General features: G+C 36.3%; 9 protein-coding genes across 13 annotated transcripts; 5 read left to right on the forward strand and 4 right to left on the reverse strand.

The window, feature by feature from the left end:
* Positions 1–5,515: 5,515 nt before the first annotated feature.
* Positions 5,516–23,849, reverse strand: LOC105329934 (ELKS/Rab6-interacting/CAST family member 1). The gene is made up of 15 exons (XM_034449017.2): positions 22,568–23,849; positions 21,761–22,147; positions 21,260–21,358; positions 15,683–15,832; positions 14,903–15,070; positions 13,762–13,929; positions 13,160–13,302; positions 12,529–12,652; positions 11,997–12,137; positions 10,947–11,140; positions 10,581–10,716; positions 10,166–10,297; positions 9,756–9,910; positions 8,896–9,043; positions 5,516–8,085 (listed from the first exon to the last, which is right to left on the reverse strand). Exons 1-15 carry the CDS (start codon positions 23,522–23,524, stop codon positions 7,933–7,935), a joined length of 3,255 nt encoding a protein of 1,084 aa, XP_034304908.2. The 5' UTR covers positions 23,525–23,849; the 3' UTR covers positions 5,516–7,932.
* Positions 23,850–26,052: 2,203 nt separating this feature from the next.
* On the forward strand, positions 26,053–37,461 carry LOC105329935 (uncharacterized). 2 transcript variants are annotated; one of them, XM_011431436.4, is made up of 11 exons: positions 26,053–26,128; positions 27,879–27,980; positions 28,959–29,052; positions 29,386–29,453; positions 30,015–30,133; positions 30,333–30,408; positions 32,406–32,977; positions 33,075–33,202; positions 35,012–35,161; positions 35,389–35,622; positions 36,414–37,461. In XM_011431436.4, the coding sequence occupies exons 1-11, from the start codon at positions 26,111–26,113 to the stop codon at positions 36,455–36,457; spliced, it is 1,605 nt and encodes a 534-aa protein (XP_011429738.4). In that variant the 5' UTR covers positions 26,053–26,110; the 3' UTR covers positions 36,458–37,461. The 2 variants fall into 2 exon arrangements, with proteins under 2 accessions (XP_011429738.4, XP_065937011.1); XM_066080939.1 differs by lacking the exon at positions 35,012–35,161.
* An 833-nt stretch (positions 37,462–38,294) lies between these two features.
* On the forward strand, positions 38,295–53,484 carry LOC105329941 (fibulin-2). The gene is made up of 15 exons (XM_034449010.2): positions 38,295–38,577; positions 41,131–41,387; positions 41,755–41,893; positions 42,558–42,710; positions 43,010–43,126; positions 43,809–43,997; positions 45,479–45,619; positions 45,991–46,179; positions 46,565–46,702; positions 46,912–47,037; positions 49,627–49,746; positions 50,417–50,536; positions 51,941–52,072; positions 52,355–52,496; positions 52,722–53,484. The coding sequence occupies exons 1-15, from the start codon at positions 38,505–38,507 to the stop codon at positions 53,128–53,130; spliced, it is 2,445 nt and encodes an 814-aa protein (XP_034304901.2). The 5' UTR covers positions 38,295–38,504; the 3' UTR covers positions 53,131–53,484.
* Positions 53,485–55,598: 2,114 nt separating this feature from the next.
* Positions 55,599–59,104, reverse strand: LOC105329936 (LHFPL tetraspan subfamily member 3 protein). 2 transcript variants are annotated; one of them, XM_066080941.1, is made up of 4 exons: positions 58,586–59,103; positions 58,128–58,364; positions 57,488–57,516; positions 55,599–56,444 (listed from the first exon to the last, which is right to left on the reverse strand). In XM_066080941.1, exons 1-3 carry the CDS (start codon positions 58,998–59,000, stop codon positions 57,506–57,508), a joined length of 663 nt encoding a protein of 220 aa, XP_065937013.1. In that variant the 5' UTR covers positions 59,001–59,103; the 3' UTR covers positions 55,599–56,444; positions 57,488–57,505. The 2 variants fall into 2 exon arrangements, with proteins under 2 accessions (XP_065937013.1, XP_011429739.3); XM_011431437.3 differs by lacking the exon at positions 57,488–57,516 and having other exon boundaries at positions 58,586–59,104.
* Positions 59,105–62,444: 3,340 nt separating this feature from the next.
* Positions 62,445–65,152, forward strand: LOC105329937 (hypothetical protein). Its single transcript, XM_011431440.4, has 3 exons — positions 62,445–62,805; positions 63,684–64,040; positions 64,695–65,152. Exons 1-3 carry the CDS (start codon positions 62,598–62,600, stop codon positions 64,925–64,927), a joined length of 798 nt encoding a protein of 265 aa, XP_011429742.2. The 5' UTR covers positions 62,445–62,597; the 3' UTR covers positions 64,928–65,152.
* Positions 65,153–66,525: 1,373 nt separating this feature from the next.
* LOC105329938 (phosphoserine phosphatase) lies at positions 66,526–71,176 on the reverse strand. 2 transcript variants are annotated; one of them, XM_011431441.4, is made up of 7 exons: positions 71,032–71,169; positions 70,561–70,640; positions 70,110–70,274; positions 69,823–69,957; positions 69,408–69,553; positions 69,015–69,163; positions 66,526–67,220 (listed from the first exon to the last, which is right to left on the reverse strand). In XM_011431441.4, the coding sequence occupies exons 2-7, from the start codon at positions 70,623–70,625 to the stop codon at positions 67,113–67,115; spliced, it is 768 nt and encodes a 255-aa protein (XP_011429743.1). In that variant the 5' UTR covers positions 70,626–70,640; positions 71,032–71,169; the 3' UTR covers positions 66,526–67,112. The 2 variants fall into 2 exon arrangements, with proteins under 2 accessions (XP_011429743.1, XP_011429744.1); XM_011431442.4 differs by lacking the exon at positions 70,561–70,640 and having other exon boundaries at positions 71,032–71,176.
* Positions 71,158–74,801, forward strand: LOC105329939 (peptidyl-prolyl cis-trans isomerase-like 1). The gene is made up of 4 exons (XM_011431443.4): positions 71,158–71,321; positions 73,362–73,516; positions 73,749–73,817; positions 74,205–74,801. The coding sequence occupies exons 1-4, from the start codon at positions 71,260–71,262 to the stop codon at positions 74,426–74,428; spliced, it is 510 nt and encodes a 169-aa protein (XP_011429745.2). The 5' UTR covers positions 71,158–71,259; the 3' UTR covers positions 74,429–74,801.
* Positions 74,802–78,614: 3,813 nt separating this feature from the next.
* Positions 78,615–86,051, forward strand: LOC105342193 (kelch-like protein 12). Of its 2 annotated transcripts, none has more exons than XM_034449008.2 (7): positions 78,615–80,276; positions 82,021–82,756; positions 83,015–83,288; positions 83,845–84,031; positions 84,278–84,472; positions 84,679–84,896; positions 85,686–86,051. In XM_034449008.2, the coding sequence occupies exons 1-7, from the start codon at positions 78,715–78,717 to the stop codon at positions 85,844–85,846; spliced, it is 3,333 nt and encodes a 1,110-aa protein (XP_034304899.2). In that variant the 5' UTR covers positions 78,615–78,714; the 3' UTR covers positions 85,847–86,051. The 2 variants fall into 2 exon arrangements, with proteins under 2 accessions (XP_034304899.2, XP_034304900.2); XM_034449009.2 differs by having other exon boundaries at positions 85,503–85,762.
* Positions 86,052–92,318: 6,267 nt separating this feature from the next.
* On the reverse strand, positions 92,319–99,691 carry LOC105342194 (uncharacterized). Its single transcript, XM_034449007.2, has 2 exons — positions 99,558–99,691; positions 92,319–94,177 (listed from the first exon to the last, which is right to left on the reverse strand). The coding sequence occupies exon 2, from the start codon at positions 94,163–94,165 to the stop codon at positions 92,621–92,623; it is 1,545 nt and encodes a 514-aa protein (XP_034304898.2). The 5' UTR covers positions 94,166–94,177; positions 99,558–99,691; the 3' UTR covers positions 92,319–92,620.
* Between the last annotated feature and the right edge of the window lie 4,649 nt (positions 99,692–104,340).

A 104,340-nucleotide genomic window follows, 5' to 3' on the forward strand; every position in this document is an offset into this window, starting at 1 on the left:
CATCGAAAATAACGTTGAAATATTTTATTTCCTATCGCAATTGTCCACGCGTAAATGTTTTATATAGGATCTGCTTAAAAATTAAAAAAGTTGAAGTTTTGTTCGTTGAGAAAATGTGTTCACATATAACATCGGAAGCACATGATTTTAAAAACAAATGACCATTTACAGTATTTTTAACAGGATTACCTGATGTTGCTAATTCTTTAAAAAAAAAATAAGATGGAACAAGACCACACAATGTAACCATGTACCACGGGCAGTGTACTAATTATCAGTCAGATATATGCTTCAACCGTCCACTGTGTGACAGAAAGATCTCATCTTCGCCCTATTGGCCTCCGTCAGTTCTTTTCCTCACAGAATCGATAATTTTCGGAATATATCTTTTACTTTAAAAAAGGGACCCCTATTTTCATACCTTATCCATCATGAAGGCCAAGATTTCAAACAAGACAGGTCAAGATTGAATTCAAATAAATACTGTATACAGGGAAATATTCGCCCCCGTTTTATTTTCGCCCCTATCCCCCTCGTCGTCAGCGGGCGAATTTAAGACTGGGCAAATTCCAATTTTCCAAGTTATTTCTTTAGTAAACAAGCGAGTCTGGGCGAATTTTAGACTGGATGAATCATTTTGCAAGTGAAGAAGTGCGAAAATAACGCGGGCGAAAATAACCCTGTATACAGTATTCAGAAGACGGGGTGGGTGTTCCCTGTAACTTTCCATTTGGTTTGGTTATATAACAAGGGGCTTAATATGGCTTAATATGGACCACATTTTGAGTCCGTAAATGATTCGTGTATTCCCTTTTGTTTATTTTTCATATAAAACTCAACCCAACATTTAAGGCCACGTCCTCCCCCTTAAAACTTGGAGTCATCGCCTTTGCGTTTACTATTTCTGTAAGAAACATCTCAATATCTTTGTCATTTTTTGGCAATCCTTCTTGAAGCCACACTGTTTTTTGCATATATAAATCTCTACTTGGTTATGATTAAACAAAGTTTCTACCTACACAATATCTTAGAATGCTTGCTAAGTATTCATAAATTGTAGCATTAGATTTTTTCCCGAGATTAAAGTTATAAAGATGTTTCTCTATAATATACGGGGCATTCTAATAATATATCTAACCTCCTTCCGAAGATGATTTGTGAAAAGTTCAACTGGATGATACGTGCAAAGTTCAACTGGATGATACGTGCAACGTTCAGCTGAATGATACGTGCAAACTTCAACTGGATGATACGTGCAAAGTTCAACTGGATGATACGTGCAACGTTCAGCTGAATTTGACACGGCGGTTATTTGGAAAAAGTCGAGATACTGTAAAAGTTGAGACAAAATGGCATGTCAGTTGTCAGGTGATAAAAAAACGCTCGATAAAGGGCGTTGTGATAAAATTAATTTTGTTACAGGTTTGGTGGTTAGCAAGTGAGCAAGACTTTTGCCCTGTAAATTATTCATTACTGAATATATTTACATCTACCGAGTATAACTCCCTCTATTTCTTACGGAAACTTATTGATAATTCATACCTCTATAGAAAATATTCGTCGAAACCTACAGCGACTGAAACTGACAGGAAACTGACATGACTGAAATCTACAGGTCACGTTTATCGATTAGTCGAAACCTTCAGTGACTTCAGAAAAATCACGGACTGCACGAAATACATGATGAGTTCAGACTCAAATTCCCATAGGAGACTATTTGGCTTTTTTTCGCTAACGTACTGATTTACATTAACAGTAAAATTAATTTTATTTAATTCAACATACTTTTTAGAACCAATTCATTAATTCGTTAAAAGAAAGATGTAAATGTTAACAATAAAATGCTTTCTTTGACGTTAATATAAACAATAAAATGCTTTCTTTAGTGATTCATGCGGGTTATGAAGGTAGCGATCATAGCAGAAAAAAACTTTACATAACCCGATATTAAAACATAAATCCACATAAAAGAAACAAACTATATTTCACTTTTGATTTAAGGAATGAATTGATCAAATACGGTCGGAGGGATCAAATAGTTCATAAAGCCCTATGAAAATCAAAGTACTGAAGAACTGACGGGAGTTGATTTTGTATGACAAGTAAATGTAGTTTCTAATCTGAATTACGCCCATTTTTATAATATGAATTTTTTGGACTTTTTCGACAAGAATGTCGAGAAACCCCAATATGAATCATGTTAAATAATATAAAAAGATAAAATTAATTCACTCAAACTATGTATCAGTGATAGAAATATTTCTCGAAAATTGTACTGGCACTGTACCAGTTATCGGCTAAAATTCAACGTTTTCTTTTCGTAATTCCTTATTTTTTGATATTTTTGGATAAAACTTGACATACCTTAAATAGTGAACTCCTTATTTATCAATCTGTTAGTTTATATCATTATTAAGAACCCAAAACATCTTGTTTTGTGCTTTTTAGCACGGCCCGAATTTGCCGAGTTTTTACGATTTACTGTACCAGTTATCGGCTTCGTGATAATAACGTGGTAAAATCCCTGTACATGTTGATTTTATACTCTGCTAAATGTAAATTGAATTATGCCCATTGTAGGGTCAGACTAAAGTAGTCGGGGTTATGATGCATTATAAACAAAAATCATAAAATTGTTTGTTTATTATCATACAGTAATACACCAAATCGTATACTATTCAATACATAATTGTGCAATCAGGCGTTCAACTGCGCCACGAATCTCTCGGAAATTAGTGAATTCCTTTTGTTTATACATGTTATATGTATTTATATTATATGTCAAATCAAAGAAGGGATATAATAACGTATCACAGAGAGGTAGTATTCTATTTTTAACTTATTACGTCACTTCCCCTTGCTGAAAGTGCAAAGATGTAAAATCAGCGGTAAACAATGATCGTTTAAGCTCATGTTTAAATCATATTCAAGAAAATTTTCAAGCAAACTTACTTTTCTTTATTCGAAAAAGACGTCTGAATTAAAAAATCTTGGATTGTCGCGTGCTTTTAACCCGAACTCTCAGTTTAGCCGATAACTGGTCTTAGCCGATAACTGGTACAGTACCAGTATGGATCCAAGCAATATTAAACTCTAGTCTCGTTCAACCAAACGCTCGGCTAACACCGTAAATCTCCGACAAGGATTTACGGAGACAGCCGAGCGTCAAGTTGGACGAGACTATATGGGCGCGCTTGATTAAGCTTAACTTGGTGTACACCGGTATACACCGGCGTAAAAATTTTGTATTGTATATTAAGTCCACTTCAATGGTGTAGTGTACATGGTGTAGGAAAGTTAAGGATGGATATGACGGAAAAGGGTGCAGTTAAAATTTTAACAAAGAATCTGCTGTTCTGCGACAATTAATAGGTTTTTTGTAATATAAATGCAATAAAATAAACACACATTTCAAATTTAATGGCTTTCATACAAACGACAACTTTTATGCGACTTCTAATCCGTTACATTACTTAAAATCATTTTCCAAGTTTCCATCATAACATTCGTCCGCCATATTGGTTTCAATGCTACATCTAACCACACATGCCCCTGACTCGGTGTAAAAAAGTGTACACCCGGTGTACACCTAAACGCTACACCTTTGCACTTGATTTACAAAAGTGTACACGGTGTACACCTTTTGGTAAAATCAAGCGCGCCCTATATTGAACTCTGGCGTAGGAATACATACGACAACAAAAATATTTAAATTGTTCGTACCATTTAAAATCTGACTACTTTAAAGGTATTTATAAGAAAGTTTCCTTGAAAAACAATACTTTAGCATACATTACTTCGAATTTATCAATTATTTTCAAGAACTAAGTCTTGTCAGCAGCAATGATTTGCGCTGAGGTCAAAACACTGTTTCACTTTCGGTTTGTGTGAGTGACTGCATAGGAGAGTTGATTAAAATCAACTCCCAAAAATGACTCCTTATTATTTGTATTTATATAATTTTTAAGCAATTCGAGAATGTAAATATTTGATTTTCAATGCAAAAGATTGTATAGAACTAAACAAACACTATTATACATGGTGTATCCCTTTTTGGGAGTTGATTTTAATCAACTCTCCTATGCAGTTACTCAGACAAACCGAAAGTGAAACAGTGATTGGTCAGCACAAATCATTGCTGCTGACAAGACTTAGTTCTTGAAAATAATTGATAAATTCGATGTAATGTATGGTCAAGCATTGTTTTTCAAGGAAACTTATTTATAAATACCTTGAAAAAGTCAGATTTTAAATGGTACGCACAATTTAAATATTTTTTGTAGTCGTATTTATTCCTACGCCGGAGTTCAATATAGTCTCGTCCAACTCGACGCTGGGCTGTCTCCGTAAATCCTTGTCGGAGATTTACGGTGTCAGCCGAGCGTTTGCTGACCAATCACTGTTTCACTTTCGGTTTGTCTGGGTAACTTCATAGGAGAGTTGCTTAAAAATCAACTCCCAAAAACCATAGCAGTTCGCTAATCAGGAAATATAATTCATCTGAATTAAGACATAATTTGCTTTCCAGATGCCATCATCTTTGTTAGTTACTGGAACTTACTTCAGACAGGACGTGCATAGATGCTTAATCGATATAACCGCTTTAAAATTAATTTAAAATGTATACTCAGTCTGGTAGTTCACATCAAGGAAGCCTGGTTCTAATTATATCAATTACTCAATCCATACATCAACGTTTAGTTTATTTACACGTTTCCCATATTGCAATACGTTTCTTTATTCATAAAATGAGGACATAAATAATATTTGAATAAGCTAAATACATTCAATAGCATTTCAACCCTTCTGTTAATTTTTTTGTTCAATCCAAACGATTAGGAAATAAATATTTTCCATTGTTTTAAATATAAAGAGATTAAATTTTGCTCTCTATAACTTTTTTGTCAATTGAAAACCTAGAATTTTTAACGCTTACATGTATTTCACATTGACTCTCGCTTTTGTACTCAAAACATTGGTTTGTAACGATGGGAATCTAATTAATATTTGAATATGTTTTGAATATATTCAAAGACATACCAATCCTTCTGTTAAAGATATTTTTTTTTAATTCAAAGGATAAGGTAATAAACATTTTGGACTTTTTCAGATAAAAAGAGATTCAATATTGCTATCTATATTTTCCTTTTGTCAATTGAAAATTAAGAATTAAAAATTGAAGAGTGTATACACAAATGACTTTTGGACTATAAATGTATTCATCTGCTAACAAAATACACAACCTTTTTCTACAGGATAATTTGTTCATTGCATTAACATAATGAAAACAACAATTTTCAGCCGATTTACATTTCACAATCCACTATCAAGACATGGTCAGCGAGACTGGTTCGTGTGTCCCCATTTTACATATATCATGTACCATTAGCACTGGGTACAAAAGCTATCAGACATCTTTCTGATTTGAACATATTAAATATCATGGGGTAAGAAAAGCCAGTTTCTTCTCTTAATAATACTGACATTTATAGGACAAAGCATCAGAAGAGAAAAATTACATTTGAACTGGTGCTTTAATGACAATAACATATCAGTAGGAGAGTTACTCCCCTTTACCTAAAATGTGGCATGCTTAAATTATGGCTTGTAGGTTTAGAATATAGATTCACAGCTGCATGAAAAACACACACCGTATCAGAACAAGGCTGCTGCACAGTGATACTGAACACATAAGTATAACATTTTAAGTTATAAAACATAAATAGTACAAAACTTTACAATGCTGAAATGAATACAAAACTATACCCAACAAACGAAAAAAGATTTTAAAAAATTGTAAAATATCAACAGTGCCATGTTCTGTAAAGTAATCAATAACAATTAAAGTTTTTTATTCATTTTTAGACATGGCCTTTGTAGAAACCAATGCATAAAAAAATTAAATGTTTATCAAAGTAAAAAAAATGTCAACTTTTTTGTGAATAATGCCATCATCCAAGAATGTATGCATCCTCAAAACTCATTTTTTCCTTTAAATCTACAAAATTGATGCATTTTAATATTTATGAAATGGTTACCACAGTATGTCTAGTTACATATCAAATAAGATTTTTGCAAGTAAGCAAGCTACATGCACACATACAGTATGTAGATATATATAACTCTATTGTTGTTATAGTGGAGAATGCTTTGCCTAGTTTTAACATTGTGTGGAAAATAGCATGTTATATGGTTTAATTAGCTGTGCAACTCTGCTAAAGCCAATATGTGAAGTATAATGATGATAAATTAACAGGTAAATATCAATATCTCTGTAGATTGTCCAGATGAAGAGAGACTGGTGGAATAAAACTGTTTATAGTCAGATATAGGATCGATAATCTATCTTCCAGTTTGAGTTTATGATTGTTCTTCAAGTGAAATGAAAGGGGGAGGATTTTGTTACCCGAAGATAACTCCTTTAGAAAGGGAGGGACTATGGCTTTATTAAATATTATGGAATATTTAATGATTTTACTGAATGGTTTACACAATTACAGGTAACCAAAAATACTGAATATTAAAATTAATGGGATAAAGATAATGAGAGAAAAGGTGTAAATAAATTCCTTTAATTTCGTAAGAAGTACATGTTATCAACCATTTGCAGCACTGACATCAACAACCAACAGCTGTACAATGTACATCAAATAGCGACACTGTTGCAACCTCAGAATATAAAACTATGACACAAAATCACAACACACAGTATTAAGCATTGTACAAAGCTTGGTCACACAGAGACCAACATTGGCAAAGCTTGGCAGAGAGGTCACCTAATAGATATAAACACACAAGCAGGCAAAAAATCTCATGGAATTCGTAGCTATACACTAAAGTCTAAAGCTTGCTTATTTGGATTTAAATTATGTATACAGTCACTCAAATATACATGCACTATCACATTTACAAAGATCCACTTTACAGTTTTTGTAGAGCATTCATTTGAACCCCTAACATCGGATTGCAGGGTATTGCCACTGGCCCAGTACAATTAAAATTTGTTCAATTCTTGAGGTAACATTTTGTCATGTTTATAAACTAAAAGTGCTTTTTTTCTACACACTACATGTGTACAAAGGGTAAAAATAGGGACTGGGTAGATAGATATTTTTTTTAAAGATAATATCCATCTTTCACTGATTTTTTTTCTCATACAATTTTCAATACCTTGCTTCAGACAAAAAATACTCTTAGGTTCCTCTCAGCAACCAACATCTTATCAAAAACCTAATTTTGTAGATTGTTGAGTTGGGTAAAAATATGTGGGCAATCAAATAAATGAAACAAATAAACTATAAGCTAGCCGTAGGAGCCATCTCACAGTGTACACAAATAAAATACATGTACTGGCCTAATTAATTTCTCTCATGATTATATTATCATTCATATTCAGTCTGTGATCAAAAACATTTTCTTTTCAACCAAATATGTATGAAGAATTTCATATAAGAACTCATTTTGAGATTCTTATGAAAACTGAACATTTTTATTTTGCTCCTATAGGCAAAAAAATAACTTTTTCATATATATTTTTTACAAACTAACATAAAAAAACCCACAAATTGTTGCTGACGATCACAGCCTGTGAGCTTCACAAAGACAACAAGCTACAAGGATTGGTCTAAGGTTTGGTCTACAGCACAGGGATTCAGTAATGGCCCGCGTAATAAAAGGCTGTGACAAGATGCCAAATAGAAATGACATCTCCAAAGCTACGACCCTAGGGGGTCAGAACTCTGACTCTTCAAGAGATACACATAGCGACAGGTGGCCCTACAGAAGGATGGTAGTATGACCCTGCCAAAGACAACTGCATTGGTTCCATGTCAAATTTTTCAAAGGATCTTGTATTGCATGTAATACAGTTATAATACTGTGAGTACTGTCCCGTTAGTCTGTAGTGGTCAGTTCTTTATTCCGAGTCCAGTGTCAGGAGTCCAGAGAGGCGGGGGCGGTCAGGACGTACGGGTTCACACGGTCGGGCGACATCCCCTTGGCTCGGTGACTCGGAGATTTTTTGGAGCGCCCCAGAGACTCGCTCCGTCTCTCCTGTTTCTGGATCAGCTTCATCCGATTTTGTGTCTAATGAAGAACAGAAATTCAGAAAACATAAAATAATGTTAATTGAAATCAAATTTTGATATCATTCATTCTAAATTAAACATTTTCAAATATATATAGAGTATTCTAGCTGGCATCCCTTCTTAATACAAGTCTTACTACTTGATAACTCTTCTTCCTAATTCTAGTAATTAGGTCTTTCCACCTTTCAGGTGAAAGACCTTTTGATTTCGTTCTGTTTTTTATTATCATTGTTATTTTTTTTTTTATTTGGATTTATTCTTTGCTTTAGTGTGACTTAAAGCTGAACACCATTTGTAAATAGGCACTGTCCACCATATTTCTATTTTATCACCGTTTTCCCTACAACCCCTATATAAGCTGCAGACCTCGGTCGCAATGAAATTATCAAGTTTTACGCTTTGACACTTTTACTTACAATTAACCTAATTCTGACTTGTTTAGACTCTCCATCATTTCACCCGAATTTTACTTCAGCTTGACATTAGCCTCTGACTTGTTTGGACTTTTTCTCCTTCAGCCTGGCATAATCCTTATGTCTATCTTTCCTTCAGCCTAACTTAACCCTCTGATTTAATATGACTCTCTCTTTTTCAGCCTGACTTAAGTCTCTGACTTATTCTGACTCTTTTTTTCATTCTTACATAAGTATGACTTGCTTTGACTCTCTTTCCTTTTTCCCCAATTACATGTAAGTATCTAAGTTGTTTTGTTTCTCTTTCGCATTCATTCCGACTTAAGTCTGACATGTTTTGACCCTTTCAGCCTGTCTTAAGTCTGACTTGTTTTGACTCCTTCAGCCTGACTTACCACTTCCTTGAGTTGTTGCTGTAACTTTTCTTTCTCTCGGTTCAGCTTATCGATTTCCTCGGTGTTCCTCCGCTGTTTGGTGCTGGTCATCTCCAGCAGAGCGATGTTAGCATCCTTCTCACTCATTGCCGCCTGAATGGCCTCCTGCCTACAAACAACATCTCTTGTCAGTAACAGTCCAATATATGTCCCACACCAAGATCAATATCAGTTCATGCCTTTTAAGTTTTTTTTTAAATCAAAGAAATTTAAATGGATTTAAAAATAATTATGGCCAGTATCATCTCTGAAAATAATTTGAAATAATCAACAAAAATATTTCTACAATACTTCTAATAATTAAAGATCATTTCCTGTACAAGCTTTTAGCTTGTATTTTAAGTTAAAAATCCACTAATTTAAAATTAGAGTGAGAATAAGTGTTGGGGTTTGGCTCCTGGGGTTTGGATGTGTTCTTACAATGTACCTCATTTCATATACTCTCTCCAGATGGTTGTGCCTTTCTGACTGTAACTGGGGGGATGGGGGTGAGTATACTTACCTCATTTCATATACCTCCTCTAGGTGCTTGTGTCTCTCTGACTGTAACAGGGTGGGGTGTGTATACTTACTTCATTTCATACACCTCCTGTAGGTGCTTGTGTCGCTCTGACTGTAACTGGAGGGGGTGGGAGGGTGGGGTGTGTATACTTACTTCATTTCATACACCTCCTCTAGGTGCTTGTGTCGCTCTGACTGTAACTGGAGGGGGTGGGAGGGTGGGGTGTGTATACTTACTTCATTTCATACACCTCCTCTAGGTGCTTGTGTCGCTCTGACTGTAACTGGAGGGGGTGGGAGGGTGGGGTGTGTATACTTACTTCATTTCATACACCTCCTCTAGGTGCTTGTGTCGCTCGGATTGTAACTTCTTCAGTTTCATCTCCTTGTCCTCCAGCTGCTTCGTCAGGAAGTTGACCCGGGCGCTGTTCTCAGAAGACTTGTTCCGAGCCAGCTCCATGGTCAGTTCTGCCACCTTGTAAAACACAGTACTCATCATTATTACTCTGTGTGTTACTTATTACTGTATTTGCTATGATAGAATTTAGTTAAACAAACCTTTAAAGAGAAACGTAGTGTGCATATGGAATTTCTTTACCTTACAAAAATGACAGAATATTGACCATCTTTTTTAATGAAAATACTTACTACAATCTCTTGAATTGATTATTCTTTTTGTTTCAAAATTTTAACACTGGACTGATCTAACCTTGACCTTTGCCCTACTAACCTTTTGTTCCGCCTCCTCCAGCTGTTGTTGCTGTTCTACCATTACCATTTCCCGCTCGGCCGTGATGCGGACGCTCTCCTTCAGGGCCTCCTCAAGTTCCTCGATTCTGTCCCCTTTAGCAATCACAGCATCCTGAGGATAAATATTGGAATAAAGTAAGCAACAGATAAAAAAAAAATCTGCAATTTAACAATTTTCCAGATCTTTAAAATATTCTCATTGAGGACAACAGTTTGTAATTGGGGAACCTAGCTTGAGCTGTGTGGCATCCTTGTTCTAAAATATTCCTGATTAAGGGTAACAAAGTATTTGAGGATCCTACCATTAGCTGTGTAGAATTCTTACGCTTACTAATATATTCATCTCTAAAAATGCCTCTCGTAAGGATAATTATAGTTTGTATTTAAGGACCCACCTTGAGCTGCGATGCATCGTCGCTGAGGTCACCCTCTCTCCTCCGGGCCTCCTCCAGTAAGTGGGCGTTCTTCTTTTTCTCTATCTGTTGTGTTCGCTTCAACGTTCCCATTTTCTGCTTGTACTCTTTTATCACTCTGAATGAAGAGATCAAACAGGTTCATACAAATTGCTTACACCCTTATTATATTCAAACTAATTGAAAAGATAGCAATATGTAGATACTGCACAACTGGTAATTTAAATGCTTTTCACATCCAGCAAATTCTCTACATGAATTTCAGCTGAGAAAATCTGGCAGCTCTCAAAAACTCAATTATTTTTCCACATGCAGGTAACATATATTAATTAAACATAGCTAACTTACTCTTGCATTTCTTCAATGTCTTTTTCCTTCTTGGCCTTGTCTTCCTCCATCTCTTTAACAATAGTCTGTAACCTTTCAACCTCTGCTTTGGTTGACCTTGCCTCCTCCTCCTGAACTTTGACCTCTGCTGTTAGGTCAGCTATTTTCTTCTTGCTCTCTTCATCCATAGTCTTCCCTTCTGTAGCTTTTGTTTTCTGAATGAAAATATAAGTATTGTACAGTACATTTATCTCAAGAAAATATTCAAAAGTCATCAAAAATTGGAATTAATCTAGCATGTGCATTTTTATTGGCTTTTGAAAATTGAATGTATTTTATATCTTTAACTAAAGCTTGGAACTTGTACCACTGCTAGCTTAGGAGAATGTGCATAGGTGTTAAAAACACTGAATGCTGTAAATTCCTTATTTTATGTGAGTGCTTAATTCCGCTGTTTTTGTATCAAATTGCGAGAATACAAAATCACGATCCCCAATTTTTTTTATAATTTCCTATAGCTCTAAACTGTCGGAAAAATAAAAGCGAGACTTTAAATTTCGCAAGGGTTGCTTCTCGTGATTTTGCGCGGATATTTATTCCTCACGTTTATTCAAAATCTACAGTATCATTGACTAAACAATTTTTATTTTTGAAAAGGAATAATTTTTGCTTAGCAGAACCTGTAATAGCCTTCCTTCCTTGACTTTTGAATAAAACATGTAACTGATATGAATGCAGGCTTATAATGTAATTACAACTTATGGGGCTTTTCTTTGATTTCATTACTTTCAATTTAGAAACAACACAGTACGGTATGTATTTCAATTTTGTACAGTAAAACCAAGTTATAGTGAAGCCCTTGAAACCAATGTAGTTACTTCATCATAAGTATCTGTAAATCAGTTTTACCAAAGTTCATTACAGATGTAAAGTCTTAAAAGGATATGTTAAGAATTTTGCTGGGGATTTCGATTCCACAAAACTGTACTACATCTGTGATTTTGCTACATCCATGTTGATACTAAAAATGATTTAGTATATCATAAATCAGACACTGGTTTAACAAAATACCTCTTCCACTTCAGCCTTCAGGTTCTGAATTTCCCCCGTCTTATCCTGCACTTCCTGTTCTAGAAGTTTGATTCGACTCTCTAGTTTGAATTTTTCAGACCCTGCTTCTGTTACTTCCTCTCTCAATTCACATAGCTCAGTCTGTTGTAAAAAGAGTAGAAATATACCAAAAACATTATAACAAAATAAACTTGTAGTGATAAATCCTTCACACGGGCATTGGGACATTTCAAGGAACTTGGTACATTATGAATTAGAAGGAAGTCCCCAATATTGTTTTAACTTTTATAAAGAAGGATCAAAAAGTTTTAGCATTCATATAATATAACATCTGGAAAAAGAAACTTCATAAAATCTTTTTGTTTGCTCACATAAAACATATCTTGAGACCTTATAATTTCTACATGACCATTTTCCCAAACACAATCAACAGTACTGTAGAAGACGTCCTGATGTTGGAATTTGATCTGCCTTTTACCTGCCGGTAAGTTACATCTGGATGATGTCTATCCACCTGTCTATATTGACTTACCTGTCGGTCAGTAACGTCTAGATGAAGCCTATCCACCTCAGCCTTCAGGTCGTGGTTCCTCTTCATGTACAGGTCACACTCCTCCTGATGCTCTGACTCTGCCCGGTCTCTCTGCTCCTTCAGTCTGTCACACACAACCAAAGTAAGATTAATACTCAGTATTGTAAACTACTTTTATTAGCAACATCTTTACTTCAGATTATCAAGTGATAAAATGATTCCAGAAACTCCAGAAACAGAGACAGTTCAAATTTAATATACAAGTATAAGACATTGAAGAATATCCACAGGAAAAATAATCTTAAAGAAGCAGCTCTTGCAAACGTAACAAAATTGTGTCATGTATGAATTACTGTAGAGTCATTAGAATTTGTGGTGGCTCAATTTTCGTGGTTTTCATGGGTAGCCCTCCACCACGAATTTACATCCTCAATGAAAACAAATTTAGAAAGAGTTATCTTTATTACTGAAAATGAAACCTGATGCATCCACGACAATACATCCCTACAAATAAGCAAAAAAAACTTCATCCACAAAAATTGGCCCCTACGAAATTAAATGATTCCACAGAATTGTAACTGTGTACTACTGTATTTACAGTGTACAACTGTCACAGTTATAAGTCACCGACCTTTCTATCTGTTTCTCTTTCTCTGTGATGGTCTCCTCCAGTGTTGCTATGGCCGATGTTGTATCCTCCATGTGTGTCTGTGAGGCCTTCAGCTGGGCTATCGTGGCATCCTTCTCCTTAAGGTCTTCCTCCAGGGCCTCAATCTATAAATAGTTTTGTAACGTATCAAACTCTTCTCTGACCTGTGCCTAGTTGGCTGTGGTCCAAAAAGTTAGCAGCATCTGCAGTTGTGACCCAGATGAGGGTTATAAGATCATGATAGAATGTTAAATATGTGTTAAACTGGCAATGATTGTTGTTTTTACAAGGATATTTGAACAAGATGTATACTGTATACAGGGTAATTTTCACCCCATGTTATTTTTGCCCTTCTCAGGGTTGTCTCTAAAAATTGAAGTAGAAGGAGGAAATGAAAAAGGAAATGAAAAAGTAGAAGGAGGGTCTGGGGGTCTTGCTTATAGCTACATTGTGTTTGCAATGTAAGATTAGCCGGGTAATTAAGGCATTATAGGTGGGGGAATTCCCCGCCTCCCGGGTCTTAGAGACAACCCTGCCTTCTTCACAATTATCTAGCTGAATGAAATATATGATACTATTCTTACCTTCCTCTGCAGAAGAGTGAGTTTGCGGTCCTTGGTCTCTATCTGTTCACGGAGCTCCGAGATCTCACTTTCGATCCGTCTTTTCTCGGACTGCAGACTCAGGGACTTCTGGTCGTTCTTGTCGATGGTGGAATTCTTCTCCTTCAGCTTCTCACGGAACTCATCAAGCTGGCGAAATGACACAAATACAATATGTTAAACCTTAAAAAGATCAGGGAAACAAGAGATAAATACAAAACACCTGGCCATAAAAAACATTCAGTGTTATGAATAAATATCTTATAATTCATATTAAAATAAAAAAGTATCGTAGAAATCACAGCATTATTTTGCTACCATAATAATTGTGTTTTCAGAGAAATATTTCATTGATACTACAAATATGATTCTTTGTTCGCCACAACTTGGGTCTTGCTGTTTAATTTAACAGAATATGTCTGGCTGAATCATCCTGCTGTCTGTAGCATGGCTAGCTGTCTGTAGCATAAATATATTTGTTAGTAGCATGGCTAGCTGTCTGTAGCATACAAACCTCTGTTTGTAGCATGGCTAGCTGTCTGTAGCATGGGTAGCTGTCCGTAGCATACATACCTCTGTCTGTAGCATGGCTAGCTTTCTGTAGCATACATACTTCTGTCTGTAGCATGGCTAGCTGTCTGTAGCATACATACCTCTGTCTGTAGCATGGCTAGCTGCCTGTAGCATGGGTAGCTGTCCGTAGCATACATACCTCTGTTTGTAGCATGGCTAGCTTTCTGTAGCATGGGTAGCTGTCCGTAGCATACATACCTCTGTTTGTAGCATGGCTAGCTGTATGTAGCATACATACCTCTGTTTGTAGCATGGCTAGCTGCCTGTAGCATGGCTAGCTGTCTGTAGCATACATACCTCTGTTTGTAGCATGGCTAGCTGTCTGTAGCATGGCTAGCTGTCCGTAGCATACATACCTGTCTGTAGCATGGCTAGCTGTCTGTAGCATACATACCTGTTTGTAGCTTGGCTAGCTGTCTGTAGCATGGCTAGCTGTCCTTAGCATACATACCTCTGTCTGTAGCATGGCTAGCTGTCTGTAGCATGGATAGCTGTCCTTAGCATACATACCTCTGTCTGTAGCATAACTAGCTGTCTGTAGCATACATACCTCTGTCTGTAGCATGGCTAGCTGTCGGTCTTTGGCTGACACCTGGTCCTTTAGTACAGTGATGTGTTGCTGATTCTCAGACTGTTGACTGGTCAAGGTGTCCACTTTCAGTTTCAGGCCTTCTAGTTCTGTCTCTTTCCTTGACAGATCTGTCTTTAATCTCTCAATCTATAAACACATTGACAATAACCAGTGAAAAATTCACACTTCACCTGAAATAATGTGTTGTTTTAAGTCCATTAGAGATTATTCTGGGCTGCAGAGACACTTTCACACTTTTGCTATAAAGAGGTTTTAGATCAAGACCTTTAATCACACACCACTGGTCTCTACAGCTCTGTGTACTTGAATTAATGCCCAGCAAGAAATCACCTGTCAATTCTCAAGGTCTGATTCAGCTTTATAAGATGAAGACTTAATCATATCACAAACATAACCTTTCTTTCTATAGTATTTCCATTCCCACTAAAAGAGGAAAGAAAATAAATGTTTCATAAATGCGTAGTCTATATAATCATGGTCATATTTGAACAGCAATCAATCGCAATGACCTTCAAAACAAAGACTGGCCTTGACTTTGATTGCAAGTTCTTGACCTTTGACTTTCAAGGCTACCAAGTATCCCATATTGTAAGGCTGTAGATATATACCCCCTCCTTCTCCTTCACTTATGCCTAGTTCTATATCTTCGACAATCAACATACCCAAGAATCATATATTTAAGGATATAAACTTATTTCCTCCCCCCTCTATCTGTGTATTTTGACCCTTGCCACTGACCTCTGATCGAAGCTGCTTCTCTTTCCCGGTCAGGCTGTCCTTGTGTCCGGAATCCTTCTTCATGCTCCCCTCCGACCCACTCTCCTGGTTCTTCATCATACGATCCTCCAGGGCCTGCACATCCTTCTCCAAGGCTGCGATCCTTGAGTCCTACAAAACAAGAAGTCCTCTAGGATCATATAATAAAGATGTACACCTACAGGCCTGCAATTTTATTCACTGATCAATACATAATGGAAACTAATATCTCTTATTTTTTTAGAGCTAAACAATAACAACAAAGTTAACAGAGAGACACTGTCACAGAATGTTATTCCTGTACCATTTGAATTCGGTCCTAAAGGTATAATACAACACCAACCTTGTAAGATTTGTTTGGACTGTCATAGGAAGGCTATTACAGAATGTCATTCGATTGAGAAATATACTATCATAAGTTGAAATATGTCAAATACTCCTACAAACTTAGAGAAATGATCCTTAAACCCAATAGTGACCATAGAATATTCCTGAGAACTGCACACAAGATACTATATATCTAACTACTTTCGAAACCCAACAATAGACACAACAGACAGCAAAAGCCTATAATTAAAGTGTAGTTTTACTAAAAAATGAAATTATTCTATATACACCAATAGAGATTCATTGTTTACATTATTTTTGTAATTAAGAGGAGCAGACCAATTGTCTGAATCTGACTGTGGCGACTTACATAGAAATAAACTGTACACATGTGTGGTGACTTACACAGAAATAAACTGTACACATGTGTGGCGACTTACACAGAAATAAACTGTACACATGTGTGGTGACTTACACAGAAATAAACTGTACACATGTGTGGTGACTTACACAGAAATAAACTGTACACATGTGGCGACTTACACAGAAATAAACTGTACACGTGTGGCGACTTACACAGAAATAAACTGTACACATGTGTGGCGACTTACACAGATATAAACTGTACACATGTGTGGCGACTTACACAGAAATAAACTGTACACATGTGTGGCAAATTACACAGAAATAAACTGTACACATGTGTGGCGACTTACACAGAAAAAAAACTGTACACATGTGGGGCAACTTACACAGAAAAAACTGTACACTTGTGGCGAATTAAACAGAAATAGTACACGTGTGTGGCAACTTACACAGAAATAAACTGTACACATGTGTGGCGACTTACACAGAAATAAACTGTACACATGTGTGGCAAATTACATCGAAATAAACTGTACACATGTGTGGCGACTTACATAGAAATAAACTGTACACATGTGTGGCGACTTACACAGAAATAAACTGTACGCGTGTGGGGACTTACACAGAAATAAACTGTACACATGTGTGACGACTTACACAGAAATAAACTGTACATGTGTGTGGCAACTTACACAGAAATAAATTGTACACATGTGCATTGTGTAATCCTTTGTGCTGTCTAAATTACTGTGTTCAGCAAATGCTTCCTGGCTTGACTTTTAGACTGATTCAGTCACACACCACTATTTCATGGCAATATTTTCTTGTAATAAATGTTCTGTGTTCAATCCATAATATATAGGGGGCCTATAATAAAACTGTGGATTTCTGCGGTGAATCATGAACACATGGTTTTTACTTTCACTATGACTGATACTTATTAAATCATCAATATTTACATATACAGCCTACATTATTTGTACATATAAACAATACTTCCAATAATACATCAATTTCTTCCCATTTTAAGCCAATACCTGAATGTTAAAGAGTGAAAACCTCCGTCTAGTACAGTTTACAACAGATGGTGTAGATCCTGTGACTTTTTGTTGTACCCTGTGTCACGGGATCCCCAGATCTCGCTACATTATCATCATCCCGTCACTAACCTCACAGTCAAGTAAAACTTAAACTCAGATAACAAGAAAACACCAATAACTATGCTTTCCAATATATCCTATCTAATCAGCCATTGAAAAAAGATACCATTTTATCAGTTCATCTATGAATGTTATATTAAGATACATGTAACTATTTTGTTTAATATGTAAGTCTTGTTAAATGATCGTCAACATATTATTGTATCGTACTCACCCTTATTAAAGTAACAGCAGTTTATCCAAAGTATCTCTAAAGTATCTCAATAATTATACTTTGATAAAGACTTCCACTAAAGTATCACTGCGTAATGACCAAGTACTCCTTCAATCTACTGGCTTTGTTCTGAGTCTATAGAAGGACCTGGTTCACGCATCAGCTGACAGTATGTCAGTACAATATAATGAGTGTTAATTTATCAGATATAATTGCTGATTTAGAATAAAGTCTTATTTCTTCCTGGATCTTGTGTCATCTTCCTGAAGTCATTGTACCATGCCCGGCCTCAACACAATCATTCATTTTTTCATTTTAATTATTAGCTATGCATGTATTTGTGATACTTAAAGTAGTTATTAAAGTATGAGGGAAATGCCTGATAAAGTAATCTATTACATTTGATTACAGGACAAAAAATTAATGGAATTGATTACACAAAATTCCCCTATATAATTGATTATTAATCAATTACATCTTATGTGCCCATGCCTAATAAAAGTGAGATTTTAAAATCAGCAAGATGTTCTTATCATGACTTAATGCGAATATTAATTCCTAACATTTAATTTGGAATTTAGAGTAGTTGTTTTCTCATTTATAAACCCTTCAGAAAAATTATTTCCCCATGGTAAAATTAATTGCTATCCATCATCATATTATACTGTAAGATAGGATAATCAGGAAATTTTCAATTTACTTGGTATTTCATACTGATTTTTTTTTTTTGAATCAAACAAAACTCTTAGACATATTGTTGAGTATTTCTAACTTACGAGTCATCCAAGATATAACTTTATATCAGGAGCTTATTTTCAAGAGAATTTTTTTAAGATTTTCGATTTCACAGTGCTCCAGTTTTGTTTCACTAATACAAAGTTAATTTCTATGTGATTTTACTCCAGTTTTGTTTCAGTAATACAGAAAATGGATGCTACAAGGCTGTGTAAAAGGAATTTTAACACATCTGATGAAAGGATGTCAATTCAATTTTTTTTATCATAAAATTGGAACAAAAAAATCCTCAAAAATGTGAGTATAGTCAGAGGACATCAGGGAACACCCAGTATGTTTGTCGACAGAGGAAATCCTCCTACCGCATTTTTCACTGCCTGGTCACACAGAATGCAGTCATTGAACAAACACATACTGTTCATTAAACAAATATAAACCAAATAGCCCATTGTTAAAGGTGAGTTTTTGACGGAAATCTTAAGTTAGGCTGTAAATCAAGTAAAATTGCTGTTATAATACGTTGATGCGACAAAGACGTAAACAAACAAGAAATGGAGGGGTGAATGTTATGACAGTGTGGGGGGACTGTCTGTCCTTCCCAGGCTCTTTATATACACCCTCACAGAGGAAGCTGTTGTTACAGTGTCGTATTGATTTCATACATCTTCATATAGCTATCACTACCTTTACTGATTGTTGACTTCCTGTTTCCAACGACCTACTTAACAGGTTAATTGGGTCATAATAGGATTCATAATCAGCCTGACAGAAATATAGGTTAGTGACCCAGAAGCCTCTCCCCCTTAAACCGGTCACATGACTCAAACATAGACCTTCACCAGAAGCTGATCATGCAATGCTACCCCCACCCACCCCTCCCCCCAAAAACCCCTGGTGATTACATGATACTCAAGCATGTTACAGGGAACAGAATGCCCTTAAAGCAGCAGAGTTTTGAGGGTGTTACCCTGATTAAGTCCAGGTCATGACACCTTAAAGCATTAGAGATGATGTTGTGACACCTTGACCCAGAACAGACAATGCTGTGACACCTTAACCTAGAACAGACAATGCCATGATGCTTTCCCCAGAACACGATACACAGGTAACACTGTCCATGCTTACCCACACCTGACTAATCTGCCATTGATTCGGGAAAGATATAAGTCAGGTCATATAGCAAGAGACCATCTACAAAGGTACAAAATACTGATCATCAATCATTCAGAGTACAGATCTAATAGGAGTACAAAATACATGTACTGATCATCAATCATTCAGAGTACAGATCTAATAGGAGTACAAAATACATGTACTGATCATCAATCATTCAGAGTACAGATCTAATAGGAGTACAAAATACAAACACAACAACAGTCATGTGTTACATTAAACAACAGTTTATACATTAGCCATTGTATTTATAACAAATATATGTAGAATGTAGATGATGCATTTTAAGTAGAAATTGGCAGTACATCTCTTAATGACATTCTAATTTGAGTTAAAGAGAAAATATTATCTAGATCCAACTATATTGGATGAAATCTGGATTTATTTTTTACTCTGGATTGATCGAGTCCGTTATTAGAGGAGAAGGAATGGAGAAAGTTTCAGGAAGGGTTGATTGAGTGCTCAGTCATACTCAGATTAAAAATCCATAAAATATAATGAAACCGTCATAAATCTGAGGTCTGGAGGGACGCAGCGTTACCTGTATGCATCACCTGTATTACCTGTATGTGATCGTTCTCCTATTACAGAGCTAGCCAATTTCTCGGTGTAGATTTACGGGATTTAACAGTCCTTACAATCATTTCTATTTTAACTGTTCTGCTCAAACATTCTGGCAGTTAAATTGTGTTCTCTTTCTTAAACTGAAGGTCTAAGTACCAGTAATAGCTACTGGTGACATTATGGAATATCATTCCAGATTTCCTATATATTTTAATGATTGCATTAATTACTAAATATTGTTCCTATTTAACTGGGAATACTGTTCTTGCACTACATGTATTTTTCAAAATTTATTGTATTATGGAATATTGTTTAAATTAGCAAAACAGAAGATCAATATAGTAGGAGTTACTAAATACACAACAGAATGTTATTCAATAAATTAAATTATTCACATACAGGAATATCTGGCACATAATACATTACTGGTATTTATCTACATGCTTCAATTGGTATGTATTTGTAATACATTCGAATATTAAGAACAGAGCAGAAATGAGAACAATGAAGAAAAATGTGAAATATGTTGTAACAACCAGTAACAAACACTTGACAGGTCTACAGAACCACTTCAAGCGCTACTTCCTTCACCAGCCACATTTGTTTTTATCACAGGATGCGAATCCAAACAGAGCAACCAAAAACTGTTGAACATCAATGTAAACACATAAAACCACAGACTGGCTTCATCGGTCCAATCAATAGCGGACTAATTAGGTCTCCGATTACAGAGTCGTGCACTATTAAAATAATCTCCTTGTAAATGAGCATTTCCTGCAAACAGTCTTTACTGCTTGCATTTTTATTACAATTGTTTATGTCAAAATGTTACTTTTCTTTTAAATTGATAAAACTATGGTCCTATGGCTGGCAGCTTGATATGCATGTACCGGTGTATCTATCTCTGTTTACAAAGCTAGCGAGTCGGACAGAATGCTTTCACAATGACATGACATCACAGATGATCTATAACCTACAAACAGCCGACTGAGTGACCTTGACCTGAGGATCATGGCTTACCTTGGCCTCTAGCATGGCCTTCATGGTGTGTGTACTGGCCGGCATCTGCTTCAGCTGTAGGTCCAGTTCCTTCAGCTCATCAGACAAACGCGTCTTCTCCTGCAAGACATGACAAGAGCCTCTAACTAATTCCATCTAATACACATGTCAAATCAACTACATCAACCTGAAAGTTTATAACTTGTTTAATAATTTAGGGGGGGTGAAAACAATTTATAAGATCCATCTAACTATACTATATATACTAAATTAAAAACATAGTTTCTTATCGAAGCAGTGTCAAAATCTTTTATTCAAAAAGATAGGGCCTTTTTATTCTGCTTTTCTGAGATAAACTCATTTCCAGTCAATACTATCAGTAAGTGTTGTATGTATACTGCATATCCATTGCAGCATGTAAATAATTGATCAAGTAAACTTCTATACCTAACAATGAGCACAAAAACACAATGTTAAGTATTGAGTCTGTCATAAGACACTAAGTTTTGAGTATATTCTGACCTCTCTGAGCGCTGTGGACTCATCCTGCTGCTGGCTGAGCTCGTTCTGGAGTTGTTTGATCTTTCGCTCATCCTCGAGTCTCTGAGCCTGCAGACTCTCAATCTCGAGCTGGTTCTCCTGAATGTTGCCCACTGAGTGGCCCTTACTTTGTAACATCTCGAGCAGCTTCTTCATGCTCTCATCTCGAGCAGCCAGCGTCTGTTTCTGAATCTCAATTCGTAGCTCCATCTCATCAACTGTCTTTCGTAAAATGAGTATTTCTTTTGATTGCTTGTCCTTCTCTCGCTGAAGAATCTCAATTTCTTGTTGAGATATTCGGGAACTTGCCTGAACATCTTCCCCAAGACTGACTTGGTTTTCCAGACTTTGTATCACAGAGGACTGTTTCTGAGTTTGTTTGGGAAAAAAACACCCAAAATTCAACATGGTGAAACATGGTTAAAAAACTTTAAAAGGCTATAATTTATCTCTTATTGATTTAAAATGAAGAGCCTCTCTACTAAGAAGAAAATGTTCACATTATGAGACAACCAATCACAACTTTTCTTTATCAAGAATAAGTCTTTGCAAATCAAATTTGAAAAAGGCTTTCTATTTAAAAACTTGCATTACTGTTGTTATCAGCTTAATTGTTGAAGATTAAATCTTAATAGATCTAGTGATTTTTAAGGGGGCACTAGCCGATCATTGAGGCTACTGATTTTTTTTTACTTATCAAACACAGTTTTATGATAAGATGTATCATCCTGACATTGAACTTTTAAACTCCAATTTCAACTCATTTCAATATTACAATACTTATCTTACCTTAAGCTCAGCTTGGGCCACCTTCAGTTGTTCATTCATCAAACAATACTTTGCACTCTCTTCCTTTCTCAGGGCTCGCTCTTTTTTCAGCTCTGGACTCCAGAAAGTTTTAATACTGTTCATACTAGAACTCAGCTTTTCTTTGGTTGAGTCTAGTTCCTGTTGAAGCTTGGCACAGTCCTTGCTTAACTCAGCGATCTGTCCTTCCAAATCCAGGACAAAAGTGTCACGGAAATTCCTCATCTCTTGATTGTACAGCTGTGTAGTGTAATCTGGACGTTCCATTGAGCGGGACCGCCCGGGGTAGTGGTGGTCACGCTCCAACGACCTTGCTCCCATATGAGGGTATTCCCTGTCTGTCACCCTCTCCCTGCTAAAACTTGATGACATAGTATAACTGTGTAGGTCTCTGGGACTAATGTTTGAATTGGATTCACTCTGTGCCAACATCTGAAGTCTGTCAATCTGTCTCTCTAGTGACCGCTCACTGAGCTGTGGGCTTCCATCTTGCTCATATCTCTCCCGAAGTGAACGAACACTGTGAAGAGTATTGGATTTCATGCCAGAATTTGTTGGGCTGCTATAGGGACTACTGTGGGCATTAGAGAGAACAGGATTAGAAGATAATGCTGGATTAGAGGGACTATGATAGGGACTTCCTCCTCCATGACTGTTTACTCCTCCCTCGAAATAATATGCATGTCCTGGGGAATGACTTAATGTCTGGGACCGAGTCAACATTTCTGAGGACCCCATTGGCATGGACTGACCATTCTTAGCTGGAGATGTGTGTGTACTTCCATCAGCGATTACATATCCTCCCGAATTTTTTCGAGATTTTCCAGAGAAGATATTTTTTGGAAGAGATGCAGTCATGCTGCTGAATGGACCATAGCTGGGGCTCTCCTTACCATTCCGCGCCTTACCTTCTTTCGACTTCTTGCTTTTACTAAACATTTTGATTTATGACGTCTAGTCATCAGCGAATAATGCGCGAACTCATTATCCTCTTGAGTATACCGATTACCGTCTCCGCGGGGGCTTGGGCGAAAGAAGATCTCAATCAGCGAAAAGGTCCATCACAGAGAAAGAGAAAAACGTTTTATGACTAGCTCTGTCAAACATGACACCTGCTAAACAAATTTAGCTCGGGTAGGACAACATCTTCGACGGAGTCTGCCTTCACCTGGGCTTTTCTAAAGGCAGACACAACTTCAACATTTGCAGACAACTTTTTTTCAGCAGCCAGTCTTAATTAATATTTATCTCTCTACTTCCGGTGTTTAAATATTTAAGAATGGATTTAAGGAAACGAATTAGTAAAAAGATCTTTCCGATCCAATATTCTTGTTTTACAAGAACATGTACAAATCATCATTTTTGAAAGTAGGGTGGGGCCAAACTTTACCGAAATCGTGGTATGCGCTAATAAATAGATAAATAAATAATCCGCCAATTTTCAATCCGTAATTTGGGGGGGGGGGGGGGGGGGGGTAATGTAGACCGTAACAAACCTATCGAACTTCTACTTAAACGTTAATTTTGAATCATTTCACTACAGTTTTGTATACCCCACAAAAATATGGAAGGAGGGCAACTCTTTTAAAATTATATTTCCTATATGTAAATTTAAGAAAAATGTTTGCTGCGAGAAACATATTGGGGAGGGGAAGTTTAAACAAAATCATCAGGTTTTAAAAACGATTATAAATTTAAAGTTAAATTATTTTTTTCATCTTATCATGGAATTCCTGTACGTACACAGGGTTTGGATTTGAATCATCTGGTTAATTTGGAATAATTTTGTTATCTCAGTACAGTGATTTTTGCGGTGGTTGTTGGCAGAGACATAAACGTAGACATAGACGTTATTTATGTCTCTGTTGTTGGTAATAGTTTGGAGATTCATCTTTATGGTGACCAGACCACAGACATAAATAACATGTCTCTGATAATGACATTTAATTTAAACACTTGAATTCCGAGACATGGTCATAAAAAATCATATAAACGATTTTTTACAATCATTCCTTAAATCGATATTTTACAGTATACCGTCAACGCGGATCCCGCACTTTGAAACTTTTCGATTTTAAATCTACGTAAATTGCATATCATCCTGAGAGGATACACTGAAATGAAAAAACAAAACCTGACTGATCCTCTTGTATGCATGCAGCTCATGATCTATTATCATTATCATTTAATTTTCATATGATGTACCTTGAAGTTGATGCTTTGTCTATAAATATATAGAACATTTTTTTTTCTCGATTTTTTTTTTGGCGCTTAATAATATGCAAAGTTTTGAGATGCGAAATTATTAGTCTCTACATGAATATCAATTCAAAATAATCAATTTTCAATTAAATTAATTATTATTATATAACATGAAGCTTTATATTATTCAAGTATAGTTTCATATGATTGACTTTTATGAATACTTCGATAACTGCATGCATGGGGGGGGGGATAGCCCCCCCCCCCGCCCCCATCCCCCATCCCACAAACACACTTTCAATTTGTTTCCGACGCCACTGGCATGGGTGTTTCAATTGGTAATCTATACAGGTATAGAGTGAAGTGTCATGACTGGCATTAGCTGTGACAATAATTCAACGTTCGTTTTAAAAGTAGAGATGTGGACCATTTTAGATGGCCAGGATCCACTTTGATATGAAGTACATTAAGATGAGTGTGATTAGACCTACATGTACATGTAGCTTGACCTCTAAACCTCTGACCTCTGAATTAGACATTTAGTTCAAGGTAATTGCACATCATTTATCAGACAATCGCTCGGTCTATGGGTGAAGAATTAGGAGGAATGGGCCAAGAGGAAGGATGGTATCTTATTGACAAAGCATGACAAAGATATGCTGTGACCTTGAACATTTATAAGTGGTGAGGAATAGTTTTTTTATAGGTCTGCGCACGCCGTTTTTCTCAATGACATTCTATGGGTAAAGTATGGGCCAAATTGGACAGAGGGAAGTTAAAATATGACCCGGACAAGAATAAGTCACAAATATCCACCTCTACATGCATATAACCAGGGACGTATATACTATAGTATATACGTCCCTGATATAACCCAGCCAAAATAAGGCCGTCCTAAAAAAAAGGTTTGTTTGGAATTGCCTCCTGGAGGTTTCTAGACCCTGGAGAGGGGGGTTATTTTTCAAAATAGAAGTTTAACTAATTAAGAAGTGGTAAAAAAAAAAAAAATTAAAAAAATCTCCGCATAAAAAAGTTAAAAAAAAATTTTTTTTGCTAGTAAAATTATATCTCGGGGGGGGGGGGGGGTGGTGGTCAGTGAGGCCAAATTGGTACATGGCTAGAGTGAAGTGTGAGCCAGATTTGAGGATGACATATTGTAAAAAAATGTGTTGAAATATCCATAATTCGGTCTTATTTAATTTTGGTTAAAATTATTCGTTTTTTCTATTTTCAATGAGATGTTCGTAAAAATTATTTCATTTTGATTGGTTCGATCAGTACGGCGCCATTATTCAAGAATGTAAACACGATTATGAGAATAGGATGGCTTCATTTGGACAGGTTTTCATTGATTTGATAATTCAAGAAATGCTTAATCAACCGTCTCAATCAATAATAATGCAGCTTCTCAAGTTTCACTTTTTCATACGACATATGACCGTGTCGTGTTGACAGCTTTTCGCCCACATGGGCTCGGTTGTCGGATAGTTGAGTTCTTAATTATTGGTTCCTGATGACAAAATTTATTAAAATTGGTAATCTTATCTGCATTTCTATTGTCATAAAACCATTCACTGAAAACCCTTGTTTCAATCATGTTTTAATCCTGTTTCATCCATGTTACAAAAGAGTATTAAACGAATATGTTAAAAAGGAAAAACAGCACATCATTCATATGATACCAAAGCACCTCCTAGACTACTGATGGCAAAAGAAAAAGGGACAGGCCAATAAAAACAGCAGAGAACATTGAATACACTTTTTGTAACAGCGAATTACAGACTGTCGTAGAGTTTTCAATAGCTTGCTGGATTGCTCAGTAGGGTATACAATTTGGTCAGCCAGGTGTCACATTAGGTCTAAATCTAGGTCGTGTGATTACTTAAACAAAAAAATGCTTTCTTTGGTGATTCATGCGGGATATGAAGGAGGAAACATTGCAGGAAAAATACATAATTAACCCACATTACACTTGTGTAACCCCACAACCTAGATTCAGACTTGATGTAATACCTGGCCAACCAAATTGTATGTATCCCATTGAGCATTCACGCAAGCTATTGAAAACTCTGCCTGTATTCAGTAATTTGATATAAAGTAATTGAAACGGAGGTTTTCAGTGAATGTTTTGTTTTGCAATACACAGAAATACAGATAAGATTACCAATTTTCATCAATTTAGTCTTCAGGAACAAATAATTAAGTATATATACGGTAACTCGTCATAGGCAAGTTGTTCTAGTGCAAAAAAAAAAATCATATTTAAAAGGGCTCAAATAAAATTGTGTTTCGTAGAGAAGGGTTATAGCAAGGGTTTGTTTGCCCTATCAACCTACATGTTCATCAGAGTGTTCGCCATAATTATCGTTCACCCTATACCCTGTTTGCTCCATATCCTGTTTACCCTATTGTATATTTTATTATAAAATGTGTTTTGTTTTACAGTCGTTTTAATTTTTCTCCTTTTACATCTATCATCATTCAATGCTTTTTTTCTCTTAACTGTGAGCAATGTTTACTATAGTTCTAAATTTAGTTATCTAAAATGCACTGTCTATTTTCTGAAAACATAACTGGTTGATTTGTAGATAGCCTCTTTCTGTATGTTCGTGTTTTGTTGTTTTGAAAACAACTGACGAAATGAGGACGTGATATATATATATAATATAATGGGCCTGATAAGGAAATAAGAAACGGCTCTTTTGATTTAGAAAAATATTTAATAGCCGTCATTTTATCAATTAAAGAATTTCATTCGTAATCAATGTTTTATTTTGACATAGACCATGCATTTATGTTAGTCTGATTATAGAATAAATTATTTTATGATATAATATATTTTTACCCTATTGACTAAGAACAATCATTTTACATCAAATGTTTTGAATCTGTGGCAAACAGACCTTAGGCACACAAATTTAGGGTGAACAGACCTTAGGCACACAAATTTAGGGTGAACAGTGCATTGAACAAAAGCATTTTAGGTCGAACAAACATACATCCATGTGAAGTATGAATCACATTTTTACCCTCTGGCAATTTTTTTTTAAACTAAAATAATAGTTTCCAGTAATATAAAATATGGTTTCAGATTGAGTATTCACCAGAAGAACAAGATGCCATACAAAATGCCCTAAGGCAGAAGCTTGGCCCTGAGTTCATCAGTCAGCGTGCTGGGGCAGGAGGCCAAAGGGTAAGTGAATAAACATCTGATAAAAAAAACCAATGTGTACTACTCTTTATTCCTAATTAAACACGAGGAATTAATATATGCGTAATTTAGAGAAGCGCATCTCACGAATTTTGAAATCTCGCCTTTATTTATTGGACATTCTAGTATGTAAACTACATAAAACTATGATAAAAATTTGGCATTTGCAATGTTATGTTTTCGTGATTTGATGGAAAACGGCTGAATTGCGGAATTAAGTACCTGCGTAAAATAAGGAATCTACAGTATATACATGATATAGGAAAAAATTGTCAAATGGGCTCCCTCTTGACTGTGTTCAGATTTATAGTTTGCTCTTACTCCTGTTTTGAGTCGTAGCTTTTAACCAGTAAATCATACATTGTTGTAAAAAAAAAAAAAAGAGATACTGTTTTTGACATACTCATGATATTTAGCAGAATTATTGCTTATATGTTACTAGATTAACTGGTGTGTTACCGTCAGGCAATATATCCGCTCTCAATATATTGATATATAATGGTATGTTGCATCCTCACACCATCAGGATCCTGAGTTGACTCATGGGCGTGGAGTGGACTCAGGACCCCTCACGTGAAGATGGGTACATTGGTATTTTCTAGGAATTGAAGGTCTAAAACGTGCTCATTTTAGTGAAATCTATAAGCTATATAGACACTTGAAGTTTTATGATTTGAAATCATCAATTTTAAAAATGATGCAATTCAGTCTCACCCTTGACTTGTGGTTCATACCATCTATAGACACGAAGGTAACTTACAAGATCATGGTTTTTCAGGAAGGTGAGTGTTCAGTTATTACCAGTCCCTGGTACCGTATACGGTATATGTATAATGGATGAAATTATCACTATACTCACTATTCATTGTGTCTGTACTCGGGGATTATAGTGTTTATTAGACACTTGTTTCATATTGCTTTTATCTGACGATGGACTCTATGTCTTATTCATGTTTACAGCTTGCTTACATTGAGGGATGGCGTCTCATCAACTTGGCCAATGAAATGTTTGGCTTCAATGGCTGGTCTCACTCTGTGACCCAGCAAACTGTCGGTAAGTCAAGACAAACATCAAAGCATGTATGCTTAATTGTAAGATCTGAGGCAGTAACTACCGGTATATACAATTGAGGACTAATTCTGAGTCCATACTATAGCTCCACTGACTGCTGTCTTCAAGACCATTTCATCATCAACAGTCGGTTTTGATATACATTTATTTTTTTTCCAATAAGTGAATAACTGATTCGAGAAAAATAATGCAAAGCATCAGCACTTTGTATATCAGTTATTGCATTGCATATACATGTATATGTACATACAAAATGTTTGAATTTTTTAATGCTTGTTTTAAATGTACATCTGTTATTGATATATACTTTCACAGATTTTGTAGACCACTGTGGAGGCAGGTACTTTGTTGGAGTCAGTGCTTTTGTCAAAGTTCAGCTCAAGGTTTGTGTCATGCACGTGACTAGTTATGCTTCAAAGTACATAAACATGATAAAGCTCATCGCGAATAAAATTAATCAATATACTAAAGATGTCTTGTCATAGTTTCAAGTAAAGGGAAATAGATAACTCATATTTTATACCAATGGTTCCATGTCTCTTTCAACATATAAAATATCAAAAATTTTGAAATGTTAAAACTTGCTTGACATATTAACTATACTCTGTCCCAAGATATTACCGATTTACATTTTTATTGATTACCGGTACTTGATATTTATCAATATCTTATGGTTCAATATTCTTTCAAAAGTATGAAAAAATTTCAAGATTTCTTTTTTTGAAATGCCCCCTCTACTGGCCTCTAGCCTATCAGGTTTCAATACACAGCTAAACAGAGTCTACAGGGATTTTGCATTGCAATAGCCATAAAAGTACTCGAATAATAACATTGAAAAATTGATAAATCAACTGAAATCATTTAAAAATCCATTTATCATGTTTATCACTTGACATGTTAAAGTAAATATATAAAAACAGTTATTTTTTTCTTCTCCTGATAAGGATGGTGTGTTTCATGAAGACATTGGGTATGGTGTTAGTGAAGGAATGAAATCAAAAGCTCTGTCCATTGAGAAAGCTAGGAAAGAAGCTGTTACTGATGGGCTCAAGCGGGCACTCAAGTAAGTATTCAAGTGATCATTAAACGGATTACATTGTTTAAGTCTAATTCAAGTGATGGAAAAAAAATTATCAAATATGAATTCAGAATATGAACTCAAAGATAACATGTATTAAATGAACCAGATAATTTTTTTTGTATGTAGAAATCTCTTTGTTAGTTTGGCAGTTTGTTAATGTAACAATATGTATCAATTGAAGGAGCTTTGGGAATTCCATGGGGAACTGCTTGGCAGACAAAGACTATTTAAAGTGTATCAACAGAGCCCCAAAACCTGTAAGTACATGGTGGTGTGTAATCCTTGGTATTCAGTACATGGTGGTGTGTAATCCTTGGTATTCAGTACATGGTGGTGTGTAATCCTTGGTATTCAGTACATGGTGGGGTGTAATCCTTGGTATTCAGTACTTGGTGGTGTGTAATCCTTGGTATTCAGACACATTATCATACCAACCTGTAAGTACATGGTGGGGTGTAATCCTTGGTATTCAGTACATGGTGGTGTGTAATCCTTGATATTCAGTACATGGTGGGGTGTAATCCTTGGTATTCAGTACATGGTGGTGTGTAATCCTTGGTATTCAGACACATTATCATACCAACCTATAAGTACATGGTGGGGTGTAATCCTTGGTATTCAGTACATGGTGGTGTGTAATCCTTGGTATTCAGTACATGGCGGTGTGTAATCCTTGGTATTCAGTACATGGTGGGGTGTAATCCTTGGTATTCAGTACATGGTGGTGTGTAATCCTTGGTATTCAGTACATGGCGGTGTGTAATCCTTGGTATTCAGAACATGGCGGTGTGTAATCCTTGGTATTCAGTACATGACGGTGTGTAATCCTTGGTATTCAGTACATGGCGGGGTGTAATCCTTGGTATTCAGTACATGGCGGTGTGTAATCCTTGGTATTCAGTACATGACGGGGTGTAATCCTTGGTATTCAGTACATGGCGGGGTGTAATCCTTGGTATTCAGTACATGGCGGTGTGTAATCCTTGGTATTCAGTACATGGCGGTGTGTAATCCTTGGTATTCAGTACATGGCGGTGTGTAATCCTTGGTATTCAGTACATGGCAGTGTGTAATCCTTGGTATTCAGTACATGGCGGGGTGTAATCCTTGGTATTCAGTACATGGCGGGGTGTAATCCTTGGTATTCAGTACATGGCGGGGTGTAATCCTTGGTATTCAGTACATGGCGGTGTGTAATCCTCGGTATTCAGTACATGGCGGTGTGTAATCCTTGGTATTCAGTACATGACGGGGTGTAATCCTCGGTATTCAGTACATGGCGGTGTGTAATCCTCGGTATTCAGTACATGGCGGTGTTTAATCCTTGGTATTCAGTACATGGCGGTGTGTAATCCTCGGTATTCAGTACATGGCGGTGTTTAATCCTTGGTATTCAGTACATGGCGGGGTGTAATCCTTGGTATTCAGTACATGGCGGTGTGTAATCCTTGGTATTCAGTACATGGCGGTGTGTAATCCTTGGTATTCAGTACATGGCGGTGTGTAATCCTTGGTATTCAGTACATGGCGGGGTGTAATCCTTGGTATTCAGTACATGGTGGTGTGTAATCCTTGGTATTCAGTACATGGTGGTGTGTAATCCTTGGTATTCAGTACATGGTGGTGTGTAATCCTTGGTATTCAGACACATTATCATACCAACCTGTAAGTACATGGTGGTGTGTAATCCTTGGTATTCAGACACATTATCATACCAACCTGTAAGTACATGGTGGTGTGTAATCCTTGGTATTCAGACACATTATCATACCAACGTAAGTAAGGTTCCATACCTCAAAGATCCAAGCCAAAAGCAATGTGCCTTGATGATGGCTCCTGTTTATAAATTATGTTGAGAATGCTTGAAAAATTATGAAAGATGTGTTTTATGATAATTTTAGAGCACTTCAACCTTTTCAAAACAACGAAACTGGTCGTATTACATAAGCAGGGTAATTTTCTCATAGTTCCAATTGTAAAACAGTGTTTCCAAAAACAGTTATGGTGAAGCAGAAGTAATTTGCAGTAATTAATTCACCTATTGTGAATGAGAGGGTAGAGACATATATAAAACAGGTGAACATTTCTTTGTATTCTAAATTCAATAAATTTTGAGAGCCACATATATGTATATCATACAGCTTCCGATGACAAGCTACCGATATCAGAATTTTGTGTATTTTATCTAGTGATCAGGTTGCTTTGAAGTTTTTTTTAAGATTAGCAAACTTAATGATATTTGTTTTGTTTGTAGACAGCAAGAGTCTATGACTTGGAGGGAATGAGGAAGACTGACCAAGATGAAGGCATCGAACATGCAAGAAAAAATTCCAATCTCAGAAGACTGTCCAATCAGAGAATGGCTTCTTCTGAACAGACCAATCAAAATCTAGGAAGAAATTTAAATTCAGTGTCAACAACCAATCAGACATCAGATACAGATTCCAGAGACACAGGGATAGGATCTAGAGACAATATAACAGTGACCACCAGTAACTCTTCAAATGAAAACATTTCTAAACATAGTAACTCCCGAGAAGGAAATAAGGTGTCCATGGTAACGGAAAGTGTTCGTGTGACGGGAAGGACCAGCCTGGCAGGTAAAGAGAATATAAACCCACGGGATGCAGAAGTGATAGTAAAAACAGAGTGGGTGTCAGCTGAAGTAGCTCTAGGGGGGGAGGAAGACCAGCCCCCTCAAGAGTTTGTCAGGAGGGGTTCCCTTCCCCTGAACCATGGGGTGGGGACAGGAATGAACCTACGACACAAACGGACTCAGTCTGTGCAGAGAGTTGAACCTGAATCAATCAGTGCACCTCCCTCAAGGTATGTGTAGGGACCTATTAGTTATCTGAATTACTCAAACTTGTCCAAAAGAAATATTTTAAAGAATTTTTAACATGTTTAAGTGCTGTTTAATTAGTTCTAGAGAGGATGAAGATGATTTAAAGGCTAAGCAGGAGAGACTGCAGAGGCAGAGACAGAAACAGATGGAGTTCAAGCAGAAGTTAACAGTCAAACAGACAGACAATACCACCATCAACACCATAGGTAAACTCACAGTCAAACAGACAGACAATACCACCATCAACACCATAGGTAAACTCACAGTCAAACAGACAGACAATACCACCATCAACACCATAGGTAAACTCACAGTCAAACAGACAGACAATACCACCATCAACACCATAGGTAAACTCACAGTCAAACAGACAGACAATACCACCATCAACACCATAGGTAAACTCACAGTCAAACAGACAGACAATACCACCATCAACACCATAGGTAAACTCACAGTCAAACAGACAGACAATACCACCATCAACACCATAGGTAAACTCACAGTCAAACAGACAGACAATACCACCATCAACACCATAGGTAAACTCACAGTCAAACAGACAGACAATACCACCATCAACACCATAGGTAAACTCACAGTCAAACAGACAGACAATACCACCATCAACACCATAGGTAAACTCACAGTCAAACAGACAGACAATACCACCATCAACATCTTAGGTAAACTCACAGTCAAACAGACAGACAATACCACCATCAACATCTTAGGTAAACTCACAGTCAAACAGACAGACAATACCACCATCAACATCTTAGGTAAACTCACAGTCAAACAGACGGACAATACCACCATCAACACCATAGGTAAACTCACAGTCAAACAGACAGACAATACCACCATCAACACCTTAGGTAAACTCACAGTCAAACAGACAGACAATACCACCATCAACACCATAGGTAAACTCACAGTCGAACAGACAGTAATATTTTTGGCAAAGTTCTCCATAATGAGGGCAGTAGAAAAATTAATTGTACGTTGCTTCACAGTAATTAATATACATTATTACTACACTTTCATGTAATAAGTTCTGAAATCTGATTGGTTTAGACACAGTTTATAATTCATTCTATTACCCTCAGTTTATAATTCATTCTATTACCCTCAGTTGATAATCCGTTCTATTACCTTCAGTTTATAATTTGTTCTATTACCCTCAGTTTATTATCCATTCTATTACCCTCAGTTTATAATTTGTTCTATTACCCTCAGTTTATAATCCGTTCTATTACCCTCAGTTTATAATCCGTTCAATTACCCTCAGCGTTAGCAACACACTTGGCACACTTGACACAACGAATTGTTACATGTGCGTAAATTATGAGCATACAGTTCACCGTTGAATTCTTGTTATTCTACATTGATTACCTTTTGAACTAAAACCATCTATAAGATATCTTTTATAGTGCGCTTAAATACAGATGTTGTCATGCCTATTTTTGGCAAATTTATTATGTAAATTAAAAAAACCTGAATTTACTCTCCCTCACTCACCTTAGATTCATGCACGGTTATTTTTTGTGCACTACGTCATCAGTTTCAGAGAATGGTGGTATGAGTTCAGAAGGCACATTGTAGTGATCCAGAAAATTGGATCACACTCTTTAAAATTAATAGTGTCAAGACTGGAAATTTGATTGATATATAATGAATGCTTTTATCAGTTGAGCCTTCGAAACAGTTCTCTTGTGTGTGAAAATTGGATCGTTTTTTTTTCATTATTTCTTTTCTCAGGAATAAATTGTTGTGGTTTTTTTTTGCTTACTCTAATATTTTTCGACTTTACTCTTCTGTCTGTAACCCGATAAAACAGGAGAGAACTTGCTTGTATACACACATATTTGTGGATTTTGGCATAATTTTTTTAAAATCACCTTTAGAGCTCTATGCAGATTATTTATAATATTATTGGTACACTTTATGGGGTTCATTATAATGCCACTTTTTAAAATTATCTTTTTAATGCCCATCTTGTTTTTGACTGTTAGGACCCCCAATGGCTACCTCTACCCCAGCTTTTAATGGCCTTGGCCCACCAATCCATGCCTCCAGTCCCAAGGTTGGGCCAAGGGCGCGACCTCAGAGCAGCTCTGAACCTTCCCCAAACCAACCAGAGCTCCTGCCTGAGGAAAATTATGGTAAAATTTTTAAGGCATCATCTTTTTCTTGATTTATATCATGGAACACTGTTCTAATATTAAAAAATGCTTGGTGTCACGTTTACAGTATAAATAAGGCAAAACCAATGATAACCGGTATTCTTCTTGCAATACTCTATGTGATAAAGCAGCCTGGGTCAGAGAAATCCATATGGCTGACACACAGTCCAAATATGTTAAACAGCGAAAGTCATATTGATTTTCAGAGGACACAGAGATTTGGAACAACTCATTAGACATAGAGAGTATAGACCCATCAGGTGAACATTTAGTGGATGGTCCGGGCAAGAAGCAGCATAATGGAAGTAAGAGTCTGTATAACTCCGAGTCAAGGGGGAGAACTCCCACCAAATCCACCACCGTACAGCACCGCCCCAACACAATGACCAATCACTACCCAGTCACCAAGGCAGCCAGTCGCCAGGCCACAAATCACACAGGTACAGAGCTTTCAAACACATATAACACAAGTACAATAAAAAAAACCCACAAATCAAACAGGTACAGAATATACAGACACAAAGCACACAGGTACAAAATAAGTTACATGTGTGAGGGACTGACACATACATCACATGTACTGTACAGAAAAAATTATACTCATGACTGAGCAACTCTCATTTCATCACAATTTAAACAATGACTTTTCTGGCACAATATTCACTAGGGCAGTTCAAATTGCATTTGTGAGTTAAATACTGTGGAATCATCATTGTCAATGGGGGACCAATGCTTGTGGCCTTCATGGGTAACCCTTGCCCACAAATTGATATCTCCACAACTGTATCACATATTGTACAAGCATTTGCATTAATTATACAGTTTCAACATAAGTTATACAATTTGTAAACAGGTTTACTTGTGACTTGAATAAATTATACAAATACAAACCAAGTTATACAACTTGTAAGCATGTTTTCTATGTGACTGATATGAATTACACAGATACAACACAAACCATACAATGTTTAACCAGGTATACATGTGACTTATATAAGCTACACAGATACAACACAAGTTATACAATGTGTAACCAGACTTTCTATTGTCATACCATATTAATACAACTTCTTTGAATGCACAAATCATAAAGGTGTATGTCCAACTATCTAGTCCATTAGTTTTCAACTTCTTTGCACTCCAAAGTGTATGGTGTTTAACAAATCGTCAATCATTGAACAATCAGGTGTGACTCAAAACAATGAACTTGTTACATGTATTTCAATTTCAGATGATATCAGCAATGTACAGAAGAGAAGACGAGTGGATGTCTAATATCTGCTAGATATCTGTATAGTCAATTAACTGTATAAACCAGACAAGATGTCTATCATGATATCTATCAATACTGCCACAGATCTTGTGATATCAGCCATAGATGGATATCTGTCTGGCTTTTGTGATATCTAGCAGTCACAAACGGATACATGTGTATCTCTGCAGTAGTTTTGATCCATTTTATACCATAGATGATTTACACCTATCATTACCTACCATTATCATGCAGCCAGTCTTGCATGTTTTCTACTGATGTTACATTTGCATTTGAACAACCTAAACCAGCTGTATGCAATTTTTGTCATTTCATGGATTGAAACTTAACACCAGCACAATTTGATTCTAACTAGTCAAGAGAACTCCATTTGTAACATGCAACCATAAAGTTGTATATTGCTGCATCAACCTTTTACTGTAAAATTGAAGTATCATATACCCAGGTATTGATTTAGTAATAAGAAGAAATTAAATATGGATTTGTTTTGTAATATATATATAAATTGCATTAATCACATATGTTATAAAATTGTGCAATTGTCAACTGCAAAATGAGGGTGGGTGGGGATGTGTGTAATTTTGTAATCAAATGTCATGATTGTAACATTATTTCTGGTTTATCAAAAAACTTGAATTAGGTACGAGAATTATCATTAATTATCGTTATCTATGTGATTATGATTATTTGGCACTGTAGTATCTTTTATTCTAACTTATTTTGTGTGTATATTTTGTAGAATTATTGATGGATGAAAATGGTCTAGTTAATGATTAATATGTGTAAAGATAATCAATGAACTTAATGATGTCTCTTTTTTATTTAATGTACTCATATGTAATGCCATTAGAAATATGGAAAGAAGTGCCTTAGTGTTGTATGAATACTTGCCTATTATTTTCTGATGAAAATTTGATCATTTGATATTTGTCACCAATTCTTGATAATATGCATTTGATATTTATTAAGTATACATGTTTATCATAAATCATTGATGTACCTTGAACTAGATCTTTTGTGTCTCAGGGATTGATATCTATCAATGGTTGCTTCACAGCCCCACTTTGTAAATAACATGAATAAAGCGTACATGCAATTACATAGTTCACAAGTTTGCTCTTCATTTCCAATCAACATAAACATGTAAACTATGTAGTATTCTGTATCATACTGAAAATTTGGAATACTAATGATAGCGAACCCTCATCTCATTCAGTCTTGTAATTGATAGGTTACCATGCCAGTGACAATGAACAGTGTCTGTACTAAGAAAGCAGGTGATTGGGTGAAGAATATATAGTATTAAACTATACTGCTATTTTAAAAAAAATTAATAATTATAACCTGAACTTTTTTCTATTCAAGCATTTAAAGGATGACTAAATTCCTTCAATCATCTAACAATAGACTAGGTGAAAATCCACAGCAGGTCGCCTTTGAGACCACGCTGTGATGTACTTGAGACATTTTAAAAGAAGCAGCCTTCTTAAACTTTCCCTTTTTCCCCAGTACACAATTCTAAGGAGCTTATCAGTGCTGAGTGCATGCTGTGACCTTAATAGGAAAAGGCTACTAGTAAACCATCCTGAGAACTTGAAGTACTTCTTCTATTTTTAAGGGCCGGCTGGGCTCCAACAGGGGGAATCACTAAGACCATGTCTATTTTTTGTTCTCAAAGACAGTATTATGTATGCAATTGTCAGATCAAATTCACCTGTTTGTCTGGAGTTTTCATAACCAAAGAGAGTATGTGTGGTATTAAAGACCATTTTAGGTTTGTTTGTAGGTGTTTTGTGATATTGAAAAGAAAATGGAGACAAACTTATTACTTTAAGAGTTCCTTTTGGAGGCCTTATGAATTTTTTCATTGTCTCCAACCAAACTTACAGTCGATGGCTGCAAGTGTTTATTCTATCACTAGGATGTAAACGAGAATTTTAGTAGTGTTTTCAACTTTTGGCTATAAACTAATGATCAAGTGGGATTGAGATCGTGTACTAGTGATCCACTTTCACCGCCGGACAGTATCTGATCTGAACTTACCAGAAGATGGTGGAACTGTTACATGCTAGAGTGGTGATTATAGGATTAATCCTGGTCCAGTGTCTCTCTGTATCACTGGGTAAGTTTTCTTTTCAACCTTCTGTTGTACTAATTTGAGAATTTAACTTGAAATATCTGGACAGTAGATTATTTAGAATTGCTTCAACTTCAGATTACCTCTTATACAACAAAAGATGAAGTAAGAAAGAAATTGGAATACAGTTTATAGACATTGTATCAGAAGTCAGTCATAATATTTCATGGATTTAAATGTTCATTAAAAACATTTATACTTAACTTAGTTAATCAATTTACCATAGCCTCTATCAATAAGCAAGTCTTGAAAAAAATTGTATTTATCATCTCTCCTTTGCTCCTCCCCCACAAACACGTACAAAAAGGTTGAGAAATCGGTCTGGCTGGCCCATGTCCATGTCTGTCTGTCTCTCCTACTTTTGTTCATCGCATTTATTAACGGTTTAAACCATAACTTTTCAAATAAGAAACATCAAATTTAAAGCTCATGCATGGTTGCCACAAAGGTCAGGAGTTCATCATGACTCTGACATGAGGTCATTCAATTAACCTAAGGTCACATCAACATCACATTTATAAAAGAAAAAAAGAGCCCTGTGGTTATTTCAAAACCTAGACAACCAGCTCTTACCATGTTTATTGCATTTTCTCTATAACTAAGTTCTTTTTTTTAAATTATGTGTTTGTAGTAGTAATACATGTATACTAGTATGCTGAATCAGATGCAGATGATCATAAAATAAGATAAACATTCATGCTTTCAGAGTTTTGGATGTCTTCTACGTTGTATATAAAATCTTGGTCGAGTGGCGATCCTTAAGTTTGACATACATAAGTACTTATTAAATTGTTAGTAGTTACTGACACTGCAGTGAGCACAAGCTTTTCTAAAGAAGGGGGGGGGGGTAATTTGGAATGGAATTTTTTTCTTTTTTATGAATGTACATTCATAGAATGAGTTCAGAATTTATCTTAAAAGCATTAGAATCAATTACAACTGACCCACAGTACTCTATAATAATAAAAAATAAGGAGAATAAATACTGTAAGAAGACTCTCCACAAAATATAAGATGGTTTTAAAGCTAGGCTTAATGATGCTTTTATGAATAGACCCTTAACAAATTATAACAATATTTACACTCTATTCCATCAGATCATTATGGTTGACTTCAGTATTCTTCCAATGCAATTAAAAGTAGATTCATTGATCTGCTTCAATTTTCAATCATTTTGTGTAGCAGTCTACTGGAGCAGATCAAGGGGTCTGTTTTTGATTAGAATTGGTATTACTCATTTACTGTAAATTTGGCAGAAATTATTTTCTAACAAGTTAGCCTGGATTTGTATTGGCATATTTAAGGAATGAATTTAATTTCTACCTATGTTATACCATATAACATAACTTGGGGCAGTTTATGCTTTATAAACCACTAAGTGGTTTATAAAAAAGCGTAAACTGTTCCAAGTTATGTTATACTCGTATAACATAGGTAGAAATTAAATTTATTCCTTATAATTTAATTTTCTATTATTAAATTCAGAAAATAAGGCCCATTATTTAGTATAAGGTGTTAATTTGTACAAAATTTAAAGGTGACGTCAAGCGGATTAATACCTTTCACATGCGCGTCGCATTGTGACGTAGGCAAGTTATGTTATACGATATATATGAATTTGTTTAGCCAATCAAATAAGGCATTACAATCAGAATTAAATAATTTCTGGATACATCATTTCTTGTACATATATGACTAGCATTAAGTGATGTACTTGATTCTCTGCCAAAAGTGATAGAGAGAATACAGAGCCAAATGTAACGCAATTTGATTGACCTTAATCTTTGGCATAGATGTGGCAATTTTTGTGTAAAATGCGTCTACATTATTCAAACAATTAAATGACTTGTGTTGATGCAGTATTTTTCTGTATAGTATCAATGACTTGTGTTGAGGTGCCGTTTTTCTGTGTGGTATCAATGTCTTGTGTTGAGGTGCCGTTATTCTGTGTATTATCAATGTCTTGTGTTGAGGTGCCGTTATTCTGTGTATTATCAATGACTTGTGTTGAGGTGCCGTTATTCTGTGTATTATCAATGACTTGTGTTGAGGTGCCGTTTTTCTGTGTATTATCAATGTCTTGTGTTGAGGTGCCGTTATTCTGTGTATTATCAATGACTTGTGTTGAGGTGCCGTTATTCTGTGTATTATCAATGACTTGTGTTGAGGTGCCGTTATTCTGTGTATTATCAATGACTTGTGTTGAGGTGCCGTTATTCTGTGTATTATCAATGACTTGTGTTGAGGTGCCGTTATTCTGTGTATTATCAATGACTTGTGTTGAGGTGCCGTTATTCTGTGTATTATCAATGACTTGTGTTGAGGTGCCGTTATTCTGTGTATTATCAATGTCTTGTGTTGAGGTGCCGTTATTCTGTGTATTATCAATGACTTGTGTTGAGGTGCCGTTATTCTGTGTATTATCAATGACTTGTGTTGAGGTGCCGTTTTTCTGTGTATTATCAATGACTTGTGTTGAGGTGCCGTTTTTCTGTGTATTATCAATGACTTGTGTTGAGGTGCCTTTTTTCTGTGTAGGTGCTGTGGACAAGGACCTTCTGGAGACCTGCTGTTTGAAGGGAACACAGTATGCCACAGACTCGGACACATGTGAGGGGTACTCCACGACTGTCCCCGGGGTGGGGGCAGGGGACCAGTTCAGCTGTCTGTCCATCCTTAAGGTCTGCTGTATGAAGCAGAAGCAGAGAGACCAGTGTCAGAGCGGCAAGACAGACGCCCAGAACTTTGGCCGCTGTGCCATCAGAGACGATATGTTCGGAGCAGAGCAATATAAGGTTTCGTGTGTGCATGTCTAAATTAATTATAAAAAAACCCCACTAAATCAGACTTTATTTTTTGCTACAGTTATGTATAGACAAAGTAGACTTTCTTGTCATCTGCTTTTACCTCTGACTCGGTCACAAATGTTGTAAACCAATTTTCCCTTAAGTACCAGTAACTGTTATGAAATGGTTTGATAAATTTAGTTTTTACAACAGAGCCTACTCAGTAGCCAGTTTTTAAAGTTGCATGCAAAAAAAAAATTGGGAGCTTTTTTATGAAAACGTTATTGTCACAATGCTTTCCATGGCCAATGTTTCTTGTTTATAAATGAAGAGTGACTCGGTGTTTTTAGTTATTGACATGATGTTCTATTTTTAGGAGTGCTGTAACTGTTGTCAGCTGGGACTGACCACTAGGACTATGAGAGGAGACTGCTCGCTGTTACAGAGGGAGAACTTTGGGGGGCCGTGTGACGCCACCTTCAGCGAGTGTTGTCTGGGGTCAGCATCACTCAACAGTGAGTACCAAATATATTAAAGCACTCAACAGTGAGTACCAAATGTCTCAAAGCACTCAACAGTGAGTACCAAGTATCTCAAAGCACTCAACAGTGAGTACTAAATATCTCAAAGCACTCAACAGTGAGTACCAAATGTCTCAAAGCACTCAACAGTGATTACCAAATATCTTAAAGCACTCAACAGTGAGTACCAAATATATTAAAGCACTCAACAGTGAGTACCAAATGTCTCAAAGCACTCAACAGTGAGTACCAAGTATCTCAAAGCACTCAACAGTTAGTACTAAATATCTCAAAGACACTCAACAGTGAGTACCATACATCTCAAAGCACTCAACAGTGAGTATTATGTCTCTCAAAGCACTCAACAATGAGTACAATATATCTCAAAGCACTCAGCAGTGAGTATTATGTATCTCAAAGCACTCACAACCGACAACAGTATGTACTGTATATCTCAATACACTCAGTGAGTATTATGTATCTTAAAGCACTTTAACAGTGAGTGTTATGTATCTCAAAGCATGCAGCAGTGAGTATAAGTTAACTCCAAGCACCCAGCAGTTAAAACCATTAAACCTTTTCTTGATTTGAAAACACAATAATATTATCAGGATACAATCCGGCTGTGCATCATAATCTGTTTACGTCTGTATTCCAGGCACCACGCCGGTGAATGACATTGATGAGTGTGCCCTCCACCGTGGTCACATCTGTGGACAGATCTGTGTGAACACGATCGGTAGTTATCGCTGCGAGTGTAACCCAGGGTTTACCTTACACAGCGATGGAAGCACCTGCATTGAAGATGAACGTATGAGTCTTTTGAATTCTTTAGTTGTAAAATCGAACTGTATATTATGCAAATAAATTGTTCCATTTTAAAAAAAAAAATTACAATAATGCATTATAATTGTTTTGTTGAGGACCAAGAGGTTTTGTACCTTTGGTATACAAATTTGTATAAGAAAAAAGAATGATATGGTTTAATATGGACAACATGTTACAATATGGAAATTATTGTAAATTGTATAACCTGCTGTCCACAAACATAAAACAAGATGGGATAATGTAATTAAATTTGATCTATTTTGGAATGTTTTTTTTACGCAGCTGATAGATGTGAGAGCTACAACCCCTGTCAACAGCGATGTGTCGAAGATGAAAATGGCATCAGCTGTGCCTGTAACCAAGGTTACGCACTGCAAGCAGATGGCATCAACTGTCAAGGTCAGTGCCTATCTCAAGGACATGTTCAGACAGCAGTGCTTAATTAGATAACTTGTATAAATAAAGCCATTCTGGTACATGTATTGCCACAATATTTCTTGGTATCAAATGTTAATGTTTTGTGGTTTAATTAATAGTTTGAAACAAAATCTTTTTAAACTTTAAATAGTTATTGTTCAGAATGTCAATTTTACTAATGTGAACTATGCCTAATAGGGCTGAGTGGTCGTGGACTCGTGGCCAGATTAAGACTTTATCAATCTCTGTGGACTCGTGGCCGGATTAAGACTCTATCAATCTCTGTGGACTCGTGGCCAGATTAAGACTCTATCAATCTCTGTGGACTCGTGGCCAGATTAAGACTCTATCAATCTCTGTGGACTCGTGGCCAGATTAAGACTTTATCAATCTCTGTGGACTCTTGGCCAGATTAAGACTCTATCAATCTCTTTAAGAAAAGCTCTGCATAAAAGATATAGAAAATGTTCAAATTTTAAATCTAAATTTTCCTCTACTAAAGAATTATTTATGGCTTTAGAAATCACATCTAAAATTATACTAGATAGACCTGATGGTTAATTTGTTGACCATTCAGCCCCCCCCCCCCCCCAATAGAACATAATGTAAAAATAATACTCCATTATTTTGCTGTATTCTTTGAGGGCTGTGTTTTACAATACAGATATTGATGAGTGCGCATCGGGATCAGCAAACTGCCCCCAGGGTCAGGGATGCTATAACCAGGAGGGGTCGTATCGGTGTCGAGCCTGTCCCCCGGGGTCAGAGGTTGACCCGGCCACAAGGGTTTGTCGAACGGTCCCCCAGTGTACCCGTGGGTTCTCCTATAACACAGCCACAGGCTCATGTCAAGGTAGGAAACTGAAGTGCCATCTTTGTGGGCTTATGGACAACAAACTAAAACCATCTAGGATACTAGTAATCAATAAATATTAAAAATTCTTATAGTTGCATAAAATATGAATAGAATTGAAAGAACATAAATATACCGGTATTTTATGTAATGTAGGTAAAAAAAAAAATTCTTAAGGCTTATACAAATATATATTAGTAGATATAAGAAACTACAAAATTACACTGCTGATACATAGTGAACAATTCATACACATACCCAGTACACATATTACACTGCTGATGAATATGGAAGAGTGTTCCTATTACCAGCATATTGATTACATTATTACAAATAATTACACTGCTGATAAAAATGAAATATTATCCTTCTGTTGTTACAGTATTACACATGTTTCAATGCTGATAGATATGGATGATTGCATTACATATCCGTTTTTCAATTACTGTATTACACAGTCATGGTTACACTGGTGACAAATATGGATGAGTGCGCTTCTTTTCCTAATGTTGAGTACATTATTAAACATGATTATATTGCTGATATATGTAGACTGAGTAAATATATCATCATGTTTATAACATTATTACACATGAACACACTGATGATAGATATAAATTAGTGTGCTTATTATCCTTATGTTGATTACATTATTACACATGATAATATTGCTGATAGAGATGGATGAGTGTGTCTCTTATCCTTGTGTTTATAACATTATTACACATGATTACACTGATGATAGAGATGGATGAGTGTGTCTCTTATCCTTGTGTTTATATAAACAATAAAATGCTTTCTTTGGTGATTCATTCGGGATATGAAGGTACCGACATTGCAGGAAAAATACATAACCTGCATTAGCGGGTTATGTAAATTTTTCCTGCAATGATCGCTACCTTCATAACCCGCATGAATCATCAAAGAAAGCATTTTATTGTTTATATTAACATCTTTCTTTAACTAATTAATAAACTGATTATGAAAAGTTAGTAAAATTCACTAAATTACTAGTAATGTACAAATTTAAAGTATGCTAGCTAAAAGAAACAGCCAAATCGTCTCCTGTGAGACTTTGAGTCTGGCATCGTCATGATTATTTCGTGCAGGCCGGGATTTTACTGAGGTTGCTTTAGGTTCAGACTAATCGATAAACAGGGCGCGTCAATTTCACTCCTGTCACTTTCAGCCGCTGTAGATTTCGACCAATCGAGAAATAAAGCGTGTAGATTTCAGTCTGGCTGTTTCTATAGAGCTATGAATTAACTATAAGTTTCCGTAAGAAATAGAGGAAATTATGCTTGGTAGATGTAAATATAACATTATTACACAATGACACTGCCTGATAGATACGGATGAGTGTGTCTCTTATCCTTGTGTTTATAACATTATTACACAATGACACTGCCTGATAGATACGGATGAGTGTGTCTCTTATCCTTGTGTCTATAACATTATTACATGATTACACTGCCTGATAGATACGGATGAGTGTGCAGCTGATTTGGACACCTGTACGGAGAGACAGCGCTGTGAGAACACGGTCGGATCCTTTGTTTGTCGCAGGATCCTTGGATGTGGGACGGGATACTCCATGGTAGAAGAGACTCAAACTTGTAGAGGTAGGCAGTATTAGACTTTGTACTCTCATAAATTTTTGCCTTTTTAAAACAATATACTGAATTTCAGAAGAGACACACATTCAAAGAGATAGATAGTAGAAAGCTTTACACTCTCATTGCCCAATTCAAATGAAATTCTGAATTTCAGAAGAATCAATTACAAACTGGTAGATGTAGATGACAGAAGTGCAATGATCTCCCATGGCTCTATTTTTTTTAAAACTATTACATACACTAGAGCCAAAATGAAATACACATACATGTATATTATTATGTGTATTTTTATTGTAATATTCATAAAACAAATTGAACTTCATGCAAGGATGTGTGGGTGGAGATAAGATTTGATGGACTGATATTGCTGATTTCAGATATTGATGAGTGTGCCCTGGGGACTCATAACTGTCCCAATGGCTACGAGTGTCTGAACATCGAGGGCTCATTCAGGTGTAGACAGCCCGCCTGTCAGCGAGGGACTCGGTTCTCAGGGGCCACCGGGCGGTGTGAGCCCATCAATTGTCCTCGAGGGAGGGAGGCAGACTCACTAGGAATGTGTGTGGGTGTGTACCTCTACTGAAGTATCCACAGTATTCATAACCATCCTTACTACTTGATTTATTGTTCCATAAACTGATTACAAAGATTTTTTATTTTTTTTTAATGAGTGTATACTTGTTATTCCCATGAATAACCAGGTTAACTTTGATTAGTATTCTAATAGGTAAATTTTATTTTGATTTAAAATGATATTTTTATGTAAATGAATCAACTGTCCAATGTCATTTGTTCAGAAGAATTAATATTTAATCACTGACAACAAAAATTTATGCATAGTTTATTTTGTTACCATATTTTGGAAGAAAAGTAATTTTTGTTACTTCATAGCACATACATACATTTTTATGAGATAACATAAGGGTGTCCTCTTTTTGATTCTGTACACAGATATAGACGAATGTAAACAGTCAGGGGTCTGTCTCCCCACGGAGCGCTGTATCAACACCTACGGCTCGTACCGCTGTATCCGTGACACTTCCTGTCCCGTGGGTCACCAGGTCAACCCCCTCACCAAGGCCTGTGAAGGTGATTACATTGATCCATTGTTTTCCTTATTATTATTTCAGACATTGATGAGTGTGCTCAAGTGTATAAACTCAATAATACACCTGTCTAATCATTTGTTTTCTTTATAAATGAATTGGATTTTTTCGACATTAAAGAGTGCGCTCAAAATGTACACACCTGTCGAATCCTTTGTTTCCTTTATGAATGAGTTGTGATTTTAATTTCAGACATTGATGAGTGCGCTCGAGGTGTACACACCTGTGAGAGTGACCAGGAGTGTGTTAACACGGCAGGGAGCTTTGGATGTACCTGTGGGGCGGGGTACCGTCGAGACTCCCAGGGCAACTGTGAAGGTGAAAAAAAAAGATTTCTTTTTCATATTTAATGTGCAGCAAATTACACGTATAACAGTAATATCTCAGGGGTTATCAATGTAATCAATCATTTCTCAACAAACCAATAAATGTAAACTAACAGACCGTAAAATTATTCCACCACTTTTTTTTTTTTGCAGTTTATCAGCTTTTGCATAGAATAATTTTGTAATTAAGTCTATTTTTATTACAGGTAATTAAAACCAATTTTAGTAACTTAACTTAGATATTCACAATAAATTTTCTCGCGTGGGAATAAAAGTTGGTTTACAGTATCAGGAAGAAAAACACCAAAAAAGGTTTTATATGTTTGTATACAAATTCGAGGGCATTAAATATTTTGCAGAGACATTTTCATGATTGCTTTAATGTCCTTCTAATTAACCTCTACACAAATGTTGAAAACAAATTTTGCTGTAACAACTTTTATGTTATAAAGTAAAACTCGGTTATCGCAAAGTCCTAAGGACCAATGGATTTACTTCGTTATATCCGTAATTTGTTATATCTGTATAACAAATTCATAATAATAACAATAGCAAATTCACTATATACATGTTTTCTTTCACCAGACTATAATTAATTCACCTGAGCTGAAAGCTCCATTGAGCTATTCTGATCACATTTTGTCTGTCTGTCTGTAAATTTTTCACATTTTCAACATCTTCTCAAGAACCAATGGGCCTATTTCAACCAAACTTGGCACAAAGCATCCCTAGCCTAAGGGGATTTAAAGTTGTGAAAATTAAGGATCAAGCCCTCTTACAAGGGATGATAATAAGGAATTAATTCATATTTTCATAATTTTCAAAAATATTGTTCTCAACATTTGGCCAGGAAAGCTGAAACTTGTGTGGAAGCATCCTCAGATAGTGTAGATCCAAAGTTGTGAAAATCATGACCCCCGGGGGTAGGATGGGGCCACAATGGGGGGTTGACTTTTTACAAAGGAATTTATAGAGTAAATCTTTAAAAGATCTTCTTCTCAATACCTGTTAGGCCAGGAAAGCTGAAACTTGTGTGGAAGCATTCTCAGGTAGTGTAGATTTAAAGTAGTGAAAATCATGACCCCTGGGGGTAGGGTGGGGCCACAATGGAGGTTCGAATTTTTACATACTGGTATATATATAGTAAATCTTTAAAAATCTTCTAAGAAACAGTTTGGCCAGGAAAGGTGAAACTTATGTGGAAGCATCCTCAGGTGGTGCAGATTAAAAGTTATGAAAATCATGACCCTTGGGGGGTAGGGTGGGGCCACAATGGGGAGGGTCAATTTTTAACAAAGGAAAATATAGAGTAAATCTTTAAAAATCTTCTTCTCAAGAACTATTTGGCCAGAAAAGGCGAAACTTCTGTGGAAGCATCCTATGGTAGTGTAGATTCAGAGTTGTGAAAATCATGACTCCCAAGATAAGGTGGGGCTACAATGGGGGTGGGTTGATTTTTTAAATAGGAATATATAGAGTAAATCTTTAAAAATCTTTTAAGAAAGCATTTGGCCAGGAAAGCTAAAACTTGTGTGGAAGCATCCCGAGTTAGTGAAGATTCAAAGTTGTAAAAATCATGACCCCTGGGGGTAGGGTGGGGCCACGATGGGGAAGGGTCAACTTTTTACATCGGAATGTATAGAGTAAATCTTTAAAGGTATAACATTTATGTTCTTCTCAGAAACTATTAAGCCAGGAAAGCTGAAATTTGTTTGGAAGCATCCTCAGGTAGTGTAGATTCAAAGATGTGAAAATCATGATTCATTGAGGGCAGAGTGGGGCCACAATGGGGTGGAATTTTTACATAGAAATATTAAGAGTAAATCTATAAAAATCTTCTTCTCCGAAATTAATCAGCTAGGTGATTATTTGATATTGTTTAGATTTTGGCTTCTGTATGATTTCTGGACGATTGGGTCTCACAAGGGGTTCAGGGTATGATGTAGGTTTATATCCCATATATAAACAATTGTTTAGGATCTTTTTAAGAGCTGCAATTCTCAACATGTGATATTACTATAAAAGATGATTTTATAGTTAGAAAAGGGATTAATGATAAAAAACATAAAAATATCCAATGGAAAAAATTGATATTTATTTATACAGGATCTGCATGTATTATACTACATTGTCCAGATAGTTTGTAATATGACTCCATTAAGCTGATTTTATCATGCCTATTTTTCCTCAGGTGAGCGATGTGGCCCATGTACCTCTTATTTTTGCTTATTGAGGCTTAAACTAAACATACATTACTTTGATACCTTTAATAATTGGATTGTGAATTAAAAAAAACATGAAAATAAATTCATTCAAACTATTATGTTAAATAATAATGCAAACTTTTTAAAATGTGAAGAAATTCATTATAAAAGTGTTAAATTTCATTATTATTCACCACTACTGGACTTAAAATCAGTTTGCTATATCTGTAAATTTGTTATATCCAAATTCGTAATCACCATAAACTTTTGCAAAGATTTGTTAAGTATTTTACTGGGGACTCAAAAAAAATTCACTATATCCGAGAATTGGCTACACCAGTGTTCATACTAAACAAGTTTTACTGTATTTGTTTCAGATATCAATGAGTGCTCTTATGGCAACATTTGTCCTTATAATGGAGTCTGTGAAAATACACCAGGAAGTTACAAATGTAACTGTAATGCTGGCACTGAACAAAAGGGAAGCTCCTGTGTAGGTATGTTATACCTGTAATGCTAGCACTGAACAAAAGGGGAGCTCCTATGTAGGTATGTTATACCTGTAATGCTGGCACTGAACAAAAGGGGAGCTCCTGTGTAGGTATGTTTACCTGTAATGCTAGCACTGAACAAAAGAGAAGCTCCTGTGTAGGTATGTTTACCTGTAATGCTAGCACTGAACAGAAGGGGAGCTCCTGTGAAGGTATGTTATACCTGTAATGCTAGCACTGAACAAAAGGGGAGCTCCTGTGTAGGTATGTTTACCTGTAATGCTGGCACTGAACAGAAGGGGAGCTCCTGTGTAGGTATGTTTACCTGTAATGCTGGCACTGAACAAAAGGGGAGCTCCTGTGTAGGTATGTTTACCTGTAATGCTAGCACTGAACAAAAGGGGAGCTCCTGTGTAGGTATGTTTACCTGTAATGCTGGCACTGAACAAAAGGGGAGCTCCTGTGTAGGTATGTTATACCTGTAATGCTGGCACTGAACAAAAGGGGAGCTCCTGTGTAGGTATGTTATACCTGTAATGCTGGCACTGAACAAAAGGGAAGCTCCTATGTAGGTATGTTTACCTGTAATGCTGGCACTGAACAAAAGGGAGCTCCTATGTAGGTATGTAGTAACTCTAATGCTGTTTATGAGCAAAATTTGACCTTTATCTTTTAGATATTGATGAGTGTAAGGATAGGAACCGATGTGAACACAGCTGTGTGAATGTGGTGGGATCCTACGAATGTACCTGTAGACCAGGCTACCAGCTTAACCCAGATAAACGCACCTGTTCAGGTTAGCGGTCCGATTTCACATCCAATCATTTCACGCAAAACTCACATGAGGTGAATAGAGTAATTATACCCCTGCTCCGAAGGACAAGGGGGTGTACTGTTTTACCCTTGTGTGTCTGTCTGCCCTTCTTTCTAACTGTCTGTCCATAACAGAAATTTCTGTTGTATTTTTCTCAGCAACTATTTATTACAGATGCTTGAAATTTTAATACACTATTTGTTAAGGCATGCCATATCGTGGGATATTCACCAGTCGGATGTCAACTTCCTGTTAAATGACAACTTTGTTTATTTTTAGCCTAAATTTTCAAACAAATTTTCTTCAAAGATTTCTCAACAACTATTTATCACAGATGCTTGAAATTTTTACACACTATTTGTTAAGGCATGCCAAAACGTGGGATTTATTTCTGTACCAATCATATGCCAAGTTCCTGTCAAATGTTGACTTTGCTTATTTTGCATATTCACATCAGAGATGGGGTATTACTAGTGAGTATTGGCTCACAGATATCTTGTTTTGTAATGTTTAGCAAAAGTTTTCCTCGTAAAATTCATAGGAAAATTTCATGTGAATTTCCTGCAAATGTTCTTTTCACATGTATATTTGTGGCAAAATTATTTGTTAACCTATGGTAACCTGTATCTTTTATAAAGGCATTGATGATTGCCAGTTGTATTCCGTAAAAATGATAATGATGATCTTATTTAGGTGGTACCTTGTCTCATTGAGCTCTGTAATCTTTGATTACCTGGGTACCTATGTTTTACAACTCTGTAATCTTTGATTACCTGGGTAACTATGTTTTACAACTCGGTAATCTTTGATTACCTGGGTACCAATGTTTTATAGCTCTGTAATCTTTGATTACCTGGGTACCTATGTTTTACAACTCTGTAATCTTTGATTACTTGAGTACCAATGTTTTAGCTATGAAATCTTTAATTACCTGGGTAACTATGTTTTTCATCTCTGTAATCTTTGATTACCTGGGTACTAATGTTTTACAGCTCTGTGATCTTTCATTACCTGGGTACCTATGTTTTACAGCTATGAAATCTTTGATTACCTGAGTACCAATGTTTTAGCTATGAAATCTTTAATTACCTGGGTATTAATGTTTTACAACTCTGTAATCTTTGATTACCTCAGTACCTATGTTTTACAGCTCTGTAATCTTTGATTACCTGGGTATTAATGTTTTACAACTCTGTAATCTTTGATTACCTCAGTACCTATGTTTTACAGCTCTGTGATCTTTGATTACCTGAGTACCAATGTTTTAGCTATGAAATCTTTGATTACCTGAGTACCAATGTTTTAGCTATGAAATCTTTAATTACCTGAGTACCTATGTTTTACAGCTCTGTGATCTTTCATTACCTGGGTACCTATGTTTTACAGACATTGATGAGTGTCAGTCCTACTCCCTGCGAGGCCGAGTGTGTGGAGGGGCCTGTATCAACACCCCAGGCTCCTATATGTGTACCTGTCCCAACGGATGGAGGACACTTGGAGGGGGAAGGTCGTGTCAAGGTGAGTAACCAAGGTTGTACAAAATATATGTCTTGACAATGTGTAAAAACATTCAGAGTTTCAGTAGATGCCGTAAAATCAACTTTTAAGGTAACATTTCTTGTACTTCTTGTATAGTTTAAACCCATATTATACCAAAGTTCTGTTGTTATAAAAACTTGTGGAATAAGATTTTATTTTTGCCAAAACATAGCTCTCATACTTTTATGTTTTAAACACAACTAACTCTGTACATAAGTAGTATGTTAATATGTTGTTTTGTTACCTTGCGGATATCTACAGATATTGATGAGTGTGCTGAGGGAACCTATCGCTGCACGGCTCCCGAGTCCATCTGCTTCAACACACGAGGCAGCTACAAATGTCCTCAAGTAACCTGTCCCCCGGGCTTTGTCAGGACCCCCATGGGCTCTCGCAGAAACAGGTTTTGTGTTTCTGTTGCTTAAGTCTTTTTTTTTTTTTTAAAAAGGGCTTGCTACGTTTCAAAGATAGAAAGTCCTAAATGAAATATCACACTCACAAATGTAATGATCCATGTACCGATATTAGGAACTGCACACATTTAACTACCACATTGGATGTTGGGTTTATTTGTAAATGATATATACATATATAATCATCATGATCTATGAATTTATATCTGTTTCAGTGTGAGATGTAAGCGGACTTCATTCACCTGCCAGAGAGGAGATGTAGAGTGTTTGACTGCTCCTATCTCTCTCTCCTACAACTTTCTCTCATTCCCATCCAATATAAAGATCCCAACAGATCTGTTTGCCATGTCTGGGCCTCTGACATCCCAGAAACAGTTTGCCTGGGATCTGAAGGTCATTGATGCACGACCCCTAAAATCTGGAGTCATGGCAGTGAATAGGGGATACTTTGACCTCAAAGTTGAGAACTCTGCCCAAGCTGTGGTGTCCTTGAATTATCGGATCCAGGGGCCCCAGGACGTGGAGCTGGAACTGACCATGCAGATTACAGACCTCAGGTCTCGCTACACAGGGACGGCGGTCTCCAAAATATTCCTGTACGTGACTGGGGACAGTGTGGTATAGGCCGGGGGGGTAGGTGTTGTTTATGGGATATTTCTTCTATGTGTGCTGGTATCTGATGTATATTGGTGTCTAGCGGAGGGTTCCACACTATGTAAAAGTATCTGATGTTTAGTTATGAAATAAATTATTTAGTGATATTGAAAAAATATTGTATAAAGAAATAAAAAATTTGGTATCTTTTATAACATCAATATACAAGCCTTTTCCCTGTCTCACTTTCTTAGTGCTTTTTAAAAATACATTGAGTCTGTTATGTGAAGTGTTCATTTATAAGCATGCATTAGACATGTATATATTGCACATAAACATAATGATTTGTGCAAGAATTAGAATAAAATTTTAAAGTAAACAAAACTGTTTTTCTTTTTTGCTAAAATGCACACAAGGGGCATTATAATCATTGATGATCAAGACTTTGCTAGTATTGATTCTGACAATTTGTTACCATCAACTAGTATGGTTCTGCAATGGTTTTCATGTAATGAGGTCACACACAGGTACATTTTACTTACTTACAGGTCATGTTTAATGTATATTCAGTTTTAATGCCAGTTTGCACATTGACTGCTTCAACCTGACACCGATTGTATTACAAAATTTCTCTTTCTAATGAACGTATCCAAAAATACGAGGGTCAATCAAAAAATACGAAGACAATGTGGCTGTCTATCATATATTTTTCTGAATCATGAAAGTCATACTTAACAGATTAATCTGTGCATCAACACTTATGTTATTGATATGTGAAGTTTTAGTCCATTAATTTGATGAATCGGTTTTTTTGTTACCTCTTTTTAAAAACAACACGTTTTGTCACCACGGCGCACGGTAACGTTCAAAACATGACGTCAAGATTAAACACGCACAGTTTATGGATATACCCCTTCTTTATATCACGCTTAGTCTCTTGTGCCTTTCTCCTTACAATTTAAAATGGCACTGAACCACTTAACATCTTATTTGCACACATTCGTTCGAAAATCGTAATTTAGTTCTTCAAAGATTTTATTTTCTAACCATGTATCTCTTAGTTTACAGTAACAATAACCCTGAACGTCGGTTGACGTTACTTGTTTTTGGACCAAATATTTAGTACAGATATTCTACTCTCTTTCGGACTGTTTTATATTCAAAACACAATACCACAACCCCAACACAATTTTTTTTTACAGTTAAACACAACCTGCAAATAATTGTTGATATTTTTTGCACCATTGAGCATTTTCACAGCTTGTATCGGCTTTTTCCCCCCGAGTTCCTGAGATTGACCCTTGTACATTCACCATTCAGTTACAGATTACATATTTTGAATTTTTCAATGATTACCCCAACCTTTAAACATCAAGTTCCAAAATGATTTGTCTCCCTTCATTCAGTTTTGTGGAGATATTCCTCACATCTTGTCACTGTTGTTGTAAATACGTGATATAATGATTGATTTGAAGACAAAGCAGACTACACAAATAACAGTCCAATGTTTTGAATGATAAAGACAAATGTTTAGGATTGGAAAGGTTTATTGATCACATTTCAATTTTTTTGGTACAAAAATATTCACATACATGTTTTTCTTTAGATAATTATTTGTAAAGTTCACAGTTTCTGCTAAAACATCCATCCACCTGATGGTAATTCAGGGCAACTAGATGGATGTCTAGCAATTCTTGCATGGAAAATTTTAACATCAGTACCAGCACTACGCAAAAAACAAATTTAATATCACATATTTCATCAAAATACCTATGTTGTAGTAATAAACTGGAATGTGTTGATTTGATATGATTCAAGTATAACACTGTGGAACAAATAAAAGAAATATCTTGTCATCATAAACTTAAATATAGCACAACCTTCTATAAGCATTTAAATATGTAGGCAATCAAAATATGAACAGGCCTAAAACAAAGCACTGTGACTGTAAAATAAAATGAAACAAACACAACCACAAATGAACTACCAGTAATGTTTGAGATATTCTAATACCAGTGATAGTGAATATTTTAATACATGTAAAACAAAAACAAACAGTTGTAATTTTGAAAATAAAAATGTAATTACCAGCCATAGTTTCTAATAAATCTTAGAACTTTACTGTTAGCAGTAAATGTATCTATACTGTTAGCAGCAAAAGTACACTCAATAGAGTGCTGCAGTCTGCCTTGTTGTTCTCCGATACCAATTATTTCCAAAACCAAAATGTACCCAAGAAAGGATTCTCTCGTGCAACATGTAGCAAAGTACTAGTGTACTTTGTTAATGTTTTGGGTTTTCTAAAAATCAGATATAGAAGACTGCCAATAAAAATCTCATCGGTTTAATTTGTTCACCCAAGATGACAAAATATTTAAGTCATAAAGAAAGACATGGATTTCTAATGGGAAAATGAAATATATAGGACCTTACAGTAATTAAAAATTAGAAAGAAATTCTTTTGTACAATCATGCATATGTAAATCTTCATAAACATGTTTTTATTATCTTGTATTGATTCAATTACAAAAACATGTACTTAAACATTATAAAATTTCAAAATGGAGATTCACAATTTTTGGAAGCATTTGCGTACTTGTATTATCAAGACATGATAACTTCTGCAGAATGCCTCTTTCATACAATTGTTGCATGTCAGGAAATTTTTTTTTGGGGGGGGGGGGGGGCTGAATATCTTGAGTTATATTAAGGGATAACAAAATTTTATCAAAAACTCACCAGCAAGTTTTGAATTATGAAAATCTACCAAAATATAGAACTTTTTCTTGGGTCAAACTTTGCCAAAATTTCCCAACATTAAAATAACCTGATACACAGTTTTATATGAATAATGAGTATTACATACATGACACATGAGAAAAAAGTAAAAAATATACAATGTACAATGATATACATCTAGATTGGGGTCTAATGTTTTACAAGTGCATGTCACATCCCATTGATATCAATTACAGTGACAACTGATTTTTCATATTACAGCCAAATATTCAATCTTCATAAACATCTTTAAAATCGAATAACCCTCAAAATTATACGTACCCTGGTACATGTAATAAAATTATAGTATTACATATATATCTGTCAAAATCTTTTAAATACATATTTTTTTTACATGTAGGAAGTAACGTCTACAACTTAAACCTAAACTTTAATTATAATTGATGTTGTGTTTCTTAAGGAAGTTTGACTTCTCAAGAGTTGTCTGCCCTACAGCCTGATGTCATCCCCCTGTTGGGAAGAGTTGTCTACCATGGCTGTTTCGTCAATGACAGATTTTTCGTTGATGGGCCTAATGTCCGTAAATCCTCCATTTGTAAACGATGCTACAAAGGATTAGGCATACATTATTCATTTCACACCATAATTATTTTGTTTATGAACAATACAAGCCATGCAATGTAAACAAAAATTGAATAAAAAATTTTTACTTTCTAAATTTACACTTAATAAACTTCATTGACTAACAGTAACTGATCATGCCTTTATCCCCAGTGTATATTTATCCTAGCTTATGACCATCCATGCATTATACCGGTAGGTGTCCTATAAATTTTATTGCATTTTACAACAGAAAACATGCAGTTAGATTTTTATACAATGTGTATTTAGTCTTTGAAGCTTTCCTTTTGTGAACAACTGACAGAAGGCTACAATTAGAACAGTAGCAGAAAGCACTGTACCAATTAAATCAGTGGGTCTGTGTTCAAAACCTGACTGGTACACTTAAATGACGACATAAACTTTATTTGTACATGCAAGGACAAGTGATCAGTTAATTAGGAGACTGAGTATCATTAAACCAGAAATATCTGACAAATTGGTTGTAACATGTAACAAGAAATTTTGAAGCAAACATGAGTGATATCTCGTGGCTCATTAATACATGTAAACAAAGTTTGATCCTGTTTAAGAAGATACAATGAACAATAAACAAAGCATGCAAGATTAGATTCAACATGAAACTCTAAAATCAGAATAATCGATGCTTGATAGAATTTCATAAAAAGCCATCAGTCATAAGCTGTGCACTCCCCCACCCCCAAAATTGGGATGTCATAGAGAGGATTCAATTCAATAAAGCTTGTTTGATTGGTGTTAACTAAGTTATGCTTTGAGTTGTCTTACTGTAACTAAAATACTGATAGAATAATTAAGTTGGCCTTACAGTTGATCAAATACTCCTCTTGTTTACAAAAATATTCCAACATATGACCTTTTACTTAAGATCACACATGTTAAATTCATTTATTTCTGGAAAGAAGTTGACATGAAAATAGATCAAGATGAGGCACCAGGTCAAGAAAACTAACTACACACATGCAGGCTTAATTGTTGTTAGTCTTTGAGAATTAGTAATGGTTCATACCTTTTTCTAGATAACAACTTATTTTATGTCTGCAAAAAAATATATAAATATTGCACACAGGTATACAAGGAATGGGCTTGGATATCTCTTTCCCTAACTCACTTTTCTCTTTTTTGCATGTTAACTGATAATGAGAGACACCCTCTAAAAGTTACAACTAATCAATACAAAAAATGAAAGGAAAATCTTAAAAGTGAACTTATATATATCAAATTTTACACTTTAAAGTTAAAAAAAGTTTAATGTACAGTTAATTTCTGAATTACGATATCAATATGATTAGTTAATAAATTACAAAATTTTTGTTGCAAAATTTCTTCTCAAACCAATGAGAGACCAAGCCCTTATCAAAATGTTCTAAATAAGGAGAAAATCTTGCACTGTGAAGCAAACAAACACACTACTAGATGAAAGCCATGGGTGTTCATAAATCATAATACAAATATATACAAAAGTTATTAAATGATTTATCTTGGTTCTTGGTTCAACATAAAAATCTAAAAATTGAAATAAAATCTAAGCTTCAATTGTAGATGCATTTTCATTGCAAAGCAAAATTCAGCAATCCCTCTTTCAAGAACCAAGAGTCACTACAATTATCCCACTGCATTAAAGTAATCCACCAATGTGTGGTACTTACATCTCTGTTTGCGATACTCTGCCTTCTGTAGCAGGTTTGCCTGTTTGGCCGCCAGAACAAAAGCTAGGACCGCCATGGCAAGGGCGTTGAAGATGAGGACAATGGCGAGGATGAAGGCCCAGCGGACCTGACACTGACCCACACGGTACTTGTCGGCGTCCTTACCACACGTCCTTTGAACCATCTCATCGTCCCATCCGTTGGGGTATATGATGCAGCCCAGGGCCATACACACACCTAAAATTATGTTATATTGACATCAATTCATTATTCCTTATAAAAGTTTGTTTACATATTACTGACTTTTGTCAAAATGTGTTGTAATTTTAAAATCAAATCTGGGACCAGACTTGAGCTCTTTTCTGATTAATTTTTAATTTTTATTACAGGGAAGTCTTCAACCATAATTTGGCAAAATAAAAATTAAAGTTTATCATTATGTATAGATAACCCCTTACATCCGATGGCCTGTAACACTCCACAAATCTTCAGAACAGTGGCGGCTTTCAGGAAGCAGAAGAGCAGCAGGCAGACGACAGAGAAGATGAAGACGAGGTTACAGACCCCAACTAACATGCTGGCTGCACGGAACGAGTCGTTGGTCAGGCTGGCGAAGTCCATGAAGTCCCCACGACAGCTGTACTCCCCTCCTACCTGTAGCCGCTCGCAGTACTCATACAGACCGAAAAACCCCACCCCTGGGGAGGTTTCTGTGTCCCCCAGCCACTGGGGCTGGATGAAGGCGACGGCATTCAAGATCACAAAACAGGCCGATAATAACCCCCAGACTACGGTGACCACGCGAAGATTCCTGCGGTATGTCAGGTGGTGCATCCGTTTGTACTCAGGCAGGTGCTCTGCCTCGTGGTCCATCGTGGATTTCTTTGATTTGAATCTCAAAACTCCCCTTTTTCTTTCTACGAAGTCCGAGCGACTTTTTGTTTGGGTGAGGTATAGTTTTCTAACCTTCGCTTCCTGGAGAGTTCTACTAACCGGTTTGACAGGTTACTTGCCTATAAATAGATTTCATTTAGTCGGCGGATCGTAAATTTCAGCTAAGTTGACATAAATTGAAAACAAATGATAAATATGCAGATGAGATCTTCAATATTTAAAAAAAAAAAACAAAAAAAAAAACTTCATACCAATCTTTATAAAAGAAATTCAGAGATTTCAGGTATTTCATTTCACTTTATCAAAGCCTTATCGTAAAGATAAAACTGCTTCAGTATATATAATCTAAATTGTACATATATTTACATATCATGATATACGAGTAGATATGTATAACATGCGGAAGATGAATAATTATAACCAATCTGTTTATCTGTTTAAAATTCAAATTTTTCTTCTCTTTCATAGATACATTTTCCTTTTAATTTGAATTGTTGAATTGGATGGAATACATGTTTATTTAGTAACATATCAGTTTCATTGGAAAAAATGGATCTATATAAATATATTTGCTTTGAATGAAGGTTCAATATTCCATTTTTAATTTCTTTAACGCTCATACATTAAGCACAGACACTTGGGACAGCCAGGGAATACCCCCCCCCTTCCCAAATCTTTATCTATCAAGTTGAATTACATGTATTTAAAAAATACGAGGTGAACTCACATTTTCTGCTTGCTAATTTATTTATTTTTTTATACATGTTTATAATATCATATCAATAATGTGACATTCGTCTTTTTAAGCTTGTTTTTTTTTGTAATAAAAGCCCTTTTCGACTGACTCTAAAAAAGAAGAAGAGAAAAATGTTTTGTTTTCTATGAAATAACGTGCAATATTCACTTAGGAACCGTGTCGGTCTCAAGATTTTTTAAAAATTAAAAGGAATGTGAAATGAAGGATGTTGATTCCATGTGTCATTTTAAGTGCCTGCGGCAAAAACACCATGCATGAGTCTGAGCCTGGTTTGATGTGGGGGGCAGGGGGGGGGGGGGGGGGCGGGGGGGGGGGTTCTATGAATGTAAGTGTAAAATTCCAGGGGTGGTGGCAGGATGGGGTCAGCACACAACCGCATCAATATAATCGTATATAATCGTATAATATTATACAAGTATTTAAATAGTTAAATTCATAATTAAATCAAAAAGTGGGGAGTTACAGTTAGAACCTCACTTGAAATGCAAGATAATAGTACATGTATAATGATAAAATTATTTATACAGATATTATTATTTACAGGTAGTTACAGTTTATGCTACACACTGGAGTACATAGAATTAAACTTATAATTAATGAAATATAGTAAACATACATATAGTAACCAAAATAGGCAAATATATGCACCAATAAACTGCAGATTGAGTTAATTCCAGGACATATGCAGAAAATGAATAAGTTTGTTGAAAAAAAAAATGGGGGGGGGGATCGACTTAAAATAACTTTTTGTTTTGGAGAGGGTTTATGTACATTGTATATGCCTTACCATCCATTTGAATTCTCAATAAAGTATGTTTAAATTAAATAAAAAATCTAAATTAAATTGTAAGTACAACAGATAAAGTCTTTATAATGGGTACATGTATATATATTTATGTAATATAAAACAAATGTGAAAACGTTTACAGGAAAATAAACTTGGTTGGTCGTGTGATCAAATCCTGCAAGTTTAGAAGAAATATCTCAACAATATTAGCGTTATTTTCTATTTCTTGCGGGTAAGAAGGTATAATTTAAAAAACCTAACCCTCGTGAGGAGATGTTTTTAATCTTTTAAAGAAACTCAATGCTGACGTATGTATGTTACATGAATTAAGCTATATAGTATATACAACATTTGTTATAGAATTTGCATCTTCTCAAATCGAGGGTTTCTGATCCGGTCCGCTTCTTACACAATTTTTGACACGGGTAGCTGGTCAGGAACCCTTGACTTGGGAAGATGAGATCTCGTCAAATAAATTGTGTGTAAAACTCATTATCAATTTTGTTTTACATGTTACATGTACATGTTCACTATTTTAGAGATAGGTGTCCTACGGTCAAGTTGCAGATATAGTCCATGCAACAATTGCATCAACATGACACAGTCTGGTTCGAATGGCATACCGGAAGTTTAGCAATTGGATTCAAATTCCCGACCGCTAAGGATCGGGATGCCTTGTTGATGAGTGTCCGAGTATACCAGTCATAGCCAGACGACACAGCGGTATACTGGATACGGCACACCCCTACCGAGTCTCAGCACAATCAATCACAATTATATGTTTCTCTTCAGGATACCACCTTCTACGATTAGTCACCATTTCAAATTATTGTTGTTCATTTTCTTGTTCTTACATTTGACAAAGCGGGTCTTGATTTGTATCTTCGTTCCTATGGACTAATTTCGTTCTTCCGTTATCTGACTATACCCTATATCTGTTGTCTCGTAGCGCGCGCGAGGAAGACACGATGGATGTCTGCATTCCAAGCGAGTCGGCGTCTCCTGAACATTTCGGGGTCCACGGTACAAAGGGAACCGTCCTTGATTAGCCGTGTCCGGGTTGGCGATTAGTTTGATTACTTAATGAGAGAAGCTGTCAGGAGTTTTGATAACAAACACCTTGAAAAAGAAATCTGTTTTCGTTACTGGAACGTTTTGTCGCTGACTTGTCAACTTTTCTCAGGTTAACCATTTCTGTACCATTCATTGCAATGCTGTTTGATCATGATGTGTTTGTAATTGTGAAGATATTTTGTAGCTTTCATACTTTCTTTCGAACACAATTTAATTTATCAAACCGATCTTACTGGAATGTGAACCTATTTCATAATATATTATGAAATAAGTTCATTCCAGTGAGACCAGTTTGATAGAGATGTATACATGTAGTGAGTACTCGCAGGTTTTCTGGTTTGTCCCAGGTTTTTGTTTTCGTTATCTAAATCAGGATTGATGGACACGGCATACGATGTCATTAAAGAGCTTGAACCTTATAAATTCGTAAAACAAAACAGCCGTTGATACACCAATTAATAAACTGCTTGCATAACTTCAGTAAAAACTTTATCATCAATAAGGGCACCCCCTGACTGCAATATCGGGGTTCTTCCTGTTTCGGATTAACAGTGTTAAGATAACGGTCCCCCGCAAACACGGGGTCTTGGGTACCGGTTCCTCGCTGTCAACTTTCAAAGAGGCATATCGATGAAGCCTCGTACAACCCGCGCTGTATCTCTCTGTAAACATGACCACACTGTGTTTATCCTCCCAAACTGTCGCCTCCTGCGATCGGATCAAAGAACGACTCCTATTGGTGGAATCTGTCGGACTTTGATACGGACGTTTCGTCAGCTCTGTTTACTTATTACCCGTATTACCAAACCTATCATCACTGATACGGCCATTCATTCAAGAGATACCAAACCTGTTGAACCAGTACCCGGTGAGAAAAGGGGAAAAAGAACGCTGGGATCTGAAAGCAAACTTGTTAGAATTTTGACTCTTTTCGGAACAAACAAGGAATCAGTTGATCATGTTTTGGATAGTGTGCGTGTTGTGTCTGGCATTGCCCAGTTTCTCCTCGGCCTGCAGCCTCGGGATGTGGAAGGCGGACCCCGCGGACTGTGGCAAGTTCCGGATGTGTGTGCTGGGCCGGGAGACGGAGTTCAAGTGCCCGGATAAAACTGTCACCAACCAGATGATGCAAGCCTGCGTCCCCCAGGGATCGTACATGGACACCTGTAAACATTTATTTGCAACTTGACCTATTGCTTAAATAAGTTTCCGTTAAGCGAACTGAATGGTCGTGATCTTTTTTGAAGACTCTATTGATTTCCTTTAGAAGAAGAGCCCTGTTTAAGGATGCAGGAAAATACTCAAAGTTAAAAGATAAAATAAATGGAATTCATACTAATTTATATAGTTAAAAATCATAATTAAACCTTTAAGGTACACGTAGATCTGACGGCTAATTAATTTCTTGCCCATCCAGACCCTCTTTAAAGGAATTATTTACCTTTTATATTGTCATATTGCAAAACATACAATTTAATTTCGTAAAATACATTTAGTTATGAATTATGAATTTACTGCAATATAAAACAATTTCTTTAGATAAAACAGTATATACATTGTATTTAGTAACGAAAAATTAATAAGCTGCAAATCAGCTCAAGGAGATTCATTGCTCGCGAACAGTAATTAAAAAAAAACGAAACATAATCATATATTTAAACTTTGAAGGAGTTTGGTGTATTCATTTTTTAATTATTTGATTATGAGCAAATGGAAAAGTAAGTTGATAAAATATATTGTTTTCTAACACTTTGATTTGATTCCAATTCGTTTCAATCCATTCTACGTACACATACTATTAACTGTCTGTATGGAAGAAAATTATCTTAAATCTAATATTTATGGTGGAGAATAAAATGAACCATTTTTCTTTGAGCATGCTGGATTGAGGACGCTGTATGCCGATCGACAATTTTGTAAACGCAAAACTAAAAAATCCATGTTATTCTTTAATAAAGCGAATATATAGCTCTTCACAATGGTTGAACAATTAGCAGTGGACTATTCTGTTTTGACAGAAGAATATTTTTATTCTTTCTTTTAGGTTCAAAGACTCAGAAAACGGTCACTGGAAAAACATCGCTAACCTCAAAACCAGACCCCACAAAAACGGATAAGCCGACAACCCAGAAAACGGAGAAGCCCACCACCCCCACAATCCCGACCACCTCCACCCAGGCGCAAAAGGTCAACCCCTTCATGGAGATGTGTAAAGCCTCTCCCACGGCGGTTCTCCCTCACCCCCAGAGCTGCGCTAAACAGGTGGACTGCTCCTTGGTGATGGCGGGGATGGTGGGGGTGATGGAGTGCCCGTTCCCGACCCTGTGGAGTACGGACACCAAGCGCTGTGATAACCCGTTCACCGTGAAGTGTGGAACACGGTGGGAGCCCAAGGACGCGTGTAAGGATAATCTTTAACATTTGCAATTAACGATAATTCGCCTTAAAAGCCTATACATGATTTTATAGGACGCGTGTAAGGATAACTTTATACAGAATTACAATTTACTATATGTATAATTCGCCCTAATAGATTACTGATCTATTTTGTAAATTGAGTGTAAGGATATATACTGTCTAACATGCAGTATTACTTTTAATTATAATTCGCCCTAATAGCCTATTATTTTATAGGATACGTGTAAGGATACTACGTAACAGATTTACTTTACCGACTCTTTCTGTTAAAAACAGGAAATGACGATCTCACCTCTTTCAATTAGGCTATTACTACTATATGTAACTGAAATACATACTCAGTATTTGAAATATTTTAAACCTTCCTATTGGTTAGATTACATTTTCCCCCAAAATTGAAACAAGAGAAAGAAAAAAAAAAGAAATCTAAATGAAATAAGTAGCAGTAAACGAGAACTTTTTAATGCAAAAAAATGTATGTTTTATTAAAAATTCATTTTTTTAATAAATCAACAATTTTTTAAAATATTTATATCAAGTATGTACATGTAGCATAATTATGTTTTATGATCTTTGTAAATGGGTCGATCGTCTATAAAATGTTGTATTTAAAATTGTGCGGTTTTTTTTCTTCCAGGTGAGTATGAGAGCAACGCCTGCAAGCACTCCTCGCACTGCGTGCCTTGTGAGATCAGGTTCCCAAGCTGTAAGGGCCGGGCCGACGGGATCAACGCCTGGTCGGGCCGGGAGCGGACCCCCTACTTCGTGGTCTGTGAGAACGAGCGCCTGGTCCGTCAGGGACAGTGCACGTACGACGAGGAATCGCACATCGTGTTCGATCCAATCGAACGCGCCTGTGTCCGGCTCTAATTTTCTTTATCAACAAGAGCTGAATTACAGTGACTTTTTCTGACTAAAGAATTCAACCATTTCCCGATGTGAATGGCGGGAGAAATTAATTCAATCGCAGCACAATTAACTAATAATGGCGCCATAATTGTGTTCGAATATTAACTATATTGTGAAATATTTTGTCATATTCTTTGTTATAAATGCAAATCAAATCTATTTTTGAAAATAAATGATCATTCTGAGTTTTTTTCTACTGATCAGCTGACGTCACAATAGGATTCGGCGTACAGAGTTGACCGTCATAGCAAACTCATACATTTCTTTTGAAAATAACAAATGATCTTAAAAACATAGAATGAAATATTTGAAAAGCTAAATTGCACTTTATACAAACATTTAGATGTGACAAACATTTTCGCATCTAGTTCTATAAGGTATGAGTGTGCGTTGGAACTATTTAATCTGATTTATGTTTAGACAAGTACATTGTAAAAAAATTGAACCGTATGCATTAACTTTGGTCGTTCTGTATATTCAAATACCGATATAACTATTAAAATTATTTTGGCTTTAGCTAGTTATCGTATACGATTACAAACTCATTAATATGTCAATAGTTGTATGGTAATTGTTTTTGCAATGAATGCATGCTTGACTGATTGAGTTTCATGAAAAGAAAAGTAGCCAAGTTTCTTCTCTTCAAAACCTTACATTAATTGCATTTGTGCATTCAAAAACATTCATTATAATTTTGATTGGATTTGCATGTTCTAATGTGTGTTAATCGGCTAGTCTGGCCAACCAGTGCATTTTCATTTTTGGTTCTCAAACGAAAGAATTAAATTGATGACGTCGGGCTAACGTCGTGATGAAAATATAGGATTTTGTGAAATCTTTTAAATCTTTAAAGTTGTTTTGCGAAAAATTGGCCGAGAACACATATTGATTTTTTTTTATGAATTGATTCAAAATTATCTCTTCTATTATTGTGTTGAGTAAAATGAAGTTCGTCTAGATCGTTTAAAAGTTTGAAGCATAGTTTTAAAATGCGGTTTTCGACTAAGATATGCATTTTACCATATATTTCATTGAAATGGCGTTGCATTATTTTATCAGCGACACTGTGTTTGAATCACGATAACATTATTACTATGCAGACGAATCTCAAATAATTTTTTAAAATAAAACCCTGAAACCTATGGATCACGTGGACAAATTTTCAAGGTAGGTTTTCTCACAAGCAGGTAAACCCGCAAGCTACCTTAAGTACAATTTTGATTCATTCCGACGCCCCTGCAAAGGGTTACTTAATATTGGTCAAACATCGCTTGGTCTACCAGTTGATGCCAAGTCACTTTAATGCATGCTTTGTAATGCCCATTTATGTAGCCAAACAAATTAAATAGGAAATTCACTCAAAAATTTAGAGTTTGGATTTTGAGGTTTTAACTTTCTCAAAAAATCAGCACATCTATCTTAATTTATAAAATTTTATTATTTATAGACATTTCATATATGATATCATAAACATGCATCATATTGATTACAACCAAACTGAATACACTAACAAAGAATAATAAACACATCTGCGTAGATAATAACAGACCAAAATCCAAGTATCACAAACAAAACTGTCACACCGTGCTGTATCCTTCTCAAACAAATATCAATACACAATATTACTTATATGTATATGAGATAAAATATAAAAAATACACTCTGAGTCACATTGTCAAAAATATAAAACAGATATGATATGTTTCTGCAGCAATTATCTGCTAGTTCACGTAAAGGAGAATTCAAAACAGTACACATCCTGTGTACATTCGTTTAAATAATGCAAAAAAGTAGAAGTATACACAAAGTACAAATATACATTAATACTGAAAATTTTCTTCAATATATATACATACATATATATATATATATATTTTTTTTTATATTAGCATAAATGTTGCCTTATTCACATCTCTTATATTAAAATCTAGGGTTGTCTAGTAATCAAATAGCTGAATCACCAATCTGCATTTCTTTTGAAAATGTCCTAAGAGTTGTTCAGTAGAAAATGTCTACCAGTTGTCCATGAGAAAACGTACATCAGTTTTTCAGTTAAAAATGTTCTTGAAAAATGTACATCAGTTGTCCAGTCAAAAATATGCATCAATTTTTCAACTGAATAAATTCATCAGCTGACCGACTGACATCAATTGTCCAGAGCCTGGATCAGGTCCCTGAAGTCTGTCACAAACCATGCTGCCTTCTGTTTCACGCTGTCCCTGATGACATTCCCTCCGTAACCAATGAAGGCATCCTGTAAAAGTACAGCTACTGATCACTGACCGATCATCCTCCTGGCTAATTATTGCAGACAACTTATTGCAAACTGTTTATAATAACATAAGTTAATGCTGACATAGAAATATGAACACTTGTTGCAAACTGACTCTTAAGGTCAGACGACACGTTCCTCGAGAATATTTTTTGTATCTCCTCGTAATAAAGAGTTCCAATAAAAAATATCAATTTTATGATTACTTTAAAAATGATCAAAATTTACTTGGATATGGTTATATATCTATATGGTCGAGTGGTAAGAACCGTGGCCGCTCACTGCCAGAAGCGTATAAGTTCTAGAGGTCGTGAGTTCAAAGCCCCGCCCCGGCGGAGATAAAGTTCTAAAATAATGAATTTCACTGTGATGAAGATGTATTTATTTTTATATCAGCAAATAAAGTGTATTTTCAAGATTATATAGGAAATTGCATACTCTAGTATTTTGCAGAAATGCCTAATAAGGTACCCTAATTTTTTGCAAGAAAGCTTGTCAAAGTAGTAGTAAACCATTAACAAATTCCTGGAAAAAGTTATCTAAAATTGAGGAACGTGTTGTCTGACCTTAAATAAAATGATTGAGTGCAAACACTGACATACTAGCTTGTAATATGTCTCAGATATTAAACAAGAAGCCCTGGGCCACATCGCTCACCTGAGCATTAATAGGCATGATAAAATCAGCTTAATGGAGTCATAATACTGTACAAACTATCTGGACAAAGTAGTATAATACATATAGATCCAGTATAAATTAAAATCCATTTTTTACCTCTGTATATTTCTATGTTTACAATCAAGTCTCTTTTATGATGATTTTATAGTCTTATCACATTTTGAGCATTAGAGTTCTCAAAAAGATCCTAAACTATTGTTTATATATGGGATATTACCTACATCAAACTCTGAACCCCTTGTGAGGCCTAAGAATCGTCCATGGGCCTAAGTCTAAACAATTTTACAGAATCAAGCGATGTGTCAAAATGCTTGCATATAAGTAAACCATACATTACAACATTTCAGTTTTTGTGAATAATTAAAATGTTTTCCTTTGTAAAATTTTATCCTCAATGTGGCCCCACCCTATTCCTCAAGATTTTGATTTTAATGAATTTGAATCTACAGTATCTTAAGTTGCTTTCACTTACTAAAGTTACAGCTTTTCTAGGCAAATGGTTTTTTAGAAGATGTTTAAAAATTTTTCTCAATATATTCGTATGTAAAAATTTGCCCTCCCCCTTCTGTTGTGACCCCATTCTACCCTTATGGATCATCATTTGAACAAACATAAATCTTCTCTACCTGAGATGCTTCCACACAAGTTTCAGTTTTCTGGCCAATTGGTTTCTGAGAAGTAGATTTTTAGAAATTTTTCTCTATACATGTATATTCCTATGTTAAAAATGACCCCCTATTTAGAACCCACCCTACCCCTGGGAATCATGATTTTCACAACTTTGAATCTACATTACCTGAGGATGCTTCCACACAAGTTTCAGCTTTCCTGGCTTATTGGTTCCGAGAAGAAGATTTAAAAAAAAAATTTCTCTAAATATTCCTATGTAAAAATTTGACCCCCTCCCTTCATTGTGGCCCCATCCTATCCCGAGGGGATCATGATTTGAACAAGCTATTTCCTTCCTCTTTGTATCTGGAAATAGTTGCTGTCTAGGGGGACAATAACTTTCTATCGCCCTTTTTGCTACACACTGATTCAGACATGATTTCTTAGAGGACTCTGACAATTTTCAGTGTCTTCAATAGAAGAACTTACAGCAGGAGGCACGGCTTCCATGTCAGTCGCTCCATCCCCGATCATGACTAGCGTTTTGACTCCACGTTCTTTTTTTATTATTCTTGCCACAATGGCCTTACCCCCAGAGGATGATGTAGGCTGGTTCTCATCAAAGCCCGCGTAGTCTCCTAGTAACAAATCAAAAGAACAGAGATGATCAAAACTCCTTTCACTTTGATTTTTATGCCCCAAATCTATATGATAAACTTAAATACATGTATATCCTTTCATATGTTTCAGCTTAGCTAGAAAGGATGAGGTAGAAGAGATTTAAATATGAGTGGGGTAAACTAACCATAGAAAGAAAGCACTTTAGAGATAATGAAGACAATGAACAAAGTAGACAAACTTTTGTTAAGTGAGCAACATTACCATCAAAGTAGAACTTGATCTGGTTGGCAAACACATTTTGTGCTGGAATGTTGAGTATTTTGGCTGCTGGCAGAATGATCGAAGTGAAGCCCCCCGACACTAAAAAAACTTGCTTATTTCTTTTATGGAGCTCTGCTATCAGTTCCCTGTAAATAAAATAACCATCATAGATGACCACAAAACTAATTACAATGGACACCTTCTATCAAATTCTCATACCTATTTTGAAGTTGGATATTTTATAAGGAATTTGAGTTAAAAACATGTCTTAGAGAACAAGTAAAGAAACAATACTAGCTCTTTCACTTAACATCTCCTAAGTTTCTTTTATCTTTTAACTTTAATCAGTCTTTTTGTTTCCTATAAAAGAAATGGCTAATTACATTCTAGCACATGACATGCTATATATACCCACCGAATATTAGGGGAGAATTGTGGGGGATGTTGTTGAATGAATTCCTCCAGTTTTTGTCGTGAGGGTTTCACGATTTGTAACCTTGCCTCCAGGGCCTCTCTAAAAGACACTCCTCCACCCATTGCTCTTGTGGTCCTACAAATTACAAGGAATTACACAATCACGATGTTTTTAATAGTTTGCTGGATTGCTCAGTGTGTAATACAATTATAAGTGGGACGAGGGAAAGCAGAACTAGACTTGAACCAATTTAAATCAAATACTTGTTATAGACAAAGCCAATTTACCATTCCTGTACCTCTTTGCCCACTCCACAGAACTTGGCCAGTTCATCCAGAGCCTCATCCACCAATAGGGTGGAGTCCACGTCAAAGCACACAGCGTCCGCCCTCGCCCATGACCTTCGTGTCTCTTCCAAGGTCAGACCCATAGCAGAGACAAGCTGGCAGACACTGCAAAGAAGCAAATTGTATCATCAGAGTTGCAATGCATATTACACATGTTATAGCATGGGAGTAAAGTAGCCTGATCATTATAGAGTCTATTGAAATGTAGAATACACCTCTGACTTACTTAATCATGTTAATGTATAACTTTACAAGAAAAGCTAGGGATAAGAGCTGTTTTCATATTTATTTTTTTTTTTTGGGGGGGGGGGGGTCCCTAATAAATTTTATAGAGGAATGTTGTAAGTTAAATATACTTATACATGCATTGCAAAAAAAAAAAAATACACACAGACTGTGGAAGATGGTCTGATTAAGAAGCGAGGATCTGGTCAAAGTTGAAGAAAGAATTTTCATCTGGTGAAAGGAAACCTTTTGAATTAAAACAAAATCCAGATATCTTTTACAGATACACTCAACATATCACTAAAAGTTAGGACTGGATAACATCTTTGGTATTGGAGCTATAATTTACTTGGAAAACTCAACCCCATCCCACTTTTATGTTCTCTTTTTTTAAATTATCAAATGATAATTAAACATCAAATGGTAAAGTTGCATTTAATAAGAAATTTCACCATTGGATCTGGGTGGGTCATTCAAGCATTCAAGACATTCATATATAACCATGATAACTTCTGCCCACTAAGTCAGCTGTGATTCCCCTCCCCCCGGAGCTGGGGGTGGGGATTTTGTGAGGACATTAAAGTCTTCCAGTAAATACACAATTCATAAATAAAATCAAATCCCATTTTTATCTCACCTGATACCAAGAAGGAGAACTATAATGTGGTGTCAATCGCTGATTCAAGTTAATTCCTCACCGTGCGGCGTGCGGCTTTGCTGACGACGTGCATACGGCAGTACTACGAACCCGGTTTATTTCCGACGATAATTTACTATTGTATGTTGATCCCGACCCGAATTTCAACAATTTTGCCGGCTAAAAATCCTAAATACTTTCTAGAGTAGATATTTTGATTGAAAAAAAATGTCCACTTCTGGTGTCCCTCCTAAAACATGGCAACCCTCAAATGTAACCATAGAGACAACGTAAGTATGCGACATTGTACTGGGGAATATGCCTTTTCAAAAATGCTGGAGACACGATAGAGTGTTCTCCCGAATTTTCTCTGTTTTTAATATGTTTTACGGTGTGACCGTTGGGGCGAGCGCAGAAGGAACCAAACATCTCTCATCATTGTTAAATTCAACGTTAACCCGTGTACTTGCCCCAACCTAAAAACTTAAGCTTTGTCTCGAAAACTTTTATCACTGCAAGGAACCCGAAGTTATCAAACCTTTATTCCAATTGTCCATTTTAGGCTAATACACTTAAACAAACTACCACTGAGCATAAATTAAATGTAAAACAAACTTATTAAAATATGTTGAATCAAAGCCGTTTGATTTTTTTTTTCATAAAAAGACAATCATGTTTTATCAGTCCTTTACGTTTTAGTAATGGTCACTAAAATCAGTAAAGAATAAACTGCTTGTCTGAGCGTGTTATTTCCCATTTTGTTCCTTGTTGTTATTTTCCTCTGTATCACCAATTCGTTTATAATTTTGTGTATTTTTGTGTTCTATATATATGCGTTGTAGACATTTTTAAAATAATTTTTTGTCACCTACCTCACGCATGCATATTACAATTAGATCAATATGACAGTAAATTAAGTATGGAACTTGCATGTTTATTTACTAAGCAAATATATGATCAAAACAAAACCAATCAGCCGAAGAGTCACCATTAACACTGATACTGAGTACTAACTACACGTTACACCCAGTACATTTGCTTGATCCACCACTAAATTTATTGCGCGAAGTCACTGTGACATCATACTTAATTTTAAGTCACTGTGACATCATACTTAACTTTGTTTTGCGCTCGACAGTTCTCGTAAATTGTCGGAAAAATTCGGGAAAGGAAATGACGTCATATGTCAGCAAAAGTTCAAATAGGTACAGTTTTTTTACGTAAGCATATGTGTTGTTTACTTTAGTGTTTTTAAAGGATTTTTGTTGTTATAAATGAAATAGATGTATACGATTAAGAGGTAAGAATTTTCCTTAGAAACGCTTCCTGTTCCACCATGTTACAATGCACCGCAAAGGATTATTGGGATATGTAGAACTTTTTCACGTGGCCTCATAAACATTTCTTTGAACAATTTGCAGATTTCAACTCGAATTTTCTCCGTTCGTACACGTTGTCTATGGAGCTCGCTATGCGAGCGGCGCTTTGCGCCGCCTCGCTGCGCTCGCTATTAATACATGTTTCATTAGTCAATGTTTTTGTGAGAATCAACATAATGTTTGTGATATTTTTTTGTTATTGAATCTCAGTAAAGTAAACATTATAAACCGAATATACTGTACGTAATTATAACCAGAGACACAAATATGTTTAACTTATTTATGTCTCTGTTATAACTATACAGTTATTAATACAAAATGTATCTTTTAACTGTTTAAGAAGTTGTCTTGAATGAATAGCTATACATAATTTAATTTATTTAAAGGACTTTACAGAGTTACTTATAAGCAGTTTACCCTTTATTAACCACAAAGTCTGGTCCATCATGTTGAAAGCAAATAATCATAAATCTTGGGTTGGTTCCATTACCATGATTATAATCGTTTCTATAATTAATAAGGTCTAATGTTTACCATCTAGATTTGAGCCTGGCTGTATTACCGGGGTTTACAGATGTGTGACTACAAGTCAATACTAATATCAGGTCTTATTAGGTATGAGGTTAGATGGCCTGGGGCAGTTTGTCAGAGACCTTGATTTTGAGTCCCAGGACACCTGCCTTTTCATTACCTATTACATCTTTTTAAATCAAATAACCAAGCTAGTGTTAATAAGATCTTTGTTATTTATCACATTGGTTATCATGATACAATATCAGGTATTATAAAAGCATAACATAAGTTCACAGCCGTCAGTTGGAGAGGGAAATAAAAACATACATAGTCATTCTCTATAGCCATAGTCACCCTATGAATAAATGCTGGGGGTCTTTACATGATTAAATGTTAGTTACTGGTACACATACTACATGTACTTATAATTTTTTGCAGGATGGGTCAGTTTGTTCTTGAACTTTATTGGAAGCATGCGCCGAACACTTGCAGAAACTTTGCTGAGTTGGCAAGAAGAGGTTACTATAACAACACCAAGTTTCACAGGATCATCAAGGATTTCATGATACAAGGCGGAGATCCTACAGGAACGGGTTAGTTAAAGATCAATGATCCTTCTCAAGCCTATCCCAATCTTTTCAATTTTAAATCAAGAGTATTTATTACAGTGTTAATGAAATGTACAGAAACATGAACATGACGCTTATCTTGTTAGTAATTTGAATTTGATTGAAATAAATTTTGTTTCCTTTGTTAACATTAGACAATGAGTTTACTACCATACCTATATACACGGTACAGGCTTTTATGTATTTCTAATTCTAGGAAGAGGGGGAGCCTCAATTTATGGGAAGGAGTTTGATGATGAGATTTCAAATGAACTAAAACACACAGGTATAATGTTCCTCATTGCCTAGCAATCTATTTTGCTTCCCAATCAAAATGTATCATAATCAAAGAAAATGAAGACTTTGCATGCCAATCAAAAATTTTGATTTTTTTGGAATTTATCGATATCTTATAACAAATTCTCAATATTCTTTTCACATGAAATTAATGGGAATTATCATTCAGTTTTGGGTAAATGAAAGACTAATATGATTTACCTACTGGTGTTGACAAATTGAATAGGGATGTGTTATTTGAAGATTTACTTCTGGAGAGTCATCATCTCTCTGTAGCGTACATTTAGGTGCAGACATTTTATCTATAGCAAACAGCAGACCTTTCAATAAGAGGTCAGGGAAATTCTCCTTATTTACTTCTGTTACTTCCTTATAGGTGCAGGAATCTTATCGATGGCAAACAGTGGTCCTAACACTAACGGGAGTCAGTTCTTCATCACCCTGGCCCCCACCCAGTGGTTGGACGGAAAACACGCAATCTTCGGCCGGGTCAGTAGCGGGATGACGGTGGTCCAGCGGATCGGCCTGGTGGAGTGTGACAACGATGATCGCCCGGTGGACGACGTAAAGATCGTCCAGGCCTACATTACGCCTTCCTGACCGGTCTCATCCCCTGGGGGACAGTTTATAGGAACTAACATGCAGAGCCCCGAGGAAAGGCTATTGGGGATTGAATGTTACATGAGACCTTGTATAATGGCAGCTAGAAATACATTGTACTTTAAATCTTTTGAGAAAAAAATGATTTTGTTGGTTATTACAGGTTTACATGAGTTGAGGAAACTAATGTCTGGTGTTTGATGTTGGTTTTAAAGATCTTGTATATTACAAATTGGTTTCAAAGTTCATGTATTACAATTCTTTGTGAATTCATAAAATAAGTCAATCTCTTTTAAATTGTATCATATATACTATTACATGTGTATTCTAAACACGTTAGAATGTATCTACGTGCATAAAAAGTTTTCCTTCAGTTGTGAGTTTAGTCAATTTTCATTTGATCTATTTTTTCAGAATTTATTTAGATAAATGCATGAGATCATCTTTGAAGTGCTTGAGCTCTTTTATATAAAAAATACATGTGCATAGAATATTATTGTGTATTATGTAAATTGTCAAATGAATATCCAAAAAAAGGTCAGATTGGGCCAAAAGCTGTCTTGTAAATAAATTGATGTGTAATTGACATGTATCATACTTAAAGCTTTGTCACTGAATTTCATCACTTCAAATTTGCTTTCATTCTTTATTTAAAAATAATTTAATTCTGGGTGTAACGCGCTTTCTGATTGGCTAAAAAATTATTTTATATCGTATAAAGAATGTTGCCTACGTCATAGTAAGACTAACGTCAAAAACGTATCAATACGCCTGACGTTACGTTTGAATTTTGTATAATTTTACGTCATTTTAAAGGTCAAATGACCGTATTTATCTACAATGAAGAGAAAAAAAATTAAATTATAAGCGGTTTATAAAGCGTAAACTGCCTCAAACCATTTTATATCGTATAAAACAAATAAATATTGAATTCATTCCTTAAAAAAACCTGAACTTTATTTATTTTACAACGATTGATAAGCAAGTTCTACAACTTATATTAATATCCCTCGTTGGCACGGATGTTAGCGCGAGTGGGTCATTTGTGTAGGAAGAAGCCGGAGTACCCGGAGAGAACCCACGTGTCCAAGCGGGCGACCGCTATTTTATTTTAAAATAACTGTCTGATAATGAAGGACACCAATACTGAAACACCTTGAAATTGAGCCTATTTTGATACATGTATTACGTTTTGAGCTCACTTACGTCAGACAGTAAATTTGTATGATATATTAAATTATATATAATTGTTTAAAGGTTCCATATGCACAATTACATGTCGTTTTATATAAAACCCAAAACCGAACACGCAAGGGGAGCGGAGCCTAACTATCTATATAGCCATTTTTAAGCTGTTTTTCCGGCGGAAAGTTTAACTATAGGGAGAGCTGAACTCAATACAGCGTTAGTTTATACATGTACGTGCATGTATGGGCTTTTTCCCTATCTCAGTACGTACATGTATATTGTGTTAGAAACGCATACATGTAAGGTCATGTGTGAAGTTTGAACAACTTATGGACATAAAATCGTCATTTTTACACTTATTGAAAAAAAATAGTTATGAGGAATGAACTCGATACCATTCCAATTCGTAAGAGTATCTATTCCGGTTTTTATGAAAAAAAAGCTAATAGATATCAAAAGTGAATCAATCTACGGCATATTTTATCATTCAGCAATGTGGATTACCGTAATATGGTCAATTTATTTGAACCCATTGTCATCCGATTTACATCAATTTTTAAATATATTTGTTAGACCGATTGTATACATTTTCGATTCGGAGAAACATCGGTCTGTGAAAAATTGAAGAAGAAAAATTTCCAGTTCGGAAATTGAAGTCTAAATGTTTATAATATCTTTAAGGCGTATGGCGTGTTCTAGTTTTGCAACTGGTGTGGCTTTTGTTTTTTTGTTTTTTTGTTTTTCGTACATTTCTACGGAAGCCCGTAAGTGCCACATGATATATATAAAGAAAACTACACACATATATATATATATATATATATATATATATATATATATATATATATATATATATATATATATATATATATATATATATATATATATATATATATATATATATATTAAGAAAATCGTATATTTATATATATAAAGAAAATGACATCTATATATAGAATACGATATATATATATAAAGAAAACTGAATATATATAAAGAAAATCGTGTATATATATATAGATAACCACTGATATATATATATAAAGAAAATCGCGATATATAAGCAAGAGTGATATTTATATAAAGCCAAAAAATTCCACTACGTGACCTTCACCGATTACAGCCTAATGCTGCATATAATTAACAAACTCCGCCTACAGAGGAGAGAGGCCACAAATGCAATTATCGCTCCATGGTCAGCCGATCAAAAGAGAGGTAAAGAATTTATTTGTACTATAGACAATGTGTTAAAAGAAATTGCATGTAACTCTATTGTAACGAAAATATGTTTTACTGTTTAATATTTATATCCTTATAACCATCGCCTTAAAATTGTTTATAAACTGTTTAAATTACTAATAGATTGATAGGAGTGTCTGGCTACCCAAAGCACAAAAGTTTATTCCAACAAAAATTGTGCATACCTGCGTGGAATAAGTGGAGGGGTCATAAGGTTACGGGTATTTTGGAAAATTCAAAATGATTTGAAGAATCTTAAACATCTTGCAGAATAACATCAAAAACATAAGCGATTACACATCCTTTTTTTCAAATAATTTGGTTTTAAACTCAAAAACCTCCTTTAATTATATAAGTTCATCGAATACTAGTATGTCAGCTAGAGGTGTCACTTTAATTTCGTTTTACAGTTTTCCACATTTTGTAAAATGTCCTCTAACTTATAAATCTATATAAATTTTTGCATGTATAATATCTATGCACTGATAAGAGAGCAAAACGTATATCCATAATTCGGCTGTCATCTGTAAAAAAGATAAATAAAATCACGTTTACTTTAAAAAACAATTATTCAATACCAGGTAATGTTTTACAAACTGGGCGGGACCGGTGCAAATTATGAAAGGCATTCAATATTTCACTCGATCAGAATTAATTAATCATCTGTAATGTGAATAAATCCCTTCAGATTTATTTCGCTCAAAATATTTAGACCCATCTTAACCAAGAACTTCCAAAGAGGGAGGCGGTAGAGAAAATTATGGGGGGGGGGGACTGGGTGTGTCCATAACCTATTTTTCTGTAGCAAATTTTTAAAATAGATTGAATTTTCCAAAATACCCGTAACTTTATGACCCCTCCACTTATTCCACGCAGGCATCCACAATTTTTGTTGGAATAAACTTTTGTGCTTTGGGTAGCCAGACACTCCTATCAATCTATTAGTATTTTAAACAGTTTATAAACAATTTTAAGGCGATGGTTATAAGGATATAAATATTAAACAGTAAAACATATTTTCGTTACAATAGAGTTACATGCAATTTCTTTTAACACATTGTCTATAGTACAAATAAATTCTTTACCTCTCTTTTGATCGGCTGACCATGGAGCGATAATTGCATTTGTAGCCTCTCTCCTCTGTAGGCGGAGTTTGTTAATTATATGCAGCATTAGGCTGTAATCGGTGAAGGTCACGTAGTGGAATTTTTTGGCTTTATATAAATATCACTCTTGCTTATATATCGCGATTTTCTTTATATATATATCAGTGGTTATCTATATATATATATATATACACGATTTTCTTTATATATATTCAGTTTTCTTTATATATATATATATATCGTATTCATTATATATATATATATCATTTTCTTTAAATATATATAAATATACGATTTTCTTTATATATATATGTAGTTTTCTTTATATATATCATGTGGCACTTACGGGCTTCCGTACATTTCAGTTAATTTGATGTGCACGCAATAACCCAAATATGTATATATGATTTTTCAAAAGAAAAATGTTTTTAATGATTTTTATAATTAACGTACCAAAACATGGACATTTTTTTATTCATTGAAAAATAAAACACACATCTTAGAAATGCATAATTATGGAAATTAAAACAGTAAGTCACATGTGTAAACATGTACTGCGTAACTGTGCAGACTCGAAAACGAAAATACTCACATTTTTTCTCCCCATTTATGTGAGTACAAAGTCGGTAATCATGACGTCACAATGCTATATACGGGAAAGGTTTAACATCACATGACGTCATAAACGTCGCTTAGATGTGACATTGATGGCAACGTGGTAAACATAAGGAGGTCCATCAATATCATAGAAAGATGGCCACAAAAACAGTCCGAACCCCAACAAAAGTGCGCGCCAATCGCGAGGCGGTGATAGAGTACTTCGATGCCATGAAACAGGAACCGGTGAAGGACGGATCCACCCTACAGCAGACACCCAGTGGCCTGCACTTCAAACTCCCCACGAAGCGGTTAGTTTACGAGAGCGACCATTACGCAGTCTTTGATAATGAAGAAAGCGCGAGTTCGCAGAGTGATGATGCAAGTTTTCATAGCTTACGCGGTCAGGAGTCAATCGAGGCCCCTCAGGGATTCTACTATGGAACGGAGAATGAATCGCAGAGGTATCATGGAGGACGAGAGCATCAACAAACAGCATCAAGCTCGGGTCTACAAGATCGGCGATATACAAACTCACAACGCTCAACAAGTGACAACAGAGATCCTACATTCACTACACAGCAGGATTCGCGGCATTGTAGAATGCCAGGAGCATCCCAAACTTACCACTATAGAGGAGGTACACGCGAAAAGTCAACCGCTTCGATTTGTACGCCAGATGAAAAGCTAAGGAGTGGGCCAGCTGGTATGCAACAACAGGCGAGTACATTTGTTGAGCAGAGCAAAGTTGACGGCGGGCAACACAGGACTACAACATCGAGTCACTCCCAAGGAGGCTGGCAGAGCGCGCAACATGGAAGCCAGCACGCTACACAGTACAACCAGAAACAGGGAGGGGTGTCAGGTACAGCTGATCTGGGTCATCTGTACGGGTATGTCGATGACAAGCGGGCGGACAGAAAGGGAGAGGAGGCAAAATACGAGGAAGATATACTCAGGAAAGGATTCGAAGAAATGATGAAAGAGGCTGTATCATCGACGAAAGAAATCAACCAGTTTTTGTACGACCTCTGGCGTACTCAGCGCATGTGTGACATTACGATTAAGGTCAATGAGAAGGAGTTCCACGCCCACAAACTGGCGCTGGCCGCCCACAGTGAGAAGTTCACCAACCGGTATTGTGAGGAGGCACCCTCTACCGTCACAGAGGTGATCTTACCCGACGCCACGCCGGAAGCCACCGAGGCGCTCATAAACTACATCTACACGAACGAACTCACGCTCACCGCGGAAAACATCGAATCCATCATCGTCTGCGCCAGGCAGCTGGGCATAAAAAGCGCGCTGAATTTCTGCCAAGATTTCCTTTACTCTTTTAACGAAGACAGCGTACTGTTCTTGCTGCCAATCGCACAGAGACAAGGTTTTACGGAAGTTGCCGAGCGCATGTTCGGATTTATCAACAAGAGTAGCTTGGTGATGCTGCAGTCCGTGGGGTTTCTTCAGTGTGAGGTACACCAGGTTGAGTGGATGATCTCCCGTGATGAGCTGGTCGTGAGCACAGAGTTAGAGGTCTTCATGGCTGTCTTAAGGTGGATCAACCACGACCAGAGCGACAGAATCAAGTACGCCCCGATGCTGATTGGCTGCGTGCGTTTGATTTACATCAGTCCGGAAGATCTAGTCAAGCATGTCGAGCCCGAGACCCACATCTTCAACATACAGAAATGCTTTGAAATGCTGTATTTTGCATTCAGGTAAAAACAATACACGCAAATTAGAAATCAACATGTTAAAGCAAAAATAATATAATGTACAAAAAATGGTTAACATCTGGTGATCCCCCCGTATCACGCATTCCCTGATTCTTACATTCTTACACATAGTCCTACTCAATATGCTACAATTTTAAATGAACCAAATGGAGTGTTACAATATGTAATAATGTATGTTGCAATTACATTTTATTGATTACGAAAAGTTCCTGCTTACAGTAGGTTTGATTTCTTGAAAGATCGATGCGCGAGACCTAAAGAAATTTTGCTTTTATACAAAGAACCAAACAACACACAGGTTACATACCAGGGTGATATGCGGTTTTAATAAGTATCCGTTCATTGGATACCGAACGGCAGACATGCACCTTTGACAGAGCCTTTGTCTGAAAGTATAGATTTATTTTCAGTCAAGTATCATTTATTTATTCGCCCTATTTCAAATTCTTGTTCTTCATTCAACGAGTTAAATCCATAGTTACTAAGACAGGTAATTCATCATGCAGTGGAGGCCAACTCAATGACTGGGACTTAAGAGCAACATTGGGTCACAAATGTTTATAATAGAACTTTAAGGCAATTTTCATGCATACAAGAATAAGTCAGTTGTGTTGAGAGTAAAATTCACATTTATCTGTGTTTTTATATCTACATGCGTTACGCTATTCAGCTATATATACCGGTATATATTTATTTAAGAAATGATCTCAATGTCTTCCAAAGTTATATGAGTATAACCTGGGTTGAGGCAGTTTACGCTTTATGATTATAAAAAAGCGTAAATTGCTCCAATCCAGGTTATACGAGTATAACTTGGGTAGATATTGAGTTCATTCCTTATAATTTAATTTTCTGTAATTTACTGTACGAATTGAGTGCATTTTACCTTTAAAAATGATATTAAGGTCAAGATCTAGTAAATGAAAGGTGCCTACAGGTTTGTGAAATTCAAGATATAAATTCTTTTAATGGTGCTTCATATCAATACCTTTGTTTCATAGGGTGTACCGGGGCTAATATTTTTGGTAAACACAATGAAAAATCATGTTTTGAACAACCATTTTCTATGAAATATGAGGGATAAAAGTAACAAATCTCGGAGTTTTGTCCATTTTTGACTAATGAAATATATCTAGAATGCCTACAATCTCTCCAAAAACGGAATTAAAGAAGCCCTTGACCTCCTTTTTAAAATGATGTCAAATTAAATATAGGTACCGGGGTTTCTTTTATCTTGATTAAATATATAATGTCAAAATATTGTTTTATTTTCTACCTAATTCCTTTAAAGCCGTAAAATACGGGAAAAGATTCATCAAATCAATTATGACGTCATAATGGTTCTAGCACCATAAAGACACTCTGGAATCATTTACTAGATCTTGACCTTAATCTATTCAAAATTCAAACGCAACGTCAAGCGGATTAGTACGTTTTCGACGTTGGTGCATTGTGACGTGCAAACCAGGTTATACAAATTTAACTTATTTTTTTTTTATCCAATCAAATGCTATGTTACAACCAGAATTGAATTATTTAAGAAATAATTGCAGTTCCTCCATATGGACTTACAGTGGGAAAGAACAATGGATATGCAAATATATATATATATATGTATTGCCATACCAATAGTCTATTTTGTAATATGCTTGTAAATGTATTAATATATTTTAAAACCTGAGAGCAAAGAAACATTAACGTGATTTGCCTGTCATGTGTCATATAGGTATCATGCAATCAAGTTGAGCGGAAGCACGATGTACACTATAATGAAGGTTCCGCCGCCCAGAAGGTACACGGTCCCTGTCTCTGAGCAGACCCAGATAGCAGATCGGCGGATCTCAGAGAAACCCAGGGGGGTCACAAACAAAACTAACAACATGTCGTGCCCCGCTCTCCACTACTCATACGCCTCAACAGGAAGTGAAATCAGGCGGGACTTTCCGGGTGGGAGAAATGTTGCCGCCGAGAATTCAAAACCGTTGTTCAAGTCGTGCAGTGACGACAACAGGCAGACCTCGGGAAGTCCAGTAAAAGCTGGAATTCTGAGACCCACGGGACAGAGCTCTAGTGTCTGTGCCAAGGAGAGTAGCGCGAGTAAGCAGGGTAGTGTCCGTGAGTGGAGCAGCGGATACTGTACAGAGGACGCCCAACAGAGAGCGAATCAGACCGGAAGTCAGGCGCTCAAATATAGTCCGGAAGGCAGAAGTGCGGGACATGTTCAGTCACAAAACTCCCCACAAATCTCAAGGGGTGAGAGGAATGGAAGCATGGGCCCAAAGAGACTGAGTTTTAGCGAGGCGTTAGCGATAAATACAGATGATACAAGGGGTTATAATCCGCTGGGGAGAGGCCAGGAGTCACGTGATGCTGAACCGTCACGTGATAGCGAACAAGACTCTGAGAAAACATCAACAGAGTCCGACTCTAGCGAATCTGCCAAAATGCCGAAACCACGAAGGGTAATTACACGCTCCACCGATCAGTGCAAATTTATCGCGTGTTAAAACATTAATTATATACGGTACATATATTAGTGTAAAGTTACACAAATGTGGAATCTATTTTATTAAAGAAAAAAAGAGAGAAAAAAATGGCTTTAGCATCAACTACAATAAAGTTAAACACTTAATAAATTGTAGAAAGAATGAATAAAATATAGTTATGCAAATTCTTTCGATACTGTATTACATATTTTTGTTTTAATCTAATACATTTAGGTAGTGAACAAGATCCACCAAGCGAGACCGGAGACTGAGAAACCATTCGAGAGAACCAAGGTTCCCAAAACCCGGACCCGGAATAAGCCACTGTCACGTGACCGATTCCTGGTGATCGGTGGGATCGATCCGTTTGAAGTCACGGACTACCAGACCAGTCGGTTGGTGGAGGAGTACTTCCCCGGCAAGTCGGAGTGGACAGCTAAGACCAGCCTCCCTGACTCACGCCACCACACGTGCGCATGCCTGTTGGACGGATTCATATACCTCGTCGGTGAGTACTATCGTTGTTTTTTTCACACGCATTTAATTTACTTTTTTAATGAATACAAATTGTATATCAACATTTTTTCATAAAGATTGATTATTTTTTCTCGACATATGATTTCTTAAAAATCTGTGGAAATACAAAAATTGTAAGACTCCTTTTTAAGGAAAGTTAACCAAATTTTTTCTCTAGTTGGCTACTGTAAATTCCTTATCTACGCGATTCTGCCGTTTTGTATCAAATCGCGAGAATATAATATCGCGATCACTAGTTTTTGTTATAATTTCCTATAGTTTAAAACTGTCTTAAATATAAAAGCGAGATTTTTAAATTGGCGAGGGTTGCCTCTTGCGATTTTACGCAGAAATTAATTCCTCGCGTTTAATTAGAAATTTACAGTATGTATACATGGAGGAGTTGGTGCTGCGAGAATTGACTACATTTCGATATTGATCGTGTCTATTCGAAAACGCCGACATCGTTATGTGCTCATGCTTAGATATATACATTTGTAAATAAGGATAGTACATGTTGACCGTTTATAATGTGTCTCTTTGCACAGGCGGATCCACTTACAGCCAAGAGAAGCCAGACAACCTGGCCAATCCGACCTCCACCTGTTTCCGGTACGATCCCGATAAAGATAACTGGTCCCGAATTTCCTCGCTACAGACTCCCCGAATGTACCACGGAGCTGGGGTTCTCGACGGGGTGGTGTACGCAGTAGGGGGACACGATTACACCGGCAGGTAAGATTAAAGAAACATCACTCACAGGACGCGCCAATGACGTTAATGAACAAATGTCTTGAAGTTGGTTTTCTGGTAGATTGAACCTATAATAGCCGCTTTCGAATTGGCATGACTGTGTGTCCTTAAAGCGGAAAACTTTGCCGAAAAAGTTCGAGAAGAGGCGATTAAAATGCGTGTTTGTGTATTGTTTTCTTTGATATTCTTAAAATGAATTGGACGTTGACTCACTTCCTTCCTATCCAGAGCCCTCGATACTGTGGAATTTTATAACGCTGACACGGACTCATGGAGCTACGCAGCCAATATGACGGAACCAAAGCTGGGTGTGGCTTGCATCGGGTACAAAGGTCACTTGTATGTAATGGGTGGATCGATAGACCGCGGGGGCAAGAAGGTCGTCCTGAAAACAGTGGAGTGCTATGACCCCAAACTTAACTGGTACGAATGCTCAAGTTCACTTTTCCTCTGTAGACTTTTTGGTTATTTGTAGAGTTTTGTCTAAGTCACTTTTTAAAACAGCATCGCATAACCATAATTTAAATGCATTTTTTTACGAGCATATTTAGTCGAAAAATATATATTTGATCAAAATTTCCTTTGAAATTTGTGAAAGTTAAATTGTTCTAATTTTTCTTGATTTATAGCTGGGTGCGTAAAAGGAGTCTCCCAAGACCTTTATGTCATGCATGCGTCCTTGAAGTAAACAATTATCTATTTCTTCTCGGCGGAGCAACACAAGAGGAACCAGGAGGTGATATGGTGAGCTCTAACGTGGTGTATCGCTACTCCAGCCTCAGTGAAGTGTGGACGGAGTTCACGGAGATGATTACTCCCCGCCACGACGCAGGCGCAGTAGCTGTCGGTGAGAACACAATAGTGTTGTATTGGACTACAAACATTTTTTCAGAAGGATAAATCGCAGCCAAACTTTTGCAATTTTTTCTATGGGGGCTACCCATCTAAATCGGTAAAATATGCTACTGTTTGGAGCTATTTTAACAAGTTAGAGCCTAGAGTTTGGGGCAATAATCGCCAAACTCCAATTTCACAAAGGCGGAGTCTACTCATGGTTAACTGTCCAGTCATTGGCTATATAATATAATTATATTGATACATCAAACATGACAACATTTGTCCGACTATATCCAGGACTTCACATACATTTCAGTTAAAACAGCATTAATTTCACCTACAATGTAATATTATCTTAGCGATAAAAATACGAAGGTCCTCAATACTTGGATGCTTGTATTGATGACTTACATTCCACGAAAAATCAAAACTCTTCTTAAAATGGCTCCGACATGTATATCACACCAACAGTTGCTGTTTTATTTTAACAATAACATATTTTATTACAATTTAATTATAGTGGGGATATTACAATATAATTAAGGTGGGGATCTGCATTGCGCCCTTGATTTTCCCACAAACTCATTGAACAGATTGCGTGTTTATCTTATTTTAGGCTGTAATATATACGTAGTTGGAGGAATACAGATGCTTATTGCGTGTTTATCATATTTTAGGCTGTAATATATACGTAGTTGGAGGAATACAGATGCTTATTGCGTGTTTATCTTATTTTAGGCTGTAATATATACGTAGTTGGAGGAATACAGATGCTTATTGCGTGTTTATCTTATTTTAGGCTGTAATATATACGTAGTTGGAGGAATCTGCACACAATCTGGCGAGGCTGTGGATACAATAGAGGTCCTGGACTGTGAGACGGCCACGTGGGAGGAGGAGAACGAGGAGGAGTTCCGGCCCGTGATAGGCGTGGCCTGTGTGCTGATGCCCCGCCTATAAAACATGGCCGCCAAATACGTCAATCAAAAATAAACACATTTTTTAAAAAGCTTTATATTTAACAGAAGATTTTATATCTATTTTAGTATATATTTATACATTATTTGCTCAATATTTATAACAGTTATTACCGTTTTGAATTTATTAATATTTGAATCAATTTATGAATTGTAACAAGTAAATAAATAAAAGATGAGATCACGCACACATTGTCCATTGTTGTGAACCTTTTATATGTACCATATTAAATATTCACTCTTCTCATTTATAGACAAGCATAATGGGATTTTTTTTAAATGACCTGAAAAATATTCTAATTTTCCAAAACTTTCCAAAGTTTTATCATATAAATGATCGTCTGATTTTCCTTTATGTTACACTTTTGTTAAATAGAAAAAAATTATTCACTTACGATTAAAAAAAAAATCGCCAATTACTTTTATCAAGAAAAATAAAACTGTTTCTAGAATGGCAGTAAGATTAGTTGGCATCGAGGTAGATATATAGAAAAAAAATAAATTTGGAAAAAGTTAAAAAACGAATATATAGAGGATATCTATATTGTGTGATTTTATATTTGCTTTATCCAACGAGTTGAAATGGTGCATATATTCGCGAGGCTTGCCGAGCGAATATAACCATTTCAACTCGTTGGATAAAGCAAATATAAAATCACACAATTATAGATGTTCTATTAATCTCATACAATTTGATTTATATTATGAAGCTTTTGAAACAGTCCCTTATGTGACCCGAATTGTTTTTTTTTTCAAAGATTAAAAACGATGATGCAACGTTGTGTTGTGCGGCTATTGTGACCTTGCGCAATACAATTTAGTACGTGTTTTAATGTAAAGTTTCACTGAAATAAACCTTAAAATAATTTTTTAGCTCTAAATAATTTTTCTTAGAGCTTATTCACTTGATTAAATGAAAATTCCGATTAGAAGACTTGAATAATCAAGTTTGTTGACAGTGTAGTGATTGTTGACTTATTCTATGTACGGGCTGTTTATAGCCCGTGACGTCACCAAGCGGGAGTTCCAGCACGAGATGCTTTTACCGCCAGTTGGAGACCTGCAGCCGGCGAGTACAGACGCCTGACGTGTGTAAGACGAGGCGACCGGCGAGTCCAGCGGTACCGCACCCACGGATTATAATTATTGTATAATCATTAACGCAATAAATACTACATTGGCGCCCTGGACTTGCCGGATATTCCGAGGAATTTTTTTTTCCGTACAGTAAGCTGTAGACTTTTGTTGATAGTTCGTGTTGAGGCCGCCATTTTGGAGGCCACTGCGTGGTTGAATAACTTGCAAAGTAATGTGAATTTTTCCAATTTTGCCAAGTTAATTCGTGATTAGACTGACATTCCAGTGTTTATTTGTGCTAGATTTCGCCGGACATTGTTGCATTTTTATATTTCACTGTTTTTGTGTATTGACCACGTGTCATCAAGTGCACTATTTTGCAATGAACAATACGTTAGAAAACGCATTTGCGGACTTAGGGTTAGGTGATAGCGATGACATGATCACGCCCGTAGGTCCAATCGGGCGCGCGTCTCGCAAGCATAGTTATGACCCCTATGGTAGGCTAAGTGACGGGGAGGCTGTGCATTATGACACTCCTCAACCATCGGAGAGGGCCCATATGTTTGAAGACCCTGACAGTGATTGCGGAGGCTTCCTCAGTTTAGATAGTAGGGAATACTCTCGGGGCGGGACTGAGTTCCTCAATAGTCATAAGAGGGGGGGGGGGGGGGGGTTGGCGTTGCTCATAATGGCCGTGGTGTTGGTCCAGCACCGTTGCAGGGTAGTCATTCATTACACTCGGGTGTAAGTCAGGGGTCGGTAGTTAAATGTAGCTCACCTGTTAAGGGTCACGACTTTGTTCCACCCAGTGAGAATTTTTGTGACCCCATATTGCATGGTTCTTATGTGGCCCCTATCCCTGGGAGACCTTCAACAGTCCAAAGTGCTAGTGCTACACCCGAGTCCAAGAGTCATTTTGTTATTAACTCACAACCCCTACCATCAGCCAGTGATGTACTGGAATCCAATACACTAGTCTTTGATTCCCAACCCACTAAAGATCAGCAGCTCCACCCCTTTCCTCCGGCTGTGCCCGCACCTCGGCCCTCGGGAAGTCAACATGCCAATCCAAGGGGGGCCTCTTTAGGGACTATGCACCCAGACCAGGGGGATGCCCATGTTGCCCCACGCTCTGCCCAGTCGTTTGATTTGCAGGCTCAGGGCTCTGCGACCCAGACCCCCACCACCCAGGGACATAATGTTGCAGTATCAAGCGGGGGACCCCCTCTGCAGCACACTTGTACCAGACACTTGTAAACCTTGGTAATGCCCAGACCACACACTATCCCTACACCCTTGGCAGTCAACCTGTGGTTAGCCAGGATGGAAACTTTTGTTCATACATAAAGCCAGTAACTTTGGTTACCCTGCACCTGTGGTGCTACCCCAACCTTATTATTTTAGAGAGGAGGGGGGAGGTAGAGTAGCCGAAGTTCAATCACATATGTACGAGCCAAGGGAAACCCAGGTACACTTTGGGACCCCAGCCCATACGACCCACAGCAACAGCAACCTAATGGCCATACACCCAGGGACCTTTCACCAGATTTGACGTTTTCTGTTGGGCAGAGGCCATCAAGTGCTGTATGGCCAGACCTGCCCAGTTTAAGTTTCTTGACTCCCACTCCCCATGCCCAGCAGCAACCCGCTGAGCACACCCTCGCCCAAGTCACATCGGGGGGACCTTGTAGGCATACTTCACGCAGTCATGATAGAGGCCCACCAGCAGCTCGTAGTAAGCTGAAGTACAAGGACCTGCGGTATGATGGCAAATCCAGCTGGAAGGCATTCCTGCATAAGTTCGTGAGACTCTTACAGAACCAGCAGTGGACCAAGGTGGAACAGCATGACCAGTTTTGCTTATCCCTGGAAGGCCAGGCCAGTGACTATTACACTCTTTTATTGGAAGTCAGTCCCCGTCTACGTTTCCGTGACATCCTGTAGAAGTTCGACAAGCGATTCGGCACTTCGGCGCCTGACCTGACCAATCAGCTTAACTTCCAATCAGCATCACAGAGAGGTGACGAGTCCCTGAGGGAGTGGGCAGATCGTGTACTTGTATTGGCCACCCGAGCTTCCCCCCAGTTGCCAGATATTCACACCCATGCTATACCCCGCCTGTGCTTTGGTGCGGAGGATGTGGACGCTGGCCTGTACGCCTTGGACGGTAACCCGAAGACTGTGGAGGAGGCTCTGGAACGGATGCAGTTTTACCAGCACTCGCGGCGGAGAAGGCCCTCTCAACATGTGACAGTGAGGCAGGTGGCAGAAGACGATGACTGGACAGTGAAAGCTAGGAGAGAAGCAGACGGGGAGAATAGGAAAATGCAAGAATGGCACAGACGCATTAGTCAGATAGAGGAAGCTCTTGAAGAGATAAGAACCCTAGTTAAGCCGGAGAATAGTGAGATACAGGACTGGAGATGGCGCTCAAGGAGACGAGCAGGAGGTCGGGAACCCCTCCGTCCTCTACCAGAGAGGAGGAGGTCTGTGCTTCCAGTGCGGAGAGATGGGACACTTCTGTAGGGATTGCCCTCTGGATGCTAGACAGAAGTCGGAAGGAAGTGTTTGTGGGGACTGGGATAGCCCCCTGTCCAACCGAGGTGCCTGTCCGACGGAGGACTATAGCAGAGGAACCCAGTTTAGGAGCAGAGCCGCTAGCGAGAGTCAGCTGATTAGAACGGTACGCATGCTGACACCTGATAGAAGTGACAGAACAGAAACGCCCCCGGTAGATGGTTGTACCATGGAGCAGACTACTTCGAAGTCAGGTTCCGACACACTGGTGGTGGAGCTGCGTTCCTGTATGAAGAGGAAACGCAGTGGACTTAAGGTGCAATTTGAGAGCTCACCTTCACCTGATCTGTTCTCCAATGAAGAACCTGAGGTTCCAGGGAGCAGAGTGTCAGTCCCTGCAGACTGGAGTGCAGAGCCCAAGGTGTGGCCAAGTGAGGAACTTGCTGTCGAGTCTGGGTGCCCTGAGGTCCTGGACGACAATGGAGAGGATTCGATGCGGGTTGTTAAATGTGGTGGATGTGGCGAAGCTGAGCGCGAGATCCAGGAGTTGAGGGGGAAATTGCAGCTGCTAGAAAAGACTCTCAAGGAAGTACTTGACTCAACTCGGCTTGGGTACCAGATGACTGGCCTCCAAAGACGCCACCCTGGCCCAAGGACAAGCAACTGTTTTAAGTGTGGGAAAACTGGCCATTTTCGGAGAGAATGTCGCACATATGCCGGACGGAAGGAGGTGCTGGAGACGATTGTCCTCTGCCTTACCGTGGTGCCTGTCGAGCAGTTGCAGATACAAAGACACAGATGGGCAGTTCACAGTCCATGGAAAGCGGGCAGCTTCGCACTGTGTGCCGGCTGACCCGGGATAAGATGCATATGAACAGTTTGAGGAAGCACCCTGCAGGTGACCCGTGTGTGGTTCAGTACATGGACACCTATGGTGCCATCAATGAATGCAGGAGGAAGCGTGGTAGGCGAAGGGTGCGACGCAAGAGGCCAACCTTGCTAAAAGCTGTGGTCCTTGGAGATGGAGAAGTTGCCCCAGTAGACAGTAATCCGGGGCAACAGGTGCAGCACAGTAAGGAGATCTCTACAGAATCCAGATGTCCTGAGGTCATGGTGGACCTGGTGGAGGACTCCATGCCCCAGATTCAGGGCGCAATCTCGCGGGATGAAGATCTGTATGTCCAGGCTGCTAGTACAGTTAAGCCGAGAATTATGGAGAGCAACCCTGAGGTAGCGAAGGAATATTTCAAAGTTTCTGTTGGGGGACCGCATCCAGGAAGAGCACCAAACTCGGAGTATCCCAGTTCTGGTGTCCTGACAAGTGATGGATGTACCACCGAGATCTTTGCCCTCAGGATTGCGTACGGCATGTCTCGTTGACCAGACATAGCGGAGCTGTCCTTCCCGGACTGAACCAGCAACCCAGAACAACGACTTGGACTGTCCCTGGATTTTCCTTTGTGTGTGTGTGTGTGTGTGTGTAGGCCCTTGTCGTGGAGATGGGCTCTGTCCTAGTGACTTGCTATCCCGACTGGTGCCGGGATGGCTTTCCCACTTCCTAGTTTTTCGGTTCTAGTTCTATTAGCACCAGCCGGGACCTACTCCTCTCAAAGAAAACGGAGGGGAGTGTAGTGATTGTTGACTTATTCTATGTACGGGCTGTTTATAGCCCGTGACGTCACCAAGCGGGAGTTCCAGCACGAGATGCTTTTACCGCCAGTTGGAGACCTGCATCCGGCGAGTACAGACGCCTGACGTGTGTAAGACGAGGCGACCGGCGAGTCCAGCGGTACCGCACCCACGGATTATAATTATTGTATACATTAACGCAATAAATACTACAACATACACAAAGTTGCGAATGCTCGTTAGTTTGAATTGACTCGAACGAGGAACAGTTGTTGATGTTTGATAAAACAAACACTAGGGTAGCCTTTTGATTCGAAATTGAAAATAGTGAATAAGGATGCTTACTGGTGGTGGAATAAAAGTCTTATGAAACATTATTTCGGTAAGTTCTTGTTTATAAACACAACCAGAGCGCTGTTTTCATCTCGTCGTCAGGATGAACTCCGTGATAGTTGACGTAATTTGCAGTTTTATAAACTTCACAAAGCAAATTGAAAGTTGGAAGTGGGCTAAACTTATCAAAAATCTCGACAAACAAGAAAAAAGGGTCTTGTGGTTACGGTTATGAATAACTTTGAAAAAAAAGTGTGGGGGGGGCCCCCCCCCCAAAAAAAAACAAAAACTCGCAATATAGCCCCCCGGTTCCGACGCCTGTCCTACGCAGTTATGTGTTTTCCTTCATATTTGTAATTTAAATCTTTGACAAAATCAATTTTATATTAATTTTTGTAGTAGATATAGTTATGTTGAAAGTACTAGGCCTAACTGTTAGCAAATCTTAGAAAATATGTCGTTGAAGCGTTGAAGCGAGGGGTTGTGTCAAAAATAGTTCGGACCGGAAGTATTTGATAAAGCATCACCCGTTTGATGTAGCAAAGGTTTATCACATGGGTAATATACACAACACGTATGAGATAAAAATAAATACCAAATTCAAAGCCCTAAATAAATGTGTATACTGTGCGACCGATTATACATGGTATTAAACCATTTGCCCTTTAAGATTCATGAATCACAAACTGGAAACAATATACGTGTGTGGTACAGTAACAGTATTGATGTCTTCTTAGTCTACATCTGTTAATTCAGCTGTTCTTTTTTTCCTCCCTAATACGGATCAAAAAACTAAAATCTTTTCTAATTTAGAGATATTAGCAAAGCTAAGTAATCCATTATTAATTGCTGCGGAACACTTAAAGATTTTTCTTTTGAAGAACACAGCTTATACGTTTTGGTATAAACATATTTATTGTATATATAAATTAAAAAATATACAGTGGGTTTGAACACAAGTTATGAGAACTTACTACATTTCATCATTAATGCAATCAACTGACACACTATAAATGCTCACAAAGGCTCAGGAGTCTCCTAATATTGGTTGGAGGTGGCCCTTTGGGAAACACCCTGCCTATAAGATATCTCTACCGCATGTCCTCATCAGTCATCCAAGATACAAAAATACATTTCTTCATGAAAACAATGACATTTAAACCCAACAACACATTACCAACTCATTTTTCATAAGAAATCACTCATGCATAAGATTGATATTTACAAAATACACTTCCATTCCATAAGACAGTGTTTCGCTGTTTGTGTACAGAGGAGCCTGAGGGTTTTGGTGGGCCCAGAATAGTCTAAAACCAGCTTCGTAAAGTTTCCTCATAGTACCCAGGTCGTAATAACTATGGGTCTCCATACATAGCTGAACAACATTTTTTAAAGCTCCCGAATCAATAATCTCTGGTAGACTCTGCCTTTCATGGCCTTCAATATCGATTTTTAAAACGTCTATTCTTTTGTCCGTATGGCCTAATTCTTTCATTATTGTCTGTAAATTTTTTATTTTCCACTTTGAATCTTTCACCGTTATCTCGCTAACTTTCGCACCGAGCCCGACGTTATAAAACATGATACGATCGGAATACCTGAAGTCGTCTGTATCCATACTGGGGTCAAACGAGAAGACGTCACATCCGTAAGTGTTTGCTATGTCCTCGTCAAATGAAAAGTCCCAGCTTATTCCTATTGAATACACGATACACGGGTGTTTTGGACGGAACTGGACATCGTGGCAAACATCCCACCCACCGTCCACGATATTACCCAGGCGAACCATCTGCTTACACAGGTACTGGTGTTTTAGGATATACCTAGCGTATCTTTCCTGATACTTCAGCACTTCATCCTTAGTCAGGGCGGTGGTGCCAACTGGAGCTTCTTTCGGCAAATCTACTTTTACAGAGGAAGTTCCAGTCATATTCGATGTATTTGGAGGTTTTAAGTACATATTTATAGTAAAACAGTTTGATGTTCTGCGATTGCTGAACTCGTTTTTAACAAATTCCCAATTCCTATCAAACCAATATATTTCGTAGTTAGAGTCCCGCAATTCTCGCAGAGCTTTCAGCACACTCAGATATTCATCTCGAGTTCCCCGACTCTCATCCAAATGAATTTCAAAAATGATTTGCTTTATTTGAGCTCTTTTAATAGTTTGGCTCATTTCAAATAAGAATGGGAAATCTTTCACGGTTATTTTAAGTATCAGAACACTGATTTCATTGACGTAATTACTCACAATCTGAGTGAGTCCTAGAATTTTGGTACTTTTTCTGGCAACCAAGCCCTCTCCATAAAACACCACATTACATCGGTATTTAGCGTAGATCTGTTTGACGAATCTGTCGCTAAGGTCATGGTTATAACTGTATATAACACATTTACCCTTGCTGGGTGCGACACCGGGGTCCACACATATTCGAACGCCACCGTAATCAATGTTTCCGAAACGCTTTGGCATCGTGCACAAGCTTTGAAGGGAAGTGACGTAGCGTTTGTAGAGACACGATAGCCCCTCTTTTGACATCTGGAATAGTAGCAAGTCAGCAGGAATAACGAATTCAAAGTCTAGAGATAAACAGTGGTCAGTTATACCGGAGTAAGCACTGCGGTGATGGAAAAACCAAACGGTGAGAATGATCAGTACCGATAAAATAAGTCCTCCTCTGTAGGGGTTTTTGGCGAGACGAAGACATGTTTGTGTGTGTGCTGACATCCTGATGGAAGACATCTTTATCTTTGTCTGTAAAATATAAATTATATATTCATAATGTATTAAACATGTAACTTCCATTGAGGACCAAAAACTAATTTGAATAGAATGAAATGTAATCTACCATTTAAAACAATACATATGAGCTACCAATTCAAAGATTAGAACTGTCCTAATGGGACTTATACCCCCGTAAGGCTAATTTCAAATGGGACAAATAATTGAATTGAATAATAAAGGTTTGGAACTCATACAAATAAAAAAAGCATTCCAGAATAGTAAAAAAAATTTAGTTAACAAAGAAAAATTAAAATCAAAATTGTCAGAATTTCACTGGTAATACATATGTATAACTGTAATACATTTACAAACTTATGTATCTGATGATATTTTTTTTATTTTTTTGTTTTAAAGAAAAACCAACAAAATGACAATAACCCCTCCCTTTGCAGTAAATGGAAATACTGGTAGCCAAGCAATGCTCTTCTGTTGATAAAACTTACAATATCTTTCTAATAAAAGTCCTGACAGATGCAATTAGTTGTTTCAAATTTTCCTCACTTTCTCCTATAGTGCAACGGAACTCCATATCAGAAATTTGATCCCATAGGACTATGATTTTCTTTGATGAGCTTGTTAAATTTTGTAAACTCCCAAAACATTACCATAATTACCATACTATGTAATAATATGTAAAAAAGAAAATTTAATATTACGAACAATTTTAAAATTGCCAAAGCACTATAATCATATCAGTAATTTTGAATTTCATTTAAATTGAGGGGCTGATTCTCTTATTCGCTCAAAACCATTTCAAGCACATGGTACATGAGGACAAAAATAACATTAAAATATACATATAAATTGGTCAGAGGTAAACATATATTAATATAAAGGTTATAGAGTTAGGAAAAGTTATACAAAGTGAAACTCATGGAGGACAGACTACCTCCCAAAGTATATACAGGTAAAGTCTACCTGTGTCCCCTTAGAGGGCCCCATAAATGCCTTGACCAATTATTTTTTTTAATTGAGGAGTAGGCGTTCGGAGAACACACCAAATTGAGGCCCTATAGGGTTACTTCATCAATTTACTTTACTAATAGATTTAAACAACTTCTAAAAATAGTTAACTTCTTCATTAATAATGATATTATTTATTTCCTTATAATGATAGAAACTTTTGGTTTACATGAAACAGTTTTAATCTAGCCCCAAAACCACCGCCCATTTTAAAGATTATCAATTTTCCTTAAACACATGCTCCATCTAAACCATGGCTCAGATAATGGCCCCCTTGGGACAAATGAATTCAGTCACACTTGTCTTTGATGTTCTTATTAGCTCCTAAGAATTTATCATTGACAAACAAAAAGTTTGCATTGTCAGTTGATAGAATACTTATAAAAAAATTAATTTAGTTAAGACATTAAGACAAAAATCCTCCATCTGGATGTATTTATATAAATATATTTTAGAGTGTTTTAATACTATTAATTAATAAATAAAATCTGTAAGGATTACCTCCCTTACTTTCAACATCAGTGTTCAATATATATAAAGAATAAGGAAAATGAAAACTGTCATAAAATCATTAAATCTTGTCTGAACTTACAGACAGACGGACAGGGTGAAACCAATATACCCCCCTAAACTTCGTTTGCGGGGGTATAATAATACCAATTAATTTCAATGCTTAAAAAAAGGTTTACACTTAGTCTAATAAAGAAACAACGGCGATCACTTTGTTTTTTCAGTATTTTAATGTCTTCGAAGATTTTTCCACACTAAATAAGAAAGTACATATAGAATAATTCATATGAGTGTTGTCAATATATGTATATTTTTACATGTATAATGTTAAACGATAAAATGCAATAAATGTGGTTTTTTTGTGAAAATGTAAAGTTGCATTCCTTCGATAACAGCATCGTATTCCTATATACATACGGCATAGATGCATAATTAAGATGATGGTCACCCGATGAACATACATATGATTTTGATGCATGGGTAGTCAATTTACATACCTCTATATGCCAGATAAAAATCTCAAAGTAAACAAAAAATCACCAAGGTAAATATAAAGATAGGATTTAAAACCAGAAGATAAATAAAGCGCCAATTAAATGAATTTGAAAAATGACATGTTAAATCTTTTTTGGATTCAGAATGTAAAAGACATTGGCGCTATTAAATAAAGAATTCAAGTTTCAACTTGTCAAGAAATACAATGTACGAATATTGAGTCAATTACAAAACCCGTGTAGTTCTCTTTGTAGACGCTAGTCAAATAATTCAAAGTCAAAACATCTTTACACGCCTCGGCTTTGATTTAGGACAAACCCACTGTATTCTCAGATCTAAAAGTCTGGCCCGTATGGAATAGTTTTGCAAGTTTTCCTTGAGGCTTAATATATGCTTTGATTAAATTTTTATGGATAAATGTATGTCTTAGTCCTAAAATACTTTCATACCTTATCAGAAGGATTTTTAAATGGCTACTAATTTACTGTTGTCGAGTATCATCTTAACCTATCCTTCCTCAGCCAAACACATTTCATATACATTCATACACATCCACGTGAGCAATTCCGTTGCTTTAAAAAAATAATATAATAAATAAGTATTAGCAATGAGTATAAATTGTGCTCTTGTATGTTAGGTTCGCTGGACTCCATGTACTGTATAATTGGCGTTGAGCTATTATTTTTTGTTCAATTTAAATGGAAGCAACAAAAGGGACTTATCAAAACAAACGCTGGCCACTGAATGTAATTTTTCAACTTGATCGATCAAATGGATACAATGATCAGCCTACCACAGCCCTGAAAAAACCCAGTCCATTTAAATTGATATTTTACCTTCCAGACTGGTAACAAAGTATATAATACGTCGTGGGTTTTTTTTGTATTTAGGTCAACTCATTTAATCATTCATACCCCTAGAATATAGCATCACTCTATAACCTTTAAGAAATATAATTTACAACGGTTACGGCCGGTGTGCGGCGTCAATCATTGACATTTTATAAAAAAGATTTTGGATTAATTGTGGTGGACATAATAAGCATTCTGTTAAGAAAAATGAGCCCGAGAGCAATCGGCATTGAACCTGAAGTGCACCCTATAACCGACATCGAAGCATCACTGTTATTAATAGCACATTCAAAACAATATCAGGCATGTAGACAAGTACTATCTATATGTATATTGTCCGCACACAGGTCAACTCATGTATTGATTAGCAGATGCCGCTCCATGGCAACCGATCTTGAAATAATTTGTCTCTCGTCTAAGCAAGAATTAATGGCTGACATTACAAACAGAAAAGAATGCTTTTTTTTTCACAGCTTTTAAAATGCATGCAAAACACATCTAAAATGCTGTTTGTCTTAAAAAAAAACCCCACGAATTAATCTGCATGTGTTTCAAATATGTACGTTAATTAACAAGCAATCTAATTACAGCTATAGTGATATAAAACCTAACGCAATACCGCCTTACCTCTCTGTTAAGAAACGCTCCGGGCTCTACTCGATCTCCACACACAGAGTGCAATCCCAAAATATTTCAGATCAAATCGATCAATAGATTCCGAGCGGCCATTGGCGGGATTTAACACCGACGGGCCACAAAGAATTCTCCATTATTTTCAAAATAGCCGAAGAATTCACACCCTGTTACGGCCCACTGAGTTCTAGCCTATATGTCTGTGAAGTGCATGTAACTAATTAGTCCTAAGGGAGATAATTCCCAATAGTTAATATAATCCGGAGGTTGCCCGGTATATGGCTGTTCGATACATAGTGCATGTCAGCACTGTACTATAGCGACAGGAAGCATTGAAATTCACACAGGCCGTCCTGTCTAACAACCCCCCCCCCCCCCCCCAAACCCTCTCCACATGTTTCTACAGTTTAGTCAGGCAAGCTTTTTGGAAAGCTATTACTTGTTTGAACCTCAACATTCCAACAGCAGGGTAGTTGGGGGTTTCACTATACATAATGAAGGCTTCTTTCATCATCCGACGAGGAGACGATGCAAATTGAATTTAAATACATGTACCTGCATATAGATGTCGATTTGTGTATTGTATTGCCAATCTGCGAAACTCCACAAAAATTGTTAAAAAGTTAAAAATTATCTACAACAACTAAATCAATAAAACTGCGAATCTCTTAAGGTATCTCACTCCTCATGTTTTGATTTCATTGCGCAGATGATCATTATATTTTAAATGAATATGATTTTATTTATTTAATCATCACAGATAGATTATTATTTCATAATTACACAACATTCATAAAGAAAATCCATTTGAAATCAAGAAACAAACAAGTTTTTTGGGGAACTATTTTTTCGTGCGGAAGGTTTTTTAGACGAAAATGACAGAATCAAGCAATTTTATGAATTTTCAATATACATTTCTTTTTATTATACTTTATTCATTATTCACATTTTTAACATTTGATAGGTTTGTAACATATTTTATAGGTTCTGTGTGACATGTACAACATCAAATCTTGAAAATGCGATAGCCGTTTAGCATAAAATAATGCAAATATATAGAACATGTCTGAATTTTTTTAAGCCAGATTTTGCGAGAAGTTTACCTTTGAAGCCCTATATCTAAAATTTGACATCACTGACCCCCATGTTATATTATGTCAAAATGATACTGAATACATATCTAGGCAAACTGGATACATCTTATAAAATTCTTGATATTCAAAAAGTTTTTATTTCAAATCAAATTGTAACTATTATAGAAATTGTCTATTTTAAGTGCAAAAAGGTCACACAAAAATTTATGCAGCTTCGTACAATTTTTTTTCGTAATCCCTCTATTCAGTGTGACCATTGTACATAATTAAAAACAATATTTGAAGAAATAAGTTCGCTTAATCAAAAATACTGACAACAAATCCTAATCAGGATGAAATTGCATTTTAGGTGCGAAAAGGTCAAATTAAATAGGCCATAACTCAGAGGGATGGATACTGACCCCCCATTATCTTTGTATTTTTTAAGTATGTTTTGTCTACAGATTTCAATGATATACTTCTCAAGAAAATCTTGATACAACAACATTGAGGAGTGGGATACCTTAAAAAAAGTTACTTTAATAGTAATAAATACATTATATACATATGCCCTGTAACATCTTCCCCATTCAAGGGTTACTGATCCGCATCGCTTCTCACTTACTCACTTTGTGAGGAGCGGTGCGGATCAACCCTTGACTTGGAAAGATGGCCCTGTAAATAAATAATGTTTTCTTAAAATGTAATAATTTGTATTAGCATATTACAGAAATGTATGGATAAGCTAGAAGTACATATGCACGTACATGTATACGCGAAGAGCATCTTCCTTGTATTGTCGATAGAGGACATTTAAGTACTAACCTTTTTTGTAGATATAAGAGCGTAGCCCGCTGTGAAATTCAGTACAGTATATACTTCATGGTACGTGTAATAAAATTTGAATTTCCTTCCGGATGATGAGCAGGGCCTTGAATGAAGTTTTTTCCCCCCATTCTTACAATAACACGCTGATATATTTGTATATTATTATTACCATTACCACGGACATTACAAAGTACTTGCAAATAATCGATTTTATAATACTAGTTAAAATGTGACTATTTTCAAGATATTTATATACCGGGTATATTTTCTTTGAAAAACAATGCCTTTATTTTTTTACAATTTAATTCAATTCAGTTTATTCGCTCAAACCATGAAATGTGAATTCAATCATTATATACAGTTCAAAGGTTTTATAAATGAATGGATAAGTAGTAGATAAATAGTAAATAAGCATAAATATTCAATATATACAATGAAGATAGGAAAAAGTATAGTAATATAGGACAGACTATTATATCAGACTGTATATCTTGATAATAAAATAACATAATTCTTTCAGATTTGAAACATTAATACAATACGTGAGTTCACAAAACTTAAAAGTATTTGGCGCTTAACAGTATTTATTATCAAGATATTTATGTCTAAATGTCAATAGCTCTTTACATTCAAGAATATAATGGAATTCATTGCAATTTGACCTGAATTACAAAGTTTACACACTCTTTGGTTTAAAGGAATATTGTACCATCTCCCAGTCTCCACTTTGAGATGGTGATTTGAGGTTCTAAATTTCATAAAAATATTTATACATTATATAAAATCTTTATAATATTGTATTATATAGATTTTATATAATCTATCTAGAGGCATCGTTTTTCAAAGAAAATATATATGAATATCTTGAAAAAAGTCATTTTTTTTTTTAGAAACTATTTACATTTGCAAATATGTTTCCTGATATGAATCTATCGAACAGCGAAAACGTTCAATTCTGTGTGAACTTTTTCATGACGTCCCATTGATCATAGCACAATCTAATCGCTTGAAATATCATAAACAAAAAATCTCGATAATTTTAACAATTCTAAACGATTTGGTTTTTTTTCAAAAGTAAATATAAGTAATAAGCAGCAATTTTGAAAAGTTCACCGTAATATGAACTTGGTTGGTACGCGACCAAATCTCTGAGAAGCTATTCAATAAACAGTATGTTAAAAAGTTCACTAGGATATGAACTTGGTTGACATGCGACCTATTTATGTCAAAATGCAAGTTATTTATGATAATATGCGAGAACGGAGTATAGAGGGTGGCATAGATATCTTGCAAGTCTACATAGATAACTAGCATGCCCACAAAAATAAGTTGCATGATATCATAAATATGCTGTATCTTGCATCTTTGTCAGAGTCCAGCATTAGTTAGTCATTTTACCCATATAAAGTCAGATTTTCTTAAAAGATTCGAAACTTCCATGTCAACAAATTATCTTGCATGTAGACATAGTTATCCTGCATTTAGATACAATTATCTTGCATGCATGTTGACATAATTTATCTTGCATGTGGGGGCAGAAATACTTACACTGTGTTTGAATGCATGTATATCTCTTGCTAACCGTCTAATTAAATTGCAAATGAGAAACTTAACGAGAGAGAGAGAGAGAGAGAGAGAGAGAGAGAGAGAGAGAGAGAGAGAGAGAGAGAGAGAGAGAGAGAGAGAGAGAGAGAGATGAATCAGGAACGTGAACAGGTGATCTGAAATCTGATAACACCGACTAACTTTTTACGGGCCGCCGGAAGGCGGTCCGTTATTACCGTCTTCCTTGGAAGACGGTATAAAGAGTTCAAATAATTTACAGTCTCCGGACTGTGCACTTCCTCTCCTTTGTGATTGGTAGAAAAATACATGATGAGAAAATTTACAATTATTTCATTGGTTGATATAATGCTCGGCACAAGGGAGACAATTTTCTGATGATCGTTTTTACGTACGACTTAACCATTTTTGTAGATTTCAAATCTTAAAAAGTAAGAAAACGAAAGAACAATAAAAATGACTCTTAGTGAAATTCAGGCTTTCATTTTTCTATTAACTAGTTTAAAGCAATATTCTGTAACATCTATTGAAATAATTTGTTTTTTTTTGTTCTGATTATACAAATACCAATAAATTTCATACGGTATGGCTAATATCAGAAAACAAGTTTGTATATTAGACACGGGGAAACTAATATCAGTAAAACTGAATGATACTGAATGCAGTTGTATTAACTTTAATTTTACTACAGTGATTCAACCCTTACTAAGATCTCTTTTTTCTACTACAGTCAATTTCAAATAAATAAAACGCTGAAAATAATTTTTAGTTTGAAGCACGCACGCTTAAAAGGCACATATCTAAAAAAAAACAAAGTTCGGCACGCTATTGCATGGAGAAGAGGGCGACATTTATATAAAAAATAATTAAATTGTCTTTGATATCTTATTGCTGTTAAGAGTTTGCTCTAAAGACGGGTAGCTGTTTTAAAAAAGCTAAACTTGTTTGATATATATTTAAATATTGTTACTGCGTTTCTGCGGGATAGTTCTTCTTTAATAGAATTAATATTTTGCTTCTTTTTATAAATTGAAAGTAAATTTGCATGTAGAAATATGTTTTATGTCTTTTAAAAAATATCACACATTTTTTGTTTTACTCGTAAATGAAAAAAAGGTCATACTTACATGTAGTAGAGTGTCGTGTTTGGCGCGTTTTTATCGAGACTATAATCTATTCGGAAAATTTCGGAGTTCTTTATTCTTTTCAAAACAATGATCGGGATCGGTATGCGGGACATACTAAAGACCTGAAATACTAAAGACCCGAATGTCATTAAATTTTATATAAATGATATACATGTATTTGAATTTCTATGTGCTGTGTCAAGTAAAATGACTTTGTGTGTGTATTTATTATATTTCCATGTAAAATGTGGTAAAATGTGGTAGAAAATATCATGAAGTGACATCCATTTCAAATATTTACGCAAAAATATGACAGAAATGAAAATTTGAATTGACTGAAAAATTTGAACTAATCTATTTCTATTTTATCATGTGGTCCCTTGAAATCATATAAACTAATGCGTTCAATACAATGCAACAACAAAAAACCAAAATGGTTTGAAATACATAATCTACAAGAGAAAAATGATGAGTTGAACTTAAGTTTGTATTAGAGTAATGTACAAATCAATGTGTTCTCCATTACTTCATCAGTTCATACTATGGCAATGATAACACATTTACCAATAGAAATGCTTACTGTAACGAACTCGATTCTTTATAATAATAGTTAAATGTTAAACTTCAAAACAAGTTGCTGAAAGTATATTAAAATTTACCATAAAAATTAGTACAACGAATACTTATTTTATTCTTTGTGGTGTGTGTTCATGTAAACAACCAATGATTCATACAACAATTATATTTTTGGCGGCCCTTTTGACGCTTGCGTCAATATGATTTCTTGTTTTTTAATGTAATTCATCGGACACTGTTTAAACTTGTGGGTGTATGAAATTCAAAGCTTAGCTTTAATAACGCTGCGGACCACAACAACACTAAAAATGGTTAGTGAGTGATTTTACCAAATTAAAGAATGCTTTCTCGAAAACTAAATACACAGGACATCCTATCATAGAGGTATGTCTATTGGATAATAAAATTAGTTTTTTTTATCCTAGCTACTATTTTTGGAATGATATAAGAAAGAGGTCTTGCCAATAAAACTGCAAAACCTTAGCACACCTAAATACACTTATGCCAGATGTCATGAACTTCCGTAATCATTGCTTCTGAATATCCAGTTTTTTAAAGGAGTTAATGGCAAATGATTTTATTTAACTACTGTGATAAGGAACAGGACTGAAATAAATACCTTGGTTGATAAGGAAATAACAAAGCTAGCACTTGTAGTCTGGTCTTCACGACAGGGGTTAGTTTTTATATACATCCCTGTAAATGTTATTGTCATTCAAATTTAGACCACGTGGTTTTTCGCAGTAAAAGTCGTGCCTCGTGTTTATAGTCTATATCCCAGAGTCTAGGTACTTGTAGTCAAATATTAAATCTAGACGTTTATTGATTTTAAAGTTTACCTCCATTAATTGGTGGATAAAATGAGTTCTAGATATAAATGTGACAATAGAAAATAGAGGTTTTTCTGCTCTTGCAACAAATAACATGCTTAGTAGCAACCCCCCTAAGGTTTTATTTTCGATCCGCGCCTGACCTAGAAATAGCATCAACAGTGAAACAGACTATACTATTTTATGCAGAATGTTCTTTGAAATTGGCTCGATATACTAAGTTTTAATTCAAAACAGACACACATTCATTTTTTAAAAAGCATGGTAATGCACGCCAAAAGCATCAAACATGGCTATTTATATTAAAACAACTTAATGTTTATATTTTCAGTCACGTGTAGAGAGGTAACCCGTTGAAAACGAACGATAACTCTGTTCTGAATATCATCGTTTAGTTTAAATTACCGCTAGATGATGCAATAAGACATATATCCTAATATATTCTCATGTTTTTATATAAATCAAAGTAGGATATGATATGAAAAACAAACGACCAGTACTTACGTATTTTGAGAATATTATCCGAACACTAAATACGTCCGCTCGAAATTTCACAGGAACCAATACTATTCTTACCAATACATCTGTACTATTGTATCAGTATATCGCCCTCACTAACATCAGCATCCTTACCAATACAACTGTACTATTGTATCAGTATATAGCCCTCACTAACATTAGCAT

This window comes from Magallana gigas, chromosome 4 (genome assembly GCF_963853765.1).
Source record: "Magallana gigas chromosome 4, xbMagGiga1.1, whole genome shotgun sequence".
In the NCBI taxonomy this organism is placed as follows: domain Eukaryota; kingdom Metazoa; phylum Mollusca; class Bivalvia; order Ostreida; family Ostreidae; genus Magallana; species Magallana gigas.

Excerpts from the sequence above, each read along its gene's own strand:
- LOC105329934 (XM_034449017.2), bottom strand. The coding sequence starts at position 23,524 with ATGTTTAGTAAAAGCAAGAAGTCGAAAGAAGGTAAGGCGCGGAATGGT. Across the intron at positions 13,303-13,761 it reads TCACTCTTCTGCAGAGGAAG|ATTGAGGCCCTGGAGGAAGA; the intron begins GTAAGAATAGTA and ends AACTATTTATAG. Across the intron at positions 9,911-10,165 it reads TGGAGGAGGCGGAACAAAAG|GTGGCAGAACTGACCATGGA; the intron begins GTTAGTAGGGCA and ends GTGTTTTACAAG.
- LOC105329935 (XM_011431436.4), top strand. Across the intron at positions 29,053-29,385 it reads TGTGACCCAGCAAACTGTCG|ATTTTGTAGACCACTGTGGA; the intron begins GTAAGTCAAGAC and ends ATACTTTCACAG. Across the intron at positions 35,162-35,388 it reads CCTGCCTGAGGAAAATTATG|AGGACACAGAGATTTGGAAC; the intron begins GTAAAATTTTTA and ends ATTGATTTTCAG.
- LOC105329941 (XM_034449010.2), top strand. The coding sequence starts at position 38,505 with ATGGTGGAACTGTTACATGCTAGAGTGGTGATTATAGGATTAATCCTG. Across the intron at positions 45,620-45,990 it reads AGAGACTCAAACTTGTAGAG|ATATTGATGAGTGTGCCCTG; the intron begins GTAGGCAGTATT and ends TGCTGATTTCAG. Across the intron at positions 46,703-46,911 it reads CCTCACCAAGGCCTGTGAAG|ACATTGATGAGTGCGCTCGA; the intron begins GTGATTACATTG and ends TTTTAATTTCAG.
- LOC105329936 (XM_011431437.3), bottom strand. The coding sequence starts at position 59,000 with ATGGACCACGAGGCAGAGCACCTGCCTGAGTACAAACGGATGCACCAC. Across the intron at positions 58,365-58,585 it reads AGTGTTACAGGCCATCGGAT|GTGTGTGTATGGCCCTGGGC; the intron begins GTAAGGGGTTAT and ends ACATAATTTTAG. Across the intron at positions 56,445-58,127 it reads AGAGTATCGCAAACAGAGAT|CATCGTTTACAAATGGAGGA; the intron begins GTAAGTACCACA and ends AATCCTTTGTAG.
- LOC105329937 (XM_011431440.4), top strand. The coding sequence starts at position 62,598 with ATGTTTTGGATAGTGTGCGTGTTGTGTCTGGCATTGCCCAGTTTCTCC. Across the intron at positions 62,806-63,683 it reads GGGATCGTACATGGACACCT|GTTCAAAGACTCAGAAAACG; the intron begins GTAAACATTTAT and ends TCTTTCTTTTAG. Across the intron at positions 64,041-64,694 it reads GTGGGAGCCCAAGGACGCGT|GTGAGTATGAGAGCAACGCC; the intron begins GTAAGGATAATC and ends TTTTTCTTCCAG.
- LOC105329938 (XM_011431441.4), bottom strand. The coding sequence starts at position 70,625 with ATGAAAATTCTTTCTTCAACTTTGACCAGATCCTCGCTTCTTAATCAG. Across the intron at positions 70,275-70,560 it reads CAGACCATCTTCCACAGTCT|TGTCTGCCAGCTTGTCTCTG; the intron begins GTGTGTATTTTT and ends GCTTCTTTGCAG. Across the intron at positions 67,221-69,014 it reads TGGAAGCCGTGCCTCCTGCT|GATGCCTTCATTGGTTACGG; the intron begins GTAAGTTCTTCT and ends GTACTTTTACAG.
- LOC105329939 (XM_011431443.4), top strand. The coding sequence starts at position 71,260 with ATGTCCACTTCTGGTGTCCCTCCTAAAACATGGCAACCCTCAAATGTA. Across the intron at positions 73,517-73,748 it reads CGGAGATCCTACAGGAACGG|GAAGAGGGGGAGCCTCAATT; the intron begins GTTAGTTAAAGA and ends TTCTAATTCTAG. Across the intron at positions 73,818-74,204 it reads AAATGAACTAAAACACACAG|GTGCAGGAATCTTATCGATG; the intron begins GTATAATGTTCC and ends ACTTCCTTATAG.
- LOC105342193 (XM_034449008.2), top strand. The coding sequence starts at position 78,715 with ATGGCCACAAAAACAGTCCGAACCCCAACAAAAGTGCGCGCCAATCGC. Across the intron at positions 82,757-83,014 it reads AAATGCCGAAACCACGAAGG|GTAGTGAACAAGATCCACCA; the intron begins GTAATTACACGC and ends TAATACATTTAG. Across the intron at positions 84,032-84,277 it reads GGACACGATTACACCGGCAG|AGCCCTCGATACTGTGGAAT; the intron begins GTAAGATTAAAG and ends CTTCCTATCCAG.
- LOC105342194 (XM_034449007.2), bottom strand. The coding sequence starts at position 94,165 with ATGTCTTCCATCAGGATGTCAGCACACACACAAACATGTCTTCGTCTC.